Consider the following 144,179-nt stretch of genomic DNA (forward strand, 5'->3'; position numbering starts at 1 on the left):
ATATGAGCGCTAGTTCAGTTTATTTGCTCTCACCCTTGGAATGGGAATACTTTTCAGGTCTGAAAACCTATTTCCAAAAGCCCAAGTGAATTGGTTGGGTGGAAGAGATAATCCTGCAGCTGCTTAGTTGGGAGTAATGCTGCCATCACTCCTCTCAGAATGCAAGGTATGATGAAAAGCTGCAAATCTAGAGTGGAATATCCAGCCAAGGCTTCATGAAACAAAATTCCTTCCACATAAATACCTAAACCCAGTTTTCTGTTGGATATTTGGCAGTATGAAGAGTGCCAATTCATTTCCTATTAAGAAAGACATTGTGAATACAGCCAGAAAATAGTTTGTTTGCGTCTCTTTCAGGACTAGCAATTACCTACATCCTTGAAAGATACAAAGAAAGGCATGTGTGGGTCAGCAAGGGTGGACAGCTGGTCAATCCTCTGGGCTGGAACTACATAAAAGCTCAGCAGTGCTGTTTAAATGTGGAGTGTCATTAAATTGGCATTTAATTGAACACTATAAACAATGTCACTAGTACAACCATGTTGCTAACGATTAACCCTAAAGTAATCAGATGCTGTTATCTGTCTTCTGGTGGCGTCTTGAAATGTCACTTGCCCAAGGGCTGTCTTGGGAGAAATAAAGAAGATACAAATACTACAGATGAAAGGAAAGAAAAAAGAAAAGAAAAGAAACTACCTGTATAAAACCATAACCTTACTTCTTATTTGTCTCACTTACAACTACGCTTGCATAAGATCTGTCTATGAATCAGTGTGTACAGAACCTCCATAATTTCATTTTTTAAACATTTGTTAAATCAGTGTTTAAAATAAAAAATACAATTCAGATAATTTGAAAATTTGTAATCATTTGCTTTGAATCTGACTTACCATTGGTAAAAAATGCATTTATGTTTTGGGATAGTTGTAAAATTTTATGATATCCTGAAACGGCAGCTACCAACCTCTGGCTATTTCTGCCTGTGATGCCTACTGCCTAATCACACATAATTTCTTTACAACTCCCAATCCTGAGATTACATGTCTCTCCTCAAGTATATACGTATTTGCATAAACTCTTTTGATTTACTTCTGTTTATATATATGTTACCTAAGGGGATTTATATGTGGAATTTTTGATTCCAAAACACAGAGCACTATTTAGACAAAAAGTTTCATCTTTATGGATGTGGGTGTGTCGGCAAGACAAAGCATAAAGAGTCAGAAGGTGAAAACCAAAGATAAGGGGAGATAAAAGCAAGAGACAGATGGTCTAAAGATAGGCTAAATATCTCTGAAAAATTGGTTCAGGAACATTTCTGAGTGAGTGAAAAACCCACTGTAGACATTTAAGATAGGCAGAATGCTTCTGGACACCTGGATCAGGAAGTTTTCTGACTGAGGGGGACACAGAAATCTGCTTAATATATCAGACAATCTCCAAGTTATTTCAAAATAAACCCAGCCTTTATGTCTAGAAAACCATTTAAAATTGATGTTGTATGTCTTCTTTACCCAAGAGAGCTAAGAAAGATTGCTCTAGGGTAATATCAAATCACTTTCAATTTATAGAAACATATGGTCACCTACTCTGTGCCAGTCATTGTGTTCAATACCAGAGATAGATGTGGACCTTGGACTCAAGCATCTCATATTCTTTTGAAAGAAGCAAGGGATTTCAAAATCTTTTAAACAGTTTAAATTAAAAAAAAATAAGTACATGGTGCTTAAAAACACAAAGGAGGAAAACCTAAATTAATCTAAAGAGAATAAAAAGTCTTCCCATAGGAAGTGACATCCAAACTGAAACTTGAAAGAGGAATCAGGAATCAGCCAGGCGGCAGGAAACAGGAAAGAGATGAGAGGCAGAACCATTTTCTAATAAAGAAACACTTGTATTGAGATAGAAGACTACAGAGATAAAGAAGGAGATCTAGAAAGACCCTGGACTTTATTACTAAGCAAAATAGGGAAGAACTGAGACTTTAAATGGAGATACTACCCCTCTTCATTAGAAAGATGACATTAGCTGTAGTTTAGAGAAATATTAAGAGGAAGAACAAGATGAAGACCAGTTAGAAAGCTATTGCAGGATTCCAGGCAAGGGATGATGGTGGCCTGAGCAAAGGGGCATTAATGGAGATGGGGTGAATTAGAGGGTCTGTGATATATTTGAGAGATAGAAGTAGGAGATCAGAACTCTGGTCCCAAAGCAGAAGTCTGTTGTTAGTAAAACAAATGAACTGAACCTAAGAACATCCTGGACTTGGTAATTATTTTGCATAACTATTTTATACAGCTTGTGCCCAGTGACTCCTTATAATATATTCAGAGAGCTTTTAAGCTATAAAGAAATCATTAGGGAGAACATTGTCAAAGTAATACAGGATTAGGCATACTGTCTTCAGAGAAAGAAAAAAAAAAAGAACTCCTCTTTTAGTCCTTGATTTTGGCAGAAGAATTTACAAGCAATAAAAAGAAAGCCCTATAAAAGATTGACTGACAATTCTCCCTGTGTTTAAAATCTTGTCATAGGAATCACTGCACATTTTCCCCATCTATTTCAAGTTATAAACAACCACAGACTAATCAGACATGTATAACAGCCTATAACTAAATCCAGAGAAGATTTGCTTAAAGATCACTTTAAGCAAAAGGCCTGACATGTCCTTCTGGCAGAAAAACATGAGATCCCTGTGGTAGATCCATGACCAACTTATCTGAAGAACCCCCATTGCTTAACTAACTGTTCTCTGCCTATATTGTGGCTGAAACCTGGAGGTAACATCATGTGATGCCTATATCACAAATTACTTTTCCTCTTACAAACCCATCCTCCTTCAAGATTCCAACCAGCCTTATACCTCCTTTATCGTTTCCTTTATTTTCAGACATCCTGGATCAGAAAACTCAGAGTCTACTATCCACAGTGTTGGATTCTCCAAGATTTACATATCTCCTTCTAATTAAGCATGAACAAAAATCTCTCAGATGCAGAAAAAAATTCTCACAAAGTGAGAATTTTCATTTCCATTCCAATAATCATCTCAATGCTTCTCTTCTTTGCTCACCCTAGATGTATGCTCACCTGAACCACTCTCCCTCAATATCCTCAACCCCCCTTGATCCCTGCCATTTTTTTTAATGTTTATTCATTTTTGAGAGGCAGAGAGACACAGAGAGCTAGTGGGGGAGAGGCAGAGAGAGAAAGGGAGACACAGAATCTGAAGCAGGCTCCAGGCTCTGAGCTGTCAGCACAGAGCCTGACACAGGGCTCCACTCATGAACCACAAGATCACGACCTTAGCTGAAGTCAGATGCTTGACTGACTGAGCCACCCAGGTGCTTGTCATTTTATAATACAGTTTGTGGTTTTCTGATAGGAAAAATCACATCAATGGGAAGTGTCTGATGAAAACTTTGCCCCTTCCTTCACATCTCTTTCACAACCCTCCATCCTAATGAACCGTCTACTGCAAGGGAATCATAGAGGATACTTGAGACCATCAGTAGTTAACTACCTCAACTACTTGACCCCAATTATAAATCCACCTTCCATTCTCACAGTAGGATACCTGGTTGCACAGACTATATGCCCAAATAGCCTGAAGGCAAAACCTGGTTTACTACTGGTGGCTGAGGGTAGGTTATATAATTCTATATTTCAGTTTCCTCATCTGTAAAATGTTGGTAGTTATAGGAATTACTTCCATGGATGCTAAAAATACTAGGTTAATTAACACAGTGAAAGTTCGCAGAAACATGTCTCAGACAAAAAAGATAATCCAACTTGTAGAAGTAGGTTAGTAAGAAGTAAAACCATCTGAAGGTCAAGTGAAATGTAACCAGAGTCTAAAAACCCTGATTTAAGGGTTTTTAAGAGAACAAATTTTGGTGAAGACTCTGTAGAGCATGCTTATTGATGCATAGAGGTGGCCTCCAAGAGCAATGAGAGGGTCTCACTGGACACCTGGGGCACCTATAACTCCAATAGGGAGAACAGGAAGAATTAAATTTTTGAAAGATAATAGCACCTTTTAACAAATGTGTAGGGGATTCCAGAACATTGGCTTTTTTCAGAGAAATTAAAATATGTCTCAGGTTTATTTAAGGAATAAAAGAACTACATGCAACAACTCTAGGAGCCAGGAGCATAGGGGCTCTATCAAGGCATCTTTCACTGCACTTCTGCCAAATTCACTCTGTGGGAGAGAGGGCAGATTATATTGGATAGTCTTGTGATATTAGCGACCAGTTGAGGAAACACCAGTTACCAAGACCGCACTTGAAGGATGTGGTCATGTGGACTTTCAGGTATCAATGCAGTGTTGCCTATCGGAGAACATCTTAAGGAAAACTGTGGGTGGTCCCTGGCTCAGATTTTATGAAAGGCAAAGTGAAGACCCTGCCAGAAGATATTGGTCACCTATAGAACAAGGCCTCCAGTACCTGTACCAGAAAGCCCATGTTCTGGACAGTTTGATGTATAGGGTGGAGTTTCTTCAGGTTGAGGGAAAAATACCCATTGAAAATGAAAAAAAAAAATAAATGGAAAAATAAACTTTCATAAGATCAAGTTTTCAACAACGAATCTCAGGAGAGTTCATATTATTCATCATTGCCCTACCCTCTCCAAAATGATTTTGGTCACAGTCATGGGCAATCCCCTGAGCATCAGCAACTTGCTGACAAACTATAATGATGCACTATTGGTTGATTAGCAGCACTGTGTTTTCCCATCTACAAACTTTGCTTGTGTCTTAAATTCAATGAGTTCCTAGTGTTTTGGTTAAACCCCTTTGTACCCAGAAATTGTTCTAAAATTTATAAGGTTTTAGAATTGAATAAATGCTGTAAGTCAGTTAAAGTAAACATTCAAAGGAATTTTGGTGTGAGCTAGTTGAGGCTTTCACTTTATATCAATCCCCTTGTGTCTTAATAAGACTTAAAGTTGTATCAGCCAACCAAAAATCTATGCCTAGTCTCTAGAGTCCTTTCTTTGGAGCTGACTTACAGGAATCATTGAAAGAAAAAAAAAATCAAAGGATACACCCATTCATTCTATTTATTTCATAACAGTCTAAATCAAGCTTATCCACCCTACTGAGTTCTAGTCACACAACTTTGTAATTGCTTCAGGAAAAATATTTTGGTAATGAAACTTGTGGACTTTGAAGCCAGACTGTATAGATTTAAATTCCTGTTCTGTCATAATAGCTATGTGAACTCAAGAAAGTATTGAGTCTCTTCTGTCTCAGTTCCCACCTGTGTAAAACAAGAATAAAAACAGAATCTACCGGCGTGCCTGGGTAGCTCATTCAGTTAAATGTCTGACTTAGGCTCAGGTCATGATCCCATGGTTCATGGGCTCCAGCCCACGTCGGGCTGTCAGGGTCTGTGCTTATAATGGAGAGCCTGCTTGGGATTCTCTCTCTCCCCTCTCTCTCTGCCCATTCCCCACTTGCACACACACACTCTCCCCACCCTCTCTAAATAAAGAAACTTAAAGAGAAAAACAGAACCCACCACATTGTTGATGCGAGGGTTCAGTTAATTATTTACAACAATGTCTGGTATGGTATGTACATGCTTTGACAATATTGTTTGCACTTTGTATTTTCGGGTCTACTGAAGTTATTCTGTAACTGTGTGCATTCTATAGAAAAAAGTAAAAACAAAAATTTCCCTGAAATTCTGTTAATTTTTATTTCCTTCAACATAATTTTTTTCACTAAACATATTATTAGAGCTCTGAAATTTGAAAATATATTTCTTTATAAATAACTGAAATTTTATGAATTCTTGTGTTATTTCTTGACTAGCTAGATTTACACAATGAACTGAAAAATGAGGAAATTTGCAGACTACAATGAGAGATTCAGTGACAGCCCACGAAAAAGTTAATTTCCAACTACTGATTCCTAAAAAAAAAAAGTATTCGCTGAATTCAGAGATAATTTCCAAACAGAAGTCTCAGCAACAACAGCAAAACTTAAAAGTTAAACCTATATTTGGCAGAAAATAATCATTTATGAATTATCAACTAAGACTTAATCATGTGTTTACATAAATAATGGTAGACCAAAACCAAACAGAATTTCATTACCTTATGACAAAAATTCAATCCACCTGCTTCATTTGGCTTCATCCTTTGTTCTGTGCTTGATTTGCTATTTGGCTGTAATTAGCACTTAGAGATTATGTAGAAAATATAAGATAATGATAAAGTTTGAAGTGCTTTACAATATTGTAGGTAACAATTACTATGATTAATTTTTATGACAATGAATTTCATGAATTTATAATAAAGTGGTATGTTTCTTTAAAAAATACATCTTGTAAAAGAAAACAAAACAAAGCATCTTTCAATGCAATACATGAGCACATAAAAATGCCTTCTTCTTTAAAGGTAGTTAATACTGCTTTTAATTTCATCTCTGTCCTTTTGTCTTATCATTCACAGACACTCCTGACAGAGTTTGCCCTGGTAACAGCTGACTGTTCTTTTTGATATAATCACTCCTTTCTCCTATGGACAGGCCAATATCTTTTGTGATTAGCAAGGGACAGCCTTGTCTATCTCGATTAGTCATGGATACTTAGCAGTTCACTACATGCATCACCACTAATTGCAGCAAAAGTATTCATCTGGCCTTCTTTCCTTTTTATGTTTTCTTTTCTCCCCAAACAAAACTGGCAAGTAAGTCTATCTCTGTACACTGTGATTGGCAAAATTTGTGATGCTTCCTCATCATCATTATTTAAATATATATATGTATATATACATATATATACACATACACATATATATACATACATATATACACATACGTATATACACACACATATATATATATACACACACATATTACTATGAATTATCTTAAGTGCTTTTCATGAAAATCAGTTCACATAAGTTTTTTAAGATATTGTCTACAGCAATAATGAATTAAGGAATACTGTGCTATGTCTGGGGATGCATCTCTAAATAAGTACTTCAGAAATTTTAGTTTGAATTTGTGCCTAAAGTCCCATTTGCCTATTAAATATTTACAATGAAACTAGGAAATAGAGTGCAAATTAAAATTATTGAATATAGTTAACAATAGTAACATTAGATAATTATGCTAACTCTTAGAGAATACTGCACCATAAACCCAAACTAAGTGTTCAATTTTAGGCTTTTTTATTACATTTCTTAAGTTATTATTTTTTTATAGAATAATAATAATTATTAAACTCAAAACCTTAATAATTTAGGAATTAATGCAGCATATAGAATATACATAATGTCCTTTGAAGAATTTGCTCAATCTTATCAATATTATTCTCTCAATTTCTAACTCCCGTTCTGTCATTTGAACAAATAAAACAGAAAGTGAATAATGACTCACACACATCAATTAAATGTTGGAAGTTCAACATGAAATACTTGATTACTACATATGGAAAAATAATAACTAAAGGATAAGATCAGGACTGTGACCCCTACTGAGGTCAACTTCACATTGTAGATAATAAAATAATTATCACAGGGAAATGCTAGACAACTTAAGTGCAGTGAAAGAAATGAGAGTAATCTGAAATCTAGAAATCAGCTAAAAATCAGGAATGGTGTCCTTTGGAATCACTGAAATGGATAAATGAAGATGAAGGGTTGGCAGTCAGAGTAGCTGGGAAGAACAAAACATAAAGCACTGGGAACCAGTATTTACTCTCCAGGTGTTTTACCTGTAAATCCCCATTCTATTCTCAAAACCACACTGTAATTTGGCTACTGTTAGTTCGTGTGATACATAAACATCAGCATAATTAATTAAACAGCTCACCTGTGGTCACAACTAGGCAGTAGCGGAACTAGGTTACAAGTTCACTTCTTTGGGACTCTAAGACCCTGTTCCTTTCACCACACTAGGGCTCCTCCTAGCCCAGAGCTAGAGAAGCCAGGTTGGACACAAACTTGGTCAAGGAGAAAACAAAGGCAAGAACAAATAAAGTGAAAATCAGAACCAAAGCTATGAAAATGGACTTTAAAAAATAAAGGCAAGCAATGAGGAAAGAAGAGAATAACACAAGATTTGGGAATATTTTTTCAGAATTCTAAGTTTATATACCCTTACAAAATCAGGTAATCAGAAAAATACCTCTTCCCAGATACACTGCTTTTTAATTTTTTTTTAATGTTTATTTTATTATTTTTGAGACAGAGAGAGACAGAGCATGAACGGCGGAGGGGCAGAGAGAGGGAGACACAGAATCGGAAGCAGGCTCCAGGCTCTGAGCCATCAGACCAGAGCCCGACGCGGGGCTCGAACTCATGGACCCTGACCTGAGCCGAAGTCGGACGCTTAACCGACTGAGCCACCCAGGTGTCCCCCAGATACGCTGCTTTTAAAAGTTGCAAGGATTACAACAAAAAAATGGGCTTGAAACCCTCAAAACAATTTTTAATAGCAGTAAAAAGAGAAATTCAGTTCTCTGTGGAAAAACACAGAATTAAATTTAAACATATGTAAATGTGATATAAATAAAACCAAGAAAGAAGATCACAGCTTTTTAATATTCTATGTTGAAAATATCTGGTAGAAAAACTCAATAAATGAGTAAATACAAATGTTGTGTTGCCACAGTAATTGTCACCACCTTGTTTGTACTCTCTGTCTCCTTTACCATATGAAAAACTATTGATTATTTTTCTGTGAAAGACAAGGAAGAATTGCTTTATAATTAAACACTATTTCCAATGACGAAAATGAAATTATGACTGTCTGCATTTTTAAATCATAAAACAAATAGACATTTGAAAGAAAACCAACTACAACATTTTACTTTAAAGGGCAAGTTTAAAATATATATACAACCAACAGCCACATAAAAGATTTTCTGCAAGTGCAAAGATCTATTATCTCCGGCAGGGTATTAAACTAATTGTATTTAACCACACTGTAATGCAGAACTGTATAATGTAAAAGAATGCTTTATCAGATGAGGAACACAGGACGTAGGGAGACCCTATTTGCATTAGATGTAACTGCCTTAGGATGACAAGAACAGAGAGTAGAGGTGAGGATAAAATAAGTTTATTTCCTTTCCCACTCCATCATGGATTTTTGAACGGCTTATCGGTACACACACAATGATGAAACCAAAATAGATTAAGCAGCTTGGAATAATGCCAACCTGACACATTCTCATAAAGTAAAAGCTCATAGTTTCATAGCACATTGATGACTAGCTATGATGGAGATGGCAGGAATGAATGTGTCCAGTGTAGTTTTGTCACATCAACAAACCTCTGAACTTAAATCATGAAGTTACATAAACATATAAAGAGAAATAGTTAGATGCTAGTTAACAAGATTGCTTTGGATCCAGAAAATTACAAATTTAAAGCCTAACATTGCTACCCATAAATCAACCCACTTAACATTGCCACCCACAAATTAACATTGCTACCCATATATGCAACTATATGAGGCATAATTTATGTGCAATAATCTGTACCTGTTGAAAGTATAAAATTAGATGAGTTTTAATGGATACACCTCTGACAACATCTGAAAAATCAAGATACAGAACATTCTCAATATTTCAAGAAAAAGATCAGGTCCTTTTGTAGTTCATCCGTCCTTCTCTGCCCATGTCTAAAGTCAACGTCAGCTTTTAGTCATTCTAAATACATTCTCATTTTTAGAAATTGCATATATATGGAATCATGTAGTATGTGATCTTTGTATCTGACCTCTGTCACTCAGCATAGTGAATTTAGACCTATCACTTTTGTTGCAATTATCAGTATTTTGATCTCTTTTAATGCTGGGTTTTACCTGTCAATGGACATTTGAGTTATTTACAGCTTTTAGCTATTCCTAGTAAAGCTGCCATCACCATGTGAATGTGAGCCTTTGTGTGGATATATGGATTCATTTCTCTTGGGTGAATACCTAGGAAACAGATGACTGTTCTGTCCCCTGAGTATATGTTTCACATTCTGCAGGGAAAAAAAAAAAGTTTTCCACAGTTTTCCCACCAGCAGTGTATGAGAGCTCTGGTTGCTCTACATCTGTACCAGCACTTGGATTTTTAGTTTGTTTTTTTTTTTTTTTTTTTAATTTTGGCCATTCCAATGTGTGTGTAGTGATTTTTCTTATGATTTCATTTACATTTTCCCGATGACTAATGATTTCCTGATTACATTTTCCTGATGACTAAAGCTTTTTTCATATGCTTGTCTATTTGTATATCTTCTTTTTTGAAGCGTCTACTCACATCTTTGGATCATTCTATAGATTTGATTTCCTATTGTTGAGTTGTAAGATTTCTTTATATATTCTAGAAATAAATCCTTTGTCACGTATATGTTTGGGGAATATATTTGGGGAAAATGTTTGGAAAATATTCAAGTACATAGCTTGCTTTTTAATTTTCTTAATATTGGCATTCACAGAGCCAAAGATCTCAATTTTGATTAACTCCAATATATCGGTTTTCTTTCATGGTTCATGTTTTTGGTGCCCTATCAAGGAAATCGTTGCGTATCCCAAGGAAAAGATTTTCTTCTATGTTTTATTCTAGAAATTTTATAGTTTAGCTTTTATCTTCATTTAGGTCTATATTCCTTTCAAGGTAATTTCTTGTGTATGATATAAGATAAGCATTAACAACATTTCCTTCTCTACTCCCCCAGGACTGTGTCTAGTTGTTCCAACACCATTTGTTAGAAAGAGTTTCAAATTTACCCATTCAATTGTCTTGACACTTTTGTCAAAAATCAATTTACTATATATATGTGGGTCTTTTTCTAGGTTCTCTATCCTGTTCCATTGATCCATTTGTTTTTCTTATACCAATACCAGGCTGTCTTGTGCTGTTCTCTGAGTGGTGAAAGAGGGCTGTTAAGTTCTTTTGCTACTTTTGTCACATTGTCTATATTTAACTCTAACTCATGTATTTTGAGGCTCTTTTATTTGATCTATAATCGTTTGTAGTTGTCACATTTTATCATGCATGGTATTGTGTTTTAATCAGCTAAAACAGATCTTGGTCCTACAAAGTTGTTTTGTTTGTTTGTTTGTTTCGTTTTATTTTTTTAAGAAGCACTGTGAGTTTGTCAAACTGGGCAGGTTCTGTTTTCCTGAAATAAGGATATAGTATAATATTTTTTTGTCTGTCTGTTCTCGCATAGCGTTTGTCAAAGGTATTTCACCCTTTGATATGTAGTACTAGTGGTAGCAAGAAATGTGGACTGAACTGACGTCCTAGCATCAGCTCTTCTGGAAGGGAAGGAGTCAAGATATATACTCACCTTCTTTCCAGAATGCACCAATAGAGACATCATTTAGCATGGAACGGGGTGGCCATACCTCAAGGCCCAGATTAGGGAAGAGTGAAAAAACTGAAAAGAACTATTTGGCTTCAGAATTGAATCAAAAGGAAGAGAAATATGTAATCATGTGAACCACCTTGCTGGGGATTAATTTTATTCCGGGAAGTGAAGTGACTGAAGTTGTAAACTGAAAGAACTGACTAACAAGCTTATGACCTTTATGTCTAAGGTCTATTAAGTTAGTTATTCCAAGCCCCAATAAGGAGAGGATGCATTCAAGTTATTGTATCAAACCCTATTAAAAGGGTTTCATGTCTTAAGAGACTAATCTGATTCTGCGATAAGTCACTCCTTGAGCCCAAATTCACCCATTTGCCAAGTGTGCATTCCATTGAGAAGACTCCACTAATATCCTGAGCCACTTCACCATATAAGTAGCATGTTCCAATGGTAACCTCTACTGAAATCTAAATCTATCACCTTGCATTGACTTCAGACCTGTCCTTTGTTGGCCATCCTGGAAGCGCCTACCTAACACCTTGTGGAGGTGACTGAGAACAATAATCAAAATTATTTTAACCTAAATGTCTTTGGACAATATGGCTGAAATCCCCTTTTCTGAGCTTGATATGGAGACAGAGTCTGCTTATCTTCTAATTCTTACTACCACTGGTGCTAATGCTGGCCAAACACCTAAGACTACTGCTTTAGCAAAAAGGCCACCACAGTTTGTATTCTTCATATGTGAAATAGTCTGAACCAGCAGCAAGCCTGACATTACTATAAGTAGTGAATAGAAATAGACACAGGCAAAAATAGGTGGTTTGAATTCAAGATATATCTAAGTAAGACAGGAGATCCTTCCATTTTGGAATGGGAAATGGTTAGAGCCAATGCAAGGTACAAGAGAGATTCAGAAACTAACTCTGCTTTTCCCTATAAATGGGAAGTTTGATAATTATGTTCTGGGAACTGATCAGTGTTAGTTATGTATATGCTAAATTATGAAACAGAACACTTTTGTTGCATAGATGAACAGATATATACATAATTCCTTCCAAGTGTAAGATTTATATAACTTAGAAAAAGTAAGATGATAAATGGAATTGTCATTTGTAAAAATAGGGAACTGTAGAAAAAAGTGATAAAAATAGAATTAAATATGTGTTTTGAACTATAATAAATAAGTCTTCTAAAAAGCATCTTCTTCCAAAACAAAACAAATTTATATGCATTAAAAACCTGCTTAGGCAAGTAAGTCTTATCCTGAATCCCTTTCTTTAATTGTTCAGGAAATATTGCTTTGCTATCCATCTGCTGATTTGGTTATGTTTATTCAAGCTATACCACTTTTTAAAGTTTGCACACAACACTTACTGGCTTGAATTTTAATACCTCGTTCATATATATATATATATATATATATTTTTTTTTTTTTTAAGAAACAAGGAATGTTATGGAACCACTTAGACTTTCAGAATATCAGAGAATATAAGACCATGATATTAGGGTTTGGTCTTCTATTCGGGTGCTAAGAGGGCAGAATGAAAATGGGTTTCTTTTTGCCTCACAACCCAAATAAATCCACTCACATGGCCTATGTGAGAGAAAGTAGTAATTATTATTATCCTCTTTTATTTAAGTTACCTTAATGAACCAAATATATTCATTAAATAGTTCAATAACTATTTATTGAGCTCCTTTTATGAGCCAGGCCCTGAACTATAGGTCAGAGATATTAGTAATGAAGTTGTGATCACATTCTTTTGATGGAAGACAAATGATAAACAAGAAAACATATATGTATACAATATACATACATATACAAGTACCAAAAATATAACTGGGGAAGGATAAGGTGGTCAGGGAAGACTTCCCTATAGAGATGACCACTGAGCCCCTGAGCATGAGAACCAACAAGACCTGCAAAGACTCGGAGGAGAAACATTTTGGACAACAGCACCAGCAAGGGCAAAGCCAGGAGGCAGGGAAGAGCTTGGCCCATTCAAGGAAGAGACAAAGAAGGTGCATCTTGAATATTTTGATTAAGTACAGGACATCTCCTGTCCTGTGGGGGCGGGGAAGTGGTTAGAGAGGTAGAACAGGATTATAAAGGTTTTGTAGGAAATGAAAAGGCATTCTGGGGTGTAACATGATCTGTTTGTTTGTTTTTAACAATCATTAAGGAGAATGGTTTGTCTATGTCTGGAAAGCAGAATTTAGAAGACAATTGCAGTGCTGTATGTAATAGGAGTACATAATTGTGATGGATATGAAGACAAGTGAATGATTTAGAGATTTATTTTGTAGGTAAATTGATTTTTTTTTCAATTTTTTATTTTAATTGCAATTAGTTAACATACAGTGCAATATTAGTTTCATGTAGAATTTAGTGATTCATCACTTACATACAACACCCAGTGCTCATCCCAACAAGTGCCCTCCTTAATTCCCATCACCCATTTAGCCCATCACTCCTGCCCACCTCCCTTCTAACAACCCTCAGTTTGACCTCTGTACTTAAGAGTCTGGTTTCCCTCCATCTTTTTTTTTTTTTCACCACTATGGTCATCTATTTTGTTTCTTAAATTCCACATATAAGTGAAATCATATGGTATTTGTCTTTCTCTGACTGATTTACACTCTAAGGATGAGGGAAAGAAGTCAAACTAAGATTTATTCCTAGGTATTTGGCACAAGCTATGGATGGATAGTAGAGACCTTTACTGAGATTTGAACATTGGATAGGAAAAGGCTGTGGGGCATTGGGAAAACAAGAGTTTATTTTGGGTATATTAAGTTAGAAAGTGTATATTAAATATACACGTGGAGATGGCAAGAAAGTATTTAGTTATTTGAGGCAGGGCCTACGAATGAACATTTATAGCTGGTGCTTAACCATGAAGCTAGAAGGTATTATGTAAGGAGAGAGTACTTAATTGGAGCAAAGAATATCTAGGAGCAATACTTGGAAATCTCCAACATTCAGTCCTTCTATTGCACATTGTACTGAGAGTAATCAGCAGCATATCTACCGGAAAAGATAAAAATCATTAATAAACTACATATTTACATAGTTACATCTTTAATCACATATGTTTATTGAATTTTAGAATCTCAATTTCCTGCTTGTGAAATTGGAGTTGTTATCTCCATTTTTAAAGGATATTTAAATCCTGCTTAGGATAGTCTAAACTTAGATATTGGAAAATAATGTAATACATACATATATGCCAATGGATTCAGGAATTGTTCTTGTTGTTTTTACCCTATTAAAAGAAAGCAACAGTGATTGTGACCAAGTTTGGGTTTAGATAGTAAATGTTAAAAGACAACAAACTGGAGACATCTATTCTTGACAGTATGATACAAGACAATGAAAGGTTTTAATTCATATTATTAAACTCTTATTTCTATATCAGATTAACAGAAATTGTACTTCATACTCTCTCCTTTGGTCTGTAGGGGAAACAAATCTGTAAAAAGTTATGCATCTCCCAACTTCTCCATTCTGATGGAAGAGCCTTGAGTGAAGGGGACCAGTGAGAACCTGTCTTGCTCTGAAGATGGCTACCCTGCTTTGGTGCAAGTTTGGAAGGAACACATAAAAGGTTGGGTTCCTAATCAGGGAGTAGCCTGTTACAAGATATAAAATTATTTTTCAGATGCTGAGAGATCAAACTTGATGTCTCAGCACATACAAGAAAGGTTGGTCTGGTTCTTTTGTTATTACCAGAGTGATTATTAATAGCATCTCTTTCACTCATAAATATGTCTGGATTTTGATAAATAATATAATGTCTGGATTTTGATAAATAATATAGTTAACATAAAACCTCCACAACTCCCCACTTAAGAACAAGTCAAGCCAGGAAAAACGATGTCCCTCAGAGCCAGTTCCTGATGAGGTTTGCAATATCATATCCATGCTAATCACATTCATTTAGAAGATTTACTCTTTCTTCTCCTTTTAACCATTGTGCTTCCCTTACCTCTCTCCCCACCAAAAATTGGTCTATAGAATTTAAAGTGTTTAGTATGCATGTGTTAAATTTATGTTCTCTGAGTTGGTAAAAAGGAATTTAAATGAAGGTGACTACAAATTATATGAGTCAGCCCAGAAGCCATTGTGCTAATGCCCTTGTACAGATGAGGAAACTGAAAGTTCAAGTTGATTCACCTTGGGTCATACAACTAGTTAATGTCAAAGTTAGAATGTAGAACATGAGTCTCTGGCTCCCAAGACTGTGCTTCCTATCATTCTGCTTGCCAGTTATCTAGCTTGCCATCTGGTGGGGAGGCTGCCACTGACACCACTCCAATGCCACGTATAACACATGCCATGGATAACAGAGGTACAAAGTGAACTTCCAGGTGGGAAGGACTTCTGACTAGGAGATATAAACAAAACAAAACTAAACAAACAAAAATGCCTCAAGCACATCACCAGTTAACTAATTGTAAAGGACAGATGGAAGTGGGGGAAGAAAAGAGCATTTCAAACTAAGGAGATGACATGATCATGCTTGTGAAAGCATAAAAGTGCAATGCAGATTGAGGAAATCATGACTAAGTGTCGGTGAAATTTAAAGTGTATGATACTTGCCCTTAAAAAGGAACTGGAGAAACAGAGTGAAGTAATTTGGGCAACCAAACCAAGGATTTTGTATTTCATCACTGGACATACATTTGAAATTCTTCTATACATAATTTTGGCACCATTCTGAAAGGTGGCTTGGGGAGATGGATTGTTGGGTATAAATTGAAAAACTGTTGTATAAAGTTTGGATAACACCTGACCTAGCAGTTAGATGGAACAAAACAGATTTAGGAGACATTTTGGTACAACACCTAAAAATAAAATAAAATCAGCAAGCACAAAGTCAAAGAGTTAGTGTACACATTCTATTTGGACAAAGGTCCACTGGACCTTGTTTTTACCTTGTTCAAATATTTTTGGAAAGGCAGATGTTCTCCAGAGAAAAGTGTGCTTGAACTATTTGTCCTAACTGCATTTTCTGGAAAGTTGTCTACGTATCCTTTGATTTTAAGGGAGTTTCAGGAAAGAATATGCTTCCACCTAGGGGAATAATAGAAGATAATAGAATTGACCCTTGATATTAATACTTCAAGAACTGAATAACTTTTTTACTTTGCTGGTCCCTTTTGTTTTTTCTTCACATCCTGCCTAGCACAGGTATTTGTCTTCCTTTTTAGATAATATTTTATCAAGAAACAGTTTGTATCACTTAACAAGAAGCACTGTATGCTTCAGGATGGGTGGGGCCACAGAACTGGGTTGAGGTGTGGATGTAGGCTGTCTTCTGGGCACATTCATTATCTAAGAGGCTCTCTGGTCCTGATGTGAACCTCTCTTTGTTACCCTGTGGCTACTCTACCTCTGCCTTGCAACAGTACCTCAAATTTTCCTTAGGTAGTCATCTCCCCAGTGTGTATTTTGGATGGTTTACCTCAGTGTCCATTTCCAGGAGAGGGCTATGACCAGTGCACATCAATCACCCTATCATATTTTTTAGTTCAGAGAGAATGATGTTCATTTTATAACTCTTAAGCCTAGCTGGAAATATAAGACTCCTTCTCTGATTGACTTTGTCTGAATCAGTATGTGAGGCTGGGAACTGCTATCACCACATGGGAAATGCTTAGATTTGCCCAGTGGAGCCTGAGCAGGGAACCATCTACAGGAAGCAAACAAAAGAAATGGCTGAAACAATGTGTATACACCAATACTTTTTTTTTTTTTTTTAAGGAAAGAAAAAACTAGTATGTAAGCCCAGGTGTCTGTCTTCAGAGCCTGTGCTATAAGAACTGTATGGTAATATTTTTTTCAAGAAGTTTGACTATTTTTCTTATGTCTAGATAGGCAAGAAGACAAACTCTGGACTATATCATTGATCCAGCAAAGAAAGTTTGGAATTTGAGAAGTCACAGCTTATCTTAGTTGGGTTCACATGATATAGGAGGCATTTACTCAATTCTGCCACTGTAGCTGTAGGGCAAAAGCAGCTGTGGACAAAACAGAACTACATGGGTGTGGCTGCATTTCAATAAAACTTTCTTTATAGAAAGTGAGTTATAAGTATAAAAATTTAAATTTCATATAATTTCATATATTTAAGAATATTATTCTTTTAATTTTTTCAGGCATTAAAAAAATATATTAAAAAAATCATTCTTGGCATAAGGTCCTTACAAAAATAGGCAGTGGGCCAGATTGGGTCCCCTGGCCATAGTTTGCTTGTCACTGATCCAGGCAGTCCCCTTGGTTTTCATCTAAGAAAAGCATTTCTTTTATATCTGGTATTTTGCTGCAGAGTGAGAGATTTCTTATAGAAACTAGATTTTAGAGATGAACAACATAGTCCATATGCCTGGAGGACAAGAAGACTTTTCAAGAATGCTGCTAATTAACGACATTTTGAGTGGTAAAGAAGAGGAAAGGTCACTATTTCATTCTCAACACATTCTTGAGAAGCATTGCCAACAGTGTCCACTTATGTCAAAGATTGTACCCACCAGCTATGACCCTCCATCTTTCCTTTTTGGTTTGCTTTGTTTTCTGTGTGTATATTCAGCTGATTTTCTGGGAATGTAAACTACTGAAATCAATTTAGTGATCAACCATTATTATCCCCCTCTTTACTCTTCCTGCCATCTTACAGCTCTCTGCTTTCCTGCAAGGAAGATGTCAGGGCATTTTTATCGTATTGCTATTTACTCTTCAGCTCAATAGTTTCTTCAAAGCAGACACATCATTGACATTTAGCAGTATTAATCTCTGCCAGTGCAATATGCCTAATTGGTTTTAATGAAATAAAGAAGGAGAACTTTGTGGGAAAATTGGAAAAAGCTGCAATGAACTGAGATCTGTTTTCAGATATTTTCTAAAGTCAATGGCATTGACCAACAGAAAACAGAGTGCCTCTAAGTAACATTTAGTCCTCTACAAATTGTCAAGGTGGTATGTTACTGAAAATAGAGATAAAAATCATTTCCATTTTGAATTTCTTTATTTGAAAAGGATTCTGAATAGTCAGCCCAGACTTAACATAAGCATGCTATTAATTTCTCTAACAAAAACCTCTTCTATCTACATAAAGATGACCACTGACTGACTATCAATGAAGGCACACAAAAAATATGCAACGGCCAAAAGAAATCAGACCATGGTTCCGATGAAAATCATACTATAAACCTTCAAATCATGTACATGGCACATCTTACACATCTCTTTCCTCTTTGTCATGAGATTTATATTTATAGGGGATTGTTAAGTTTATATTCAGCAAGAGTTTACTACATTATTAAAATATCATCTGGATAAAAAAAAAGTGAAAGTTCAGAGAATTTAAAGTTAGTTCCACATAAACCACTTTTATACGTTTAGTTGGCAGAGGTCTAAAATACCTGTGAGATGATAGGACAGATTCAGAATCACCTCAGTAGAAACATGGCTTAGTAAACCAAGCAATCGAGTGTAATTGTGGGGAATCTGTACTCTAAAGCTGATTTTTCTATTGTCTCAATGAATCTAATTCCACTCTTTGTGCATAGGAAACAAGCTGATATGGGGCACATAACTATACCACCAGAACTGCCAAAAAATAATGCAGATTAGCGAGTAACATTACCTTTCATCACCCCCTAGATACTAACCCCTCAGCCATGCAGACAGTATAAAGGCTGCTGTTGCCTGTATTCCAAAAATGCTTCAACTATGTCTGGAATGATGGGCCAGAAGGGTTGAGAACAAATAGTTTGATTCTTTGAGAGATAAAGTAAAGTGTTTTTCTATGCAACTAACTAGAAGATAAATCTGAAATAGCAACTTGGTAAATAAAAGTTTATTGATAAAACATATCCTTTATTGTAATTTCATTTTATACTTGTTTTATTTTTCCTCCATAATCAATGCATATTTTTTTAGGACAAACATTTATTAGACTGGGAGATTCATTGATTCACTGAGTATATATACTCATCATGAGAAACAGTTAGTCATACTCTCCTCATGTTTTTCCTCACCACAAAAGAAGAGTGTAAAACCCACTCAATACCAGGACGTTGACTTTTCTTCTTGGCATGCTCAAGACTTGGTCTTCACAAAACGGGTACCTGGGAGTGACTGAGGAGAACCCACAAGCTCTTTTACACATTTGCCTAAAGAGAATAGGATGTTGCTATGGGCAGTCTGCAGGCCTACAGGCATGCTAATAAATCTATGGATTGCGTGTTTTCACCTGATTCAAGCACCCTCCGTCCTGATATTTCTGAAGAGGACCTGGTCACTGCCGTTGGCCAGTCTGATCCAACTAAAGGACTATAATTTGACATTGCTATCCTCTTTGACCCCCATTGTAATTCTTTCAAATTCCTATCATATTATCTTTAGAGTACAAGTTCAATGTTGAGTTCTATCCATTATCCTCTTGCTAGTGCAGGTATTTCACTATCCTACTTACAGAACTAACACTTCATCAATAAGTGGCTTAGAAAACCCACAAAAGCTTACACTACAAAAAATTGGTCAGTTTTGCTATTCCTTAGCCCAGATCATCGTGTTAGTAAAACCAGCAGCTGTGATGCATGGAATTTTAACTTGAGACTACTGGAATATGGAATAAGAATAAAAATAAGAGTATGACATAAAATTGTCCTTTTGACTTTTTAAAATCATCTAGAAACAACTTATACAATTGCAGTAACTATATCATACCTAATTGTAACACTCTTTTATATGCATATGATTCTTTATAATTAAATTTTTTTTTTCACATATATTTTCTTATCTGATTTCTACATCTGTTTCTATTGCATTTGTTCCTTTAGGAGAGATGCCTTCAAACACTATAAAGGTTTTAATCATGTGGTAAAAATATGCTAAGAATCTCTAATGAAATCTATTGTGAATGTGAATATAAATGCATTTGACAATTGCAAAATCAGTTTGTTCACTAAAATATAGTTTACATTTCCCAGGCTTTTTTGCATCTTAGAATTTTTAATCTCCCAAGAGTATCATTCTTTTATAAAAATGGCCAGAATGTTCATACCAACAACACTTATATCTACACCTCAATGCCTAAACTAAAAATAAATATGCATTTTGAGAGGAATAAAATGATCGTTAAATGTTTAGTGTAAATATCCAAAAATGACTCATTTTGTTCACTTAAGAATCTGATTACTCATGTACTGTCAATTCCAGAATATTTTATGAACACTCGGGCTGTTTGTGAACTAAAATAAAATTGCTGGAAATTGAAGGGGCCTTGGAGATTATTTCAAGCTAACCACTCATTTAGCAGAAAGGGAAACGGTGAGATGAGGTGACTTGCCCAAAGTTACATGGTCATCAAGTGGTAGAGCTAAGGTTTGAACACAGATCTTATTGACTTCCAAGACCCCAGAAAGCAACTATGGCAAAATTTTCACATGGAGCTTAACATAATAACCAATATGTGCCATTTGATGGCTTCTTTTTCTAGAACAACAAAAAGATTAAACTATCTCTAGGGTAAGTGTTTATCTAGTTGCTTCTTGAATGTTGTATCTAGACCTTTAAAGTAACACCTTTCTGCGTTGCTCTGATCCGACTCCTTCAGAAATCTTCATCCTTTATGAGTTATCCATTTTACCTTATTAACAGACTGTTCACTGTAGAAGTGATTAGTTTCAACTTTTTACCAAGCAGACACTATGGAAAATATAAAGCCAAATAAGACAAGGGTTCTGATTCTACAAACTAATCAGCCAGAACATGAGGGGTTCCATGGAAATGACTCTGATTTTCCAAGAGCAGAGGGAGGTGAGGAGTGATCCACTTTCCTTCTTTTATCTCTTTAACCCCCAAGTATCTCCACTACATTAACATAAATAAAAAGTAGAAAAGTAGCAATATTTTTTCATTAGCTCCTACTTTCCTCAGATAGGAAGATGAAGTGACAAATGCCTTTCACTTGGAAAACAAGAATAAAAGGCAACCTGGGCTAGTTTAGAATCATCTCATTGCACAGCCCCCATATCTCACATTCTATGAATGAGTCTGGGACTCCTTTGTAGTGTTTTGAATTGCAACATTTCTCACTTTACCTTGACATGTTGAACCAGTGTAACATAGGTTTCTGACTCATGCTTTCTAGCCAGCAAATTTAGTCTTCATGTATGGGCCAGGACACCTGTGCTGGCATGGGCTTGTCTGGCTGAACCATGGCTTATTCTTACCAAAAAAAATTGTTTTCTGTTGTAGGCTTGTATCCCACTATCAGTAGTGTCATCCTCTATTCTTCCAGCCTGTACATCACTACAAAATTAGATGTCCTCTTTTTCTTTTTTTTTTAATGTTTATTTATTTTTGAGAGAGAAAGAGAGAGAGAGCACACACACACACGTGGGGGAGGGGCAGAGAGAGAGGGAAACACAAAATCTGAAGCAGACGCTAGTCTCTGAGCTGTCAGCACAGAGCTCGATGCACGACTCAAATTCATGAACCGTGAGATCGTGACCTGGACCGAAGTCAGATGCCTAATTGACTGAGCCACCCAGGCAGCCCATAAGTTCTCTTTATACCCACACTTTATAAGCACACTTGTTTCTATCCATACATAGGCTTATTGTGCTTTTTGGAGATTGTCCATGGGACCATGTGAATAACCATAAGGGTCAACCTCTCACAGAATACATCTGTTTTATGTAGGATTTTCCTGGAATCAGAGTCAGATAAAAGAGGTTGGGTACAGGTTTATTGAATAGATGATCTTATGAAGCAGGAGAAAAGAGGTACACTTGACATGGAAGAAAGAAAACCCTAAATAAGTGTATGCATGGAGATTACTATTATGAAACAGGTTGGATTGACTTTCTAAAACTTTCCAAGAAGCACAAAAATATCCAGACTTGTTCACTTAAAAGATGGCAGAGATTAGGTAGGTTTTGTGGTACCAAGGAATCGTCCAAGTGAAGGGTGGAAAGATACATGGCCAGCTTTAGATGCATCAGTGTTAGGTGAATCTGAGCTTGTAGAAAGCCATCTACCATAGTTACAGCTAAAATCAGGGTTGGCCAAGGGACCATGAGGCAGGCCCCAGAGCTGCATAATCTCTCCTGGGCCCATTTTTTCCTCCCTTGCCAGTGGGTCTTATTGCCAAAGGGCCTGCTATAATTACCTATAAGCCCACTTGTGATATGACACCAGACAAACCTAATACATACCTAGCTACTTCTATAAAATTGCTAAAATAACAGATAAGATGGTAAGTGCTAGAGATTCCACCAAATGTCTACGAGAATAGTAATCCAAAAATGCATTTAAAAAAGAGAAACATGGTTATTTATTATTAAATATGTAAAATATTCAAATCCAACATGAATAAACTATATGAGAATGATAGGAGACAGCAAATATTCTATCTTAGGCAGTTAGTTAGCAGAATGGTCAATGCATTTGCTATGTATCAAATGACTGAAGCCAGAGGTGACAATGAGAGAGGAAAAAATAACTTGTCTTAAATTCGAGTACAAAATAGTAGCAATAATCCCAAATGTTCAAATTTTTCTGAATTGGAGGAAGGTTGATTTGAAGAATAAATCTAGCTAATTCAAAAAAGATTCCATGAGGAAATTAAGTCTTTAATTGTTAAAGAAAAAAGGTATTGTCAAAAAAAAGGGCTTGTTGGTTTATATGTTTAAATTTTTTTTAACGTTTATTTATTTTTGAGAGAGAGAGAGACAGAGTGTGACTAGGTGAAGAGCAGAGAGAGAGGGAGACACAGAATCCAAAGTAGGGTCCAGGCTCTGAGCTGTCAGCAGAGAGCCCAACACGGGGTTTGAACCCATGAACCGTGAGATCATGACCTGAACCGAAGTCGGATAATTAACAGACTGAGCCACCCAGGTGCCCCAGGTTTATATGTTTAATTTTTAAAAAGACAAAAACATCACAGTACTAAATAGCTATTATTATTACCATGTACAACTAGGACCACTGAGCTTCAGAAAGGTAAAAAGATGCATGCAAGGTAACAGAATCAGAGTGTAGCAGAGATGTCTAATCCCAGCTTTTCCAGGTTCTAAAGCCACTCAGTGTTCCCTGTACTACCCCAGACAGCAGCTCAAGCCTTCCAATGATTATACTTGTTACAGTGTGTTCTATGGCTACAAAAAAATACTAGGTTTTTAAAATATATACAATTGAAATAGTTTGATTTTTTTCAAAATTATTGAATAATTTAAATATTTTGTAAATGAAAGTCAAAGTTTTTATCTTTGAATATAATAACTATATAGGCAAGAATTTAATTTTATGCCCTAGTGATATTCAAATTTTCGTTTTCAAACCAATGTGAGATAAAAATTTAAAGACAGAAAAATGAGGGGAACCTGGCTGACTCAGTTGGTAGAGCATGCGACTCTGGATCTTTGGGGTTGTGAGTTCGAGCCCCATATTGGGTGTAGAGATTACCTAAAAATAAAATCTTTGGAAAGAAAGAAGAAAGAAAGAAAGAAAGAAAGAAAAAAAGAAAGAAAGAAAGAAAGGTGAGATATGTATGTATTGGATGTTTAAGTATTCTAAAAATAGGAGGGAGGAGCCAAGATGGCAGAACAGCATGGAACTTTTTTGTGTGTCTCCTGTGCATGAAATGCAGCCAGACCAACACTAAACCATCCCGCACACCTAGAAAACTGATCTGAGGATTAACACAACAGTCTGTACATCTGAACAACAGAACTTAGCAGGTATGCAGCGCAGAGAGGTGAACTAGGAGAGAGAGAAGCTGCGGAGGGCAGGGAGCTGCTTTTGCATGTGGAGAGAGGACAGAGATGGGGGAGAGTACAGGAAAAGTACCCCTTCCCCAAAGCAGCTTGAGAGAAAGTGGAAAAGTGGAATCAGCCACAAGGACTGAACTAAAAAGGGAGAAAGGAGAAAGGAGAAGGTTTATATTCTATTAAGACTATAAACAGGGGGAGAGCAGAGTCTGAAACTCTGAAGCACAGTACCTGGCAATGTCCTGGTAGGAAGGGCGAATCCCCAGGAGAAGAGTGGAGTCTGGGTTTCTTCAGGCCACACGGGGAAAGGCAGTTCCCCTGCTGGAAGGACACCTGGTAGAGGCTGTGTGAGTCTCCCAAAGGCAAGGCTCCAGTGGACCTGGGAAAACAACCACATTTGCTGGTGCTGCAGCAAGGTCACTAAGGGTGAAGCCCGGTGCCAGATGTATGCTATAATTTTCCATAATCCCTAAAACACTGCTGTTACACTATCTCGTGAACTTTTTCTGGGGCAGGCTGGCACCCGGCTGCAGTCTCTGGGCATAGGCAGCAGCAAAGTCCCACAAACGTTCCTGGGTGCAGCCGGCACCTGGCCATTGCTCAGTGAGACCCTTCTGCAAAGGGGCAGAACGGGTCAAAGCCACAGTCCCACAGAAGTAAAGGGTCAAGAAAAACAACCACATCTGAGACAAAACTGGAGGGAGGTGCTGCCTGGGGCTTGGTCACGGACTGTGTAAAAGTTGAGAGTGGATGGAAGCTGAAGAAAAGGATGAGTGCATGATTGCTGATCAGCAAGAACAGAGTTCCAATACTAGAGACTAGGTAGCTGGGTGACGTCATTTTCACTGCTCCCGCGCATGCACATACGCACCTACAAGTGCCATAACTGTCCACCTCAGTTAGCTAAGCAGCTCCAGCTAGTGGAGAACACTAAGCCCTGCCCAATTGGGCCAACTTCACTCTTCAAGAACACAAGTCTCTCCATATGCTTAGTTTATGGACTATAAAGCACTTCATAGTTTGAGTTCCAGGGGAAAACAAAGTAATTTCAGTTGTATTTCAGTCTGTTCACTGGTCCATCTATTCAACTTTTTTTTTTCTTTTTTCTCTTTTTTGTCTCTTTCCTTTTTCTTGGATAGAGAAAGAAAATACTCATTTTTATTTTTAATTATTATTAAAAATATTTTCTTTAATTTTTCTACTATATTTTTTACTTTTGTGTAAATTTTTTCAAATTCTATTTTACTTCCATTATTTCATTTTAGTCTACTTCTGTGTGTTCATTTTTTTTCAAATTTTCAAACTGTTTCCCTTTTTTTTCTTTCTTTCCCCTTTTTTCTTTAAACTATCAAGCCCCTTTCAAGACCCAGACCAAAACACACCTAGGATCTAGCACCATTTATAAGATTTGTGTGTGTTTGATTTTGATTTTTTTAAATTTTAATATTTTTTAAATTTTATTCTATTTACCTTATTAATTGCTTTTCTCCCTTCAAAATGACAAAACGAAGGAATTCACCCCAAATGAAAGAGCAGGAAGAAACGACAGCCAGGGATTTAACCAACACAGATACAAGCAAGATGTCTGAACCAGAATTTAGAATCATGATAATAAGAATACTAGCTAGAGTCGAAAGTAGATTAGAATCCCTTTCTGCAGATATAAAAGAAGTAAAAGCTAGTCCACATGAAACAAAAAAATGCTATGAGCTGCATTGGATGCCCCAGCGACAAGAAGGATGAGGCAGAAACAGAATCAATGACATTGAGGACAAACTTATGGAGAATAATGAAGCAGAAGAAAAGAGGGAGATTAAAGCAAAAGAGAATGACTTAAGAACTAGAGAACCAGTGACTCATTAAAAAGGAACAACATCAGAATCATAGGGGTACCAGAAGAGGAAGAGAGAGAAATAGGGGTAGATAGGTTATGTGAGCAAATCATAGCGGAAAACTTTCCTAACCTGGGAAAAGACACAGACATCAAAATCCAGGAAGCGTAGAGGACTCCCTTAGACTCAACAAAAAACAACCATCAACAAGGCATATCATAGTCAAATTCACAACATACTCAGGCAAGGAGAGAATCCTGAAAGCAGCAAGGGAATAAAAGTCCTTAACCTACAAGGGAAAACAGATCAGGTTTGCAGCAGACCTATCCACAGAAACTTGGCAGGCCAGAAAGGAGTGACAGGATATATTCAATGTGCTGAATCAGAAAAACATGTAGCCAGGAATTCTTTATCCAGCAAGGCTGTCATTCAAAATAAAGGAGAGATAAAAAGTTTCCCAGAAAAACAAAAATTAAAGGAGTTTGTGAACACTAAACCATCCCTGCAAGAAATTTTAAGGGGGACTCTCTGAGGGGAGAAAAGATTAAGAAGGAAAGAAAGAAAGAAAGAAAGAAAGAAAGAAAGAAAGAAAGACTAGAAAGGACCAGAGAACACCACTAGAAACTCCAACTCTACAAGCAACATAATGGCAATAATTTCATATCTTTCAGTACTCACTGTAAATGTCAATGGACTCAATGCTCCAATCAAAAGAGACAGGATAACAGAATGGATAAGAAAACAAGATCCATCTATATGCTGTTTATACAAGACCCACTTTTAGACCTAAAGACACCTTCATTTTGAAAGTAAGGGGATGGAGAACTATCTATCATGCTAATGGTCAACAAAAGAAAGCTGGAGTAGCCATATATATATATATATATATATATATATATATATATATATCAGACAATCTGATAAGATTTTAAAATTTTAGTCTTTAATCTTTCAAATAAAGACTGTATCAAGAGATGAAGAAGGGCATTATATCATAATCAAGGGGTCTATCTACCAAGACGACCTAACAATTGTAAACATTTATGCACCAAATGTGGAGCACCCAAATATATAAATCAATTAATCACAAACATAAAGAAACTCAATGATACTAATACCATAATAGGAGGGGACTTCAACACTCAATTCAACACTCAGCAATGGACAGATCATCTAATCAAAAAATCAACAAGGAAACAATGACTTTGAATGATACACTGGTCCAGATGGACTTAACAGATATATTCAGAACATTTCATCCTAAAGGAGCAAAATATACATTCTTCTCCAGTGCACATGGAACATTCTCCAAAATAGACCACACACTGGAAGACAAAACAGCCCTCAACAAGTACAAAAAGATCAAGATCATACCGTGCATACTTTCAGACCACAATGCTATGAAACTTGAAATCAACCGTAAGAAAAAATTTGGAAGGTAACAAATACTTGGAAACTAAAGAACATCCTACTAAAGAATGAATGGGCTAACCAAGAAGTTAAAGGGGAAATTAAAAAGTTCACGGAAGCCAATAAAATAATAACACCACAGCCCAAAACCTCGGGGATGCAGCAAAGGCAGTCATAAGAGGGAAGTAGATAGCAATCCAGGCCTTCCTAAAGAAGGAAGAAAAATCTCAGATAAATAACCTAACTTTACACCTTAAAGAGCTGGAAAAGGAACTGCAAGTAAAACCAAAACCAGCAGAAGACAGGAAATAATAAAGATTGGAGCAGAAACTAATGTTATCGAAACCAAAAAAATAGTACAACAATCAATGAAACCAGAAGCTGGTTCTTTGAAAGAATCAACAAAATTGATAAATCATTTTTACGTTTGATAAAAACATAAAAGGAAAAGACCCAAATAAATAAAATCAAGAATTAAAGAAGAGAGATCACAACCAACACAGCAGAAATAAAAACAATAATAATAGAATATTATGAGAAATTATATGTCAATAAAATGGGCAATCTGGAAGAAATGGACAAATTCCTAGAAACATATACACTACCAAAACTGAAACACGAAGAAATGCAAAATTTGAACAGACCCATAACCAGTAAAGAAATCAAATTAGTAATCAAGAATCTCCCAAAAAACAAGAGTCCAGGGCCAGATGGATTTCCAGGGGAATTCTACCAAACATTTAAGGGAGAGTAAACACCTATTCTCTTGAAGCTGTTCCAAAAAATAGAAATGGAAGGAAAACTTCCAAACTCTTTCTATGAAGCCAGCATGACCTTGATTCCAAAACCAGACAGAGACCCCACTAAAAAGGAAAACTATAGACTGATTTCCCTGATGGACATGGATGCAGAAATCCTCAACAAGATATTAGCCAACTGGATCCAATATAATACATTAAAAAATATTCACCACAACCAAGTGGGATTTATATCTGGGATGCAGGGCTAGTACAATATCCACAAAAGAATCAATGTTATTCATCACATCAATAAAAGAAAGGACAAGAACCACATGATCCACTCAATAGATGCAAAGAAAGCACTTGACAAAATACAGCATCCTTTCTTGATAAAAACCCTCAAGAAAGTAGGGATAGAAGGATCATACCTCAAGATCATAAAAGCCATATATGAAAGACCCAACTCTAATATCATCCTCAATGGGGAAAAACTGAGATCTTTCACCCTAAGGTCAGGAACGAGACAAGGATGTCCACTCTTGCCACTGTTATTTAACATAGTATTGGAAGTCTTAGCCTCAGCAATCAGACAACACAAAGAAATAAAAGGCATCCAAATCAGCCAGGAGGAAGTCAAACTTTCACTCTTTGCAGATGACATGATATTGTATATGGAAAACCCAAAAGATTCCACCAAAAAACTGCTAGAACTGATTCATGAATTCAGCAAAGTTGCAGGGTATAAAATCAATGCACAGAAATCGGTTGCATTCCTATGCACCAACAATGAAGCAAGAGAAAAAGAAATCAAAAAATCGATCCCATTTACAATTGCACCAAAAAACATAAAATACCTAGGAATAAATCTAACCAAACACGTAAAAAATCTATACACTGAGGACTATAGAAAGCTTAAGAAAGAAATTGAAGAAGACACAAAAAAATGGAAAAAGATTCCATGCTCCTGGATAGGAAGTACAAATATTGTTAAAATGTCGGTACTACCCAAAGCAATCTACATACTCAATTCAATCCCTATCATATTAACACCAGCATTCTTCACAGAGCTAGTACAAACAATCCTAAAATTTATATGGAACCAGAAAAGACCCAAAATAGCCAAAACAATCTTTAAAAAGAAAACCAAAGCAGGAGGCATCACAATCCTGGACCTGAAGCTATACTATAAAGTTGTAATCATCAAGACAGTATGGCACTGGCACAAGAACAGACTCCCAGATCAATGGAACCAAATAGAGAATCCAGAAATGGACCCACAAACGTATGGCCAACTAATCTTTGACAAAGCAGGAAAGAATATCCAATGGAATAAAGACAGTCTCTTCAACTACTGGTGCTGGGAAAACTGGACAGCAACATGCAGAAGAATCAACCTGGACCATTTTCTTATACCATACACAAAAATAAACTCAAAATGGATAAAGACTTTAATGTACGACAGGAAGCCATCAAAATCCTCAAAGAGAAAGCAAGCAAAAACCTCTTTGATCTTTGCTGCAGCAACTTACTCAATATGTCTCTGGAGGCAAGGGAAACAAAAGCAAAAATGAACTACTGGGACCTCATCAAAATAAAAACCTTCTGCACAGCAAAGGAAACAATCAGCAAAACTAAAAGGCAACCAACAGAATGGGAGAAGATATTTGCAAATGACATATCAGGTAAAGGGTTACTATCGAAAATCTACAAAGAACTTATCAAACTCAACACCCAAAAAACAAATAATCCAGTGAAGAAATGGGCAAAAGACATGAATAGACGCTTCTCCAAAGAAGACACCCAGATGGTCAACAACACATAAAAAAATGCTCAACATCACTCATCATCAGTGAAATACAAATCAAAACCACAATGAGGTACCACCTTATGCCTGTCAGAATGACTAACATTAACAACTCAGGCAAAAACAGATATTGGCTAGGATGAGGAAAAAGAGGATCTCTTTTGCATTGTTGGTGGGAATGCAAGCTGGCGCAGCCACTCAGGAAAACAATGTGGAGGTTCCTCAAAAAATTAAAAATAGAACTATCCTACGACCCAGAAATTGCACTATTAGGTATTTATCCAAGGGATACATGTGTGCTGTTTCAAAGAGACACAAGCACCCCAATGTTTATAGCAGTACTATCAACTATAGCCAAAGTATGGAAAGGACCTAAATGTCCATCGATGGATGAATGGATAAAGAAGATGTGGTATATATACACAATGGAGTATTACTCGTCAATAAAAAAAAAAAAAAATGAAATCTTGCCATTTGTAACAACATGGATGAAACTAGAAGGTATTATGCCAAGTGAAACTAGAGAAAGACAAAAATCATATGACTTCACTCATATGAGGACTTTAAGACACAGAACAGATGAACATAAGGGAAAGGAAGCAAAAATAACATAAAACAGGGAGGGGGACAAAGCATAGAGACTTAAATATGGAGAACAAACAGAGGGTTACTGGAAGGGTTGGGGGAGGGGGAATGGGCTAAATGGGTAGGGGGCATTAGGGAATCTACTCCTAAAATCATTGTTGCACTATATGCTAACTAATTTGAATGTAAATTTAAAAAATTAAAAAAAAATTAGAAAATTTCTAAAAATATATGAAACTTTGTGGAGAGGTCACTTTTAGACAACAGGCTTGAGCAATGGAAACTTGATAAGGCAAAAGGGCAAAAGGGCCCACAACAACTCCCTGGCTGAATACAGACAAACCCATCAGGTGACTCACCTCAAAATATCCAAAGACCCTAACTAACCAGCGGGCTACTTACAACTAGGCACAGTTCCCAAAAAAGGGGAAATTCCATACATCATCATATCTCCTCATCTTCCCCCTTTCAAAACAGCCCCCCACGAACTGCCTCTTTGCAGAAAGCACCTCCTTTGCTGTCCTGCCCACCACTTCCTTGTGGTGTATTCAGTAAACTTCTATCTCCTTTGTTGTATCTCAGTTGAATCTTTTTACTGCCCGTACTATGGGCCTCCACCCTATCATTGCCCCACATCTGGGGGCCACCATCTGATCGAGAGTCACCACACCTTGTATACTGCTAATAATTTCAATAACTTCAGTCATAAGAAGTTTAAAATAAGTACTTTGAAATCAAATTATAATATTGGTAATATATATTATGTCTAGCACATTTTGCTTCGTATGGTCTTGTAATACTAAACAGGAATATTTTCAAGATAAGGATCATGTCAAGGTGGTCGATATGGTTTAAATGAAAGGAAAAACTTTGGGAGACTACACAAAATGGATTAAAGTGGAAAAGGAAATAAAACGAGAGTTTTGGTAATCTGGGTAATCTGTTAGAAAAAAAAGGATTCTGCCAACATTCTGAACATTAAGAGTATAAAACTCTTAATTAAGAGTTAATCATGGTAGGAAAAGAAATTATTAGTCCTATGATGGTAAGTTAAAGATCTAGGATTGATGACTACAAGAAAAAAAATTCTTCTACAAATTATGAGAAAGGAAATGAGTTATTGGAAGTATAGAGATCTATGATTAGTTCAAAGTCTGCTAACAAAAGAGGTCGTCTTATCTATGTCACTACTTTAGATGTGCTGAATAACATACTGCCATTCCAAATACATTTAATTAAATAAATTGGATAAATATTACAAAATATGCACTAGACATCCCAACTTGGACAAAGTAGGGATTCAGATGTGTCTGAACACGTCTCCTGAACCGGTAATTGAGACAGAAGAAGACAATTTGAATGACCGATTTTAGCAATAAGCAGAAAATGGTTTTATTCAAGTGGGGACTAGAGGAAAAGATAGTACCCTGCCAATGTTCAATGCCTCTTCCTCTTTCTTAACGTAGAGATTTGTGTCTGAACCAGAGACTCAGCTGAAGTAAAACAAGCTTTTTTCCCCAAAGGTTGCTCAGAATCAGGGACACATACTGGACAAGAGTCCTCCTCTATAAAGAACACACCAGGCTTTTAAGCCAGGGCATGTAGATATGAGGATGAAGCTTTTAACAATATGTTAGGATTAGTTTTAGTTGCAAGTAACAGAAAACCAGACAATAGATCAATGAAATTCTTATCACACAAAAATAAATGTAAAAAGGTAGGCAGTTGCTGGTGGCATTTCAACTGCTCTGAGATGCCATCCATGACTCAGGACCTTCATCTTTTGCTTCACCATCATCAATGTACAGCTATTCATCTGCATGCCTGTTGCCTCATGGTCACAGAGAGGATGCCGCATCATGAGGCATCACATTCATGTTCAGTCTCATTCAATCATTTTACAAAGAAAGAAAAAGGCATTGTAAGAACCCCTTACCTACCACCATCACCACCATATGGTTTTTCTCCCTTTGGGAACAGAACCATGGCACAGGCTTACATCAAGCTGCAAGAGAGATTTTCTACCCTCTGCCATAAAAAGTGAAAAAAGATAAGCCTTCAGTTACATCAGTTAATCACTTGATAAATATTTTGTGGACTGTTTGGCAGGATTAGAATGTTTGAATTTGTTCTGATATTAAAAGTTTGCTGTTTTATTTTCATAGGCATACTAGGAGAGTGAAATGGGAATGCTTTCTCTCTTTTTGAAGTTTAATTTTGAAACTCTCAAAGAAAGTCAAAGTCATTTTCAATTGCTAATGATTCAGATCTGGGTTTGATGAGCCTTCAAGATTATCATGAAAGAACTAGACGACAATTGAGTTTGAGAAGAAATGAAATGTGAGAGTTCCTCTGAAGGAAACCAGGAAGGAGAAAGAAAGATTTCCCTAAAAGTCAATGGAGGGCAGAGAAGTAGAGGAGGGGAGAACAGGTTTGAAATGAGACCAACTGATCAGCAACGTTTCTAAGAAGGGAAGGGCCTATCCGGGGCAAATAATGGGCAGATGTAAAAATAATGGTGAACATAAAACAGAAGCTATAGTTCCCACAAGTCATCTGGAAACTGATTCACTCAGAGAATGTCTAGCTTTCATTGAGGAAATAATTTCATAGGGTTATTATTAATCAAATAAGAAAATATCAAAGTGAAAATAAAAATGTGTTAAAGGAAATGCAAGTCAATGTCAAAAAAAATCAAAGAGGAAGCTGAAAAGAGGCTCTGAATAAGAGAACAGAAGGCTCTCTAAAGGAGGAATAATTATCACAAAGTGTCCAGAATGAAAAACAGAGGAAAATGAGTTTTCTAAACTGTCATGAATTACATTATTTGATATAGAATTAGAATAAAGAAAACAGCACTAAAACAAAGAAAAAATAATGAACTTAGATAATTACCTCTTCTTTGAGGTTTTTAATAAAAGAGCACAACCCCATTCTCTAGAGTTAATATTTCTATTCTGTTTTAATTGCGTTAAAACAGTTCTCTGGAATTCACAATATATTTTTACAGACTATGAAATTTCAAGATTTTTCAGGTACTGAGTTTCTCTTTATCCCTTCCACTTCTAAAAATTCTCATTTTCTCTTATGTGTTTTTTAGTCGTGCATATAAAATAAAATGTATTTATGCTAAAACTTGGGTAGCAAGAACTGCCATTTCTTTTAAATAATATTCTCACCCACAGACATTTAAGAAACATGATTTTGTAAGCATCTGATATCTTTAAGTCATTTATTCATTTTCTCTCTCTGCCTCTACTTGTTTTTTAAGATTGTCACAATTCATCTAAGAATGTTCCCATCCTCAAAGTCTGAACCTACCTGTTTCGTTCAGGCTTATCTCTCATTATCTCATGAGGACTTCTGAGTGGAGGCAGGGTGTCATGGGGTGGTTACCGGGCCCTAATTTTTTTTCTAAGATTGGTGGTTACTTTTTTAATCATAATTATAAGGCAAATGATTATATCTTACTCCATTACATCTTTTTAGGCAAATATTGGGAAAAAACAGTTGCTTTTTTTTTCTTAATCCTCTAGTCTTATAGATCTCATCACATCATTGAGTCTGCTACTTCTATTTTTATACTTTTTATTTAGCACTCAACCTACTGTTGCCTGTTTTCCAATGCCGATGCTCAGTACCACAAAACAAACAAAGAGAGGCCAGACAGCAGGAATAGCATATGTGCGCACGCGGGCACACACACACAAACACACACACACACACACACACACACACACACACACACACCGGGAATTCTTGAAAGAAGGCAATGTTAACAATAAAACTGGAGAAGTCACACAGATGGAAAAATAATTTGCAGTATCTGGTCCATCTTCTGGTCAGCCATAATATCTAGATATTCTGAACATTTTTACTTATGGAGATAATCTTTCTTTATTTTTGACCCTTTAAAATATTTCTACTTGCACACCAATATATAAAACCTAACATTTCTATACAGAAATTATTTCCTCAATCCCAATTATAAAACCTCTTTACTTCCCTAAGATCTCTTCCATTATTAATACCATTGAAATGTTCACAGTTTCAAAGAATTGAAACAATGACTCATTTATTTCAACCTCTTCTCCCTCAGATATTTCTTGTGTCTATGCATTTCTTTTTTTATTCCTGCCATCATATGTTTGGTTTCCCTCCTAAATGCTCTATGATTAAAGCTGTTGGATTAGTCAGCTTCTTCCACTCCTGATTATATGTCACAATCGTTTATTTTGACTTCTACACTGACTTCAATTTACCTTTAAAACTAAGCTGAAACCCCTAATCATGGACACTCAGTTGACTGCACCCTAGCCTCCTTCAGATGTACGTTTATATTTACATATTTTCTATACCACAGTTGATTTTTCCCTACATGCATCTTAGAAGGGCATCACAAATTCTGAGACAAATAAATCAAAATCTGACTCCCTACTTATATACAAAAGATTACCCTTCCAGTTCTCCACTAAATTTTCTTATCTACTTTTACAAAGTCACTTCTTTCATAAAGCTTTCTCAATTTAATGCTAATTCCTTAAGTTAATACAACTGGCTAACAAACTGTATTTTTGTAGTGACCAGAATAATTAGTTGTTATATACTGGAGCTAAAGACCACACTTATGCAGAGTGAGGGCTTATCATGAATTGTGATATTTTTACATTTTTATCCACAAAACCATTTGGTTAAATGAGATCTATGCTAATTATAGCCTTTGAATGTGTGTTCATGTATCTGTGCACATGTTTAAATTTCAGAAATCTTGAATTTCACATCAGGAGGCCAGACTCAACAGATGTCACCATATGTTAATACCTCTTTTTGATGCAGAAGGTGTTAATTAAACAAATAATTCATATTAGGAACGCTTAAATTTAAAACATCACAATGAGGGGCGTCTGGGTGGCTCAGTCAGTTACACATCTGACTTCGGCTCAGGTCATGATGTCTCTTCAGTTCATGAGTTAAAGCCCCACATCAGGCTCTGTGCTGACAGCTCAGAGCCTGGAGCCTGCTTCGGATTCTGTGTCTCCTTCTTTCTCTACCCCTTCCTTGCTCATGCTCTGTCTTTCTCTCTCAAAATTAAATAAACGTAAAAAAAATCACAGCGAATTAATCTGTTGTGTCCTCTGTGTGATGGCTGCTAGCCAGGATGGGTTTTTAGTCACAACATACATGCTGATACCTCCAGTGTCATATGTATAAATGTGTAAAGTAGAACATCCAATACATTATTAACTACTTCCACTCCAGGAGAGGTTGCAAATTTGCCAAAGAAGTAAACTTCATGGAAAATTTATAGGAGATAGGCATAACAGAGGACTACACTATTCTCAGTTAAGCCCAGGTAGTGTTGCCCTAGATCCATTAACATGTGTTACAGAGGTAAAACCACTGGACTTTGAGACTTATAAGAAGTGGGCAGGGAAAGGGAGATGCTTTAAAGTCTACTCTGAGGCCCAGAGAAATTTTTGAATTAAAGGATCAATTTTTGTACTGAAACATTCCTACCATTCCAGTTCAAGTGTCCTGGTCAAACTCTAACTCAGACTAAGTTTCTCAAGAAATGACGCTGTTGCAAAAGTGGGAAAGAATGAGCTATGATTTTAGGAAATCAAATCTGCATTTAGGAGAGTAAGGTGTAAGACATCAAGAAACAGTGCAAGTTGTCATAAGCAAGCATGGAATAAAAAATGGCAGGTCTGCAAAAACAGTACAAAGAAAGTGACTTTAGTGGGTAGCAAATGGAGGAGAGTCCCCAGGGTAAGAGGTGAATAGAGAGAATGCTTTTTTTGGATTTCCTGTGACCTAGTTCATAAGCGAGGTGATGAGTATGGAGGTGGAACTACTCAGTGACCAAATTTTTTCCTAGTTCAGACCCTCCTTCTCTCAATACAGAAGTCAAAAACTCCATTTTTCCAGCCTCCTTCCATGTCCTTAACCATTCCACTTTTCAAACTGACTCTAGAATAATTGTTCTTAAAAATAACTGTATAGTTATTTTTCTTCTTAAATCATATTTTGATACTTCCCTATTGCTAGCAAGAATAAGTTAATCACTCTTAATTTTGTACTTATGGGTATTCTAATTTGGCCTCACAGAATACTGGCTCTAGTGAAAGAATACATCAGTGCTCAAATCCATATTCCAAAATGGAGTCTAAAAATGTAACCTTGAGACTCATCTCAAAGGGTTTTGTAATATTGTGAAGATTAAACGAGCTAACATATAAAGCATTTATAGCAATTCTGGACATAGTATTTAATAAGAAAAGTTAGCCATATATCGTGAGCCCCTAAACCATCCAGGTACTTTTCCTATTGAACCTTCTAGGCATCATCATTTCTATGGGCTTCCCAAACTTTTTACCACATTAACCATAGGAAGTTGTAAATGTGGCAATTTTCCTACTAACCTATGAGGTAGACATCATGGCTTTTTCATTTTTTATTCTCATCTCCTGACCCAATTTCTTTCACATAGTCAGGGCTTAATAAACATTTAAAAATATGCATTGAAAAGAATGTCTTAAAAAAAAGGTTAAAAACCATGCAGTTAGATAAATTCAGAGCTGATGCTGCTTAATTAATCTCTGTCAGCCTGTAGGAATGCCTCTACTGATAACACCACAGGTTTCTGAATTGAGTCTATCGTCATCAAAATTGTGATCCAAACACAAAAAGGAAGAATAGTTACAATGCCAGATGGTGAATAAATTATATTATAAAATAGAATAACCAACTCAAGACAAAACAAAACAAATCAATGTAACATGGATACATTGATATACAATGTATCTCCATTCAAGGATTTTTAAAAAGATATACCTAAGAGAGATTTAGCTTCAAATAAATTCACTGAAAAAATTTATGGGAATTTTAGTTGACCACAAACAGTATGAGGGTCTCTTGTTAGATCTCATTACAGAAAACCTTAAGGACATGATAAGGTCCTTACAGCAAGGAGGCAAATATCATTATATTGATTATTGATCTCTAGTCCACAGAATCATCTTGGAAAAAATGGAAAACTAAAGTGAGTTTAGATTTAAATATTCTAAGAACCTGGAACCTAGTGTAACAGCAACAAAAGATTTTTTTTCCTCTGAGTAAGCACTTTATATTTTTATAGGGTATTATTATTATTGTTATTGTTATTAATATGGAAGCTTTAGTGGTAGTATTTGTGATATCCATTTTATTACATTAACTTTAAGATATAGCAAAAACGGTTGATTACTAATTTCTCTTGAGTTATGCCTCAGTGCAATAAGTTTTCTATAAAAACTTTCCTTAACTCCAATGGCAATATTATTTATTTTCCTAAAAGCAACTTAAGACTAGAAAATTTTCAACTTATAAATGCAGATTGCTTTTCTAGACTATCATACTACACAAAAATTTAGAAACCATAAGGTTCAGAATCTTGAAATGGCTACTGAACCAAAATTAAGCTGTTATTTTCTTAGGAGGTATTTGCACATATAATCAAGGATGAAATCTAATTACATATTCTAAATGAGCTTTCCTGATATTCCATTATTAAATCAGTATTCTAAACTTATTGGAGTTTTTCTTATAACCATCTGTTGTGAAAATAAAAACAAAAGAGAACAATGCTTCATTTTTGATTCTTAACTGTGTATTTAATCTACATATCTTTTGTAACCATTGGTACTAGCACTGCCTTGATCTTTTTCATTCTATAACATTACACTACCTACCAGAATAACCCCTGGACTAGAGCATGAATGAGCTTCATTTACTGCAGGATATCCAGGTCTAATGCAATTACAGGCACAAAACATGTGTAAGTGTTTATTGACTGCATAAGAAAAGGGAAGTAATGAATATCTTCTATAGGTCTCTCCAAATTTAATCTCTACATTTTTCTACCTTGCTTTCCATCCAATGCCCTCTGGTTATGGGATCAGTCAACAGCGATCCCTGAAGAGGAATTTGGGGGAGAAAAGGTAGCTATTTCAGGAAATTCATTCTCCTGGCTCTCTCCTGGGAGCTTGCCTCTGACTGGCCATCTTCCTTTGACTGGTCCTTACAAGAGATGAGCTCCACAAAAGTTTCTATCCTTGGCATTCTGACTTTTGGGACTAGCAATTAATGGTCTAAATTTGATGATGTTTGCTGTTTATATCAGTAATATCAAGTTCATTTTCTATTAGATATATAGATATGTAGAAAATTGAAAATTGAACTAACAGCAATATAATCCTGGTTTTGGAAACAATACAGATATTATATTAGATCTCCTTATATACAAATATAACAGCATGTACACACTGGGATAAAATTGGATTGACACTGAAATTGTCAATGTGAGATGCTTTATACAGGGACTTAGTTGTATATATGTATCCCCTAGGAATAAAGGTAAGCATTGGCAGGAGATAGCTGATCTGGGATTTTGGATTTTGTCCATCTTCCTTTCTCAATAACACAACTAACATCTGGTAAAATTTGGCAGAAGTGAAGTGAATATATGCACAGGGGACAATTGAAATTGGCTGTGGGGATGGAACAAGCTAACAAAGAAACCTCAGATAGCAAGAACAGATGTACTTCCCATTGGCCAAATCCCGAATGGAGAAAGCAAACTCCCTGCACTGGGAGATGTTCTGGTTTGGTTCCCCTAGTTAGAGAGAAACTAGAAGTGATAGAAAAATGAATCAAAGACTGGTTAGAGAAGTCTAGACATGATAAAATGCAAAAACATTCTATTTGTCTTATCCAATATTGATGGTAGACATGGTCTTATATTCTCCAGGTTTATCTTATTTTTCAGTTGGGGTTGAGTAACTTACAGATTCTGACTCTAAGTCAAAGTTGTTAATCTTTTCTGTAAGGAACCAGATAGTAAAAATATAAGCTTTCTGAGCCGAGACAAAATTAAGAATACTATGAAGTTGCCTGTGAGAGAAAAACACTTCCACAGACTTTCAGTTGATTGAATTTGAAACATAATAGTAATAATAACAATAATTGAGTAAAATTTTTGTAATAAAATTCATCAAATGAGAAGAATGTATTTCCTTTTTGGGGAAGGGGAAACAATTTGATTAATTGGGATTCAAAGTTAATTCTCTATCATCATGGTAGAAACATGGTCTTATTCTCCTAGTCTTTCCTTCCTTCTCTGAAACGTCACCCTAGGACTAACACCAAAATTTGCATTAACAGACTTCCCTCATGGTGTTGGGTAACTTTTCATAACCAGGTTAAAACACAGTTTCTGTATTAAGATTCTGAGCTTCAATACAGCTGGACTACTCACAGCCTGTACTATCTTTAACTACTCGCCTAACCTCTCAAAGTTTCAATTCCCTCATCTAAAAATTAGTTATAGTGCCTACTCTAGAGATTTGTTGTTAAATGAGCCAACTAATGCAAATATTTGGAACATTGTATAGCATATTACAAAGCAGTCAATATAAATTCTTCTGGTACTTTTCAACCATATAAAAATGTAAAACCATTCTTAGCTCAGAATCCATACAAAAACAGCCATAGGGACAGATTCAGCCCACAGGCTAGAGCTTGTGGACTCCTGCTTTAAGTGATATTTAACACCATCTGTCTTACTCTCTACTTTTTAGACATCGAGACCTGTTTAACTTCCATCCTCCCAGTGCAATTGAGATTCAACAGTAGGATATAAGTAATACTTCCCCAACCACATGGAGGTTAGGTCATTTTTTTTCTTTCATCAGAATAATTTTGGTCTAAATTCTGTTCAGAGACTTTGAAATAATAAAAAAAAAAAAACTTTTTTTTTCTAACTGTTATCCATTTCTATTCACTAAATATAACCATCATTCATATCTTTCCTATCATTTTCTTTCCCACATTAGTCCATACACCTAGCTCCCTGGTTTATTTTCCTACCTCATTGTGAACCCTCTTTCTCATATCAAATAAATTCTATAAAGCCAATAGCCATACCTTCTTTCTACTAGTAGTCCACTGCCATTCCCAGATCATGGCATCACACTGTTCCTCAAAAATTATTCCTTCTTTAATGTCCTTACAATCAATCTATTCCACTCTCTGTCGAATTCCTACATATTCATTACCAACTTTGATGCCTGGTTTACCATACGCTTCACCACTCCAATGCTTGCGGATTTCTTGAAGGCTTTTAATCCCCTTGTATCTGACTCACTCAACAAACTAACCCCAGAGATCCTTTACCTCTTTAATGTTAATTGTCATGCCTTTTGTTCAACTTTATCCCTTTACTTATGAACATCCCAACTCTGAAAAATACGCTGATTTCACACTCTTGCATTATTCCTTATTAAGAATATTTATTCAGTGATACAACAAAGGTAATGATTCAGAACATTATGTAAACCTGTTACCTGGGTCTTATCCTAGTCTGGAGGAAGCTATACCTAAGCTGTCTTGAGAAACATGAGTAAAGCTAAAGAGGTGGCATGAGGAGAAACATGAGTAAAGTAAAGAGGTGGCAGAAGAGAATTTCAGAAAGAGAAAAACATATATAACTTCGCTGAAGCAAAAAAGAGAGCCCAGTCATAGAAGTTGTACATATGGAGAAGTTATGAGATCTGGCTTGAGATGATGACAGAGACCAAATCTGATTAGATTTCAAAAATGTCAGGGCGCCTGGGTGGCTCAGTCGGTTAAGCATCCAACTTCAGCTCAGGTCATGATCTCACGCTCCGTGAGTTTGAGCCTTGCATGGGGCTCTGTGCTGATAACTCAGAGCCTGGAACCTGCTTTGGATTCTGTCTCCCTTTCACTCTAGAAAACAAACATGAAAAGAAAAAAAATTGTAATGTCTAGTTATGTTCCTGAAAGGTCATTTGGCTTCAGTGTGAATTAGTGAGCAAGAGTTGGAGAAAACAAAAAGATATTTCTGTAGAATAGGGAAAGAATGTGGCAGCATTAGACTCGTGGCAGAAAGTGGAGGGGGAATTTATGGCAGTGGGAATAAGAGTAGTGAAGAGATCTGAGAAAATATTTATAAGGAAAAATCATGGAGCTAGGTAATTTAGTGGCTGTGAGGAGTGAAGAAGAATGAGATGTAAGTCTTACAAGCAGATTTATGGCTTGAGCTGATAGGTAAGTAATGGTGCCACACGTGGGAGGTAAGGTACAATAAAAGGGGAGCATCTCCGGGAGCAAGAGAGCAACTGCTCACAATTTTAAAGTAAATACTAGAAACTCAAATAGACAATTTAGAAGGATGGGCTGGGGAAATATATTCGATGGTCTTCAGGATATAGATGATAGTTGAAACAAATATGAGGCTCAAGTCAGATATCATCGTAAATCCTTTTGCCTATCCTCTCTGCATTTCATATTCCATTATTAAGCCCAATCAACTCCATTTCCTAAATATTTCTTTTATCCATCTTTTTCCTTTCATCAGATTTCAGTGCACTGGTACAGACATCTGTCACCTCTCTATCAGAATCACACCTCACTCCTCAGACTCACCCTTGTTCAATCTACCTATCCACACTGTCATCAGAGAGATCAATCACATGATTAAGTTAACCATATTCCTCACCTGCTCAAAATTTTTCAATTGCCTCTATTTCCATGAAAAGTGAAATTTATATTTCTTGCTCAACATGCACTGCCCTGTATCATTTAGACTTTAGTACTTACCAAAACATTCCAAGCTCCTGCAGCTATGTAATTGTGTTTGCTGTCTTCTGCCTAAAGGACATCTTCCCAATATTCAAGCCTCAATAAGAAAAAAGCATTTTCTGCTTAAACAAAGGTGCTTTTTTGTGGTCCCACTGACCTTTTCACTTCTTGTTGGTGTCTACATTTGCTTTTCAATCTACCCACTATGCAATAAATAATTTGAAGACAAAGTCTTTGCATTTTTTGGATCTACAATGCCTAGTATAGGCTGTGAGTAGGCATTCAAAAAATTAGTTTTAAATGAATGGAAATTCACATTTTAGGATGGATACCTTTTTTTATTGCACATCAATATCAAAATACCATAGCATGTTATATTGTAAGCTTAATTTTTGGAAAATTATCATAATTTCTATGTGAAATTTTATTTGTAAGAATTAAAACATAATGACCTAATTTATATTGGGTCTATGAATCTAAGTTTAGATGGGCTAACTTTAAATAACATACTCTCTACCAAGATAGAATACTGTATACTTTCTCTAAATTGCTAAAATACATAGTACCTGAGAACACGAAGTGGTATACGAGGAAAATGCCACATAGGAACACAATATGGAGAGATTTCAAAATGAAATCACAGTTGGGTACAGCGTGAATGGATTTCACAGTCTACATTCTAATTATATTGTGCACTTCACTAATGGCTGTGTCCCCAGAGGGCCTCCTGGGAATCACCTGGAGGATTTTATTCGGCCCTGAGTGAATATTAATGTAGTGAAAAGGTAGTGAATTCACAGTACTACCTATTTGGAGATAAAAGAGAGAGAACATAACATTCTCCTCTAATGGACATCGGACACACTCTTGACATGTCACCCTAACAAGTGAGTAATTCAATCTCCCATTTCTCTCGTTCTTCAGCTGCAGCATGTATTTTCAAATTGAACTGGCTTAAAGAATTACTTGGCACACCAAAAAAGCTTTTTGGGCCCTCTCCTCTGAGTTTTTCAGAAGAACATATTACAGAAATACATATGTGTTGGAGTCATTTTTTCATGAGAAAAGGCTGTTTGGACTGTGATCTTTATGTTCAAAGAAACTAATATTAAAATGAATTTGTAATTCACTGTACTCTCAGAAGGATACAGTTGAGTCACATGAAACTGCCAATTGTTGAGGATTTTTGAACTATGAAACGACAACTTCATATGGTTTAGTCTAAATGTTTCTAGAGGAAACTTACAATAATAGCAATCTTATTAGTTTGCCTGGCCTAAGAACTTATATTCAGAATATTTCAGTTTCATATTAGTAAAACAGCATAGAAAACCAAGTACAAATCCTAACTAGAAACAACTTTGGTGCTTGTGAGGAGTATCAAATATTTCCAACTATTCAAATATATTTTAAAGATCAATCATCCTCCCTTAACTAAAAGGTGTGATTCATATGTTTTATTGAATCTTAAGTACTATATTCCTGAACTTCAACATATTTAAGGGGAAGATACTATGAATTTTTACAAATCCCAAGGAGTTGTTCCAAGTTTTAGGGAAATTTAGGGAATCTGGGGTACAAATATTTCTTCTTCCAGGATTTGGATAAACAGCATGAATTAAAATAAGAGCATCATGCTTGGCAACTCATCTTAATCTCATAGGTAAGATTAACTAAAAAGGAGATAAAATAATTTCTTCTTTCTTGGTACTCGTTTCAAAAGAAAGCAAAGGTTGGGGTTCCTGGGTGGCTCAGTCAGTTAAGCAACTGACTCTTGATTTCTATTCAGGTCATGATCTCACAGTGCATGAGATTGAGTCCCACATGAGGCTTTGCACAGACAGCATAGAGCCTGCTTGGGATTCTCTCTCCTCCTCTCTCTGTGCCCCTCCCCCTCAAATAAATAAATAAACAAAACAAAACAAAAAAAGCAAAGGTCAGTTTCAATCAACTGACCATTTACAATCCTCTATTTTTTCCACTGAGTCACTTTAAATACTGCAAGTTAGAAAAAACTTTTCAGTACATAAAAATATTAGAATGAAATCTTTCTAAATCTAATTTATTAGCATCCTCTATCAAAATATTATTGTGATTTGCCAACTTTGTTAGCTCTGTCACTGTCTGTGAAGCAGTGAGGAAAATTGTGTGGAGAAGATTGGCATATACACATTTTCAAAGAATAAAGATCTGAAACAGAATTGGATTCTTCACTGTTTCTGTCATAGAAGATACGAATTATTATCTCTATTAATTGACACAATTACACATGTATTTTCTCTTGTAATAACAGGATGGGAGGACTTCAGACTAATTCTAGGGTGAGCAAATTTCATTCTCTTTTCAAGTAATGCATAGCCTCAAGAGCATATGGATTCTCACAGGAGAAGGTTCATGTATGCATTGTCTTGAGAACTTTATCAGCCCATCCAACAACTGCAGATTGCTGACCCCATGATGCAGGGCCCATTTCTTGTCAGCAATCTTTCCTCCCAGTCCTGAACAAAGGCACAGCTCCAAATAATAACCATGCATAGAATATAAGGGAAAAGAGGGAAAAAATGTAAAAATAAATCCTGAAATCAAAGGTTCCTAGTGCTTCAGTTTCACTGATTAGGTGGGATTTGGGAAGGGTAGTTTAGGGTTGTTTTTTTCTCCCTGCCTTTACAGTTCTACAATCACAATGGCCCTCTGGTGAGATGCTAAATTAAGAGGCATTTTGTTTGTATTGTTAGCAGCTAGATCGAAACAGTCACCGAGAAATGTTTTATTATGGTGAGGAAAGGACTCTTTTAATAAGGCTCTTAGGAGACTGAGTTTTAATGACGCTTAACACAATGTTTTAAACCACACACCACATCTACATGTTATTTCTTGTTAAATGCTGGTTATTAAACAGCAGGCTGGCTCCAGATTGCCTGCAGAGGGTAGTTAGGGTTGGCTGATACATCTCTGACAATTTGAATAGTTGATGGAGTGACAAGTGCTGTTTGCATTTAAAGGATTTTGCATTTTAACATCTGCACGGTGCAACAGTATATATTATTACCCAATGTACTTCTGCACAATATGTTGAAGGGTTAAAGCCAATTAGGCACAATTGTAAGTTTCAATTTCTTCTAGAATTCTGTGCCCTCATCCAAACTTAACATGCTTAAGTCGGAATGATTTCCCTCACTACTTAACCCAGGGATCTCTGCAGTGAATTGCTGTTCAAAACTGCAGACCAGAGAACAAGTAAGGGAAATGAAGAACAGAATGTGCCCCAAGGAAAGATGTAAGAAATAAAGCAATACGTGTTGAGAACTAGGTTTTTTAACCATTTAAAAGCTTAGCATTTTAAAATTAAAAATCAGGTACTACATCATTTTTGTAGAACCTGGACTTTTGCCACCATTAATCTCACAGCTATCTTGCTCCAGTCTTCTCCCACCCCATGGAGAACCAGTTATCATCTGGGTCAAGGCCACTGCTTGATGCCGAGGAACCAAGGTGTGCGGTTTTCAGATGTTAACTCTCAGCATTAAATGTGCTTTTCCTATGTTAGCCTGCTTTCTCTTCACATCTTTTTATTTTGGAATCTTGTGTCAAACATGTTTGCTTTTGAATTGCTTATTTTCCTCTAACAGGTGGGCAGGGAGAGTAGGGCTTCCTGCTACATGGGGAGGTCCTCATTGTGGGGATGCATCTAAGTGGGATCAGTAGGTTAAGTCATCACTTCTGTAGGCTTTGGAGCAAAAAAAGATGATCTCACTTACCTCCTTTCCCCTTTAGGGTTTCCTTCTCTGTCTCTTGTCACCATCACCATGATAAGATGTCAAGATGTAGGAATATGATGTGAGCCCAGGTTCACAAGAATCCTACATGGAGTACAGGTCAGTGATTTCCAAGGAGAGGGTTAGTGATGCTTCTTTTCATGATTTCCAGGGTCAGAGGGGGTGGAGTACTGTTTGTTAAAAAGCCTTGGGTGTTTAAGTTTCTCAAAAAAAGGAAATAGCCTTAAAAATTGAGCAACACTGTCCTAGACCACCGTGAGTGGATTTTAAAAATCTGAATATGACTGTGGAAATGCCATGAGTAAGGATGTGATGCATTCCTGGGAAGCAATTCTGTGAACGCTTGGCTTAAGTCCAAAGAAGAGGGAAAATAAGTTCAGTGCTTGTGCCTAGTCCAGATTGCTTCACCAAGGTTGGGAGTTTCATGGGGTTTGGAATTAAAGCAGGTACATATGCCTGAACTCTCCAACCACTTGGGCATTTCTTCCTACTGAGAATCTCGTGGGTGTGGTGGCATGCTGGTCGAGGATCAAGTTTGGGTGGCCCTGTCTTCTTTATACACATGCAAAACCAACCACAACTTCAGTCAGTACCATCAGCTGCATCCTTATGCTACATGGAATTATGCATGAAGATATTCTACTGCACATTTCCATTCCATCAAGTCATGATGCTGCCATCTGGATGTGTAAGATTCAAGCACAGCTCTCAACTCTAACGTTATGTCTAAAGCCATTAGAAAGGACAATATGAACTAAAAAACTAATATAATCTTACATTTGCAACTGATTGTCAGTTTGATATTGGGCACGTCCTTAATCTATTTGTGGTTAAGTAGATTCACTTCTGAGATGAGAATAATAATACCTGCATTATATACATTGTGGAGTAAATATGAGAATTGAAATTGAAAAGACATGAAGTATAAGAATATGCTTTTTTAAGCTAAGCAAAGTGCTACTTAACAATGTGAATTATACTTGTTGATATAACCAAATTGTGATGCAAAGATACAAAACATGAAAGAGTCTCATTTTTCTTGAGAGTGATATGGCCTGAGATCGTGCACTCCTTATTCATGGTTTCTACATTAGGGTAAAGAAAACACATTTTGATTGCTGAGTATTAGAATCACTTAGAAGCTCCGAAATGGCAGGCAAAGAGATGCCAAAAAAGTTACACATAATGCCATTCTGTTACATATGGTGTGTTCCAAATGGTAATATCTAAATATTTTCTAATTAATTCATCTATTACTCTCTCATGTTTAATAGCTATATCATCATTACCATGCAACCTGAACTTTCATTGTCAGCCTTTCCTTCCATACAGTTCTGTTTTTAAATGATTTAAATTTTTTAATGTTTATTTATTTTTGAGAGAGAGAGAGAGAGAGAAAGAGAGAAAGCAGGGATGGGGCAGAGAGGGAGGGAGGCAGAGAATCCAAGCAGGCTCCACGCTGTCAGCACAGAGCCTGACGCAGGGCTCGAACTCACATATCATGAGATCAGGACCTGAGACAAAGTCAGACACTTAAATGACTGAGCCACCCAGGTGCCCCCATACAGTTCTGTTTAAAAGTATGGTGATTAAGAGATTACAAATGTTCAAATTCCGGCTGTGTTACTTATTATAGGTTATATTGTCCAGTGGCTAACTCATAACTATTCTCTTCCTCAGTTTTCTGTCTTGAAAATGGAAATAATAAAAATACCAACCTATAGGGTTAATGTACGATTCATGTAAATTTATATATATATATATATATATATATATATATATATATAATGCTTCATAAATATTAGCATTTATTATTAATATCTTAGGAAGAAGCACATCATTTCTTAGGAAAAAATTTTAAAAAGACAAAAAAATTCAGAGTATACTCTTGATTCTTCTCTTTCTGTTATAATTGAAAACTGTGAGTTCTTCCTTCAAGGTATATCCTAAGTCTCACCTCCCTCATGTCTAAAACCCCCATAATTATCACTCAGCTTGCATTCTTGCTTTCTTTGACCAAACTACAATTTATTCCCCTGTCTCTGACAGAATGATGTCTCTCAAATCAAAATTATCCAGTGACTTATTTCTTCCCTAGGGTTAAATCTCAATTCCATATTTTGTCCTACAATATAAATCACATAAATATCTAACTGAGCAAATTTTAACTGTTTGTAAGACTTTATTGAGATATAATTGACATATAACATCCTGTAAATTAAAGATGTACAAAGTAGTGATTTTGTATATGTATATATTTCAAAATGATTACCATAATAAGATTAGTTAAATCATTATTGTCTGACATAGTTACATTTTTTTTGTATGGTGAAAATTTTTAAAATCTATTCTCTTAGTGCATTTCAATACACAATATATTATCATTACTTCCAGTCAGCATGTTGGACATTACATCTCCATTCATCTCATGATGAATCTTTTTGGTTTCTTTAGATTCCACATATAAGTGAGATCATATAAGATTTGTCTTTGACTTATTTCACTTAGTATATTGCCTCCCAAATTGACCCATGTTGTCACAAATGCCAAGATCTCCTTCTTTTTTAATGACTGAATATTGTTATTAGTATGTGTGTGTGTGTGCATGTGTGTGTGTGTGTGTGTGTGTGTGTGTAAATAATCACATTTTCTTTATTCGCTCGTCCATTCATGGACATTCAGGTTGTCTTCATGTCTTGCCTATTATAAATAATACTGCAAATGGACATAGAGGTACAGATGAAAGTAAGCATATTTTTATCATAAGTATCTAAGAATAAAGATATGTTACTTCAGTATAAGAGATATTAGATACTACAAAATTTTTCAAAAGTTACAAGGAAAGATTATTCAAAATATTAAGATGTTTGATACACTAAGTATGTAATAGCTGTGCTTTTAGTACTCTGCTCTTAAAGGATGAGCAAATTAGTCTTAGGTTTCCTAATATTTTCATTATTTCCAATCCCATTTTATTTTACCATTTTTTTTCTGTGTAGGCTTATAACCTATACATGACTGATCTCAGCTAGTGTTCATATGTTTGTCTTTTATTTAAATATGTCAATGCTCAGACAGGACATCACTTTCAGTACATCTTCTTTGAATTCTTTATATTTTGATTGATCTTTTGGTTAACTAGATTTTTTTCATCATCAAGTTTTCATTTTCCAAAAAAGAAGGTATGTATTCTCTAACTTCTTGCATGCCTAAGCCTATCTACCCATTGTTTTCATGGTCAAATGGCAATATGAACAGTTATTAAATCCTTGAATCATAGAAATCAGATATATGGTTCAGGAATCTATACCAAACTCATACAATATACAACATTGATGAGATTAAGATAAATATTATAAAGGTGGAAAATAAAAGATGAGAAAAAAACACAAAGTAGTAACTCTTCTGGTGCACAAGAATATTTTCTTAGGCCATGATAGCCTAGCAGAAACAGGAGTGCTTTGGGGAGCCAAACTGGTGACCTTTGATCCAGCTCTCTCTTGTTCATTTCCTATGTGGCTAGACCTGTGATTGTCAGTACAGAGATTTATTCTTTTGGTAGATGTACAGTTTTATCAACCCTCCTTCTGTGGTATAAATGTTGGGGGTTGGAATATTGCCTTAGAACTTGAACAGTCATAGAAAATGTTCAATCAGGCTTTGACTGTCTTTGGCAGAAGCCCTCTTATACCAGTTAAGATTCCAGTGTATTTTCTTTTCATTATGTCCACCATCAGCTAAATTGCCCAAGTATTCATTTTGGGTCTAGAAATATTTGGCTCTTGACAATAGACTCTATAATTGGCATCAGTTTTGCATTGAATAAGATTCTAATACCTCTGAGTGGGAAGAGAATGATTATCTGTTCCTTGTACCTTGCTTGTATAAATTGCATTTTACAAATGAGAAAAGTCCTCTTCAACCAGAGATGGTTTAACAAGAGTGCTTGCAGATGGTATCTGGTAAAGGAAGATAATATTCAGCTAACTTACGTCTACTCTTATTTGCTGCTAACTCCCCCATCCCTAACACTGATTACATTAACTGTGATTTGAGGTATGACATTTTAGGGATTCCATCTGGTAAAATTTCCAAACAATCTCAGTAACTTTGGCATAAAGTCTCTCTCTTAGCATTTTTTTAAATTTTTTTTTAACGTTTATTTATTTTTGAGACAGAGAGAGACAGAGCATGAATGGGGCAGGGGCAGAGAGAGGGAGACACAGAATCGGAAGCAGGTTCCAGGCTCTGAGCCATCAGCCCAGAGCCCGATGCAGGGCTCGAACTCACGGACCACGAGATCGTGACCTGAGCTGAAGTCCGACGCTTAACCGACTGAGCCACCCAGGCGCCCCTCTCTCAGCATTTAACAAAGTTATAATTTGTTTACCTTCCTCTCTCAAACATAAAGCCTTTTTTACCTTCAGCATGAATTTGCTCCTTTCTTGTAGGATTTTAATGAATGCTATAAAAAATAGCCAATACAGACCTATGTTATGATCTAAGCACTAACCTGAAACAAGCCACTCTTCAACCATTTTGTTAAGGCATAATATATACTGATTCTTCCTAGCCTGAAAAAGCAGGGTTCTCTTTGCTCTATGTCCTAAGTTCAGCAAGGTGCGTATGTTAGGATCTGTTACTTTAAAAAATCCATATAATACAGATTTTTAATCTTCTCTAAGACTGTAATATCTTGTTCCTACTGCTGTAAAAGACTATATTTTTGGACAAATTTGTAATGTGGTTATATTTATAGAAATATCTTTCTCTGATGATAAGATAGAATTTGAGGAAAGGACTTCTCAAAACAGTTTCACATAGATTTTGGTTTATATATCCTACAAAGGAACTGAGAAGAAGAATGAGAACAAAAGAAACTGTTCTGCACATAGCCTTGGGATATGTAAGAACACAATTCATGTCCCAAATAAACAAACAAACAAAAAAATCTTGGCCAATCCGGTTATTTAAAATTTAGGCTAACAAAAAATGAATTAAATCTTTATCTTTCTAAATTAAAAGTAGTATCTAGATAGGAAAAGCAATAAGTCAAGATTGGCTAAAACATATAGAATACTGGAATCAGTTCTGTATCATTTAGAATTTTGTTTTTCCTTCAAGTGACAGAGAGCTGATCACAGTAATTGAACAAATTTCTCTTCATGGCAAGAAGTCCACAGTAGGTGGTTACTGACACTAGGTCAGTAGTAGTACATGGCTTGGCCACTGTATTTGCAAATTATTTGTACTCCTCTCAGAATATCAAGGCTGCTGCAGCTATAGTAATTGCATTTATTTTTTTGTAGGATGGGGGAAAAAAAAAGATCAAATCTCATTATCAAAAAGAAAAAACTCCCAGGGGCATCACACTTGACTGTGACCCATATCTCATGGGCCAGAGTCATCTGACATGGCTCTTGTGTAAAAACTGACAAGAAAGCAAGGGGTTGGAATGATGGTTGGGTCAGTTAACAGCTGTAGACTGGACAGCCAGCTCCTGAATGTTCACAAAATCTGACTGGTAAACTTTCAGGAACTGTGAGAACCAGTTAAAGAGCCATTATTAAAAATTAAATTATATAGGGGTGCCTGGGTCGGTTAAGCATCTGACTTAGGTTCAGGTCATGATTTCATGGTTTGTGGGTTTGAGCCCCACATCGTGCTCTCTGCTGTCAGTGTGGAGCCTGCTTTGGATCCTCTGTTCCCCTATTTCTCTGCCTCTCCCCTGCTCACTTGTTCTCTCTCTCTCTCTCTCTCTCAAAAATAAATTCCAAAAAAAAAAAAATTAAATTATATGAATTTATATTAAAACAGAAGTATTGAGTATTCATGTTTTCCTAATTATTATATTACATTGTTCTATTATTTATATTCTTGGGGCTATTTATTTCAATCACATCTTTATAGAGGAAATACTATTTAAGTGGTATGTTTCTGTGTGTCTCTTCTCAACTCTGCCTTCAAAGATGTCACATTGGTACCTCACTATTGAGAGCGTGGGAGTATTTATACCACAGAAATTAGAAAATGCTACACACAAGTTGGGTCCTTTTTTGTGTTTGTGGATTGTCCAGAGTTTAAAAAGTGAAAAAGAAAAATTTTCATAAACCAGATTAAACTTAAGTTTTCCCTGCCCCTAGCTGTTGCATCGTAATTAAACTTAAAAGTGTGTCTATGTCTACAGCCATTACATTCTGAACAACTCAAAAATTTGAGAAATATACTTGCAATGTTCGAAAACCATGATCCAATCCAGCAAAGAAATCCCTTATGTCATTGACGAAAGAACAAAGACTTAGGCCTTTGTTGTTCTACTTTCATCTTACTCATTAAAGTAAGCCAGCATATCAACCAACATTCATATCAAAACTACATTCAGAGAGCCGGCTGTTAAACATTTACCAGTAGGCTACAGGACAATCAATTATGTTTACCACAAATTCCATGTCCCACAATGTAGAAGACATACAGTCCAAATGGGAGAGGTCCAGAAAGAAACAAAAAATAATAAAAGGATGTCATATAAAAAATAAGTTAATGTGCTTATGATGTCTTATTCTGTAAAATATAAGGTTCACAGTGTATAGTATAGTGTTTATCAAATAATTGAAGCTTTCAGACTTCCACAGTCCCAGTAGGTAGTCTCATCCATGGATATAGGCTAAACAGTGTACATATTTAATTCAATCTGAGGAAGAATTTTCTGGAATTCAAAACCTCCTCAAGATGGTAATTTATGATTTATGGTTTACCTTGGGAGGTAATGCATTCCCCACTCCTAGAAGTGCTCAGATATGAATTTAATGTGATCAGAAGCATCTAACCTTCAAAGTTTTCTAGACTAGGTGAGTCTCTTTTGGTTCCTTGCAATATTAAGTCCATATAAGAATTAAGCCCAAGGATTAAGATATTTCTGAACATATTTATTTAGTGTCACATCAAATTTTATCTATTCATTCATTTAATATGCATTTTTTTTTTATATCAGACATAGTTCTGGATACCCGTGAGAGTCAACAACAAAACAAATAAATGCCGTCACCTGGTAAAGTTGGAAAAGACAAATGATGGACATATGAAAATATATATTTTTTCTTTTTTAAAGTTTTTTAACGTTTATTTATATTTGAGAGAGAGACACAGAGAGTGCGAGTGGGGGAGGGTCAGAGAGAAAGGGAGACACAGAATCTGAAGCAGGCTCCAGGCTCTGAGCTGTCAGCACAGACCTCAATGCAGGCCTCCAACTCACAAACTGTGAGATCATGACCTGAGCCAAAGTCGATGCTCAACCAACTGAGCCACCCAGGTGTCCCTCTTTTATTAATGTTTATTTTTGAGAAAGAGACAGAGAGAGAGAAAGAGAGGATCTGAAGCAGGCTCTGCACTGACAGCAGAGAGCCTGATGTGGAACTCAAACTCATGAGCTTCAAGATCATGACCTGAGCCAAAGTTGGACACTTAACTGACTGAGCCACTCAGGTGCCCCAAGATAATTTTAAGTAGTGCTGGGTACTATAAAAGAAAATTTAACAATATAAGGGATAGAGAGTATTGGAATGGAACGAGGAAAGGTTACTTTGGCTAAGATTGTAGGGAATGAGTGTCTTACATACTCTCTGTGGAGATGTTATTTTAACAAAGAATTGAATAGTGAAAAACAGTGACCAGCTATAACAGCCTAGGGTAAAAATAGGAAGAAAGACTAGCAATTGTAAAGATCCTAAAACAGGAATGAGCTGTGAATATTTAAAATAAGGCCTTTGTGGCAAGAAAGAGAATAGTACACGTAAAGGTTAAAGAGGTGGTAAGGAAGTAGATGCTACACCATCTTATGGGACATACTAAGGAGCTTAGATTTTAGCCCAACTTTAGGGGAAAACCATTGGAGGCTTTTAAGTAGGAGGTTCGTGTGATTTAAATTATATTTTTAGAGATCAAATGGCTTATGTTCTGAAACAATTCAGAAACATCTGAATGTCAGATGTAGATAAAAATTGACAAGTGAAGCTAGATTTGAGAATGCCATTTGTATTTGAAGCCAAATCAGTAGAATTCTCTGCCTTGACATTCTAGATCCTGGATACACATGACCAAAGAACCCACAATCTTCAAGCTCTCTAAGCCTCAGTTGTATAATGGGAATGATGATGAGTACATACTTTATAAGCTTATGTGGGGATAAAATTAGATAAGAATGTAAAATCCATAGTATGATCAATGCTCAAAAAACATTAATCTGAAGCATAGTTAAGTAACACTTATTTGCCATTTTATTCTTTGGGGTCAGTGGCTCAACAAATTCTTTTATTCATTTTGTAAATCTTTGAGTTGAAGAAACATAGCAGTAATTTCATGGGCGAATATCAGGCATACCAGAAGAGAATATTTCAATATCAACTCCTTCTTTCTCCATATGTAAGATTTTTAAATAAGAATAGTTAAGAAATTTATTTTATTTTTATTCAATTAACCAAAACACATTTTTGTATATTTAATATTATACTATTTTCTTGTTAAAATTGTTCCTATAAGAAAAATTCAGACACACACATATGCAGTGTAAATATTTTCCTATCTTACACGTATACTCATTGTTAACATGTGGTTCTATATTGGCTTCCTTTAAGGCAAATTATTACCCAAAAGCTTTAATCTAGAGAAGACTGCTTTATAATGACTACATATTTGATTGTATTAGTAAATTAAAGAACTTTCTAAAATTTAATTGTAAATGTTTTGATAAAAAGAAAATATTATCTACCACAAATAGAAAACTTTAAGAAATATGACACCCAAAATATCACACAGAAATTTAGGTATCAATCACTTTAGTTGATGTGATATAGATAGAGCAGGATAAAATAACCAACCATATATATATATATATATATATATATATATATATATATATATATATACCATTTCAAATAAAGTCTCACTACCATAAATCCCATACTTTCAGTTATACAAATTAGTGTGCTGTCCATGCCTAAGTGGAGTCAGACAAGAGTGGTAGGAAGGTATAACATAAGCCTAGTTGATCGCCTAAAAGAGATGCAATAAAATTTGTCTCTCTTACTATCAACAAAACTTTATCATGGTGTGAAGAATGAATAGATCAGTTATTTGCAAATGTACTGTTTTGGTGGGAAGATAAGATCTACCTGTTCATTTATTCAACCTCCTCTATGTTAACATAATTATCTTATTGCATTTTATCCTTATAATTATTAAATTTTCATTGTTTCAGATAAAAAAAAATCTGAGCTTCAGAACAGTCAAATACATGGTTTACTCAAAGTCACAGAATAAGTTACAGAAGTTGACATTAACCTCTGCTTTTTCCGTGAAAACATACTCTAATATCTTGATAATGAACACCAAGGTCATAGTTTCTTTAGCCTAAAGAGTATCTTCTGCTTGCAACCATAATGCTGGAACAACAGTTACCATGTCCCCCACTATCCAACACTCTCTCTTGCTCCCAGACTTGAGAAAACATGTTTTGCGCTCCCATGATCTAAAAGTGGCCTTTCTTACCAAACTGCAATATACTATATTGGAATTCAGAAAATAATATTTTCACTTTTAGCCATTTTACATTGTTTAGCATTAAACATATCCTCCACTCAAGTGCAAGCTATTTTGAGTGCAGAGACCATCTTGTGCATTCTTTCTGAAAATTCCTCAGCTTTTCTCCAATAGTCTCACTCTCTGTAAATTTCTGTTTGTGCATTATATTTGCTAACCTCATGTGGAAAGGAGGCCCAGCTGTTAAGTCCAGTAGGACTGGAAGAGAATGTACATGGACCAAAAGATTGAATATTAGAAGGCTTTCCAAAGGAAGGTGAAGCAGAAAGATAGGTGCAAACTGTGTCATTAGAGATGAGTTGTGCAGGCAGAACCAGTGTTTAATCTTAAAGCAAATGTTTAGAGCTGTGATTTGTGCTAAACCAGGAATCAAAAGGATGGAAGTGGAAGTTGTCTTGATACATTGCAGACATTATTACAGTAACTCTCAGAGGATTAAACATTATTTCAAGAACTTGCTTCCTTGGGTGGATTGGCATCATTTAAAGGGGCCAAAGGATAATAAATTCACACTGAATAAATGTTTAAAAAGCATGTCATGGGAAACAATGCATGATATGCTCTGCACAGTCACATATTTCATCACTGAACATGAAAAAGCTTACTGATTTTTCTCCTAACTTTTAAAGGATGAAACTTTGCCTTCTCCATTATTCTTCTATCATTACATCTTCTGCTCTTTTGTGTTTCATGTCCTTTCCCAATAATCTAAAATTCTTTTTATTTAAGCCATTGAATCCCCACCGTGTACTTGTCCTAGATACTTCTACTGAGCTTTCATCCACCCATAATCCTTCCTCCCCCAGATCTTTCCCCATCTCCCTTCCTCCTGTTGACATCCCATTTTCTTTTCCCATTTCCCATCCTCTTTTCTATCTGGTCCCTTGGTGCAAAGAATGAACATCAACTCAGTGTATTTTGGACAACTAGAAGGCAACATGCCTTTCAATTTGACCATATCGTCACAATTGTTTATGTATGTTGGGATATGGTCAGTTTTACAAAGTTTTAACAATTTTCTTTTAAAGAAACATTACAATGGTATAACTTCTTCAAGTCTAGGTTTTGTTTGTGAGTAGTTTTGTATCACTTGAGCATTAACCAAAATATAAAGTTGATTTTGTTAAAATTATAATCAAGGAATCATTTTAAAACCATGTGATATTTCATTCAAAGAATTATATAGCCTAGCAAATTCTCCTTCTTTATTTTAAAGGTTCTATTGTCATAAGTCAAGTCACAGTATCAAAACTGACCAGGATCAAAACTTCCAGCTACAGGGGCACCTGGGTGGCTCAGTCGGTTAAGCGGCCGACTTCGGCTCAGGTCATGATCTCGCGGTCTGTGAGTTCGAGCCCCGCGTCGGGCTCTGTGCTGACAGCTCAGAGCCTGAAGCCTGTTTCAGAGTCTGTGTCTCCCTCTCTCTGACCCTCCCCCGTTCATGCTCTGTCTCTCTCTGTCTCAAAAATAAAATAAACATTAAAAAAAAAAAAAAAAGACTGATGATGTTGAACATCTTTAAAAAAAAAAAAAAAAAAAGACTTCCAGCTACAAATCAGTCCCCTTGTCTGTCTTTCCACTTCCTTTTTCAAACCTCATCTCACAAATTTCCTCTCCCTATTGCTGCCAAAACTGTCTTTCTAAAATATAATACAATCATGTCAAGCTTCCATTTGTAATACATTAGTATTTCTATACTTTCTATGCAGTTGGTACAGCCTCCTTGGGGTGGTATTACAGCTTTCCATAATTACATGCACAACCCCTTTCATATACTTCATTCTGGTCGTGCTAGGTAACTATTTTTTATCAGTGTCTAAACTTTTTTTTTTTTTTTTTTAAAGTAAGCTTCACACCCAGCACGGAGTCCAGTGTGGAGCTTGAACTCAAAACCCTGAGATCAAGACCTGAGCTGAAGGGAAGGAAAAATACGATAAAAATAGAGAGGGAGGCAAACCATAAGAGATTCTTAAAGATAGAGAACAAACTATGGGTTAATGGAGGGAAGGAGGTGGGGGATGGGCTGGATGGGTGATGGGCATTAAGGAAGGCACTTGTGATGAGCATGGGTGTTGTATGTAAGTGATGAATCACTGAATTCTATTCCAGAAACCAATATTACACTGTATGTTAAATAACTTTAATTTAAAAAAAAAGACCTGAGCTGAGACCAAGAGCCAGATGCTTAACCAACTGAGCCACCTTAACTAACTGAACCACCTTAACCAACTGAGCCACCTAGGCACCCCATCAATCTCTAAAACTGTATTCTGCTTCTGTGATTTTCACCCTTTTGTATTTGAGCCACATTCCCCACCCATTTCTTCCTACCAATTTCCCCATTCTTCACAATTTTCTTCACCTCACAGTCTTTCCTTAGACCTAATTGTCTATTATTTCCTTCATGTCCTTAGTCTCATACCCATATCATGTTTTTACTGTAGTACTGATTGCGTTATAATTTTTAACTTCCATGGCACTTTTCCTTAGACTCTAAACTTCTTGAGGGCAGGGAGTTTGTCAGATGTACCTTTGAATATTGATTATTGTGCTTAAAGCATTTAACAAACTTAATAGAAGTTTGCAGAATGACGGTAGGGTGGGTGAAAAAGAAATTCTGATTAATAAATTATATGGAAATTAAGCAGACATTAAGAAAGAGTGTCACCAATCAGCAGAGGAAGATTTACCAACAAGCTGTGCTCTTCTCCCTTGTACAGCGTTAAAGGTAGTGAAAATTCCTAGTTGTCAGGTATTCTAGAAGGGCAAGAATGGCAGAGTGCAATCAGCAAGCTCTTCGATGTTGAGTATTTATGATAGCTTGCTCAAGGGACTGAAACCTCCAAAGCCATGCTAATATGTTATATTTTATTTTCTGTTTTAAAGGGATGTTCATTTTTAAAACTAATTTTACACTAAAAAAATTGCGTACCTCTTCTTAAGAAAGATCTCCAAATTTTATAAGCTGCAAACTCTACAAAAACCCTATCCCACTCTTGCCAATCAGACAGGAAACTATGAAAATGAGAGTGAGATAGGCCAAAAGGAAAATTTCAGACATCTGTTCACAAATTTCTCCTTGGTAAAAAAATGGCATCCTGAACTTAACAATAAAATTGAGATAAAACAGGTTATAGGCTAAGACAGTTCCATTCAGAACTCAGGTATGCGTTATTTACCTGTGAATTAATTTTCATATAATGTCTTTGCCACCATACTCATTCCTACCTTGCTTAATTTAAATTTATCTTTAAATATCTATCTTCCCTTCAATGTGGTGAACTTTCCCAAGGAAAAGGTCATTTGCCATTTATGTTTGTGTTCAAAAGCAGCATTCAAAATATTTAATAACCAGTATGGTAACATAAATTTGTATGTTGTTCAAAAACTTTAAAACTGTATTGTCTTGATAGTCTAAATAAAAGTAAACTATATTACCAAACACTGTCAAAGAGATACACATTATGGTACTGATTTTTCATTAAATAATTCTAATGATTTCTGAAACAGTTGTTGGTCTTTAGAAATCATTGGAACTAGATTTGTTTGAAATGACTGTCAGAATCATGATTTGACATAAAGGAAAACATTAAATTTTTCAAAACTTCCTCATTAAATTGATAGACATTAGATGATTTTACATTCTCAACTTATCTTAATGTCAACAATATTATTCATAATTTCAAAACTTATTTTATGGAACAGCAATTGTATTAAGGATTTTTATAGCTCTTAGATAAATAGCTGATATTTTAATATATTCAATGTATCTTTTATTTGAGATATTTTGTAGGTATTTTTGTGATAATACTGTAAAACCAGGGACCCCCCAAAATCAACGTGTTGCAAAAATAAGCATTACTCTTTCACTTATGGGTCCGCAGGTCCATTTAGGCTTTCACTGATCTAGAGTGGATTCTTCCAGGTTTTTCTGTTTAGGTTACACATTAGGGCCCAAACTGAAGGTTGGGTTCAGATCAGCTACATGTATCCAGCATCAGTCTCGAATCAGTCATTACTCAGGAAATCTCATTGCACATGAACCAAGTCTCAAAAATAGTTCATTGAAATATCAAATTTTACTAAAGTGAACCAACTTTGTTAGGTCAAATGAGAAAAAGTATATTGTGGGGAGTGGGCATGTTATTATTATTATTAGGAGTATAGGTTTTATTGCCCAACTTCCTGGTGTCAAATTCTTGTTCTGCCACAAAGTTTAGATAATATCTCAATGCTTCAGTTTCGTCATCTGCACAATAGTACTCAGATTAGTTAAAATATATTTTGAACAAGTTCTGTCTCAAATTAAGTGCTTCATAACATGCATTCATCCTTTTTTTAATTATTAAAATGAACATTGTTACTGAAATGACCATTAGGTTCATTTTAATGACCATCTCCCACTAAATAAAGGTAAATTTCAACCAGATAGTGGTAAGTGGAACCCATAACAACCTAGGAATACCAGGTGCCTAATCACTCATCAAATTCCCATCATTTTTCCCAAATCCTGTCTCAGAAGTAAGTGTGAGCCATGCTTGCACAGCTGAGAATACCATACCAGAGCCTGAGGTGTTTCCATTGTTACCTATCTTCTCTCCAGGTTCTCCTCTGGAAAACAACTCAGGGTCTAAGAGCTGCAAAAGTTGTGGTTCCCACAAACAGCCGCATAAAGGTAATTTAGAGTTTGGAAAGGGCAAGTGGAAAGCCCCTAGCCAATGAAAGACAATCACAATTTCAGGAGCCAGATAGTCAAGGGACATAATCCCCCTAGACGCCAGCACAGCTAATAGGATTTTGGTCTATGGAGCTCTGGGCAGGGGGTTGTGTGTAAGACAGTTGCAGCCTGGAAGAACGGTCCACAATGGTGCTCCAGTGGCAGGGCAGGGGGGTGGGGGTGGGAGGGATGGGGATTGGTTAGGCAGGGCACCCATTAGCCCTATAAGTTGAGCTAATAAAGGTGGCTGGTAGGCAAGATTTGCAAAAGAGGAATTGACTGGTTTCTGCATGAACAGAATATAGTTTCAGAATTGAAACAGAGCCATAGGAACCACTTAAGTGGGGTATAAAACTTCGGCTGCTTGATCACAGTAGAGACACCTCTGAGAAGAGGACCAGGGAACAATTGAAAAAGGGGAAGGAGAAAAACAATATTAACATACCATATTATTTGAATAATTGTAAACAGTAGACCTGAGACACACCAGAGAGATTCCAGCCCTGTTTAAATCACCAGTATCCAGAGCAATGCCTAACACATTGAAGATTTTAGTAATTGCCTATTAAGTTACTGTCACTCCAAAGAAATGTAATGCAATCCCTCATATCACAAATATCTTTTCATTTTAAAAAATGTAAACAAGTGTATCTGTGTTATATGTTTAACAGAGTTATTGCGAATGAAGAGTGAAGTAATAGACACTAAAGAGAGTCATAGGAAATAAAGTACTCATGTACATTGAAGTGAGAGAAAAGAGGAAGCACGACAGAGAGATGGCAGGGTGTGTGTGAGAGAAGAGAGGATAGGCGTGAGAGGAGAGAGGGTGAGAGAGAGAGAGAGAGAGAGAGAGAGAGAGAGACTTAGAGGAGAAGGGCAGGAGGCATTAGAGCTTCTAGCCTATGATCAAATGACTCACTTTATCAAAGTTATTTCCTTTCTCTCAGAGAAGAAAAGTAGGCAGGTGACCTTGTTTAATCTTCCTGTTAACTGAGCCTCTAGATAAATAGACAAATGATATTTTCTAGAAGGAATAGTCCTCTTTTAAAGAAAGCTATGAGCAGAAGTTTGCTGCTTGAGTTGTTTTTAGTAAATAAACCCAAGATCTAGGATTTATGAGGATTGCCTTCCTGGATAATGTCTTCTAAGCTATGTAACACTCTGGGGCATAAAATGGAAAATGGAATACTCTTCCTGATTTGTGAGGTAAAAACTCACAAGGTCTCACTTGGAGGCTCTTCAATTACTCTGGGCCAAGGATGCAGGCCTGATGTGATAGAAAAGGACCTTGGGGACCACCCTAAAGGTGCCACAGTCCTCTTTGCTTCATCTCAATTTCTTGATGGTCATATCCTTGAAATCATTAGCAAATCTTAGTACTAACTAATATATTGGATTCATTTGAGCCTGACTTCTTAATCCAATTCTGGAACCATGTAGCACCTAAATAGTTTCATTTCCTCCCACCCCCCCTTTACTCACAGCAACATATGGAGTAGGAAAGTGATAAAAATGGAAATCTACCTCTCCTAGTTTTATGCCTACTGGGGATGAATTTAGGAATTCTGTTTCAGTATTAACAAAGTCCGTTAATAATCTTTGGATACAAAAACATGTTACAAAAAAGGTATAGGGTAGAGAAAACAATTCCTCTGCAATACAAAGGAAAAAAATAAGTTTTCTGGAATGGAAGTACCCAGACAGTACTTGATGGAAATGCACTGGAAGCCCAGCCAACCTGGTATAAAATCTTTACCACATCAAACCTTCATTAGAGTCTGAAACATGGAAAGTGATTTTTAGGAGTAATTTCAAATTTAAATAATAATTAATAATAATAATAATAATAATGAAAAGAACTGGATCTTCCCTCTGTGTGAAATATTTTCCAGAAAGATGGCAACATGACCCACCATGGAACTAATTGAATGAAATTAAGAGATTAGAAATAAGATTGGAAAAGAAGAGAAGGAAGAGAAGGAAGAAGAAAAGGAAAGGAAGGAGAAGCTGCCATTCTTCACCCTAGAAACTCCATATAGATTTGTAGCGATTTAGGGATCTGTCTATGTGATGATTTTTATTTTTATTTTTTTTATGTGATGATTTTTAATCTATAGGTATAGAGAATCTCAGCTGACAGCCATGACAAATGTATAGCAGAGTCAATTTGATGCAACATTGATGACTGTAAAGTCCAAAGATTTTGGACAATGATTTAGAATATATGACTTTAAAGAAAACACATCTGACTCTCCTATCAGGATGGTGAAGAAATCCAAATGCTCTGATTCACTGACCTCATGGCTTCATCTATGCAATTATATCAAGGTAAGAACTTCCTCAGTAGAATGTATGACTGTAACATACAGTTTTATATTTTCATTTCTTCGGGTATCGTATTTACTTTTTAAATTTACTTATCTTGAATATACCACTATTCTTAAAGATTAATTCTAAAAATAATAAAATTAGTCATATATACTATCCCAGTTTTCCATTACTTTAATAAACTACCACAAAGGTTAGTGGTTTAGAACAACCACCCTTTTTAATATACATTGTAATTTTGTGGGGCAGCAACTGATGCAGTGTTTTCCTGGACAATTCTTTGGCTCCACATGTCAACAAGGGCAATGTAGTATCCAACTGATACCTAGGGGAGTCTAATGGGTCCAAGACAGCCTCACTCACATGTTTAGGATCTTGCCAAGGCTGAATTCAACTGAGCTTCCTATCTCTCCATGTAATCTTATGGTCTCTCCATACAGTTTTTTCAGATGGATAGCTGAACTTACACTGAAGCTTAGGTCTCTAACAGTGAGGATTCCACAAAACAGGAAGTGGAAGCAGCCAGTCTCTTATGGTCTTGGTGCAGAAATTGACACAGCATCATTTCTGCTAGATTTTACTGCTAAGGCATTCACAGAGCCCCCAAGACTCAGGTGGAGGGAACCAAGAACCCTCCTTTCAATGAGAGGATTGTCAAATAGTTTATGGCCATCTTTAACCTACTAACCTAATTCTATCTAAAATTGTAATACTCCAGCTCATTTAATTCATATTATTGGTTTTATATTTATAACATTTTAATAAATTTTGATTATTCTATCTTAAAACAATTGGTTGAAGGAGGCCTGTCTAAATATAAACACAAATTAGTGCTTTGTTAGCTACTTACCAATCCACCTAGCTCAGGCAATGCATGATCTTTTAAAAGTTGTTCTCTTTTTCTTAAAAAAACCCTAAGAATTTATATGAGATGAAGGTTGACACCTCTGCAACTCTTTGTTTGGATTTGGAGTTGCATAGGGAAAAATAAGGAACATTTTCTTTTGTCAGGCAAAAACTGCAGAATATGAATTATGTTGATTCATAATAGACATGTCATTTCTAACCTTCCAGTCTTCACAGTCTGAAAAACAAATTCCACTAGTCATAAACATCCTCTTAACTGTACATATGCTCCACCTTAACCTTGTATCCCCTCCAGGTAATTCTCCATGCTGATTTGTTCTGGTCTGACATCTCCTTTGTGTGCTGGGATTTAAGTTAACCTTTTATACTTTTATAACAGATGCCGCATACACTCTAGTCAGGGATTTGGTTAATTGCTTCTCTGATGGAGAGACCATTCTCAGTTGCAAGGGATTTAAAAAGATTCAGGAAATCAACAACAGGTAAATTAGGAGAGGATCAGAGACTTCCCCACTGGAAAAAAATGTAAATGTTAAAAGCTTGATCTAATCCTCAGGCTCATGCATATTTCTAAAATAGGATTTGTCAACTGCAAATGCAAAGTAGCTCCAATTTGATATTAGTGACTTTGTCTGTTTTATATGCTGAAACCCTAAAGCAGCAGAACTGACTGCCAAGTATTGATGTAAAAGTATTGACAAAACAGAAGTCTTCACAGTGAGGACATCCTCTTATAAGGCTCTACACAGTGACTGTAGAATTACAGCCACGGTCTTTGCGTATCACATCCCTGGCCCATTGGCCTGTTAGACTTGGTTTCACCTTACACCCCACCCAACAATTTAAAAAAGGGGGTAGAGGGAGGGGAAGGAACCAATTAACTATACTATCTGTAGGAATACATTACCTGAAACAAATTATCTTTGTGAAATAAGGAAGGAAGAAAGATCCACCATAAAATGAGCAGTTAAGTTCTTTCCAAGACTTAGGAATAATGAATAACCTCTGCATCATATCTTTCATCGAATCACACATCAGCAGTTCATGTTCATACAGGTCTACTATGACTTTTTAGAAAACTCGGGATGCCTGGGTGGCTCAGTCGGGTTAAGCGTCAGACTCAGTTTCAGCTCAGGTCATGATCTCACAGTTGGTGACCTGGAGCCCCAACTCTCTCCCTCTCTATCTGCCCCTCCCCTCCAGTCAAGCACAAGCACTCTATCTCTCTCAAAATAAATAAATAAACTGGAAGGAAGGAAGGAAGGAAGGAAGGAAGGAAGGAAGGAAGGGAAGGAGGGAGGAAGGAAGGAAGGAAGGAAGAAAAGTGTCCTCTGTAGTAGGGTGTGCTTACCCTTCAGTTTGACTAGGCTAACATTTCGGATACTAGCAGAAAATATTTGCACTTTTACTTATATTTATTTTAACGTTTTCCATTTTTAATGTTATTTATTTATTTATTTATTTATTTATTTATTTATTTATTTTGAGAGAGAGAGAAGGAGACAGAGCATGAATGGGAGGGGCAGAGTGAGAGAGAGAAACACAGAATCCTAAGCAGGCTCCAGGCTAGGAGCTGTCAGCACAGAGCCCAATGTGGGGCTGGAACTCATCAACCACTAGATCATGACCTGAGCCAAAGTCAGACAATTAACCGACTTAGCCACCCAGGCACCCTTAATTGCATTTATTTTTAATTCATACTTTTAAAGTTTTGTATATGTTTCATGATGTACATTACATTTTTATAGTCATACACATAACATACTTTATAAAAAAAGATGACAAATGTAAAGGAAATGAATACTCAAAATTTTTTTTTTAATTTATAGTGGTGCATGGTATCAAATGATTGGTGAACATGAGCCTCAGAGAGTGGAATTATTCTCAGGGTAAGGATGGTGTTCTGATTTTAACAAGAATGCCAAAAAGAATAAAAAGAATATAAGTTTTGGAATCAGCTAGGCTAGAGTAAGAGTTCCATTTCCATCTTTTAAAAAATAATAAGACCTTAAACCAGTTATTGACATACCTACAAATTTGGAATAATAAAAACAAACTTCACAGAGATATACTCGGGATAAAATAAAACCAAACAGGTAAAATGACTTAGAATGTTGAACACACATGAGTGGTCTGTCAATGTTGGTTATGTTCTCTCCCCTCTCTCTGTTTCCTTGAGTTTCCTTTGGCCACTGTGTGCTATTCCGTATTTATGGATACATTCCATTGTTTCACTTGAATCTTTCTCACTACTAAATTCAGATATTTTGTAGGGTTATTTTCTTATTTTCTAATTTTACATGTAATATATTTTTTGTTCAAAAAACAATAGATGTCCACAACAAAAGTTATATTTCAGAACAACCGATATTGGATGAGGAAGAAAAAGGAGAGTTTTTTTCTCTTGCCCATCAGTTCCTTGTTAACTCTTACCCAGCCCACTTGCCCACCATACCCTTCCCATGCAAGAGGCTGGTTTTTACCACACCTTCAAAGTATGTTTGCAATATTGGACCCTGCTCCACTCCATTCGGTTTCCCCCCTCTCTGGCAGGAAACCCTTCCCCTTCTCCATTTTCAGCTCCCCCTTGTGACAGGTTTCAAGTCAGCCTGGGCTCCAAATCCTCTCTCACAGGGGTTGAGGTTTGGTGTCAGTCACCCCACCTCTAGTCTAACCTTGTAAACTTCTCTTTATATCAAAAATAAAACAAAACTCCTCTTTTACCATTGCACTTTTATGTCCTTCTCTTTGCTTTCCTTTACCCTCATACTCTGATCCTTTCATTTATCTCTCCACCCAAACCCTTCTCCACTGTCCCCTCACCACAAAGCAGAAGCAACAGCAAATATTACAGCTCATTTTCAACTATAACTCCAAAGATTTAAATCTGAGCTACAACATTAAACTATTTTCTTTTAGGCACACTGTTGAGTTACCATCTCATTATTATTACTAGCAAAACAAATATGCGAGCCTTACAAGACATGTAAGTAAGGAAGCACAATCAGTAACAGGCTCTAATATGTACTTCATCATATTGTAATAGAAAACCCAAATGGAGAATATAAGACAGGGGAAATAGACCAAGACATGCTGTAATAAAACCAGAGAGGATGGAGATGCACATAAAGGACACTTATAGAGTCTCATTAAGAAAAAAAAAATAATTATCTGCAAAGTAAAAGGAAAAAAAAATCACTTGACTCCCAAATGGTAGATGTGATCATGTCATATGATAAAGCTGCAATTAGCCAACTTACTGTTCTAACAATATATTGCCCTTGCTGGAGATGGCCAAGTAATTGACTCCAGTTAATTGTTTCCACTTTCAATGCCTCTTTTTATGTCCCTTTACATAAAGACATTTTAAATGGTAGAGTTGAAATAATTATCCAAATATTTCATGAATAAAATCTTCATTGATGTGCATTTATTTAGGAGGGACTGAATTATCCCATTTTAGCTATAAATATTGATCAGATTCACCCAAGCCTGTTGATATTTTCTCTTCTGTAATTGTGTAGGTAAATACAATACTGCTTATCCTTTTCTAATGTCCAAGTTTTAACTGTTGGGGATAGTCTAGCACTGGAAGTGACTGGATGCAATGAGCTGTGAAGGATTTCAGATAGGTAGGAGAGTAAGGGATAAACCCCTGTGTAAAGTTTTCCTCCTGTGAGTTAGGACTATCTGCCTCAGAAACATTTAGCCTCATCATTCATAATAAATAATAATAATAACAAAAGAAGACTACAATATATTCAAGTATTTTTTGTTTTTATTTTTATTTTTACTTTTATTTTTCATTTTTGTTTTTTGGTTTTTTTTGAAAGAGATAGAGAAAATGAATCCCAAGTAAGCTTGCAGAGCCCAATATGGGGCTTGAAATCACAAATGGTGAGATCATGACCTGAGCTGAAAGCCTGAGTTATACACTCAACTGACTGAGCCACCCAGGCACCCCTACAATATATTCAATCCTAATGGCATAGATTTTGAATAGTTCTAATGGCATAAATCTCCCTTTATAGTGTAGTTTCATGACTAAGAACAGGCTCTGGAGATAGACTGTGGGCCTTGTGACATAGCTCTGTGACATAATCAAGTTGTTTAACTTCTCTGCAGAGTTCTTGTGAGGGCTAAGTGAATACATAGAGTAAAGCACTTAAAAGAGTATAATCAATGTTCAGAAATTATTTTCCACTATTTTCATTACATCTTATAATAAAGATGGCACTACTTATAGGAGTTTTCTACCTAGAAATTCAGGAAAAGCTACCACATACCCTGAATTGCTACAGTGACATTGGTATGGATAATTCAAAATAAATATTAAGCTATAACAACATTAAAGTTAGAAAATGAGTTATGCATATGATGATGAGCATTCCACAAACAATCTCAGGACTTTTTAAGAGGACTAGAAGGTATACTTTAAAATCAGGTTAGCACCATTATAGATTATCACTCAATAAAAACACTTGAAATGTTGCAATGGGTCTATGATATTTCTATTTCTACCTCACGAAAACAAAATGCCTCAGACACATCAACATCATGAATAGAATATAGGTAGGCCAAGATACCCTATACAGTTATTAACGTCATCTCCTTTTAACATAAAGGTGTATAATGTTCAAAATATGGAAGAAAAGAACCTAATCAAAATAATCTGTCACCTTACTTTGGACTCATTCCAGTGAGAAGTGTTCCCAGAGCAATAGGTAGGAATATCCCAAGGCTCTTGGAACTTATCCCTATTTTTATGCCTAAGATCATTTAACTATCTTTACTCTTTCTGATCACAAATATACACTAAAAAGACCATTTAGAAAATTGCTAAAGAAGGTTTTAAAAGTCCAAATCTCATCCTGACATTGTCCCTCTTGAATTGTTTTTTATATCCTTAAATCAATGACTTAACAAAATATATAACAACAATAATCTGAGGAGCACACATTCTTCAGAGAGACAAAAGAAAAGGGGGGAAGAAAAAAAATATGAGTGGGATAAAAGATAAAGGGTGGATGTAGGACTGACCCTAAGGCAGTACAACATTTGGAGGTAAGACTCGTAAAGGAAATTAAGAAAGAGGAAGTAGTGAGGTAAAAGAAAAAGTAGGAGAATCTGTCTTTGAAGCCAAAAGAAGAAAGAATACTAGACAGACAAGAGCAGGCAAGAGTGTCTAATTCTGCTAAATTTGAACAACATGGAGATGTAACTACTGGCTTCAACACATGGAGATTGTAATGACATTATCAAGAACAGTGTAAGGGGTGGAGTGGAAAGATTTAGAGTAGATGAGGAAAAAAAAGAAAGAAAGAAAAGAAAGATGAAGCAATATAAATGATTGTAGAAATTTTAGCACCAGGCCCTTCTTACAGGCCCAGAAACCAGAGAGTTCAGGATGGCCTAATTATTTTCTTCCACTAACAAACTTCTACTTACTTTCTATTTCACCATCTTTTACTCCCTCAGGGAAACTCTTTCAGATCCTTATTTGTATTTGGAATTTTCTCTTTACTCTGCTAAAATTGTTGTTTTTATTTGGCTGTCTTTCAAACCAGTCAATAAGCGCCTTGATGGTAGAGACTATGCCCTACTTGACTTTTCATCCAATGTCTAGCAAAATGTCTGGTATAAATCAGACATCAATACACATTTGATGAATAAATAATAAATGACATTCCTACTGGGAATATAACATGCTTTTCAGTCAGCACACATATTCTAGTCTTCTTGGCATTCTCTTTTATTCCTCATTACACAGTAATCCATGACTAGATATTAATATTTTGGTTTATTAGCTTGATCAAATCCCTTGCAATTTAAGAGAATGAATAAGATCCATTTATGGATTATGCAAATTTGGGAAGTAGGACCCTAATCCCAAGAGACGGAGGCCCAACCACCTTCACTGGGTACCAACTTAACTAACACAGATAGTAAAAGTAATAATTTATGATGTCATCTCACAAATGTTGAATAAAAATATTTTCTTATTTTCTTGAGTGGCTTACATCCTTAAAATTTTAAATTATGTTTTGTTACATTTAACGTGGACATATAGTCTTCCTTTTAGCAATCATATAAAGCCAAATAATGAAACAATACACCCTGTCTCAATATAGGACAATTTTTCAAACATTTTATTTAATGTCCAGATAAGATTGGACCTAATTAAATAATAATAAAAAAGCTTTGGTGGTAAATTCTCATCTCTAGTCTTTGTTGTTATAAAAATTGTCACTAAATGAATTAACTATAATAACTTTTAACATGTATTCTTATACCCATGGCTTAAAGAAGATACTCTGTTTTGAAATATTATTCATTTTTTGGTAACTGTATTCCTCTGCTCTTTGATTCCTATTAATATTCAACATGAAATATGATGCCTTTAAATACCAATAACCATCCCAGTTCATCCCTAATTCATAAATCTCTTTTTAACATGTAATCCATAGGTATTGGTATTGTCCATTGATTCTGGAATTCAAATGAGATAGAACAGTGGTGAGTAGTGCTGGAAAATAACTGTCAGTTCCTGCAGTCTTATAAAAATCAACTGTTTTGATGCAGTTCATATTAGCTCCATTTCAAGGAGGAAAAGCTATTAGAGGCACCCCACGGATCCAAATTCCACTTTATTTATTTTATTTACATTTTAACAATGTTTGATAAGGTAAAGTTCTTAAGAGAGACTGTATCATTTGCAAGAACGGTTGCTGAATCTTAAGAAGAAACTAGTCCTACCCATGACAAATGCCATTCTCAAAAATGAATTAAAAAAAAAAAATTTACAGCTGGCAGTCCAAATACATGGCTATGCTCATAGAAATACGATTACTACTCCAAAGTGGAAAAAATAATGCGTGGGTGAAATGTTGTATCTGTATTAAATTAATCAAAGAGCAGTTCTAAAAATAGCAGAGGCATCCCTTTAAGGGCTAAGATGCTTTTATAACACTTTACTTAATTCTCCTAATGATGAATGAAGCTTTACTTCACTATAGATAAAAATATTTCAGTTCTAGAGATGCCTCAAGTAATTTAACTCACTTCCATATTGCACAATATAATGTTAACAGCGATCACCTATATTTCAGATACGTTCAAGTTAAAGAAATGCTTTTTTAGTCAGGACATTATCATGGCATAATCTCTGAGATATGTTGATTAATCAAAATTCTGTAAATGGTAGGGCTAAAAATGATATTTGTATTTTATCCAAACTTTTAGTCTCACGTTTCTTAAAATGCTGATTGTATATTCTAAATAAAAGTTAGGAGGATATCTCGTGAAAATTATGAGTTTTTCATGTCAGTGTGCGGGTGACAAACGAGGACACAGACTTCTCTCTTCTTCACTCACTCTGCTTCAGTCACTTACATCTCTTTCTTTCAGGGTTTGAACAAGGAAACAGGACCACCATGATGATTACCAAATAAGGAGTGTATTTAACTTTAGTAATTGTGGGAGACATTCAGCTTCATCGTTAAATAAGCCATACTCATCCCCACCAGAGTGTCTTTCCCTTTTTCTGAGACTTCTTTTCCCCCTATGGCTGGTTCATAAATTCATCCATGTCTCAACAGAAATGTCACCTCCTCAGCAAAGACTGTATGGCTATCCCATCTAGTGAGGTATCCTCCACAACTTGATATCCCTTTAATACACTTTATTTTTATTCACTTTATATATTTATACACTTATCATTTCTCTTGATATTTCACGTTAAAGAAATAAATTTCAAGTTAAATAAAGCTATACTTGAAAATTAAAACTACAAGATAGAGTTACGGACATGATATGAAATTTTATCCAGCTTTCATACATTAAAATATAGAGTTACATATTATAAAAGAAATAGTTGAATTTATGACATAGAATCAGATTACATCAGAAACATATATGCAGAACAAACCCCAAACTAACACAGTTTCCATTGGAATTTCAAGAATTTAATCTTTCCTTAGAGTCTGCCACCTAGGTTCCAGTGAATAACCAATCAAAGTGTAAATAACTAAAAAATGTATGACTTGAGAAACTGATTGAAAGGGATAGAAAAAATTATCAAACCAAAAACTCAACTAATAGTCTGTAATGTATGCTTTGTCCACCTGTTTAAAAAAATGCACAAATGTTTTGAATATTTTAGTAATGTTCTCCTCTGCTACACTGCCCCCATCCCCTCACCCTGTGCTATAATGAATATTCATGTTAAATCAGATCATCAATACTAATGTCCTTGAACATAATTGATAAAAACAGCTTTGAAGTAATGCTCATCCAGTAAAAATTTTCTTGACTAAAGGCAGTGAAAGGATAAGAAGAACATACCCATATCATGGAGAAGGAGAGAGTCAAAATTAGGTAAGTGAGAGTGGAGAGGGCAAATAAATGTTGAAACTTGCCCTTAAGAGTGTGGCACAAATGTGAATGAGAGAAGAACCCTAGCAATCTGAGATGTCACTTGCCATACACACACACACACACACACACACACACACACACACACACATTAGATTTCTATGAAATGGCATAAGACTTATGTGGGTGTTTTTCAAAAGCATCTGAGTAAGTCAAGGTAGTCCTAGGAAGGTCAAATGGCTGACTAGTCACCAAGAGACCTCACATTGTGATATTAACTTGGTAATTCCACCATGCTCAGATGCTGCTCTTGAGTTTTGCTAAAACTAGGTCTCTCCAATACCTGAAAGCCAAGAATGGCTTCTGAAAAATGATACTCACAAATGACAGAAGGAATAAGTGAGGACCCAGCTGACTTCTTCAACTGCTAGACCAGTAAATATATTTTCAGGTAGAGTCTTCTCATGGGTGTGCATCTTGAAAACAAAGGAATCAAAATAATGAGAGTTAGTTATACAATTCAGATGACTAATTGCATCATACTATGGCACCTAGTACTTCTAAGTCTACCACAAAGATACACAAGTGGATAGAATGACTCATCCATTCTTTCTCAGAATTCCCCTCTCCTCCCTCTCTCCCTCTCTCTCCCTCTCTTCCCTCTCCAGAATTTACTTGGGTACTTTTTTCCTTTTTGATTAACCCATTCAGTCAAGACTATCTCCAATATGAGAACAATTTGCCTCTGCTCTTATCCAATCTTAGTTTTCTTATTTCCAAATTCTTGGAGGAAAGTGGTGGCGGTAGAGCTTACAATCATACATTTATCAGCTACATTTTCTATAATGCCCCATACTATTGTTAAGTCACTTTCAGATTTATGATTGGTGTTGGTACGCATAAGCAGATGGAAGTTTCTCAAGCTCCTTTACAACCTTTTGAGAACATCCACATTGCTACTTGCAATGCTAAAGATACTGTGAACATCTTATATGTGACATTGATCTGATTAGCCCCTGTATTTTGAATGTATATAAACCAATAAGGAGAAACTAAATAAATATTGATGTAATGCTACTGATGTTAATAAACTTCTCTCTTGCTAATCCTTTAAATAATGATCATGGATAAAATCACTAATGACATCTTATGTCACCAAAATTATTCTTATGTATAGTAATCTTGGTTAAACAGGTTTTAGGTTGAATTTTTCACAAAATTCAATTTTGCATTTATTCAGCTGTTGAAATAAATCAGCCTGATGTTTAATAACACCCTGCCCTAAATATCTGTAGTAATGTTTTCAGAACTGAAGAAGTTAGACATATAGGCATGTTCATATGCTCAGTGGTCAGAAGAACTACAAAAATAAGATTTTAAAGCAAAAACGCTAAATGTAAATATTTATTAAATTTAAATACTACTCCCATGTCATTAAATCATAAAATAACACTCTTTTACATGTCTATGTTTTTACAGTTTACTTTTAAAATTAATTATTTATTTGATCTTTATCACAAAGAAAGGTTAGTATCTCTACTTACAAAAAGGTAAACACACTCATAGAGATTAAGCAGTGTACCCAAAATGATTCAACTAACAAGTAAGTATCAGATGAAACTGAGGGTTAAAACCAGAACCCATAGAAATTGAATCAAAATCTAGAGCAATTTTCAATATACCAATAACACAGTGTCACTTGCCTCTCTTAGAAAGAAAAGTTATTTTTAAAAAAATGTGTTGTATAAATATCCTACATTCTTCTCCTTAACCTTGTTTCAAATATATAATGCCAAAACTCCTTCTAATGTTATCTTCTAATCATGAAATAATAATCAGTGAGCCCTCATTATAATAGTATTAACGTATAAAAGAAAACATTACAGTGATATCATATGTACATTATATGAAGACCAGTGTTACCAACAGAATTAGAAACCCCAAATGGATGAAAAACAAGTCTACAATAAAACCCATGTTCTGAGCTCAATTCTGTGTTTTTAAAATTGCTGAGAGTCACAATGAGACTTACTATAAGTGAAAGGTCTTATTATCTGTTCCTTTAGACCTAGGCTTGGAGTATCAAAAGTAAATAATGGCCTTGTACTTTTCATGAAGCTTCTGCAACTCTTTCCCAAAGGCTACTAGTAATGACTTCTTGTCAAAAAGAATAGAGGAAACATTTTTTCAATTCCTCTGGAAGTAGTTCTGCATTGATTTCAGAGATATCGTCATGCACCTGGCCAAGTTGGCAAGTGGACACACAGTGCCCTCCAGCTCTCTGAGGCAAATCAGAACCTTAAATTACAGCAGCAGCCCAAACACTCTCTTGTTCCCTTCAGATTTTCTAGTATCACTATTACAGCACTATAATTGATTTCACTGTCACAGATTTGGTGTGTTATGCTCAAATTATACACATAAACATAGTATCCCTTATATCTTAACATTAAACATAGTATCCCTTATATCTTAACATTAAACATAGTATCCCTTATATATTAACATTAAAATGTCTAATATGTATAAATGTATATGTATTTGAATTCAGGCTTTCTGTTGTCAGTTTGTTTTCTTGGGTAGAGTCATTCTTTGACTATAGCAAGTTTTTATTCCAACAGTCTGTGATACCAAATGAGATTATTTTATTTTAGATCTTTTGAAGTTTTCATTTAAGTGATTTATTGTGAAAACCTAGATCCAGATTCTGGTCATTTCACTTACTTGCTATGTGGATTTGGGAGCACTGATTAATATATTTAGATCCCAGTAAGATACTGGAAAAATGATATACTTATTGGAAAATAGTGATAACACTCATTTTGTAGATTTGTTAAAGTAAATAATCTATAAGAAGCACTCACAGGAGCACCTGGGTGGCTCAGTTAGTTGAGCGTCCAACTTCAGCTCAGGTCATGATCTCTTGATTCCTGAGTTGGAGCCCCACATCAGGCTCTGTGCTGACAGCTTGGAGCCTGGAGCTTGCTTCAGATTCTGTGTCTCCCTCTCTTTCTGTCTTTACCCCACTCATGCTCTGTCTCTCTCTGTCTCTCTCTCTAGAAAATAAATAGACATTAAAAAATTTAAAAAAAAAAGAAGCACTGATAGTGTCCGGCAAATAGTACATACAAAGGAAATATTAGTTTTAGCTTAAGTTAGTTCTACTATTGATAAGTATCTCAAATACATATTAGCAATTAAGATTTGTAAGATAATCTTATCTTCCTTGTAAAATTTTTGTTACTTTTGCTGTTTCTTTGTTTTGTTTGATTAACATGCATATTTCAGATAGATAATTTGCATTTAAGTTGTTTTAAAATGGAAAGAACTATTAAAATAATAAATAAAAACCACTTTGTCATATAGGCTTACCCTTCAGGGTTGAAATAACTGTAGATGAATCAAAATTACTAGTGTGTTTGCAGTAAGATAGATAAATCATAATTATCAGCAGAAAAACAAACATTTTGAAACATCATAAAGTAATACCCTATAATATCAGCAATAAGTTTCTTTCTTCTAACCATATATTCCCTGTGAAACACTTGACTTTCAGTGAAGATAATGATTATTGCTTATTTGGATAGCGAACCTAGTCTCCTCATCTAGGCTACCAATACTTCTGAATGAACAAAATTTTAGAATGACAAATAGTTTTCTGGAGTCACCCAAGACAGTTTGTCACCCATCCTGAGATAATAGACAACAGAGTCTGGAACCACTGTTTCATGCAGCTCTCAGCCTTACTATAAAGTATGGGCTAGAGTGGCTTTAGAACCAGCTCTGAATTACTGCCTATGCCCTATGGCTACAGAAGGAAAGATCTTTCTCATGGCCTAAACATGTATGCCCAAAGTGATGCCAATAGCCACATTTAAATTTGTTTTCATTCATTTAAGTTGAATTAAATAAAAATGTAAATGTATTTCCTCAGTTGTACTATGAACCACATTTCATACGCTCAGTAGTGGGCAGTGGCCACCAGATTGGATTAAAAAAATATAGACCATTTTCATCATTACAGAAGGTTCTACTGGTTAGCACCGACCTAGACCTTGAAAGAACAAAAACAGAAACAAAGCCTCCTGTCAAATATTACAGACCATTTTCAGGGTATAATGAGAGCTAGTCAACATTGACTTCTTGTTCTTATATTTGTTCATATAATTTCCTTCCCAAATTAGTCTTGATTTCTCATTTGTTGTGTTGTTATTTGTAACTTTATAAATGTAAGTCAATGAATATCATTTCCACTTGTGGAAGGATGACAATAATATACTCCATGTATGGATTTCTGGGATCCAGAGGAAACTACTTGGTTCTTTTATTTACATTTTACATCATGTTGATGGTAAAATTCTTCCTTACCCCTGTTATGTTTTTGGATACACTGTGGCTCCTCCAGACTTCACTGACTGAATTTCATTCCATTTGGGAATACTTTAAGATAGTATCACTATATAAAACTGCCTATTTAGCTTTTCAGAGGGCTTCCCTGAATGTCCCTCTTATAGGTTAACAAGGCTTTAGTCACAATGCCTAATATTAATATCTTGCCCTTACCAGTCTCATTATTATAGCTATCAAGATAAGCCATGGCTTGTAAGACTTTAGAGAATAGCACATTTGAAACATGTTAAGCAAATGTCCTTCCCTAAATTCTGATGATAAAAGGCATCCTAGAGGAAGGGCTACATTAAATGTTCAGATGATATTCTGCTTGCCAAAGAGAGCCAGCTGTTTATACTTGGTGGCATACTGCAACAGAATTATCTCATTTGCAAATCTTGGAATACGGAGATGCAGATAAATGTTAGCACTATAAACCAGCAAATGTAGAGTGAGCTGTATTCTTAGTTTTTGGAGAAAGATTTCATATTTCATATTTGTACATATGGAGCTTTAAAACTTATTCGTAAACATGCCATCTGAGCAACATGGCACATAAGGCATTTTTAATATGGCCAAAGCTGTATTAAGATACTTCCTTATATAATGTTACACAAACAAATATTTTATCATTCCACTTGTATAAAATGTTAATAAGGTGGTTAGCAGCAGAAACAAAAGTGTGTCTGCTGTGTTTTCATAATAAAATGAGTGTTTTCTGGCAACCAAGTGTCATAGCTAAAGACAATATTACTCTCTCTTAGAGACAAAAGGTCACATCAGAATTTCTTTGGTAAATTTACATGGTTCACAGATTCAATCTAAGCCTTCACAAAAAAATAAGTTTATCATTCAAGAGGAAAAAGTGTACTCATAAGAAATTTGTTTGTGGGTCTGAAAAAAAATGTCAAGAATTCAAAGGATTGGGTGATGACAATTTTTTTTTTAAATACGAGATTTCATTTTAGCTTAAGCATTTTTTTTTCTACTTGGGAGAAAAAGACTCTTCATTTATAGTAAAACATTATTACTTATCCTTGAGTGGAAAGAAATTTGGCCATCACTACTAATAGCTAAGCAAGGGAAAATCTGTTCTTTTCCCTTTAGTTGAAAACAACCCATTCTGGATCTGTTAATCAAATCATTCTTTTCCCTCAAGCTGGAACACTCTTAAAAATACAAATCCAATCACATGGAATGCTTAATTAAAACACTACAATGTCTTCCATTGTCCATAGGAAAAACATCTAAACCTTTAACTCTTAACATGGTCTACAAAGTACCGCTTGCTTATTCTTTCCTGCATCTACACCTGCCATGACACTCCCATAGTTTCACAGAATGACTAATATCCAGAGGCACCATATAACTATTGAATGAATGAGGAAACAAGCTTTATAATTTTTTTTCCTCAGGCAAGAAACAAGCAGGGAAAAAAGATGAGTGGGATATGTACATTCACCACCCTATATAATATAGGAACATCTTTGTCTCCATCTCCTTATTATGTTTCGTTTTCCCTATAGCACAACACCTGACATTTATTCCCATGTGTACGTAAATTCCATAATGCCAAAGATGTTGTCTGGCTTATCCATTCATATATCTCCTAAAGACTTAAAAGAATTTGACATTGGAGTAGAATCTTGATAAATCCCTGTTGAATTAATGAATGAAGGAATAACTCTTCTCCTTAAGTCCTTATTTGAGTCATCTGTTAAATGGCCCAAAAGCATTTTTCAAGGCCACCTCATCTTGTCATTATCTTTCTTCCTATCTACTATTCCTCTCTCCATTTTTGAGTAATTCATTTATTTAATCATCGCAAAGATCCTTTTGTTCTTTCCTCACTTAAAAGAGTTTTATTGGCACTCTGTCTCCAGAATAAAGTTCACAATACTTAGCCTAGCCACATGACGTGGCCCAAGCTAACTTCTACTTTCCTCCCACACTTTGCATGTTACAGACAAGCTGATCATCTCTCAGTTTTTCAGGCCCACCCTACCTTCCGTCACCCACTGGTGTGTCTTTGCATAAACTGTTTCCTCTGGACAACCCCTTTTAGCTGGATAAATTCTTAATTTTTATGATGGTTTGTGCTTTAGAGTAACTTCCTCAGGGAAGGCTTCTCTGGACCTCAAATACTGCAGGACATGCCCTGCTTTGTATTTTCCTGCTGCTGCCTACTTTCCATATAGTATGATACTTACCCTCCTTTCATTTGATTACTTCACTTGTCTGTGTTTCCCCTAAAGGGCTAGACTCTTGATGGCATAGGTGATTATTGTTTACACACAATGGCTGTGCCTAGAGTATTTGCTGAATGAGGACATGGAAGTAAATATCTCTGAGTTCTAAATCAGCTGCAGATCTCAGGCAGTCACTTTTTAGATGGGGACTGCAGTATACTTTTTCCCTAAGACCTGAAACAATACTGGGGACATGATAAGGACCTATGGTCTACCACCAAAAGAGAGAGAAAAATGGTTGATTGCCTGATTGACCTGTATTGATTGATGTGTAAAGAAGTTCAACTTAGTTGGGGGACAAACTGACATTGTCCAGAGAGAAACTGAACTCATCACCAGCAAATTGCTTGAAAAAAACTAATTCTTTATCATCTTAACTAACACACCCAACTCTCCATAGGATATTATTTCCAAGCCTGGTGTCACTCTTCTCAGTCCTATAAAGCTTCAAAAAAAAAAAGCCATAAGAAGCAAGAAAATGTAGGAAAAATCCAGAAAAACATAGTATAAGAACTTGTGGCATTATTTTTCTGATTAGTCTTTGATTTTTCTAGATTATATTATCCTTGGGATAAACTCATAGACTTCACCCCACAGCATTTATATGGACACATAACATAGCTTCTAAGATTACAATATTATATTGCTACAAGTGTCAGAATGGATAAGAATGGAATGTTAGCATATCAAAATCTGTCTCTAACAACACACAGCAAAGCTAAATTCTACATCCTCTTGTAAGATTATTTGGATAAACTGACTCAGCACTAAGAGGAGCTGCATACATTTTCTTGGCCACGACAGCAATGGGAAGACAAGTCTCTTCTTCTAACCTGATAATAACAATTTGTGATCATAAATCAAGAACTGCCTTAGGAAACAACTGGAAATATTGAATAATTACTGGGAGAAAGAATAGTTCAGCATCAAATGAGCCAAAACTCAAATATCCATTTTGAGACAGATGTACTTAAGTTTCCATGTAGACACCATCTGATATAATTCCCTAACACATTTTTAGTTTTTGGAGTGTTCTTTGCCTCTCTTGACCTCAATTTCCTCATGAAAATGGGGATAATAATGTCTGCCTCACTGGTTTTTTTTTTGTGGAAATTCAATTAGATAGGAAACATAAAGTATTTAGCACACTATTGGCATATACTAGCTCAGCAATAATTGGTTGATATGCTGTTTAGATATTTTTTATGCCTTCCCAATCAAGCGTGCTAATTTAATTTTAAAATGACCCTTGATTTTCTAGTTGTATGGGAATAGAGGAAGGGGAGGGTGCAATAACGAAGAAATGAGTGTGTGGTATGAAGGTGGAGGAATTATGGGGAGCCCAGAATGAGTTTTCTTTTTTTTTTTAATTTTTTTAATGTTTATTTTTGAGACAGAGAGAGACAGAGCATGAACGGGGGAGGGTCAGAGAGAGAGGGAGACACAGAATCCGAAGCAGGCTCCAGGCTCTGAGCTGTCAGCACAGAGCCCATGCAGGGCTCAAACTCACGGACCGTGAGATCATGACCTAAGCCGAAGTCGGACGCTTAACCGACTGAGCCACCTAGGCGCCCCAGAATGAGTTTTCTATATTCAAGATGTTTCACTGACCTGGGGCACCTGGGTGGCTCGGTTGAGTGTCCAACTTCAGCTCAGGTCATGATCTCACAGTTCGTGAGTTTGAACCCCACATCAGGCTGTGCTGACAGCTCAGAGCCTGGAGCCTGTTTCGGATTCTGTGTCTCCCTCTATTTCTGCCCCTCCTCCACTTGCTCTGTGTCTGTCTCTCTCAAAAATAAACATTAAAAAAAAAAAGTTTCACTGGCCAAATGGGCTGAGAAAGCAAATGTTGGCTTTAAGCAGGTCACTATAGATAAGCAACCTTTTAGAGAACGAATTTGTCAGTGATTAAGCCAACAGACTATATGAAAGGTTTGCTATTCTTAAAATGTGTTAATTTCCAGTAAGTTGTCAAAGAATCAGCTCTATTTGACTAACAGTTACTTCTAGGATTTGTAAAAAAGATTAAATTAGATAATATGTAAAAATTCTGTGTAGCTATCTCCAAAGATGGTATCCCAATGAAGCACACCTCCTGTAGCCATGCCCTTATGTAGTGTCCGCACTCCCCTTGACTAGAAGTGAACTGTGACTCACTCTTGACCACAGGAATGCAGAGGAGGTGATGTTATGGTCATAATGCCCAGAAGCTGAGCCAGAAAAAGCCTTATAGCTTCAGACAGAGACTCTTGGGAGCATTTACTTGTGGAATGCTACCTCTCAGAAAACTAAACCCATTCTGTGAAGCCCAAGCCACACAAAGAGGTCAATGAAGGCATTCCAGCTGAAATCCTCAGCTGAGTTCTATTTAACCCAATAGCTACCATCAACTGTCAGCTTTGTGAATGAGTAATCTTGGAAGCCCAGCTCAGCTGAGTCTTAGTTTTACTATGATTCCAGCCAGTATTAATTATAACTGTATGACACATCCCAAGTAAGAATTGTCCAGCTAAGCTCAAACAACTCAGAGAAACCAAGTAAAATAATAATAAATTATTGTTTAAGCATCCTGAGTTTGGGGGTAGTTTTTATGCAGCAAAAGACAACAGGAATGAATGCCTGTCAAAACTCTTGGTACAGATAAAAAGGTATAGATAAAATAAGTTTGGTTGATAGAACCAGAAATTTATCAGTTTAATTTTGAATCAATTGCTGTTCAGTTGATGTCAGAAACTTGGTAAATTATATGGTATTACAATTCTAAGATGAACACAGTTTAATTTCCCTAAAATTAAGATGCATCTTGCAATCAATGAGGTTGTATAATTGACATTTATTTTTCTTAGAAGTACTGAAAGATGTTTCTTATAATTGATGGCATCTTAGATCTTGGAATACAATATATTGGATGGATAGTCTAAAAGACTCCGCCTTAGTCCAACTTCCTCAGAATCTCCTAGAGAATAAGTTTAAGTAGATTTCTAGTCCTCACTAAATCAGAATATCTTGGGGCAGGTCCAGGCATTTGTATTTAAGTTTTCCAAATGATCCTTATGTGTAATAATATTTGGAAAACACTGATTCACATATCAAAATCTCTGTCCTAGACTAGAAAAATAAGTGAACACATATCTTTACTTTAGCTGCCCATTGACACATGTTCATTCTGGATTTCAAACTATACTACACAGCTGTAGTAATCAGAACAGTATGGTACTGGCACAAAAAAACAAATACATAGACCAAAGGGATGAAATAGAAAGCCCAGAAATAAACCTCTGCTTATATGGTTAGTTATTATATGACAAAGGAGGCAAGAATACAGAAGAGGGAGAATATAGTCTCTTCCATAAATGGTGTTAGGAACACTGGACAGCCACATGCAAAATAAAACTGGACCACTTTCTTACATTCTATACAAAAATAAACCCAAAATTGATTAAAGACTTATGTAAGAACTGAAACCATAAAACTCCCAGAAGAAAACACAGGTAGTAAGCTCTTTGACATCAGCCTTAGCAATGTTTTTTTGGATCTGAGGTCTCCTCAGGCAAGGAAAACAAAAGCTAAAATAAACAAATGAGACTAGGTCAAACCAAAATGTTTTGCACAGTGAAGGTAAGCACCAACAAAATGAAAAGACAACCTACTAAATGGGAGAAAATATTCACAAGTGATATATCTGATAAGGAGTTAATATCCAAAGTATATAAAGAACACTATAATTCAATATCAAAAAGACACAAATAATCTGAGTTAAAAATGAGCAGAGAACCTGAATCATCATTTTTCCAAAGAAGACATACAAATGGTCAATAGTCACATGAAAAGATGCCCAACATCACTAACCATCAGAGAAATGAAAATCAAAACCACAATGAAATATCACTTCACATCTGTCAGAACAGCTTTTATCAAAAAGACAAGAAATAACCACTATCGGTTATGTGAAATGTGAAAAAAAGAATGTGAAAAAAGAATGTGAAAAAAAGGAAACTCCCGTGCACTATTTGTGGGAATGTAAACTGATGCGGCCACTATAGAAAATGTTAAGGAAGTTCCTCAGAAAATTAAAAATAGAACTAGCATATAGTCCAGCAATTCCACTTCTAGGTATTTATTCAAACATAAACACTAGTTTGAAAAACATATGCACCTCTATATTCACTAAAGCATTATTTACAAGAGCCAAGATATGGAAGTAAACTAAATTTAATAAATATACATTATATATATTATATATTACTCAGCCAAGAAAAAAACCAAAAAACAATGAAATCCTGCCATTTGTGACAACAACCTAGAGGGTACTATGCCAAGTGAAATAAGTGAGACAGAGTAAGACAAATACCATACAATTTCACTTATATGTGGAATCTGTATAAAAGCAAAACAAAACAAAACAAAACAAAACAAAACAGAAACTAACTCATAGATACAAAGAACAATCTGATGCTTGTCAAAGGGGAGAGAAATGAGGGGGATGAACAAAATAGGTGAAGGGGATTAAAAAGTATAATCTTCTAGTTATAAAATAAATAAGTCATGGGGATATAATGTACAGTATAGGTATATAGTCAATAATATTGTAATAATTTTATACAGTAACAGATGGTAATTAGACTTATTGTGTTAATTATTTTGTAAAGTACATAAATTTTGAATCACTGTTATATATCTAAGACAAACATACTATTATATGTTAATCATTTTTCAATAAAAAATATTTCAATGTTTGAATTGCATAGAGAAGTGGTTGTTTTGCAAACATCTAACATATTACCTCCATATTACATATGGAATACCTACTGAACAGCTCTTTAACTCTCTTTCCCTAGAAATGTAGAAATTGTTGAGTCAATTGTGAAACTAAATTTGACATTTCATATCCTGATACTCATGTTGCTAGTTATTTGTGGTTCCTTTTTGTGCACTAAAATGCAGCTTGAAGGCAAATACACCATAATAGTACCAGAGCGATCAGCAACCTTGGTAGTCAACCTTTCTATTTGGTGAAAAATTAAAGCTACTACAATAGCTTTGTAGTATTGCAGTCATCTCTTCCCATCACATGCAAAATATGTTTTCCAGAATTTTATTTTTGAGATGGCTTGTTTAAATTCGAACTTTGAGAACATGGGGACAAGAATATATGTTAATAAAGTTGTAAGGAGGGAATTCAGCTTCACATGGTGGCTGGAAAGGAGAGCAGATAATTGTATAACAATTATCTTTACCTTATGGCATTGTACACAGAACTGCATTTTGTATAGCAATTCAAATTTAACAGTTATTCAACAAATGTTTATTTAGTAAGTTTTCTAAATAGAATAACAGTCAATGTAGGTATGAATATGCTGCAAAAGAAAGAATCGGCTTGGGGCAATAATATATTTTTTATTCAAATGTATATTGATGATTGATTGATTGATTGATTGATTTAAAGAGAGAGAGAGAGAGAGAGAGAGAGAGAGAGAGCACAAGTCAGAAAAAGGCAGAGAGAAAGCGAGAGAAATCCCAAGCAGGCTCTGCACTGTCACTGTAGAGTCTCATGCAGGGCTTGAAGTCATGAACTGTGAGATCATGACCTGAGCCGAAACCAAGAGTCAGACACTTAACCAACTGAGCTACCTAGGTGCCCCAATAATATTTTTGAAGTTAAAAATTTTGGAATTTTTTAAAAGTCTATTTATTAATTTTGAGAGAGAGAGAGTGCATGCGTGTGAGCAAGGGTGGGGCAGGGAGAGAATCCCAAGCAGGCTCTGGACTGCTAGCACAGATCTCAAGAACCCTGAGATCATGACATGAGCCAAAATCAAGAGTCAGATGCTTAACCAACTGAGCCATCCAGGCGCTCCTGCAATTTTATTAGTTTTTAATGTATTTTTAAATATTTTTTTTAATTTTATTTTTTATTTTTTAAAATTTACATCCAAATTAGTTAAGCATATAGTGCAACAATGATTTCAGGAGTAGATTCCTTAATGCTCCTTACCCATTTAGCCCATCCCCCCTCACACTACCCCTCCAGTAACCCTCAGTTTGTTCTCCATATTTATGAGTCTCTTTTGTTTTGTGCCCTTCCCTGTTTTTATGTTATTTTTGTTTCCCTTCCCTTATATTCATCTGTTTTGTCTCTTAAAGTCCTCATATGAGTGAAGTCATATGATATTTGTCTTTCTCTGACTAATTTCACTTAGCATAATACCCTCCAGTTCCATCCACACAGTTGCAAATGGCAATATTTCATTTTTTTGCTTGCCAAAAAATACTCCACTGTGTGTGTATATATATATATATATATATATATATATATATATATATATATACCACTTTTCTTTATCCATACATCCATCAATAGACATTTGGGATCTTTCCATACTTTGGCTATTGTTGAGAGTGCTGCTATAAACATGGGGGGTGTATGTGTCCCTTCGAAACAGCACATATGTATCCCTTGGATAAATACCTAATGATGCAATTGCTGGGTCATAGGGTAGTTCTATTTTTAGTTTTTTGAGGAACCTCCATACCGTTTTCCACAGTGGCTGCACCAGCTTGCATTCCCACCAACAATGCAAAAGAGATCCTGTTTCTCCACATCCTCACCAACATCTGTTGTTGCCTGAGTTGTTAATGTTAGCCATTCTGACAGGTGTAAGGTGATATCTCATTGTGGTTTTGATTTGTATTTCCCTGATGATGAGTGAAGTTGAGCATTTTTTCATGTGTTGGTTAGCCATTCGGATGTCTTCTTTGCAGAAATGTCTATTCATGTCTTTTGCCCATTTCTTCACTGGATTATTTGTTTTTTGGGTGTTGAGTTTGATAAGTTCTTTATAGATTTTGGATACTAACCCTTTATCTGATATGTCATTTGAAAATATCTTCTCCCATTCCATTGGTTGCCTTTTAGTTTTGCTGATTGTTTCCTTTGCTGTGCAGAAGGTTTTTATTTTGATGAGGTCCCAGTAATTCATTTTTGCTTTTGTTTCCCTTGCCTCCGGAGACGTACTGAGTAAGAAGTTGCTGTGGCCAAGATCAAAGAGGTTTTTGCCTGCTTTTTCCTTGAGGATTTTGATGGCTTTCTGTCTCACATTGAGGTCTTTCATCCATTTTGAGTTTATTTTTGTGTATGGTGTAAGAAGTGGTCCAGGTTCATTCTTCTGCATATCTCTATCTAGTTTTCCCAGCACCAGTTGTTGAAGAGACTGTCTTTATTCCATTGGATATTCTTTCCTGCTTTGTCAAAAATTAGTTGGCCATACGTTTGTGGGTCCATTTCTGGGTTCTCTATTCTGTTCCATTGATCTGAGTGTCAGTTCTTGTGCCAGTACCATACTGTCTTGATGGTTACAGCTTTGTAGTTTAACTTGAAGTCTGGGATTGTGATGCCTCTCGCTTTCGCTTTCTTTTTCAAGATTGTTTTGGCTATTCAGGGTTTTTTTCTGGTTCCATACAAATTTTAGGACTATTTGTTTTAGCTCTGTGAAGAATACTGGTGTTATTTTGATAGGGATTTCATTTAATATGTAGATTGCTTTGGGTAGTACCAAAATTTTAACAACATTTGTACTTCCTATCCAGGAGCATGGAATATTTTTCCTTTGTGTGTGTGTGTGTGTGTGTGTGTGTGTGTCTTCTTCAATTTCTTTCATAAGCTTTCTATAGTTTTTAGCATATAGATTTTTCACCTCTTTGGTTAGATTTATTCCTAGGTATTTTATGTTTTTTTGTGCAACTGTAAATGGCATTGATTCCTTGATTTCTCTTTCTGTCACTTCATTGTTGGTATATAGGAATGTAACCGATTTCTGTGCATTCATTTTATATCCTGCAACTTTGCTGAATTCATGAATCAATTCTAGCAGTTTTTTGGTGGAATCTTTTGGGTTTTCCATATAGAGTATCATGTCATCTGTGAATAGTGAAGATTTGACTTCCTCCTGGCCGATTTGGAAGATTAGAGCAGAAATTAATGTTATCGAAATCAAGAAAACAGTATAACAGATCACTGAAACCAGAAGCTGGTTCTTTGAAAGAATTAACAAAATTGATAAACCACTAGCCAGTTTTATCAAAAAGAAAAAGGAAAGGACCCAGATAAATAAAATCAAGAATGAAAGAAGAGAGATCACAACCAACACAGCAGAAATAAAAACAATAATAACAGAATATTATGAGAAATTATATGTCAATAAAATGGGCAATCTGGAAGAAATGGACAAATTCCTAGAAACATATACACTACCAAAACTGAAACACGAAGAAATAGAAAATTTGAACAGACCCATAACCAGTAAAGAAATCAAATTAGTAATTGAGAATCTCCCAAAAAACAAGAGTCCAGGGCCAGATGGCTTTCAAGGGGAATTCTACCAAACATTTAAGGAAGAGTTAACACCTATTCTCTTGAGGCTGTTCCAAAGAATAGAAATGGAAGGAAAACTTCCAAAGTCTTTCTATGAAGAGATCATTTCATTGATTCCAAAACCAGACAAAGACCCCACTAAAAAGGAAAACTATAGACCAATTTCCCTGATGAACATGGATGCAAAATCCTCAACAAGATATTAGCCAACCGGATGCAACAATACATTAAAAAATTATTCACCATGACCAAGTGGGATTTACACCTGGGATGCAGAGCTGGTTCAATACCCACAAAACAATTAACGTGATTTATCACATCAATAAAAGAAAGAACAAGAACCATATTATCCTCTCAATAGATGCAGAGAAAGCATGTGACAAAATACAGCATACTTTCTTGATAAAAACCCTCAAGAAAGTAGGGATACATGGATCATACCTCGAGATGATAAAAGCCATATATGAATGACCCAACACTAATATCATCCTCAATGGGAAAAAAACTGAGATCTTTCCCCCTAAGGTCAGGAACAAGACAGGGATGTCCACTCTCACCACTGTTATTCAACATAGTATTGGAAGTCTTAGCCTCTGCAACCAGACAACACAAAGAAATAAAATGCAATTATTTTTAAATTACCACTTATTTCAATAAGAAACAAAGGGAGAAAGTTCACATTAGAAAACAGATATATCCAGGGATCAAAGTTCATCTGGAATTACACACTCAAATATACCACAGAATATTTCGGGTTTTGTACAAGTATTAACATAATATTTATTACAAATATCCACTGTCTTTCTGATTAGGAATTTGAATGCTAATGTTCTTTCTAAAAGCAATCATGTTTAAGCAGTTGATGACACTTAAAATTCTTCCTTTCAACCAAATTTGGATAACATAAATTTTTTCTGCATTATTTCACAGTGCAAGAGAGGTTTATTATCTACCAAACCAATGGCAACCCAAATTAAAGGAATTTCATTTGATGATGAGTAACATTAACTGTTAGATGTTTGAACTATCACAGCCCAAGAACATCATACATACCTTGAGTACTGAGCTGGGGCAATAAAAATGCTCTAAAAATTGGGCTTAATAATGAATAATGTCTGATAAAGGAGCATTTCAATCTTTTGAGTCATAAAATACCGAAGGACATAAGAACAACCAAATAACTTAGTCCATCTTACAGTTATGTATGTTCATCAATTATCTTTTACATTTCTATGAGTTTTATTCTTTCTTTTTCTTCTAATCTAAGTAGTAGTGGATGGAGTACTGATACTAAAATAGTGGTTTTACTGACAATTACAATAATATAAGTAAAGACTATCACTTTTCGAACATTTACTGTATGCTTAGCACTGGCTTACATGAATCACTTTGAGAGGTTAAGGAAATTTCCTAAGGTTCTATAGCTATTAAATGAGAAAAGTAGGTTATGAACACCTAGTCTGTCTGACTGAAATTTGCACCTTTACCAAAGAAATACTATGTAAGAAATATGACTTTGTCTATAAACTTTAAGAAATTTCACAAAAAAACCCCACATCTTATTAAAATTTAATCATGATAATATATTCTGGCTCACATAGAATAATATATTTCACATTTGAGTAATTATTTTGTCAATATTTTTAATAGTGACCTATAGTTGCACAGAATAGTATTCCCCCACATTATAGTTATTATTTTAAGTTTTCAGTTCTCCGTATTGTCAGAGAATGTGAATCAAGCCACTGTAGGAATTAGTTTATACTTAGAATATGGAAATGAATGGGCAGATTCCATTAAAGTAGGAGAAGAATTAAAAACTGTGAGATTCACAGTCAAGTGAATCAGTAACAAAGGAGTCTGAGTCAAGGTTCTAAAAGAGAGGCTGGTTTGTTTCAGAAAAGTCTAAAATATTAACATTCAAAATTTTAAGACTTCAGATTTTCATCCAATGTACTAGACAGACTCTACAGAATACTTGCTTAATTGAGCAGATATCTAATAGGTAAATGTGGTCCATAAATCTGTTCATCCACTAAGGATCTAACACCTGATGAAGAATAGTAGGAGAGGCCAAATGAAACCAAAAAAGGGTCAGATAAAACAGAGAATCAAGACTAGGACTCTCTGCACATGCTTGACTGACTCACAAGATAAAGTACGTCTCCAATTCAAAAAACATGATTCGGTAAGATGTGTCCAAACAAGCTAAATTATTGAAGAGAACTGCAAAGTCTGCATATGAAAAGATGCACATGAACCTTGAAAATGCTTTTGTTGCATTATTTAGAATAGTTATAAATGTCAGGTTACTGCTGGTGGTACTGTTCTTAAGAATGGCATTTGCAAAATAATGTTTGCCAAAGTTCATGTCACTATTTCTGGGAAAACTGTAGGCAAACTTCCTTTTACACAAAGTTATGTATTCCCTTAACGAAGATACTATAACTGAGACTAGTATCACTATTATTTTAGTTGTTCTTACATAATAGACCTGAATTACTATATGCCTAAAATGTCTTAAATACATATTTTAGCTTTTTATGAATGACACAATTGTCCAGTAAGGTAAGTACTTTAATTAAAATTGTTTGACAGACTACCAAAGCCACTGTAAATGTTCATGGAGCAGCCCATTAAACATTCAAAAGGTCATTTGTTCAAAGTATTTTAATAGTTTTTATACTGAAAAATGCTCAAAATGTGTGTTATACATTATACTTTCCTTGTTCTACTATTCATGGACAAAGTAATTTTAATGACTCATAGATTACTATTATTAGATCTGTTATTATTTTGTAATTTATATTAGAATTAAGAAATGTCAGCACATATATTCAAGAAAAGCATATACTTAACATAATTTAGTTTTGAAAAATAATAATGAAGAATAAAAATCCTGCATGATAAAATTTATTTAGTGGCATCTGAGTGGCTCGATCTGTTGAGCCTCCAACTCTTGATTTCAGTTCAGGTCATGATCTCGTGGTTGGTGGGATGATCAAGCCCCATGTCAGGCTCCACACTGACAGCGTGAAGCCTGCTTGGGATTCTTTCTCCCTCTCTCTCTCTGCCCCTCCTCAGCTGGCATTCTCTGTCTCTCTCTCAAAATAAATAAATAAATACTTTTTAAAAACGTTTAAAAATTATATTGTTGAGAATAGTTAAATAATATTTAACAAATGAATATATGGGTTCAAATAGGCAGAAAATGGTGGTACCAGATTCAAATAAAGGATATGCTGAAACAGAGATAAAATCTATATATTTGCAAAAACTGCTATTTTTAGCACTCATGAAAGTTTAGTGAATTTAGAAGTGATATTTTATAGGATATTAATGTTGTGAATTTAGTTTTTATAAAAATCAAACTTTTACAAAATTTTGTATCACGCATTTTATATCCATGCATTTTTCAGAAATATGACAAGAGAAATTCCATTTACATTTATACATTTACTCCCAATGGTAACATCTTGCAAAACTATGATACTATATTACAACCAGGATGTTGACATTGAGACAGTCAAGACACAGAGCATTTCTTTCACCATAGGGATCTGTCATGTTACCCTTTTATGGCCACACCTACTTCCATCTCACTAAGCACTCCCTCCCCATCAGTCTCCTTAATTCCTGGCAACAGATATTCTCTTCATTTCTCTAACTTTGTCATTCCCAAGTTTGTATAAATATAATCACTCTATATAATCTTTTGGGATTAGTTTATTTCACTCAACAAAATTCTCTGAAGATTCATTGAAGATGTTGTATTTTATTAATAGTTCGTTCCTGTTTATTGCTGGGGAATATCCCAGGTGTGAATATATCACACTCTGGTTAACATCCACCCATTGGAGGACATTTGGGTTGGTTTCAGTTTGAGGCTATTTTGAATAGAGTTTCTATAAGCATTTGTGCAGAGGTTTTTGTGAGACCACAAGTTTTCATTTATCTGGGATAAATGTCCAGGAGTATAATTGATGGGTAGTATAGAAATTGCATGGTTAGTTTGTAAAGAAATTGCCTAGCTAATTTCCAGGTGGCTGTTCCATTTATATTCTCACCAATAATACTGAGCGATGATCCAGTTTTTCCACATCCTCACCAATATTTGATGTTGCCATCATTTTTTTTTTCATTTAGCAATTCGGATATGCATATAGTAAGATCTCATAGTGGTTTTCAATTCCATTTCCCTAATGGATAATGATGTTGAATATTTTTTCTTGTGCTAATTTGCAATCTGTATGTCCTCTTCAGTGAAATGTTTGTCTTTACCAATTTTCTAATTAGGTTGTTTTATTTTTAACTGTTGAGTTTTGAGAATTGTTTAAATATTCTATATACCATTCCTTTGTTGAATATGTGGCTTGCAAATATTTTCTCACAGTCTGCAGTTAATCTTTTTATTACCTGTCTATGCTCATAACGGGGTCTTTTACAGAGAAAAAGTATTAATTTGGAAGTCCAATTTACCATTTTATTCTTTTATGGATCATGTTTTTTGTGGCAAGTGCCCAGCCCTAGATCCCAAAGATTTTTCTCCTGTTTTTAAAAGTTGTTATAGTTTCATGTTTTATATTTTAATTTCATAATACATTTTGAGTTATTTTTGTAAGATTTAATTTGAGACCATTTTTTTTTTACCTATAGCTGTCCAATTGCTCTAATGCTATATTTTTGAAAGGGTTATCTTTCCTCTATTAAACTTTGTCAAAAATCAATTAAGGATATTTATGTGGATCTATTTATGGGTTCTCTGCTGGTTCCCATTGATCCATGTGTCAATCTTTCTACCAGAACCACACAGTATTAGCTATAGTAAGTCTTGAAATCAGGTAGACATATTTTGTCCCACTTTACAATTCTTTTTCAAAATTGTTTTAGCTATTCTGGTTCTTTTGGGTTTCCATAAAAATTTTTACATAACTTTGTCTATATCTATAAAATATCTTCCTGAGATTTTTATACAAATTGCTATTAAATCAATATATCATTTTTGGGAGAATTGATATCTTTATTAAGTCTTTCAATATATAAACTTGGTATACTTCTCCATTTACTTACATCTTCTGAAATTGTTTTTATCTACACTTTGTAGTTTTCAATTTGTAAACTATGTACATGTTTTTGTTATATTTCACTTAAGTATTTCATTTTTTAGTGGTTTTAAACGGTGTTATTTTTAATTTCAGTGTCCATATGCTAATTGGTTGTATACAGAAATATAATTAATTTTTGTGTTTATTTTTTACACACTTGCAAACTTGGTTAAGTCACTTGTTAGTTATAAAGGTTTTTGTGTAAATTTCTACAAAATGTCTACATAGACAATCATGTTATTTGAAAAAAAAAAAACAGTTCTATTTCTTCCTTTCTAACATATGCCTTTCATTAATTTTTCTTGCCTTATTGCAGTGGTTAGAACTTCCAACACGAAGCTGAATAAGAATGGTGAAACACAGGGGTACCTGTGTGACTCAGTCAGTTGAGCTTCTGACCCCAACTCAGGTCATGATCTCAAGGTTCATGGCTTTGAGCATTGCATCGTGCTCTGTGCTGACAGCTCAGAGCCTGGAACCTGCTTCAGATTCTGGGTCTCCCTCTATCTCTGCCCTCCCCCACTCACACTCTGTCTCTCTTCCTCAAAAATAAACATTAGAAAAAATTAACAATTGTGAAACCCAGCATTTTTGCTTTCTTTCCATCTAAGGGGGAAAACATTCAGTCTTTTAGCATTAGGTATAATGTTAGCACTAGTATTTGTTTGTTTGTTTGTTTGTTTGTTTTAGAAATGTTCTGTGCCACATTGGGGAAATTCCTACCTATTTTTATTTTTCTGAGAGTTAGATTTTATCATAAATGGATATTCAATTTTGTCAAATGTTTTCCTTCATTGATTGATATAATCATTTAATCTTTTTTTTATTTTGCTAATATAGAAAATTGCATAAATTAATTTTCAAATATTTAAAACATCCTTGCCTCTGTAGTGTAGAATTCACTCAGAGTGTATAATTATTTTTATATATTGCTGAACTACATTTGCTTATATATTTTTCAAAATTTTTATGTGTATCTTCATGAGGAATATTAGTGTGTAGTTTTATTTTTCTTTTTTGTATTGTATTTGTTGGGTTTTGTTATAAAGGTAATATTAACTTGATAAAGTCAACTGGGAAGTGTTTCCTACTCTCCTATTTGCTGAAAGGGATTGTGTAGGGTTCGTTTTTATTCTTTAAATGTTTGATAGAATTCTGCAGTGAAATCAACTGAACCTAGAATTTTCTCTTTCCAGATATTTTATTATAAAATTAACCTTCTTAATAGCTGTAGATACTTTCAAATTTTCCTTTTATAGTGAGTGAATTGAGGAAATTTGGATTTTTGCTGCAATTGGTTAATTTTATCTATATTGTTAAATTTATGCATGTAGAGTTTTTCATAGTATTTCCTTCTGACGTTGGCAGATATCCTTTGTTTCATTCCCAGTTCTATTATTTGTATATTTTCTGTTTATTTCTTTGTCATTTTTGCTTGTCAATTTTAATGATCTTTTCAAGAAACTATGTTTTTTTTTTCCTTTCATTTATTTTCAATGAAACTCAATGTTTCTGTTTTCATGGTCATTGATTTCTGCTCTTATTATTTCCTTCTTTCTACTGGCTTTGGGTTTATTTTGCTCTTACTTTCTTGGTTATTTAGATGAAAGCATTCATTATTAATTTGACTTCTCCTCTTTTCTAATGTAGGCATTTTCCCTGTATCACTCTTATAGTCGTATCCAAAATTTTTGGTATGTTGGGTTTTCATTAAGTTCAATGTGTTTGGCGATTTTCTTCAGAAAAATTTCTTTGAGACATCCTCCTTAAACCATGGATTATGTAGAAATGTGTTGCTTGGTTTCCAAGTAAATGGATGTGTTCCTGTTGTCTATCTGCTATTGATTACTAGTTTTATTCTATTGTTTTTGATGAAGACCTTCTGCATGATTTAACTTACATTAAATATGTTGAGATGTGCATTATGGCCCAGGATTTGGTCTATTTTGACACATGTTCTATGGGAACTTGAAAAGAACATATATTCCGCTGCTGTTGGTCAGAGTATTCTATCAGTGTTGATTAGATCCTCTTGGTTGATGGTGTTGTTTAATTCTTCCATATATTTTCTGGCTGTCTAGTTTTATCAATTATTGAGAGAGCCCATAAAAATACTAGGATGAAACACAAGCTATCCAGGGGTTATGACTCATCCAAAAGTCACTGTGCTATTATACAATCATTCTGAGTCATATAACATATATTTTGGTCATTCATGTACTCCACAACATGTAATTAAAGATATTTCTGAGTTATCTAGTGTACCTAGTGTATTTAACAAGTTTTAACCCCAGAAATAGAACCAGAAGAGGATATATATTATAAGTGTTATTGGGGTGCCTGGATGTTGGTTAAGTGTCTGATCTTGATTTCATCTCAGGTCAGGATCTCATGGTTCATGGGTTAAAGCCCTGCATCAGGCTCCACGCTGATAACATGGTGCATCCTGCTTGAGACTCTTACTCTTTCCCACTCTCTGCCTGTCCCATGCTCCCTCTCTCTCTCTCTCAAAAATAAGTAAACGTTAAAACATTAAAAAAATAATAATAAATAAATAAATAAATAAATAAATGTGTGATGCTAGGTAAAAGCATCTTTATTCTTCATTTTTTTTATGTTTCACTACTGACTTTCCAAAGTGAATTTATTACGTTATGATTAAAAACTGGGTTACAATAAATAAATAAAATATGCATATGCTTTGACACAGCAATTTTGTTTCTAGTAATTTATCCTAAAGAAATGATTAAGGATGTGCATAAAGATTTATGTGTATAATGTTCATTGTAGCATTGTTTATTATAACAAAAATGGAAAATAGCCAATCCTGCAATATGAGTATAGTTAAATAAATTACAGTACATCCATTTTATGAATATCATGTATTCATTAAAATGATGCTGTGGAGGTTTTCTCCTAACATGATGTATCACCCTTTCTTAAGAAGTTTAAGAAAAAGGAGTAGTTATAAAATAGTATGTGTGGTAGGCCCACATTTTGATTAAACATAAGCATTTTTTACAGATGTCTATATGTCAAATTCTTAATAGATTGCCTCTGTTTAGTTGGTTTCTGACTGGTTTTTACATTCTTCCTTATGCAATTATGTAATTTTTAAAATTTCTGCAAAAATGTGCATTGTTTTTAAAAAAACCCAATGTTACAAAAATAATTTATGTCTTATTTAAAATATGGGAAATTTTCCTGCATGAGAAAATAAAAGGCTAACAAGTTTAGTGTAAAGTTTATAAATATGTCCTGGTCCAGATTTTTATTAGTAACACCAAAAAGGGTAATTTACTATACTGAAACAGAGGAAGCAGAAACAAAATCCAACATCTGTCAAGATAAAGTTGGAAAAAATCAGGATCACTGGGGAAAGACTGAGAATTGAGTCTGAATGAAGGCAAATATCTAATCTTAAAATACATAATAATTTAGTAAAAATTAACAAACTTTACTTTTATTATTGTTATGTCACTTCACTTGGTTTCAAAATAATTATAATAATTACCATTTGCCAAGTGTTTGCTATACGATTTTTACATAATCCTTACAACACTTCTATGATAGGCCTTAATATCCACCTTTGTGGATATTTTGCCAAAACTAAATGGAATATCATAGAGGCTTTAAAAGTTGCTCAAATATATACAGTTAGTGAACAGTACAGCTGGAATATAATCAGATTTCTTTGATCCCAAACTCAATATACTTTCTTTTATCTCCCCAGCCTGAGAAGATATTTTACTACTTGTATTAAACAAACCCGGTGTCCAGATATGTTCTGGACATTGGGACACTTGAAGGAATAAATCCAGGTAATGGGTATGTGTGAGGGATAACTGGGGTTATAAACCCAGGATGGTTATAGAAGAAAATAAAATTGGGGGAAAAACTTTAGTTAGAAGAGTTTAGATAAAACCTCTACAATTTAAAAGAGTGACTAAAGAACAGTTTTGAGTCTTCATGGAATAATTTGCTTAATCCCTTTTCTTCTAAGCTGAAAATTTTAAGAATGGCAGTTAAGGACTTCTTTGGGCAAATTAATTATTTAGCAATTTCAGCTCTTTCTCACTCACAAAAGAACAATGGTGAGGACAATAGAAAACATATGTCATGAGGATTCCCTGTTTTTTGGCTCACAGGAATTTGGTAGACACCTGAAGGAATCCAATGACAGCCAGCATAAGTGGCATCTTGACAAAGGCAGCAGTAGAGTTAATGAAGGCTACAGTATTGGAATTAGCTTTAGCTGAAGAGCAGTACTGAGGAAGTAGCTGGACTGGGAAACATGGTAGGAAAAGCCCCAGAAGAAGTTTACTCGTTGTATGAATACCTGTCTATGACAGGAGCCTAGGAAAGGAGGCCAGAGTCATTCAACTTGTCATACTAAGCAGAGCAATAGGAAAGGGGAGTAACCTAGAGGATGGGCCCATTTACTAAATCTTAAAGTAAATCCCTCCCCCTCAAGAAGGAATTAAAACGAGAATTGTGTTAGAATTGTCCAAATGCCACAATACCAGCTATGGAAAATGTGAAGATATGAACTAATATCTTTTTTCCACAAGAATATAAAATATCATAGATTTTTATTACTTTGTAATGTATAACAAAATTAAAGATGAAAGCAGTTTATCATGATCAAATAATCTCTATCCCATTGGTGTTTAGCAAACCTGTCTATATGAATATGTTTAGTAATTTTGAAATCTCATAACTTTGTATCCTTTTGTATCCTTTTAGAACCTTTAGGATATGTTTCCCCTAGTAACTGTGACTAGATGAAGTCATTGGTTAAAAAAAAAAAGTCAACCACCTCTCCTTTTTACCGGTGCAATAATTCAGTTCCTAAACTTAACCAAGAGGCTCCTTTCATTTCACTCTCTTTTCCTCCCTCTGTTTTTCCCCACCACTATCTCTTCTATTCCCTGAGTCAAAAAACAAAAAACAAAACAAAACAAAAAAAACAAAAAATGAAAAACAAAACAAACAAACAAAAAAGACAGCAGTGTCCATGGGTTGAAAGGGATCAAAACAATAGTGCATTAGCAACAATGACTCTGAACTATATAAACATGTGGGAGGGAGTAAAAAGCAATCATGTTATATCTGTCTTAATATTATGAATTCCTATTCGTCAGCAAGAAATACTGTGCAGAATGAGATTACCAAGGGGACAAGTATAGATAGAGGAGAAAAGTCCATGGACTGAGTCATTAAGACCTTGCAAGAAAGACTGAAAATCAACGGCCAGAAAGACTGGGGAAAAATTAAGAAAAAAAGAGGATAGGTGTTTCAAGGAGAGAGTGATCAAGTAGGTCAAATGCTGTTGATGGATAAAATAAGTGAGAATTGGCATTTGGATTAGCAATACAGTGGCTATTGGTGACTTTGATTAAGTTCTTTAAGTAGAGTCATCTGGGAGTGAAAATAAAATGGAGCGTCCAAGAGACAATGGAAGAGGAGAGGCTAGAAGGTTGGAAAACTCTTCTGAGGAGCTTTACTGTCAATTGTAGAAAATAAACAGGGTATTCGCTATAGACAAAGTGTAATCAAGCAAGAATTCTTTTCAAATGGGAGAAATAATAGCATGCTTATATGCTAATGGCAATGATCCAACAGAGAGGGAAATGTGAGGATGAGATAAGAGGGGGGAATTGTAATTGAGTAGACAAGAATGCTGTGATCTAGTGCACAAGAGGAGTACCTGGTGTTAGCAAGGAGCACACACTCAACAGTATTATCAAAAGAAAGGTAGGGAATATGGGCATAGAAATGGTTAAGTTGGGTAGCTACCTTGATGGAAGTGTTCCTCTAAGAGTTTCCATTTTCTCAGTGAATTACAAGATAAAATCTGAGAGTGATGATGATGGAGAAAGTATTGGGAGACTAGAGGAGAGAGAAGACATGAAATAGGTATTTAGGACAATAGGACTCAGAAATTACTTGGGAAATACAGAGTGATTACTGAAAACATTTATGGGCCTCTTGAGGTAAATTACTATGAATTTAGGGGTACCTGGGTGGCTTAGTTATTAAGCATCCCACTCTTGATTTTTGACTCAGGTCATGATCTCATGGTTCAGGGGATGGAATCCTACATTGGGCTCTGTGGTGACAGTGTGGAGTCAGCTTGGATTCTCTCTGTCCCTCTCTCTCTGCCCCTCCCCCCACTGGCATGCACTCTCTTTCTTTCTCTCTCTCTCAAAATAAATAAATAAACTGTAAAAGATAATTATGAATTTAAAGTGAGACATGTATATATCTGTTGTGCAGGGCAAGCACCAAGGAAGAACAGAGTTGGATTTCACCAGGGCCACGGTATAGTCAGGAGAGTAAAGTCAGGAAAGTAAGAGAGGCACAAGGAAATGCTGGTATGTGCACAGGACTAGTTATCATGGCTGACCATTGGCAGAAAGCTGGGTTAGGAGGAAAGAAAACAAATAAGGTGAGAAATGGTGAAAGGTGATGGATAAATTCTTCACAGGTTTTATTAAGATGTTTGGATTGTAGGCAGTGACATATTAGAGAGAGTAAGCTGAAAAAGCAAAAAGAGGGTGGTCACAGACTGAGAAAAAATATTTGTTAACTTAATGAAAATCAGAGACAGTGATGAAACAGTGCTTGTGTTTGTCTCAGCTGATGGACCTAACCACAAAAAGATCCCACTTAGTATTTGCATCACAGGTATTTCAAAATTGGTAAAAACAATTCATTTCGTTGAGTCTATGAGTGTTTTGTGAGACATTTCATAAGATACCTGAGAGGATTCAAACGCCTCAGTTGTAGCTTCTTATGCTTACACCAGCACCAACAAAAATATTAACCAAAAACACTGGGATAAAAAAAAAAAAAAAAAAAAAAAAAAAATATATATATATATATATATATATATATATATATATGTTTTTTGCCTGACACTCGCTGTGTGTAGCTGAAGCTAATAAAGCTCTTCTCTATAGATGAATTTATATCTTTAAAATTTTTTATGTTTATTTATTTTTCAGAGAGAGAGAGAGAGTGCAAACCGGGGAGGAGCAGAGGAAGAGGGAGAGAGAGAATCACAAGCAGGCTCCAAGACTTCAGTGCAGAGCCTGATGTGGGGCTCAAACCCACAAACCACAAGATCAAGACCTGAGTTGAAACCAAGAGTCAGTCTCTCAACCGACTGAGCCACCCAGGTGTCCCAGAATTTACATCTTTTAATCCGGTATTTAAATGGAATTAAAAAGCTCTTTTCTATTGAATTGTAATTTAATCTAACTAATCCAGTTATTTAAAAGATATATTCCTTTGCTGTGCATTATAGCTGTGAAGTTGATTGGTATCCTGATTCACTGAAGTTCACCTTCTCTCTAAAGAAAACGTCAAGGAGGTTTTGTGCACAGGTGGTGAGGATCACTTGTAGAAAACATGGGCATTTCCAAGCTCAATGCATTTAAGTATGCCAAACTTTTCAGTTTGACTAATTCTTGATTAAACTGCATTTCAGTTTTAACACTGGCCCATCTTGGCCAGATGGGGAGAATATATACAAAAACATCTGCCTATATTATGACTACATCTAAGGTTGTAGGACTTGTGTGTGAGAAAGAAGAAAGTAATTAATCTTATAAGCACTTAGGTGGTCATGAGTAGGCAATCTGTGAATTATGAGGCAACAGAGTGGTCTTCCTTTTAAACTCAGCTATCTTCAGTTATTCAAAAAGGGTAAGGAAAACTTGGAAATCTATGTTTCCAGCTAGCCCTCTGTCTTGCCAACCAGGACCAATTACCTGACAAACTGTCAGAGTCTTAGCCATACTGTCATGAACAGAACCACAGTGAGTAAATTATATCCTTTCGTTCATAAATTCAATAGTATTTCAGTCTCCTGCAAAACCCTTATATCAGCCTTCCCTGACAACTGGTAAGAGATACTTAGTTACTAATAACAAAATGTAAGTATTGTCTTTGCATTCTGCAGCTACCTTCTCCAGCCCTCACCTCTGTCAAACAAAACTGTCTAGTCTAAGTAGTATAAAACAATAACTGTATGGGCTTAATGACAAAAGAAATGTGCTATCAAGCTATAACATTTGTCAGGCCAGATGTACTCACACATGAGTCTTCTCTTATAGGTTTCTGAGGCCTAAATCTACAATAATAAATTCATCAGTAATAAAATACAACAATGATAAAAATGGTAGGGTTTGTGGTCCAGAAGCTGTAAGATAGGTAAATGGCACAGTAAAAAGTCATATCATATTTTCAACACATATCTATTGACCAAGCTACTTACTATGCCAAGTATCAGTTAGAGGGTATGGACTTTTTTTAATGTTTATTTATTTTTGAGAGAGAGAGAGAGAGAGTGAGGACACAAGCAGGGGAGAGGCAGAGAGAGGGAGAGCGAGGATCCAAAGCAGCTCCACGCTAGAGAAGAGAGCCCAATATGGGGTTCAACTCAGGAACCATGAGATTATCACCATGAGCCGACTGGAGTTGGACACTTAACTAGCTGAACCACCCAGGGGCCCCAAGAATTTGAAGAAAACGAATGATGGAATCTTAAAGTAATAAGGGAAGCAAAATACAAATATTATGCAAGAAGAAAATGATGCTTGCTAAATAAAAGGATTGCAGAAAGTTTACTAAAGAGAATTAAAAGAATTTAGACAAGCACCAGTAGTGTAAAAGAAGATGGAGGAGGGAAAAGTGGGTGGAAAACTTAGATGCAGGGAGTCTAGAGGCTGTGTTTGGACAACAGTATTGTTCACTGTGGCAGGACCGTAAGATTTACTATAAAATAACAGGAAATCAAATTAGAAAGGTTGATTGTGCTGTATGTATATGCACAGACCAGCAGTTCTCAAGGTAGCATCCGGAAACAATCAGGGTCAGTGAGATTATTCCAGGGAGTCTGTGAGAACAAAATGATTTTGATAATAATATTAAGATATAACTTTCATTCTTTCTTGAGTGTATACTGGTGTGTTCAAGAGGACACAAGCCATGTGATATCTGAACTGATGGAATGCAAACAAGAGAAATCAGTGGTCTCCTATAAATCCAGACATTCACAAAACTTATGGAGACTATAGAACAATGAGATTCTTCTCACTGTTTTGTTGTTGTTTGTTTGGGGAAAAATCGCTATTTTTTGTAATATTGTTAACTTGTAATGTGTTTATTACTTTATTTTTAAACATTTTCAACCTATTTTATAATTTCTGTTTTAATTTCTAATATGGTAAATATGAGTATATGCAACCTGTATTAACAACAGCACTTTGAGACTTTCAATGATTTTTAAAAATATAAAGTGGTCCTGGGACCAAATGTTTGAGAAATGCTGGCATAGAAGAAGGAATCTGGATGTCCTCCCTAAGGATGGGGTGAAGAGGAAGTGGTCATTGAAATTTATTGAAAGTGAGAGGACGTGCTCAGAGTTTAAAGCTCTGCCGTATTTACCTGCTGTATTTCACTGTAAAATCTGTTCTGTAGCATTTATAAATTTGTCCATTTAGCTTTTGTAAATAATTTTCCTTCTATATTAAAGAGCATACAACATTGGCATTGGACACCTCTTGCATCCCAATTCAAAACCTATTGGCCCTTCATATCCCAACTGCTGTTGTCATTACTAGTCTTGAACAGGCTTCAACACATTTGCCTGGGTGCCATCAATCTTGATCCAGACCTGTACCACCTACATCACTCTTCCCTCCCTGGGCTTCTCTGAACCAGTGTGGGATGACCACAGGAACCCACTTTGCACTCATGCGTATTCCCTTTCCAGAAAGGTTAGGCACTACCATTGAACAATAAATAATGAGGACCAATAAGTAAACATTTCCACTTTTTTTCCCCCTGAGTGGAAACATTTGAAACAGGTTCCCTTCGTTTTTGCTTTTTTTTTTCTTTTTTAAGGATTATTTATTTTTGAGAGACAGCATGCAGGGTATGGGCAGAGAGAAGGGGTAGAGGATCCAAATCGGGCTCTGTGTGCTAACAGCACTGAGCCTGATGAGGGGCTCGAACTTGCCAACCATGAGATCATGACCTGAGCTGAAGTTGGACACTCAATGGACTGAGCCACCCAGGTGCCCAGAAACAGGTTTCATAAGGCTTCTCACAAAGTGCTAGGGAAACCTGTTTGTGTGGACAACTTCTTAACCCATCTTTGTTTGGCTTTTCCTCCTTCCTGGTTTTACCTTCTCTCCAGTCCTTACTTCTGCTTCCTGGGATGATATTTGCAAATGAAAATAAGTGTTTGTTTCAGCTTCTGCTCTGGGGGACACCCAAGCTAAAATAATAAGAGGCCTTTTTTTTTTTTTTTGGTCGAAAAATCTAAGTATTTTCCTGCCATGCTAATTGAAATCCAATCTGTTTCCTGTTAGTAAAAACTGAAAAGTGCCATGGAAAGTATATATCTGTAGACCAAGAGAAGCAAATGTGAAATGCATCTTTTACAAACAAATGCTCTCATGTGCATTTTTGCTCCCATGTTTTAAATGAAGACAAATAATAAGTTGATAATATAGTAGTTCAGCCATAAAATGGATCCTTTGATTAAATTAAGCTTCTATTAGATACAGGAAAAATTAAAATAAAAAGAAGTACCCAATGAAACAGGAAAATAAAGTGCTTTAAGCCTTTAAGATCTTTTTCCATATCAAGCCTGAAGAATAATGGTCAAGTATCTAATTTAACATTTCCCAGTGCCCTAGAATTTTGCATACTTTTTTGGTCCTTAGCAGAAGCATTTCTCCCATGAATTCAATTTCATGCCATCCCATTAATACCATGTAGTGACATCTCATAGGTCATCATTAACTTCCAGAATCTCCTCTGGCATAAAGCCCTCTTCTCAGGATTTCCACTCAGGGTTTTGGCCCCATCTGAATATGCTGAACATACTTAGAAGAAATAAACCTATCCCAGTTGTATTAATAAGTCAGAGACTATGACCCTCTCATTTAAAACATCTTGCTTAGTAATTATTAAATAACTATTGAGGGAAGTTTGATGCCCTTTTAGTAACCTACCTCACTCATACTGTTGGCCTTGTGGTCAAGATTGACATAGTTTTAAATATAATCACTGTTTCACCAAGAATTATTATTCCATTTGCTTGTTCTTCTTGTTCATTACATATAAATCTCACTACCTATTGCTTGAAATATGCAATTATGTGAGGCATAATAGAAAATAAGCCTCAAATTTGTCATTTCTAATTATCTGAAAATGTCAATGTTCTTGGAAATATTTTTCCTGTGTATGTATAGATTTTGTAGATTCTCTGGTAAATATCAAACCAGCATGAAAAATTGCTCAAATAACATCCCTCTTTGAAAGCTTACTTGATCAAATCTACCCACTAGGTACAGGTAGATTTTTACTTCTGTTCTCCTCCTTAACATATAAAATTGTGTCACATTTTATTACACGTAATGATTAGCATATTTGTCTCTCTCGTTAAGTGCTTTAGCAGCAGATACATGCTGTACATACTTCTGCAGGTGCAGTGTATAGATCAGTGCCTAAGAAATAGAAAATGTTAAAAAAAATAAGTGTATGAATAAATGGGTGAAAGAGTACATCAACCAATACATGAATGAATATATAAATGGAATAACAAATAAACAAATAATTGAAACGAGTAGGCTTACTAGAGTACCAGAGTCAGAATTCCAGAGGCATGCAATGGAAAAGTCCAGACCAATTAAGAAGTTTTTTTTTTTTTTCTTTTCTTCTAGTTTCCATTTCAGTGTTTAAATTGTTTCTGATTTAGTGGAAATGAAAGGAAGATTTTTCACTGAGCTAATTTTTCTTTTTCAATGTCCTTTCTGACTTTAATTAAATATCCTCCATAAGCTTGTCTTTTGCCTTCTCTTTCTCCCAGAAGTGAAGCAGTGAATGCTCAACTCACAGGCTTCACGAAGATTTCACAGCTCTATTTTTAATGCTTGCAGGAGGCATACATCTAAGAATTTTTTTAAGTCTTATTATTAATTCCAACAAACTGTTACAAAGAAAGGATTGTTCTGATCAGAATTATACCAATTAATTTTACATAATCAGGCCTTTGCCATCACTGCAACCTTGTGTGTTCCTACAATTTGTCATTCTCTGCTGGATGCCGAATCTGCACCTTCGTGCTCTTACCCTTGCAGCAGCTGTATGCTGTGATGGAGATGTGCTGTGCTCCAGATGCCTGGACTTAGAGCTTTAGAAATAGGCATATAGAAGATAAAAGAAGAATTATAGCTTCTTGATTAAAATTGCTATTTAGAAGTATACAAAGTTTTGTTTGCTGATCTTTCTTTTGTTTCTTGGGGGATAGGTGTGGAGTGGGGAGTCTCTTTTGGGTAAGTTCTGTTGCCTTGTGTATTGTTGGCATGGCAGGAGGTAAGCCACAGTATGTGACAGCTTTGGTAAAGTTTACTTTTCAGTAATTGGACTTAAGAATTTGCTTCTGGCCATTTATCTAGAACTATTTCACTTTCCCAGAGCTTTTGAAATCATCAATCTTATATACATCACTTGGATAGCTAGCTTGACAGTTTTGATGGGCCATTATTGTAGTTTAAATTTTATTTTTGGAAGATTTCATTTGACATTTCAGGCTTATTATGCTACCTTGAAAGCTGGAGTTCCATAGGGCTCTGCCTTTGATCTCAGGTCATCATTAGTTAATGTCAGTGATCCACAGCATCCCCCTCCTGTGAACGTTAACTCCAAAAAACTTGTGAAGTATCATTTCATTGTGGCTTTTTTTTTCATTAGTAATTATATTGGACAGTTTGAGAACAGTCTATATGTATTATAGAAATTCTCCCAATGTAATTTCACTAATTACGAAGATGAATAATAATTAGAGATTACAGTTGTGTTTGATTAAGGATAAATAATGAAGTTATGATTAAAGTGATACTTCCTTTTCATAAAAATTGAAAGGAGGAAAAGGAAATGCAGACTACAGAGTCCCTGGTTTCATTTCTTTCCCTCTTTGCTGCCACTGAAAAGAATTTTTATAGCTGCATGAAACCAAGCCTGAGTATGACTGTAATTAATACTATTATATAAAAAAGGTCATTTATAGGTTTATTTTGCTTTCAGCAAAGTTTCTGTAAAGAATATATTAAAGAAAAATGAGGTAAATGGTCATTCTAACAAATATTCACCATATCTGTCATTCACTGGAATAACTTGTGAATACTTGGTATTCACAAATACCTTTTCCTTAAAAAGAATTCTGCTTTTTTTGAAAAGATTGAGTGGTTCACAAAAAATTATTTATACACTTTGTAATGGCATAAGGTATTGTGTGTAATATATGAAATATATAACAATGTAAGTCATTATTATTACCAAATAATATTTTCTTAATTTCATATTAGAAATTTTCATATTTGTTTATTTATAAGCAAGGAAGAATGTTCTGAATTACAGTTTTATATCCTGGCATGTAGAAATTATTGTTCCTCAATTTTCCTTGTTCACTCATGAAATTCTGAACATTCAGAACACTTTCACCTACATAACTAAGAACAATCTGGTTTGGGCTGATAGGTAGGAGGGTGCTTGATTCAATGCCATAGCATCATTAGTTTTCTTGGGGTCATATCTTCTAGGTATTATGTTTGTTTTTGTTTTTGTTTAATTCTTCCCAAACACCTTGAAATCACAATATACCACTGGCATTACTTCCATCTACCATGTAAATAATCGTTATTCTATATACCAATCTATAACAATGCTTATGATTCCTATTATAATGCCAAATGATTGCCTTCAAACACAATTGACCACTGCATTTCATCCTCAGGACACGACACTATTTCTTTCAAGTTGCCTTAGCCCTCAATAAAGCCTTCCTTTTACATCTTTACCTCTTCACTGTCAAATCTACATTTTATTTCATTTTATTTCCTTATGTATTGTCATTTTGGGTCGGGGCATTTTTCAGAGAACAAAATAAATGGCAAGAGCTGTAGTAGAGAAATAATGCATCAGAGAAGACTGCACAGGGTACAGAAGAGTGTTATTTGGCTGAGAGCATTTGTGGCACAGTCCTCTAACGCTCACTGGCCAAAAGGCTAATGTTGGCCTGCTACACCACTCTCCTGGGCTGAGAATGTGTGATAACACTTAACACGTGCATGGGAGGGTGTGTCCGTGTGCGTGTGTGTGAACAGGGTACCATAATAGAAGTATGTGTATATGAATAAAATAATGTTTTTATTAATCTATTATGCAGAAAAATAATAAATCAGAGATGTATGAAGTGAAGTTAATCTAGTTATGTGTGTAATACCCACCAAGTTTGCAGAGCCCCAAGGAATTGAAATGGTAAGAAAATAGCACATCTTTCTCTCCTTCTGTTCTCAAATACAATTTTTTATGTGCTAATTAACTACTGGGGGACTATATTTTCCTTCTATTTTCTTTTGATCATGTGAACTGAGAAGGCATTTTACAGAAATATACTGATGTTAACAGAATCCCGTTACAACAAGACAATACATGTGACCACATGAGATTGCATTAAAAGGATTTATTTCCATTGTTGTCAGAATCATCTTTGTATTCAGCTTTAAGGTGTAAGAGCAGATTTAGAAAATGTAATCGATAATATGCATTAGAGAATTTACCTATAGGTGTCATAATGGTGATGTACATTTCTGTTTCAATTAACCTCAGGAGAAATAAACTAGGTTTAATTATGTGCAAAATTTACTGGAATGAAAATCTCCCACTAAGGATACAGAGTGTTACTGTGCTGAAAACAGTAGGTATACTTTTGTTTGCTCAGATTAGACTCTGATGAAGATGTGCCCTTCCATATTAGGCCAAAATTCCAGCTAAATATTTACCTCCCAGTGCATACCCCGTACCTTCTAAGCAACAGAAAATTGCTGACTTCCCATTATACTTTCCTTTCTCCTTTCTTCAGCTAACTGAACAGTTCTTCCTTGCGGGAAATCCCTTTGTCACCAATGCAAGGCTAAGGTGATGAGTCAGTCTACAGCTACCAGAGAGCCCTATCTACCTGGTCACATTGGCGGTTAAGAGAGACAAACCAAGGCATCAGAGTCCTTTGCTTAACCACTCGAGAAAGAGGCTTTCTCTCTTTATCCACTTTACTATCTCTCTTTACTATCCAGGATAATGGACACCTGGAGTTAGCATCAGACCGATATCTTTGCTACAACATGGGTGGAGACTGCCTAAGAATGAAGCCAACTCTGAGCAAAGCATCAGAAATAATTAGTTCTGATTATTTCCTCAGAAAAGTGAGAGGAGTAGCCTCATAAAGTTGTTTGGAACCCTCACACGGTAGTACCTCAGTAAGGTTTATTCCTTGGAAAACCTCCCCTGCAACCAATTGTATGAGACGATAAATTCTCACTACGGCCTTTTTAGTTTGAATGCGTTGTCACTTGCAACTGAAAAATTTGTTAACACATATGCGCACGTGCGCGCGCACACACACACACACACACACTCACAGATTTAACACTTGACATGTTGAACACACAGGATGGCATATCTTATCTTGGAAGTGTTGGAAGTTAACTTTTAAAAATAGAGAACTGTTCCTGAATTTTAGTCTGAGACAATGAAAGGGTATCTTAGGGGGGAAAAAAAATAAGTAACATGATATACTGTTAACCTAACATAGTGTTTCTTGGGAGAAACATTGATCTGTTGTATCCCAAGCCTTGATTGTGATGCTCAACTGGGCTCCAAAGCAGCCTCCAATCCCAGAATTTTCTTGTTGAAGAAGTCCACACTGTTGCTAACGTTACCAAACTCCTTTGCTTTTTACCACATGCTCAGCCTGACCAGTAAGTGAGTAGCAAAGAATAATTTATGTAGCTTCTTCCCAATTCTGATATAAAATGAATCCACAAAATTAGCTTTATTTTTAATTCCCAGAGTTATGGGTGATATCTTTATGTATCACCTTACTTCAGAACGCTAACATCTAAGCTCCCTTTTGTGACCACATGTGGAAGGGTAGGTGTTATATACAGGCTGACTGTAGGAAATGGCAGGAGGGATAAAGAGGCTTCCTCTCAGCCTTACGTTACCTTTACCTTTAGGTAAACACGAGGTGAAACACCCTTTGGAAAAATGCATAAGCCTTTTTCATTTTAAATAAAAAATGATTTGATTATAATTTTTACTTTCAGAAAATCCAGAGGAGGGGGCCTGGGTGGCTCAGTCGGTTAAGCATCTGACTTCAGCTCAGGTCATGATCTCACAGTTCATGAATTTGAGCCCTGCATCAGGCTCTGTGCTGACAGCTCAGAGCCTGGAGCCTGCTTCCAATTCTGTGCCTCCCTCTCTCTCTGCCTCTCCCCTGTTCACGTTCTCTCTTGAAAATAAATAAACATTAAAAAAATTGAAATAAAAGAAAACCCAAAGGAAAAAAATTGAATCCTTACTAAGTGGAGGGGAAAGAAGAGCTTAGATTCTAAGACAAGGTGTAATCCATTAGGTATATGACAAAAGCTAGAAAGAAGAGGGTACTCAGTTTAAAAATTAAAACAAAAAACAATTCCTTGGTGTAGCCGTATTCTTAGGACTCCACCCACATCCACCCACTTTACCATTTTAGTGTCTGCTTAACATCCTTCCAACTTCTACTGCCTGTATTCTTTGCTGTGGCCAGTGCTCTGCTTGTGTTTGTGGTGTGCAGCCAAAAGTTCTGGGGAATATGGCAGTCCTCAACAATTGCCTGACAAGAGTTAGTATATAAATACCTTAGTCTCCTTATACTTCAGGTGGAAAAAAAATAAGAGCTATGTATTCTATATACTGTTTCTCCTAGCTCCTCAGGATTAATTTACAGTTGGCCACAATGATACCTTAATAGGTAATGCACCCTTTATTGCGTCCTCTTCCCTATGTAAATTTGACACTTCTCTACTGCTGCTTTCTAGAATTACTTCACAGTTCAATTCCAAATCCTTGTCCCTTGTTTGCTTTTTTAGGATCCCAAACCAAAATACCTACAAATATTAACCTTTATTTTAGACCCCATCCCATTCATGGCAGATGATGCCATGGATAGGTGATATCAAATATCCTCTGAATTTGGCCAAATTATTCATCATTAATATTATTTTACCCAAAAACATTTGTTTATATAACTCACTATTTCTTGTTTCTTTGTTTATCATGTTTATTTATATCTTATTCCTTTTTCTGGATGTGGTTTCATTCTTCCCATAGTATAATATATGGTATACATTTTGGTAAGAGTTTGTTTACATCCATAACTCATAGGTTTTTGGTTTTTTTTCTAGAAAGTTCTTTGCCATTTCCCGAATAAGTCTTTATCTAGGTATAAAATTCAGCTAATTACTAGGTACAAAATTTTAAGTTGCAGGCTGTATTCTCTCAGCATTTTAATTTCTTTTCACTGTCATCTGTGTCTATTAGTATTAGTGTACTAAGTTCACTTGTTGTAACTAGTATGTCTTTTATGTATGATTGCTTTTAAACAACACAATTTTTCTTGAATACTCTGTATTACATTAGAGTGTGTCTAAATGTAAATTTCTGTTTATTCTTTCTGTTTAGTATTTATCATGATTCATAAACATGAGAAATCAAGATTTTTTTCAACTTCAGAAACTTTGCAGGAACTGTCTTTCACATTATCTTTTTTCTACTCTTTGTATTCACTTTTTTGTTACTGAGAAATATCTTTGTCTGTCTTCTCCATTCTTCCATATTTCCTAAGATTGCTTTCATTTTATTTTATCCCTTTAACTCTCTGTGTTTCATTCTGAATAATTTATGCAGCTCTTTTTTTCCATTTGCACTTTTTTCAACAGCTGTATCTAATCTGCCATTTAAGTGTTCTATTAAGTATTTCTCTCAAGATTACATTTTCAATTTTATAAGTCAATTTTTATTTATCTTAAATTTTGTTCTGGGGTGCCTTGGTGGCTCAGTTGGTTAAGTGTCCAACTTCAGTTCAGGTCATGATTTCACCATTCACTGAGTTTGAGCCCCCTGTCAGGCTCTGCACAAACAGCTCAGAGCCTGCTTGAGATTCTTTGTCTCCCTCTCTCTCTGCCCCACCCCTCTCAAATATAAGTAAATAAACATTTTATAAATGCCTCTATTAAAAACATAAAATAAATATTGTTCTGATTATTTTATAGATTCTTGTTTTTGCTTATTTTCAATTTCATATTTCATTTTTCAAGACATTTAAATATACTCCTATTTTTTATCTTATAATTGCAATATCTATTAAATCTGTGTTTAATTTCACTCTTTATCACTGCTAATTCTTATTTATCATGTCTTATTTTATTTTATGTAATTTGGGGTTATGAATTAATTGTCAGGAGCTTTTTCTGTAAGAACCCTGTGCAGCTTAAATTGTGTTTTGTCCAGAAAGCACCCAAACTTGCTTCTTCTAGTGCCAGGGCAATAATAATAAAGAATTAATTTGTTCACCTTAGATGTCCTTGACTTCTCTGGCAATATATATTGAAAGTCTAAAACTTTATGAGGGCAAGATTTAGTTACAAACTCTCAGAAGCTTTTGTTGTTCTCCTCTCAGAGCCTGGGAGTTGGTGTGAAAGTCCAAAGGTTCTGACTTTATGCAGTTCCAGCCAGGTCTCTACCTGGCCAAAGCCTGGTACCCAGCACTGTGGGAATGTGGAAAACTGAAAATTTTAGAGATCTACACTACCAAGCAGCTTCCCACCATGTGGAAGCCACACCTTCAGCTCTCACTTTTCATGCATATCATCAATTTTCTTTCACTTTATAGTTTCTGGGAATTTTTCTTACTCTCTTTTTAATTGAAGTATGTATTTAAAAGTATTTTAGCAGAGGGGCACCTAGGTGGCTCCGTTGGGTAAGCATCCAACTCTTGATTTCGGCTCAGGTCATGATCTCATGGTCGTGAGATGAAGCCAGGCATTGGGGCTCTGTGCTGAGAATTGAGCCTGCTTGGGATTCTCTCTCTCCCTCTCTCTCTCTTGCCCTTCTCTGCCCTGCTCATGCTCTTTCAAAGATAAAAAAATAAATATTAAATAAATAAACATTTTTAAAAAATAAATAAAAGTATTTTATTGTATTTTATCCAATGTTTCTAAATGTGTTAAAGAAGGGTTTTTATATTATCTATAAAGTTGAGCCATATGAAAATTCCATTTTTTGTCACTTCAAAACAATTGAAATTCATTGATTTCACATGGTTCAGTCTAAGTGCTACCTATATTAATGGAAATAAATATTTCTCTAGTCTTTCAGTGTGTTAAATAAATGGCATTTATTGGAAATAGCCTTATCAGACTCTAAGCTGAAAAATACCTCAATCAAATCTTCAAGACTGAATGATTCAATTTACAGTGTGGTCAATAAGTGCCCAAACCATTCCTTGGATATGTTTAGGAAATTTTACTGTATTTAGGTACGCATGATTTAAAAATAAATATTTTAAAATATACCATTAATTTCCTTCATCAGAAAGTGAAGAAATAATTTCTCTGAAGGAAGTAAACTCTTGGTGACCTACCCATTTGCATCATAGTTTTCTTCTTAGGAAATATTTATATTTGTCCCTAATTTTAAAAATTGACATATATTGGTCACCAAGTGATAGGTCTGACTACACCAAATATGCCAAATGTACTAAATTGTTATTGAAATAAATTATTGAGCAAGATACCTGAAATTTCAAGAATGGCCTTTACAGCCATTTTCAGTGTCAGGAATAAGTGTTTTTTGTTTGTTCATTTCTTAATCTCATTTCTTTTGTAAAAAATCATCATATTTTTTACAGTCTTGGTGCAACAGGTTAGGAAGCAAAGTCATAGCTTAATAGCCATTTCAGAGACCACACAAAAATACATGCAGACAACATGACTGTAATTTGATCCTATTCACAATTTTGCCCATTTTATTCAACAGTGGTTTAAGATCAGCGGGCATTTTTGTAAGTCAGAAATGTCTAAAGAACAAAACGATGCATAAACTGGCACTGCAGTATAGCCACCACAATTCAGTTCATAAAAAATCCTTAATTAAAGGAGAAACCCCTTCTGTATCATCTTTTCTCGATAATGAGCAACACAAAACACATTGCACACATCTCCGTCATATGCATAGGTGGAGTGTTGGTTCACACTTTCCATCTCAGTGTACCTTCCACAAGTAAACATAATGATAGCATGTATACTGCTTGGTAACAGCTCCTCCACAGTGCATACTTGTGATATTCTGCAAAGACATACGTGTCAGCTGATGAGTGTATTCTCCCCATAGTGTGTTCTGCTTTTCCTCACGTGATCATATTTATCATTAACTGGTTTGTGAGGTGCTTAAAAAATGACAAGAGTTGTATTTTTTTTATTATAAAGACTAAAACTTGGAACGGTAAACATTGCTGAGGGGTAAACATTGTCCTCTATTTGAATGAATTAATTTCACACAGAAAATGATGACTTTCATCCTGTACAGGTAAAAATCCAATCATTTCACCCATAGATGTAACTATGCTTTGTTTTAAATTGACATGTAAGTGGGTGCCTGGGTGGCTCAGTTGGTTAAGAGTCCCTTGGACTCTTGATTTCAATTCAGGTCATGATCTCATGGTTTGTGTTTCGAGAGCCACGCTGGGCTCTCTGCTGACAGCTCGGAGCCCTGGGATTCTCCCTCTCCCTCTCCGCCCCTCCCCCACTCACATGCACGGGCTTCTCTCTCTCTCTCTTAGAATAAATAAACATTTTTTTTTAAAAGAAGCTAAAAAAAGGGAGAAAAAAATAAACTGAAGATGAAGGAAAGAAATACTAAACAAGTCAGGAAATCAATGAAATAAAAAGAGACAAAAAGAGGGGCACCTGGGTGACTCAGCTGGTTGAGCATCCGACTTCGGCTCAGGTCAGGATCTCACGGTCTTTGAGTTTGAGCCCCACGTAGGTCTCTGTGCTGACAGCTCAGAGCCTGGAGCCTGCTTCAGATTCTGTGTTTCCCTCTCTTTCTGTCCCTCCCCTGCTCACACACTCTCTCTCTCTCAAAAATAAACATTAAAAAAATTTTAATAAAAATTAAAAAAATAAATTGTCACATAAGCAATGAAGCCCCATGCCACTGCAACTTGCTATAAATGGCTACCAGTTAAACAAATTTAATTTAAGTTTACCTTCTTTGAAAAATTCCTATTTGCAATTTTCTTTTGCTGCTACCTTTATGGAATCATTATATGTTTAGTTTTGTTCTAAGAACAAATTCGCATTCTTTAACACAAATCCTAGTCGATGTTTATATTTATGACTTTATTCTATGTTGCAATATTTATGATCTTATTTTATCACCACCTTCATGCTTTAATGAGTGACTTTTAAGCTATCGATCCTTCTCTGTGAGTTGGGGATACAATAAAGCAATATCCCAGTTACAATAAAAATGCAAATTTTACAAATTTAATTAATAAAATGTAATTTATATGAAAATACCTTAGTCAAGGCAAATTACTTCTTATTAAATGAATGTTAGCCTAGAAAACTGTCCAGCACAATACTTATAGTCCATTATTAAAAACTTAACAGTTATTATGGATGTAATAGAATTTCTGTGAAAAATAGTTAATCTCAAATTTCAAATGTATGAAATATATGTGAACAAAAGGCTTCATATTTTTATATTCATAGAAAATTGTCAAATCTCCATTGGACAATTGATAGTCTGCCACACTTTAAGAAGATGACTTCAGTCAATAAAGAGCCATTCTGTAGAGGAGAGACACAACCTTCATAAGCATAACATACTCTAGAGATTGTTTCAAAGGTTCAAGTGATACACAATAGGGTATGAATTTGGACATGAATAATTAGAAAATGGTAATGGATCTGCATCACAGAGCCATTTTGGTATAAAATCCAGTCTCCTTTTCCTATTTATAGTCTTTTTTTACCTACTTCAATTAGGCATTTGCAGCCACCAGTCTACTGAAACAGAAGGGTAGCATATTACTTTGGTGTTGTCCAATACAATTATCAGAGATCTGTTCCCACCTATCTTACTTGACTCATTAACAACATTGGACTCACAGAAAACACTATCCTCTTGGCTTCCATGACCCTACACTTCCTTCCTACATCTGACTGAGCCTCAGACTTAGTCAAGCTCACTTGGCATTAACTTTTTCATGCCTAAAAACTATTGAAAAATTGAACTCAATACCTGGGTCCTTTGCTTCCCTAGGCTTCTTCACATCAATAAAAGTCATTATAACCGAGCCCATTATGCAAATCCTTCTTCCTTACTTATCATTAAAGCCTATCAATACTAACTCCAAAACATATCCAAAATTAATCTCCATTATTACCACTCTAAGCCAAACAAACCACCATCAGCTATCAATTGGGCTGTTCCCTAGCTTCCTTAAGAAAACACACTGCACACACACACACACACACACACACAAGCTTCCTAGCTTCTTTGTTAGTTTGTATGATACTAGATGTTAAAAAATTAAGAAATAAAAATTTGAATATCTCTATTTTAAGATATCTCTTTTTAAGATAGAGGAAACTTGAACATATTTATAAATCAAGAAGAACTGGCCAAGAAGTGGGGGAAAAATACAAGATGCAAGTCAAAGAGAGGTTAAGATGTAACCCAGGGCGGGCAGACAAAATGTATATCAATAGAGTGCTTATGGAATCATTGAGAGGACATTCTGAAACCAGGGATGGACTTTATCACCTAAATATCATGGGGGTAAAGTGGATAGGTAAACAGTATTTATTATGCGTTGAAGCTCTATGAAGATCATGTTAGAGAAGCACATTCAACAGGGCAGTGTGAGTAAGATACCGTTAACAAATTCTCCTTGGCACTTCACTAGTTATGTGATCATTGTGAACTGTTTTACTTGCATAGCAACTACCTGTTCATTTGTCTTGAGCAGTCATATTGCCCACATCCTCTCAATTTAAAAGAAAAAAAGATAATTAATAACCAATTACAAAAAAAGATTATAGAGCACATTTTTGAACCTCATTTTGCTCAAATAATAGGACTATACTATGCCCAAGACAGAACCAGTATAATTGTTGGTAGCATCTCCTTTTCTCCCAAATGTGTCCTAGTTTTGGATGATAAACACTGTGATTTATAGTCACCTTCTGTAAAAAAACATAATAGCAAAACAATATATAACATTTTAACAATAACTTGTAGTAGAGCTAAAATATAAAATCGCACTGAGCAACACCCAGCTATTCGTAACTAAGAAGAAAATGGGCAACAGACTTTATCCCAGTTTGTGACTTGTCAAGTTGAGTCATGGAATACAAGGGGTGGCTAAGCGATTCAGTCAGTTAACCATCCAAGTTAGACTCCACCTTCAGCTCAGGTCATGATTTCACGGTTCATGAGTTCAAGCCCCACTTCGGGCTCTGTGCTGACAGCTTAGAGCCTGAAGCCTGCTTTGGATTCAGTGTGTGTCTCTTTCCTCCCCTGCTCTCTCTCTCTCTCTCTCTCTCTCTCTCTCAGAAATAAAAATAAACAATAAAAAATTATAAAAGAGTCATAGAATACAATAATTTCAATATGTATCAAGCAGGATGTTCCAGGCACAGCTCTACACTGTTAACATGTATAATCTCATTTAACCCCAAGGCAAAGGAGAGGTCTTTTATAATTCCCTCTTGGCAGATGATTAAGGCACTAGAGCAGCAAATGGTAGAACTTACAATCAAAAGCAGACAGTTCAGGAGGCGCCTGGGTGGCTGAGTTGGTTGAGGGTCTGACTTTGGTTTTGGCTTGGGTCATGGTCCCAGGGTTGTGGAATCGAGCCCTGTGTGGGGCTCTGTGCTGAGTGTGGAGCTTGCTTGAGATTCTCTCTCTGTGTCTCTCTCTCTTTCTCCCCCTCTGCCCTTCTCTCCTGCTTATATGCTCACTCTCTCTCTAAAATAAAACAAAACACAAACAAAAAACCCCAAAGCTGACAACTCAGTAGAATTTTAAGGTATTTGTGAATGCATGAGTAAAAAGACTGGAATGTTGCTTAGGACATAAATGTCCAGTGGGTGACTCTACACTAGGATGATCACAAAAAGACAAGAATTGAACCTAAAGGCAAAACAAATCTTTCAGTAGAAGTAAGGGGTTGACTGAGTGGACAGACAAAAGGCTGTAGTCAGAGAAAAGAATTTCAAAATTTGAGGCCATGTACATAAAACTATGTTAAACACTGACCGACCTGGGAGTAACCATACTTGTGAGTGGTTGGAACACCTTAGTAAAGCAGAGGAATGTTTTAGAAGTTAAGGAAGTCAAGAAATTATTAACCAGTAAATTACTTGGAAAAATATTGAAAGGCAAATAATATAGAGGTATTAAAATCTCAAAGACAGAAGTAAAAAAGATAAATGATACTTTTAGGAAATAAACTTTAGGCAAAGCCTTATTTCCACCTTTTATTTAACACACACACACACACACACACACACACACACACTGAAATTCTTTTGATTCTAACAACAGGCATTGAAAAGAAAAATTTAGAAATGTGAAGTTGGGTGTTTAACAAATGTACCTTTTTCTTGGTGATACTATATAACTGTTAATGTACTCAGGATATTTTGTCTAATTACCATTCAGTATGTCAAAATGTAGCTTATATTTATTATCAATATAAAGATGTAGATCTATATTTCCATTAGCTCAAGACAAAATTTCCATAATGGTCAATGTACCCCAGAATCCATATGATCCTCAAGACAAAGAGTAAATCTCCATCCACTGACCTAATTATATAATGAGAGAGAATTTGCTTTGCTTTTTTTTCAAAAGCTGTTTATTTCTCAGATGTCCCTCGATAGAAACAGATTTCATAACTTAAAAAGGAAACTCATTTAATCAACTGATATTGTTCATTCCTTTGTTTGTTCCAATAATTGCTACATTTTTAACATCAAAGGAAAAATACTGAGCCTGTCCTTAAAAGACTTTTTTTTCTCATATTAAAGCAGAAAGGATTATATTTATATAGAGGTTGAATAGCTTTATTTGAGTTAGGAGAGAAACAGTGATAAACCCGTGCCACCAATTATATAACAAACAGCCTCACAAGGAAGCACTTAGAGGGTTTAGGAAAGTAGATTTGACAATGTTCGTTTCACCTCCCTTCAACACAAATAGGCAACACCATTATCTGTCAATAGTAAATGGCTGGGGATAAAAAAATACCACCGGATATGAATCCACTTTGATAACTTTTTCCATTAGATTCATCAACATACAACACATTAAAAGCCAATTTGTACTGGTTAGCCTATTAAAATAAGTTCCTTTTGTATTTAAGAATTTAAGGGTTACTGGCCATATTTCATAATCAAAGAGCCTAATTCTTACAATTTATATTTATTAACAAAACCAATTCAGTTACAAAGATTTTGAAAGTAAACAGAAATTCAGTGTTAAGATTCAGTAAATTCACTGAGTAACCTTAGACATCCCTAACCCTTCTGTTCTTAAATGTCTCTTCTGCTAGTGGGAAAATTTCCTTATTTGCATTGACTTATTTTTTCTAGACAACAAAACTGTATAGAAACTGTCAGTTTCCTATAGTTTGGGGGACACCCTCAAATAGTATAGACATTTTGTTTTAACCTTGCTTGAAGTTTCAAGATTGCTTTTTGGACAATTCTAAAATACCTATCACATTTCATATTGAAAGCTATTTACAAAATGGTAGTGCATTTTACCAACACCCTTCAGAGGTCACTAAATGCATTTCATTTTCATTTTTAAACTGTGTCTACATTAAAACAAGGCAATCCAATAAAAAGTGAAAAATTCACCCAAAAGAAGGTTTCCTCTAAAGCATACAGAGCACTTTCTTGGGAAGATTTTTCTATATAACTTCAGTTTTGGAAATATTAATATATTGCTGACACTAAGATTCCTTCTTAATCTATAGGTGATTAGTCTTGAGAGTATATAGAAGAGGGAGAGAAATCTTGGCTCACAGAATCTTCTATTTTATTCATTTCATGGTAGCTTTCTGACATTCCATAGCACTAGTCAATGTTGGAGTCTGATGCCGACTCTGAAGGGGCACCTTCAAAAAGGTATTCTAAATCAGTTCTTCTAGCATTGTATACTTTCTTCATTACTCTCCAGTCTGCTTGTGTTTATATCCCTTTCCATGAACATGAGCATAAGTATTCTAATATCTCCATTAATACAGAAACAGAAAAATTCCTGATGCGCATTTTCCTGAGATCTTTTAAATATTTTAGGGTTACGGACAATACACCCCTGATGATCCCTACATCAAATATTCTAAGTTACTAAGAAGTTTTATCTGGAACATAAAGGAACATATGCCTTCATATTTGTATTAATTTGTCCCCTATTCACAGTGAATATAACAAATCACAGGCAAGATTATTTCCATTCCTAGAACAAGAGCACAGTAGTTTAGCTGTGAGCTTTGGTATCAGATTGTCGGGTTTGTCTGGAATATGACAATATGTATATATCCTTGGGTATGCTATCTGACTCCAACTCTCTTCCATTTCTTCATCCAAATATTGGAGATAGTAATAAAACCTTCCCTACAAATTTAGTGTGAAGATTAAATGAGATAATATACTCAGGTTTTTTATTAGAACTCAGAGTTCTAAAGTCAGAGCTCAGGTTTCATAAGTATTATTTTTGTTGATGTTGTTTTGCTTTTTGTTTTTATTATTATTTTTTTAAGAACAGTGGAATAAACATGCTTTCTCATAAAACCATCGGTCAGTTTGCAAATATAAAGCTGGTCCAAACTTGAGAAAAGGCTATATTCAAAAGCTTTTGAGTATATGAGTTCACAGGATATTATGGTTCTTACCCATTTTTGTACCCCCATTGTGTTATATGTTCCTTGAATGCAAGGACAGCATCATCCTTCACTTGGCATTCCCAGAGCCTGGGGCTTGGCACATTGAAGGCCCATGGTGAAGTTTGTTGCACAATATTATAATAATAATAATAATAATAATAATAATAACTGCTACTTATTGAACACTATGTCAGACATTATGTGATGAACTTTATCATATTTCATTTCATCTTCATAACAACCTCAAGAGATTAGAACATTCACCGTGCCCATGTTTTTTAGAGACAGAGAGTATGTGTATGCACAGGCTTGCATAAAAGTTCAATATCAGACTCAGTTACAATGAGCTTACCACTAGATAGAAAGTTTAGCAGAAAGTTGAAATAGAAACTACTTCTGTGGGTTCTCTCTGCTATTTAAAACCTCAATACAAACCTAGTCCCTAAATGATACACAGATAATGTTGTATTAGGTCCAGAGTGTTACCTTTGTACTTTGTCTCATTAATCTCAATAATTTAAAAATATTCTCTTTGCTATAACATCAGAGTCTCCACCTAAAGAAATTTCCTCATTGAATATCAAGTTATAAAGATAATTGTTTTGGTAGGACAGAAAGGCAGACAGAATCAGGTCAGCACTATTGTTAATCTTTCAGGAATTTCAGGGATGTGTTTTCTTTTTCTTTTCTTTTTGTTTTGCTGGATATAAATACACATTTATAAAATATAAACATCACTGAAAATATTGAACATTATTACATCCAACTTTTGCTTAAAGATACAGTTTTTTATTATATTTTCTTATAACTTTTACCAGTAACTTTGTGCAATGTATGTAAAAAATAGTCCACAAGTAGTTTTCTCCCCATTACTCAAATCTAGTTCCCAATGCTATGGAATAATGTCTAGTTTGCTTCTAGACTAAAGTACAGTGTTCATTAATCTATCAATTTGTCTCACTGTGTAATAGGCAGAACTCAAAGATGGCCTACATCATCTCTGCTCTCTAGTGTTTACACCCTGAATAGTTAGTGCCTCTTCTTTTTTTTTTTAAATTTTTGTTAACATTTATTTATTTTTGAGACAGAGAGAGACAGAGCATAAGCAGGGGAGGGTCAGAGAGAGAGAGGGAGACACAGAATCTCAAACAGGCTCCAGGCTCTGAGCTGTCAGCCCAGAGCCCCATGCGGGGCTTGAACTCAAGGACCGCGAGATCATGACCTGAGCCGAAGTCGGACGCCCAACCGACTGAGCCACCCAGGTGCCCCGTTAGTGCCTGTTTTTGACAGTAGGTGAGACCAGTACCTTGCTTCTAACAGAATATGGCAAAAGTCTCATGAGTAGGTTGTGATTTTTTTTTCAGCTTTCTTGAGGCATAATTGACAAAATGATAAGGTATGTGCAGCATACATCGTGATGACTTGATATAGGTACACATTGTGAAAGGAGTCCCCTCATCTATCTTTTCTTTCTCTTTTGGTAAGATCATTTAAGTCCTACTCTCTTAGCAAATTCAATTATACAAGATGGTGTTAAAAACTCTCGTCACCATGCCTTACATTAGATCCTTAGGTCTTAATTTATCTTATAGCTAAAATTTGTCCCCTTTCACCAACCTCTTTCTATTCACTCTACCCTCTCACCCCCTCACACCTGGTAACCACTTTTCTACCTTATGTTTCAATGAGTTGACCATGTGACAGGAGACTACAGTTGACCTGTCAGACCTGAAGGCAGCCTCCAGTGACAGCCAGCAAGAAATCAAGGCCGTTAGTCACACAGGAAATGAATTCTGTCAACAATCTGAATGATCTTGGAAATGGATTCTCCTCAGACAAGACTCCAAATGAGAATACAGGCCTGGCCCACACCTTTTTGTAACCTTGTGAGACCCTAAATAGAGGACTACGTAAGCCAGGTCTGGAATCTTGGCCCACAGAAACTGAGATAATAATAATGTGTGTTGTGTTAAGCCACTAAGTGTGTGGTAATTTGTTAACAGCAGTAAAAAATAAATACACTCATTCTTCCAAGTCACATTTTGAAAAATCAGAAAATGGGAACAAGAAGCCATACCATTTTTTTTCCAGTTACCCAAAATCTTCACTGTTGCTTTCCTCTTGCATCTGACTAGATTGCCATCCAATCAGGTATTTTATGATATCCTCTCATTACCTTCTGTTTCCTTTGGTAGGGGTATGGACAGTGTGTTACAGAAAAGGAAACAAAATATATCATTCTTTGTCCCAAATTTCTGTCACCAGTAATTTCACCTATTTCAGCCATAGTCAGTTCTCTGTATAGCAATTTGGAGTGATTTAAATAACTCAAAATGTCTTAAATAGAAAGGAGATTGATTATGTCAAATGACACAAAGCTTATCAGTAGGGCAGTCTCTAGGCTCTGCAAACTAAAACTCCATCTCAGCTTGTGATTCTTCGAGCAATTTCCTTTTCTAAGTTGGTTTCATCCTGCAGCAGATCCAGTCATCACATTTAGGCTTGACAAGTCTGGCATTCAGAGAGGGGCTGTTCTTTGCTGTTCATTCTTTCTCTCTCTTTCTGAAGAAACCTTCCCTAGAAAGTCTCCTGCAGACTTTTCTTCCTGTCTCATTGGTCAAAATTAGGTGTCACATGTCTCTCTTAAAACAATCACTGACAAAGTTAAGCCATTCTAACCTTATCTTAAGGTTAGATCAGTCTTAACCTTCCCTGGAAATTAGGTAAGATGATCAAATTGGGATTTCCTTAGTGGGAAAGCACAAAAATGAGAAGAGAACTTAGGAAGATATACTTGAAGAAATTACACCGAAACAGATATTAAAAGACAAGTAATATTCAGGCAAAAAAAAATGGATAAGAGAAACTGAAAACAGAGGGTGTGAAAAATAATTAGGACCTGAGTTAAGATAGTTGTAGTCTAGATGGAGGGAATGTGAAGAAGGGAAAATGATTTATGAAATACTTAGGCAATAAAATTAGGAGGATTTTTTTTTATCTATTATAAAATATTCATCTCCCCCCAAACAGTGAATATACAACCCAACTTTCTGCATTCAGTTCACTTACAAAATTAAATTACTTTCAAAGATAATTTGTGAAATCTTGGAAATACACAGTATTCTGTTAAAGGTCACAAATGAGTTAATTTCTCCTATCTAATCTGAATATTTCAGACTTGAGAGCAACTAAAAAGTGACCAGTATGCTAATTGGAAATACCAGAGATAATGGATTCAAAATATGAGAGCCACTTACGCATGAACAGCCTTCATTTCAAGATAGAAAACCAAAAGCAGGAACTGTTAAAGCAAATTGTCCTCCTACAAAAGTCCTCTTATATAATTTTAAACTGTCCATTTCTGTAGAAAAATCTTCAACTGGCATGTGAAAAGATACATGTCTTTTAAATATCTAGTGTAAGGCTTTAAACTGTTGTACATGTGAATAATTTTGCGAAGTTCAAAATAATTATATATGACTCTCCATAATTAAAATAAAATTGTTAAATTAAAAAAGACAATTAAAGCTGGAGTAAAATGATCTGTGTTAAAATCATAAAATCGTCATTGCTTTAATTATCAGCACGATCCATTTTTAATCCATGACATTTATAAAGCAAGAGATTTTACTTATCCAGTCTTATTAGCATAATAATCATTGCACTTTACATGGCTTTAACAATAAATTACTTCCCTTATATTTAAGTTTTGCCAGACAAACAGAATTAAATATGTATTGAACTTAAAGGTTAAAGCCCCTTCATTAATTCTGTTATTGTTTTTCATAAGCCAATTTCTCCATTAGGGTACCTCTTGACTTCATCGCATTGATTCTAATCATTTTCTAGTAATGAACCCTAGACTGACATGAGATAATGCCGTTGGGCATTTTCACTTGTAAGAAACCTCAACCTTTAACCCTTTTCACTTCATTTGCATAATCATTTGCATAGATCTTCCTACATTTGGGATGTGTCTGTTTTTCTGCATTAATTTTCAATTTTACTATCTTGGAACCAGCTCTTTCTTGATTAATTTCTCTACATTTTTCTTCCTTTCCTCCCCAGGTCTGTCCCAATTCCATCTAAGGTTTCTTGCCAGTGGCTGGCCTTCTTAGCCTCCACTTATTTGGTCATTACTTGGAAGCCACTGTTAACGATTTTGAAGGACTCTGACTTTGATTTTTTTTTATTTTGATAGATTTTGATGCATATAAACAAACCACTATACACCCCTCTTTTTTAGACCTTTGTATCTACAGTAAATAGATTTCCCTGGTTCACAAAATCCTACTCTCCAAGAGTTCTAGACTGCAACCTTGGAAGTGAAGTAGGAACTCTCCCTTTTATTCTACACATTCTTCACTTTATACTTTCTATTATTACACACAATTTGATTGTAAGAGCTGTTATAATGCAATGTAAGGATTCTCAAGTGGAAATTTACATGGGGACAGGTACCATACAGTCATCTTTCTCCCTTCTAATGTACACTTGGCTTTTTTTGTTACTGTCACCCTACTTCACCTACAGGCCGATTGGGAGTTCACTGTATACAACTATTCTTTAAGAAAAGTATTTAAAAAACTATTCTTTCTCGGTGGTTCTGTTTCCCCCTGGCCCCAATTAATTTTCTTTACCTCAGACAGAGATTTTTTATGTCTTCCAAATTAAATTAAATCCCTAACTGTTCCTTTCTTTGGGGATGAAGTTTGACCAACACAACATCCACTCTAATATTTCATTGGGACTTTTCTTTTCTCCAGACTGGCTTCATGTTCCCAGATCTAGAGTTATATGATCCCAGCTGCTTTGATTACCCATTGATCTTTCTGTTCAAAACCCACATTTGCTCCACTTACACTCTATGTATTTTAATGCCTCTATGTATGTTAATGCCTGTTTAGAAAATGAAGAAACAGGTCATGTTATTGCTATTAACCTAAATTCTGCTCAAAATTCTTCACTGACTTCCCACTGCATGTAGAATAAAATGGCACTTCCTCATCATGGCCTCCAGTCTCTGCATGATTTAGTCTCTGCTTCCATCTCCAACATAATTTCTTAACACTGGTCCCACCCCCCACACTGCAGTTTGGAAAGGTCTGATAAGTCATTTAGTATTCCTCTGCCTCTCCTGGAATGTTTCCACAAAGTTTTGCCCATTGATCATTTACCTATCTTTTTCAGCTTAAGTGTCACCTCCCTAGAGAACTTTTCCAGATTACCCTATCTAAAATATAACCGTGTATTTCCTAACACATCACCCTTTTATCTGCTTTACGTAACTTACAATTGCTTCTCATATTCATTAACTTGTATATTATAATTTCCCTCCAATAAAATATAAGCTCTATGAAAGCAGAAACCATTCTGCTGTGTTCATCTTGTATCCTTGGCATTTTGCACAGCATCTGGTCTACAGCAGAAACTCATTAAATATTTGCTAAATAAATAAACAAGCAGATGCATGTATAGAAACCATATTAATGCAAGTAATTAATTTATATTTGTAAGCTGATCTATGTTAAATCCACTCCCCCAAAATAAATAATGTAGGACTCTCAAAGCAATCAGAATTCTCCAAAATCTGTTTGGAACTAGTAGACATTTTATCCCATCAAAAACTCCAAATGACTTACTTTTTTCTAAGCCACAATTTCTAAATTTCCAAATATTCTAAAATATCTTACTTATTTTCTTCTTTTTGATGTATTTTAAGCCTAAATTAAATGGAGGGATTAGAAATCAAAGTACCTGGTGTTTCCAGGCAATTGAAAAAGGCAATTTCATAGACTGTAAACTCCTTCATGAGACTATGAGCTCCTTGAGGGCATGTCTAACCAAATCTCTGAAACCCTATTAGTGCCTATAAAATGTCTCCTTGTGAATACACAGTGATAGTTTGTAGGCAGTGATGATAAATACATATACAATTTCACTTTGGAGTCTAAACTATTTACAAATTCTAGAATTAACAAAATGACTGTGGATACTTCATTTCTTTTCAGATTCAAAAATGGAATCATATTAAATGCACATTTGCTCAGCGTTTCAGGAATAATGAGTGCTGAGTACTCTCAGGTAAGTGCTCAGTGAGGCACAGTCCTGCTGTAGGCTCAAAGGAAACTGTTTAAAGTGGTAATACGTAATGCATTCAATGGCCTGATTATGTCCTAAGGGAAGACCCACCTAAAGACTTCACTTAGTGCTTAGAAATGATTCAGAAACCTGAGGAAATCAAGTCGACCAGGAGGCAAATAATGATCAGAGGCTCTGAAAGTCTTTATTTGACATTAGGAGTTTTAAATGAGAGAAATAACGCTTAAGAATACCAGGTACTGGATAACATTTTTACCCATCATTTTTTGAGTGAATATCTTAGAAGCTTAGTTTAGAACCAATAAACTCTCTCGATTTTGATTAAGAAATATTCAGAAGTATAAAACTCTTTTCCCATAAACTTTTAAAGTTAGCTTTCTGTGTTTTTTTTTCAGTCTTATGAATATTTTGTTGAACTGGCAGGGGATATGCAAGCCCCTCAGGAGACTCTTCCCTTAGGTAGTAAGTTCTGGAAAAAAAATGTTAAGAGTTGGGATCTCACAATGCTAGAATACAAGACATCACCAAAGTGATTTTGATTAAAACAGGCCAAAGAAGGCATACCAAATTATCTAGGTGATAATGCTCTGGTAAATCAGAAAATTCTATCCAGAAAGACTTATCAGGTATAAAGACGATAAGAGCGTTAAAGGCAGTCATAAAGCAGCTTGTTAGACCATCATCAAGGACTACTATTCCCTTTAGGTGAGTATATCACTTATTTGAGGGGGAAAAGGGGAGACATTTACCTATCCACTCCCATTCCCCACTGATCAATGATTCATGCCCACCAAGTGTTAATCCACCCAAATTTGGAGGTTGCACAAATGTGGACACCAAGAGGTGCAAGCCTGAAACTAGGTTGAACCTACAATAAGCTGTCAGAGCCCACATGGAATTAGTCCTTCCAGTGGTGCTTGAAATGAGATATCTGAGGCCAGGTGTAAGCAGCAGCACAGAGGATGTAACCAATTACACTTCCTAAGCAAGCTCCAAATTTTTGTCAACGTGGATTTAAAAAGATCCTGCAATAAGGGTGCCTGGGTGGCTCAGTAGGTTAAGCTTCTGACTCTTGATTTCAGCTCAGGTCATGATCTCACCTTTTGTGGTGAGACCCCATGTTGGGCTCTGCACACTGACCGTGTGAGCCTGCTTAGTATTCTCTCCCTCTCCTCTTTCTCTGTGCCTCCCCTGCTCACATGCTCTCTGTCTCTCTCAAAATAAATAAACTTAAAAAAAAAATCCTGCTATAAATAAATAAATAAATAAATAAATCTTGCTTCAATATGTATATTTATGTGTGTGTGCACACAACAATACTACCCTATTAAGAACTCTAGTTTTTTTGTTTGTTTTTTGTTTTTTCTGTTCTAATCTTGGCAAAAATGTTGCCCTAGCCCAGCCCTTCCAATCAATAAACTTCTCATAGCTGTACAGAATTTTCAGTGACAGCCAAATACTATTTAGTTCTTCACACACACGAAAAGATACCTGTCAGATAAAATCAAGCATGGTTCACTTCATTCAGAAAAGAATATGTATGGCTGTAGAATGTTTTGTGTGCATTAGTCCCAATTCTGCTCTCCCTTTGCCTCAGAAATGATGAAGTAAAGACCTTGAAGATTTATAGCAGCAACAAAAATTTTTCTACATTTTAATGAGAATTTAAGATTATGATTACACACATGTTGTTTTTCTTCTCTGTTTTTTTTTTATTATTTCCCAAGTGATTTGGAATCATATAAAGTGCAAAGGTTTTCCTCTGTTTATCAATACCAGGGCCAAAAAATGCACATTCACAGCATTTTATGTTGTAAAATTTTGGAAATATGCAGATAAGTTTCCCATAGTGGATGCAATTCTAAAACTGTAATTATTTATTTCTAGATTTGTAATAAACATTCTTAAAGAATACATTTTCAAAAATCTGAATAATAGCAAAAAAAAAAAAAAAGCATGAAACAAAATGGTGATAGGGCAGGTCAGATATTAGCCTTACCAGATAGCAAAACTTAATCCAAAGCCATCCAAGGTAGGAAGAATAATGGCCTCCAAAAGCTGCATCCTAATCTACACAACCCCACTGATTATATTACATGGCAAAAGGGATTTTGCATGTGTGATTAAAGGTAAGGACCTTGAGATGGAGAGATTATCCTAGATTATGCAGGTGAACCTGATCTAATTACTTGAGCCTTTTTGAAATAGCCTGACCTTAAGACAGAGGATAAGGGCCCTGAGGATAGCATTGTAGTCCTATTTAAATGGAGTAGAGAATCTTTCAGGCTGCAGAGAACCAGAGAGATGGCAGCCTGCAACTGATTTTACCTGTCATTGCCACCTTGGAAGACAAAGGAAGGAATTCCATGAACCAAGGAATGCCAGTATTTTCTAGAGCTGAAAAAATGCATGGAAATAGTTTTTCCCAGAGCCTCCAGAAAGGAACACAGCCCTGATTTTACTGCAGTGAGACCCATGTTAGACTTCTGTCCTCATAAGTATTAAGATACTATCTTGATGTTATTTAATTCACCAAATTTTGGTAATTTGATACAGAAGTAATAGCAAGCTAGTACACCATTATAATCAGTTCACTGTGATATTAGAAGAGGAATAAATAGCAAACAGGTGAGTGAAATATAAGATAATGTGGAAATAGATCCCAGTTTACATAAGAATTGAGGATTTGTCCAAGATGGCCATTCCATTCAATGTGGAAAAGGAAATGGTGACAGAGTTACACAGCTGAGCTGGTACAAGTTCTATCTACCTGGAAGAAAATAAAACCAAGTCCTTATCTTGGACCAAGAATAAGGAAAAATTCTTGGTGGATCTTAGCTTTAATGAAAAAAAGTGAGTAATATAAATCTTATAAGAAAAACTAGATTATATCATACACAACAAATACATAATAGGTTGTTGACATGGTTGTGGGGAAAGATGATTTGGATGAGGAAACAGGGGAGACAACTGAAAAATGAAAACAAAAAGGAAGATTTATTTTAAAAGTATGTATGATATGGGGTGCCTGTGTGGCTCAGTCAGTTAAGCGTCTGACAGGCTCAGGTCATAATCTCGCGGTTCATGAGTTTGAGCCCCGCATCCGGCTCTGTGCTGACAGCTCCCGCAGGCCTGGAGCCTGCTTAGGATTCTGTGTCTCCCTCTCTTTCTGCCCCTTCCCCACTCATCCTCTTTCTCTCAAAATAAATAAGCATTAAAAAATGAAAGTATGTATGATATAATAACAATTATATGTAAAATTATTTGTGTACATATAAATAACTTCTAATAAAGCATAAAGACAATTCTTTGAATATTTGCATCTCTTTCCTGTCTTTTGGCTTATTTCAATTTTTCATATTGTTTTAGTGATAAATGAAGAAGATCTGAACATTGTATAAATTACTGTGAGTTAGTAATATATTCAGATTCCATAGAACACAAAGTATAAAGAAAGAGGCTTTTAGATACCGCCTTCTTAATGTTCTCAAAATGTCCACAGGTTGTTCAGTATTATTAGATGTTCACTCAAAACCCTTACTTGCCTAGAGTATCTCTGATCCCTGTTTTATCATCCTTCCTCTGCTCTGTGCTGACAGCTCTCCAGTTGAAATTATCTTCTCCTTGCAGTCAAATTTTAACAATCCAGTTATCTTTTTTCTCTCTTTATTATTCATCTGTCTTAAACCAAATGAGAGGATTTTTTTTTTTCCGGTGGGACTTACTCTCTACACTTTTTCAAAATGAAAGTAACTTTCTTTATTGTAGAATTGAATTCATATCAAAAAAGGTCTGAACCCCATTTAAAAGACGGTTTTGTAAGGAAAGAATTGAAAGGATTTCTTTATGAAATAGCTTCACCTTAAGACAGAGGATAAAGGCCCTGAGGACGGCATTATACGGAATCTCAAAGGTACTCTTCTAAATAATGCTAATACAGCTAAAAAAAGGCGGGGGGGGGGGGGGCGGTATGATGCAGAATTTAGAAAGCACTGTCTCAGGAGAAACTAGGCACCACTTATCACCCAGGATGGCAGTGGCCTTCCTGTCTAGTCTACGGTCTAAAGAAAGGCCTAATGAAGACAGACAATAGACAAAGAGCATTTGAGGAGAATGATAGAGAGAAGAAAAAGGAGGGAGCAAGAGAAGAAAAATAAGATCAGGTGAAAGTGATAATACAACTCTCCACGGAATAAATCTACTTGCTAACTCTAACCTGGTCCAAAGCTTCATGTTTAATAAATCCATATTGTGAAATACTGTGAGGTAAAATGGAATTTGGAAATGAGAGCTCCCTGGGAGCAGAGCAGATACTCCAATCGGGCCATGTTTTGTGTGGTCATGTTTTGTGTGGCCTGCAATGTTTAACTGCAAAGTGATTTTATCAGACATCATGGATAGAGAGATATCAGACCACTAGTGCTATAGAGATAAATGCTACTCTATCCTTTTCCTGCACTCAATGGCAACTCATCTGGTTATTAATCAAAGCTTCTTTGACATAACTCTGGTGGATGAAGTGGGGGGAGGGAGAAAGACACTGAAGTGTGAAGAAGTGGCGATATGGCTGACATTCTTCAAGAAGCAGTGACTCTCAGAGATGATTGGCATCTTGAATTTCTAGGAAAATGCTTAGCCTCCTCAGCTCTGGATTTCTGTTTGAAATTCAGAGGAAAATTGACTGAACATAATACTGCTGCCAAATTTAGAAACTTGCGTACATATTCTGCAGAAAATATCATGGGCTATTTAGAGTCTACTTTAAATATCTATAGATTATATTTCCAGTTTAATACCTGGGGCATTAACTCTATTCATTTCACCAGCTTCAGTGAATTTCACTTTTAGAACATAACACTGCATTGAAAATGTGTCCTCTAACCTATGATATTTATGTATCATTTAATATGAAATTTATGAGGTTCCATTTCTGATTTCCAAATAGATGCAAATTAGTACACAGAGTATTTACATTCCTTCATTTCTAACCCACATACATAAAGTTTGACTTTAAAATGCCACTGTGCTTGTCTGTTTCATAGAAGCTGTATGTATTTGTGCGTCCTTTGTATCTCTAGCACACTCTGGATTTCACTTTTTAATTTAATATTGGGCAAGGATCGGCTATAAAAATACTATGCTATCCAGGGTAGAAACGAATTGTTTTTTTTTCTTTTAATTCCTGAGATATTTATAGGTTAAAGTAGAATGTGTAACTACATTATCAGCTAACATTTTCATGTCTTTGGAGATTAGCAGTTAAAAATCTATGAAATCTTTTTGCTACTCAGATAACATTCTAGGTAGAGGAGATATTTTGGTCTGCTCCATTTACTTTGTTCAGAGAGGAAAGATCTTCAGAAAAAGAGTGTCCTGTTTGTTGCAGATAAGTAAATGTTTGTTTGAACAAAATAGCTATATTCTCTTTCTTTTAATAAGCATTTTAGGTTGGCTAAATACCGTGAACTATTTGCACTTCCACAGGTGATATGTTGGTGGTGAAATGCAAACCTATGACTTAAAATCATAAGGAATTTTCAGAAAATTCCTTTCCAAGGAAGTGGATGACAGTGGTTGGACAAATCTCCTTTGAATGTAGTCACTGACTTTGCAATAGTGATTGCAAAGGGGAAACCTGCTGTTTAGGAACCAGTAGTTTTTGTGCACAATTTGGGCAAAATATTTGAAATGTCAGTAATTTGGGGATATTATTGTTGATATGCTATACAAGTAATTCTGCTTCAGGAATTGAAACACAGGAAAGTGACATAAATACTTTAAGAAATATACTAAGACAGTGTGTATGTCTTCTACACCTTCCTCACTTTCTTCCCAATTGCATCTCATGCAAAGCTGTTTATACTTACGACTTACCTCTTTTTTGTCTTCTGATAAATTTGTGATATGTAATCTGTTCTTTGGCTTCCAAAAAAAAAAAAAAACAACAAAACCATTCATTCAGCCAACAAGATGCCCTTACCATACTAATTATTGGTCTTGAGCTGTATAAAAACTGTATTGAAATGGTCTGAGTTAAAAAAAACTACCTTTTTTTTAAGTGAAAGATGAGTATTTAAAAATGTGTTTGCATAAAATATGAATAAAAAGTAAGCTAGTACAAGCAGATAGAAAAATAATTGATCTTCTCTCTCAGATTTAAGATAAAATCAAATCACTACAAGAATTCAGGACACTTGGATTCCATGTCCTGCTTTTGTCACTAGGTATGTGAGGGGGACAGTAATGTCCCCATTCCTCCATTTCTTTCCTTGTAAAATAAGGCTACTAATTTTTAACCTTATTTGATAAAATTATTATGAAAATCAATTTGTAAAAATGCTCTGTAAACAGTGAAGGCATAGACAAATACAAAGTGGCATTGTGGTAATTCCCAGATTTTTGAATCATGTTTTGTTGTCAACTTGGAAGGAAACAAATTCCAAAAACTTCTCCTATGAGTATCCTCTAGATTCTGATTTTTTTTCTTTCTCATTAGCATACAAGAAATTTAGCAGGTTATATCTAAGTGTATGCTATGCTAAGTGTATTCCTCCAGAATCTAGAGCTCTAAGTCAGTGAAACTTTAGGAATTAAAACATCATGGCCGAATGGAGAATTTTGCTTTTGCGGTTTCTACTCCTTTCATCCTACACTTTGTTTGCTTGTTTTTATTGCCTCATTAAATAGCTCCAGAATACAGGTTAATACTAATATCACAGGAACTATTTTCCAACAGATTTTCAACATTTTACAACTTGAACTCAATGATACAGGAAAGATTCATGCTCTGTCCTTTTTTATATCTAAGTATTCATAAGTTTACAGAAATCTACTTTGAAGTTATAAACAAGTAGGTGCAGACTTGAACATACAATATTCCTGGACCTTCTGATAACATTTTGTCTGAAACAAAAAGTAAAATGCGTTTATTTCCATTTATTGTGAAGAACGGTATTTGACAATTTTTTTTTTTTTTTGGCCAAATAAATAGACCTCACGTCAGTTCAATAAAGATTTTTTATCCTATATCCTAGGAAATTTGGACCACTGATACCTTTTAACAGTATAATACCGTTAATTTTTAAGTTAATTTATTTATTTTGAGAGAGAGACAGAGAGTGAGCATGAATGGGGGAAGGGCAAAGTGAGGGAGAGACATTATCCCAAGTAGGCTCCACGCTGCAAGTGCTGCCATTGCAGAGTCAGAAACTGAGAGATGATGACCTGAGCAGAGATCAAGAGTCTGATATTCAACCAACTGGGCCACTCAGGCACCCCAATACTGTTAATATTAATAGAGAACTTTCTTAGCAGTTCGGGATCAAGTCATTTATATCTTTCCACTGCTAATAAGAAACCAATCATTGGAGGGGCGCCTGGGTGGCTCAGTCGGTTAAACGTCCGACTTCAGCTCAGGTCACGATCTCGGGGTCCGTGAGTTGGAGCCCCACGCGCTGGGCTGATGGCTCAGAGCCTGGAGCCTGCTTCGGATTCTGTGTCTCCCTCTCTCTCTCTGCCCCTCCCCCATTCATACTCTGTCTCTCTCTGTCTCAAAAATAAATAAACGTTAAAAAAAAATAAAAAAAAAAAAAAAAAAGAAATCAATCATTGGAGATAATTGAAATCCAGAAATCAAGATTTTAGAATAGAATCATACATTAATATCCTAATACATACACATAAATAAGTATTTATCACCCAAACAAGTATATTTATTTTCTATCATACCCATTAAGGTACATTATTTACTGATTCTATAATAATTCTACAAATATTTTATTAGCTTTCAGATTGTAGGAAAACTTGGTAAATATGTCAAAATTTTCAAGTGTCTTAAGAGTGATAAAATTAAGCAATATATTGAGGTATATTTTTTATGCACTTGAATTTCATTCTTATATTTTCATTCTGGGTTTATTTGTTTTCATTGTTGTTTTCTCTTTTTTTTTTTTTCTTTTCCTTTTCTTTTTTATCTTCCCTGCTATTCTTTCCATCTTTCCCTAAGTAAATTATTTCCCCTGACCTGATAATAAAATATATATTTTACAGTTATTCATTGAATACAAAATGCCCATTTCTCCCATCAAGATAGACCATTTTACCCACCAAGCCTTTAATTTACTTCTTACCACATTATGATGAAACATGTAGACTATTTTTTTTGCCTTATCTCTCTTCTGCTCTTTTCTCAGCCTCACTTCTAAAAATAAGTTAGAATGTTTTTGTCACTCCCCTCTTTGACCTGCAAGCCATTGCTAATGCAAAGGTTTGGTGAAATTATTTAGAATTTTTAGGTATATGTCAATATTGGAAGGTCTCTTATTACATATCCCTTTTGTTACGTATCTTTATTTAGGAAAGATATTACATATTCTTAGTGTATTTTACTTATTTAGCCTTAGTTATAAAAGATGGTGAGAGAAAGATTAGTTGCTCACTGTTTCCTCTTTTCTTTCATATCTTAAAGCATTTGTTCTAGTTCACATTTTTTAGTTGGTCCAAAGACTATTCCTTAAATATTTTCTTCAATGGAGTTATATGGATGTATTTTCTGGGTTGTTACATATCTTCGTTTTTTTTTTTTTTTTCCTGGCAAGTTAGCATATAAGGATTCTCAGACTGCAAACCTTCTTGCTTTGCAGTTCACAGATGCTTTTAGTATTCTACCTTCCAGGGCCACAGATGAGAAGTTCAATGCCAGTCTGTGATTTTTTTCTATTTGCTTTAAAGCTGATTTTTTTTCTTTCTCATTAGCATACAAGAAATTTAGCAATTATATCTAAGTGTATGCTATTTCTCTTCAGTCTGAAGGCTGGTAAACCATTAATTAATGGGTCTCAGATTTCTCTTAACCTCAGAAAAATTTTCTTCCATGATTTCTTTGTAAGTGTGTCTAACATTTAGTCCTCTTTTCCCCCTGGAACTATGTTAATTGTTAATTGCTTGTTAGGTCACCAGGAATCTATGTTCTATGTCATTTTTTTTCTTTCTTCTCATGATTTCTACCTCTATATAATTTGCCTTTATCTTGGAGCTATTTCTTGCACTTCATTGGGCAGCACACTGATTCAGTTACCAAGTGATGTATCATATCTTCAAATCAACTATTAAATTGTTTCAATGACAAGTCACAGTTTCATTTTAAACATTTATTTTATTTTATTCTGTTAAATTTTAGGTATGAAACTTTCTTTTCCTTATGTACTTTTGCTAGTATATTTTGTTCGAGTGGTTGTTAGTCTCATGCTGCAGTTATGTTTTGCAGGGTAAATGTTATTCTCACCAGACTGATCACTCTTTCTGAGTGCTGTTCATTTTAGATGGGTTGTAACTTGTCAGGTTGAGCTCCAGGGGCTCAGGTATGGTTGTTGTTACCAAGCAACAAGAGTTCCACAGGGGCTTTGAGACAAAACATCACTTCCTTGATGGTCTAGTAGTGAGCAAAAAGGTAGGTTTCCAGGCTTCTCTGAACACCCCAAAGGATCCTCTCTGGTCTGCCTAGATCATCTATGCCCTGGATCTCAGAAGGCTTGGCCCAGCTGTCCATTGGCTTTGTACCCAGAGGAAACAGATATATTTGTGTCCCTAAGATATCTACAATTCTCTAAGAACCAATAACAGCCCATAATGCTCCATCTTTCATACTTCTTTCAAGGCTTCCAGTGACCAGTGTTCTCCATGTAACTCCAACAAAATCCAGGCTTCACTTGCTTATACTCATCCACCTGAAGGCACAAACTACCATGAAGCTCAAGGGAAGAAAATATTTTGGGGCTGGAAGTAGAGGAAAAAGGGAGTGTATGTTCAGACTGCATATACCTTATTTGTTCTCAGAACTCTACCGAAGTGTTAAAAAAGGAAAAAAAATAACTGAATTATACAACTTTTTTAGAGTTAACCTATATATGATCAGATCATAGTATTGTAAATTTATATATATGTGTGTATATATATATATATATATATATATATATTCATATTTATAAGGATGCATTTATATTGACCCATTCAAAATGGCAGATTATGAGCGCTGGGTGGCTCAGTCAGTTAAGCATCCAACTTCGGCTCAGGTCATGATCTCATGGTCGTCGGGCTCCGTGCTGACTTCTCAGAGCCTGGAGCCTGCTTTGGATCCTGTGTCTCCTTCTCTCTCTGCCCCTCTCCCACTTATGCTCTGTCTCTCTCTGTCTCTCAAAAATAAATAAATGTAAAAAAAAAGTTTAAGTAGCAGATCATAGAATTCTATTTCCAAGTCCTAGAAAGATAAGTGATCTTTTTAATTTAACTTTCTTCCTTGTGTTTTGTATTTTTCTAGTTTTCTAGCATGTGTAGAAAGTACATGATAGTGTGTGTGTGTGTGTGTGTGTGTACACTGATATAATCACAAAGGTTTTTATAACACTTTAGGTGTTCAGCATATAGGTTAAGTATTTATTATTTTAGTTTGTCTACTGGACTTTTGAAGCCCTGAGTGGGTTGCCTTTTTTGACTTGCTTTTAGATATTTCATGCATTTAGAATGTTTTGAAATCATAAATCTTTTGCTTTTTTAAATTAAGAAAGTAGTAGCTACTGAAGTTTTATCTACTGATAAAGGCTACATCCTCTATATTGAAGCCTAGCCCACTGTTATCAAATGCAGCTTTGCTTTCTGTTTTTTGTTTGTTTGTTTTTTTATCATACATGTGTGAAATTATAATTTTCAGCAGTCTACTACAGACTCCTGTTGAGAAAGAAATGTATTATCTCAGCTGGACACAACTCCACTAAAATATTGAAAATGAATGAATGGCAGAAACACTAAGTATGAAATTTAGAGTGTAACCAAATACTCCCTAGTCAACAGTGACTTAAAAGTTAATGTCACCTTCTGGCAGGTATAATATATAGGTTTTACTCAAGAAAATTCATGTTGCTAATATTTATGGCTCCTTCTCCATTTCTTGCAATAAAGGAATTCTACCTTTTTTTAAAAAATATAGAACTTAATTTTTAAGATCTAAATCTTATTCTTAGATTTTATGTAAGGGAGTATTGGACATGAAATCAATCTAATATTATTATTTGTAAGGACAGAAAAAGTCAAGGAACAAAGTTTTATCTATTTAGCAGTAGGACTAAGGGACATGGAAGTCCAGAAGACTGCAAGGTATTTTTCTCAGAGTGGATATTTTTAATCTCTCCTAAACTTCCCAGAAATATACACAGACATTTGCTTCAGTGGAATCGGAGACCCATATTATTTCCCCTTCTATTGTATCTCTTACATTGAACTTTACATTTTATTTTCACATGTTTGATCTCTCATTAAGCTATGGGTTATTTCAGGGAAAATGCTATAGCTTACTGTTTTTGTGTCCTTAGTAAGGCACACAGCTTAAATAAATGAACAAATACTAGAGTAATCTGCAGCAGATTGCAAGAATCTAAGAAAATGGGCAACCACACACAGAAACAAAAAACAAAAACAAAATAAAAACCCCAATCAACTATATAGAACAAGCAAAGGAAACAATTACCAGATTTTAAAGATATTGTAAAAGAAAAAAAATGGAATTTTGTTTTGTCTTTAGTAACTTTTCTGTTATATGTTATCATATAGGTGCTTTAAATTTACATGTCATTACCACAACAAAAGTAGGATCTAGTAGAAAACATTCACACGCACCCATGCGTGCGCATACACACACACAATAAATGTTATCTCCTGTATCAGTCAAAATTATGCTGCAACTAACAAATTGTGTGGCAGAAATTTCAATAAATTAGAGTGCTATTCATTCATGCAGGCAATTCTGGACTGGTTTAAAGCCTCTTTAAAGTCATCAAGAAAGCAGGATGATTTTGTCTTTCTGTTCCACCATCAGTTGTGTTTACCATCCTCAAGATTGCTGCATGGTTCAAAAATAACTGCTGGAACTTCAGCCTTCCCAGTTGTTGCCGATGAGGAGAAAGAGAATAGCAAAGGAAATTTACTTAAAATGTGTTGGTCACACATGTCTTCAAGGAGGATGTAAATGCAGCTTTTCAGCAAAGCATCTTGCCAGTATTCTAGCACCAAAAAAGGACACAAGAATGGAGGGCAGGCAGACAGCCAGAATTTCTTACCACATCACAATTCCAAAGAAAAGCTCAATTAACTGGAATAGGCCCTTGATTCAAATTGGATATATGGAAACTCACAAATAATATGTGGTACTGAATTCTACCCATTTGGAATACAGATCTTCAGATGGAAGGATAATCTATCTTTTCCAAAGGACTGCTTCTGTTTAGGTCATAAGCCTAAGTCAACTTTGCTGAAGGTCAAAGAGAATGCAAAATTCCTGCCTTTACAAATAGCAGGCCAATCTCTGATTACTCTTACTCATTCAGCCATAGTACTTACCAAGAATATAATTTTTACAAATTAGATACTATTTTAAATTTAAATAGTTTACATTTGCACAAAGGGCTGGCTTCATGGATGTATATAACTTGTGTAGTCTCATAAGATGCCAAGCTCAAAAGTGTCCTGTCCTCATTCTCCACTGTTGCCTTCTTAAAACTCTGGGGCCGCATGTTTTGAATTTGCAATAGGAATCACAAATTATGTAGCTAGTCCTTTTCCCATGTAACATAGCAGAAGAGTCCAGAAAATAATCAGAAAAAACACTATTGAATGCTTAATACCCAAGGAATAAAAAATAATTGTCCACTACTGGCTGTAGATTAAATATATTTATGTTGCCATAGGTAACATTTACTAGACATTGTAAATAGCATACAACTTAGAAACCACATAAATTGTGACCCTGGAGCTAATTAAATTCAGCATCTAATGGAGTGAAATTTATTGACAGCTCACTAAAATGAATTAAGAGAAGCACTAACTGCAGTGTGTTAAAAGTAATAAAATGTTGATTTTTTTTTCCCTAAGCTCTTGGAAGATTATTATAAAATTGCTCTAGGCCACTCAGTTAATGTGCTACACCCAATTACTATTCTTAAATCAGTGAGGACATGTCTATTTATTGAAAAGTAACTTACTTGTTATTGTTTCTAATTTTTATTCATACTTAAGAAATTGGACACTTATTAAATATTGAAATTGAGCAAGGCACATCATAGATGTCAGGTTAATGACATGCAAAGACCAATTTGCATTGTATTATCTGTTTTCAGGCACTTTTCATTTCTAACATAATTTTAGCACAGGGAGCATGAATCTATGTAACCTTCTTCCATGATTTAATTTATAAAAGCTGAAATTTTTCACAAAGAGAAGAATATTACGGGCAAATACAGACTCTTATTCACTTTATAGGGATGAAAATCCTTTTGAAAACATTCTCATGGACAGTGAAGATTATATTCAAGCCCCAACTATTCAAGGAAACAAACAAAAAAACCTCATTTGTAGCTGTTATCCGTAATCAATTCATATCATCAAGCTGCATATTATACAAAAGGCAATACCCCCTCCTCTTTTCTCTTGTAACCTAAAAAATTCAAGGAAACAAAAGGAAATAAAATGTATATAGATGATAGCACAAGGAGCTAAAATATCAATGCAATCAGAAATTTTTTTTTAAGGAAATACATAAAACTTCAATCTCAATGTCAAGGTAGAGAAACCAAGGTAGATATTTAAATGGTATAAATTAGCCATTGCTTATTCCTATAAAAGAATTGGGGTTAAGTGTTTTGTTTTAAATTAGTATTTCAGATTTTGTTTGTTTGTTGTTAATTTTTAAACCAGAGAGCTCCCTTAAAATAGTTCAATACACAGAATGTCTGGGTGGCTTAGTCAGTTAAGTGGTTAAGTGTCCAACTCTTGATTTTGGGCTCAGATCATGATCTCACGGTTTGTGAGTACAAGCCCTGTATCAGGCTCTGCATTGACAGTGCAGAAACTACCTGGGATTCTCTCCCCCTCTCTCTCTGCCCCTCCCCCACTCTCTCTCTCTCTCTTAAAATAAACTTTACAAAAGTAGTTCAATGCATGAGATCAACATTGTAAACTTTACAGCAATATTTCATGTAGGTGCGGAGAAATTATCCTAACTACTGTTAGCCTGTGAAAGGGAATACGAAGCGTGTTTTACCAAAGCCATAAGCCCATTGTTTACAGTTTGAATGGAATAGTGCAGTCCAGCTCAAAATGCCTTTTAAAAAAGCAAAAAGAAAAGTTCAGTCTTTGCTCCAATTCTTTGGCTAATTGACATGATCCTCTACTTTGTTTTATTAGTGAAGATGAATCCTTTAAAAGTTGATGATCTGGCAAAAGAATGTTATACTCATCTTGTAGTAAATGGACACAAGCTAATGTAAAACTAAATGAATGCTGAAAAATGGAGCAGCAGGAGTTACAAAAGCAGAAAACTAAAATGATTAAAAACAATCCATCAGTCCTAAAGAAATTCTGCTGTTCACAAAATTCTTAAGGAACCTATTCCTTCCTAAGGAACTATTTTTGCATTACATCAAAATGTCGTGTTTCCTACCTATAAAAATGTCATTTTATATAAGGCAATATTTTAAGTGGAAAACACATAACTTTTCACAGCCCCACATTAAAACATTGGCAAGTGACCTATTTAAAATATTCAGGCACAGGGAGCCCACCTGTGAATGCCTCCTTGTCCCCTGACTCAGGATCCTGCAGGTTCAATAATCAGTGGGGATGAAGGTGTGTCCACCTCCATTATTTGCTGCACTGACACAGAAAGATAGATTAAGATATTTAAATGTTTAGATCTTTATATTTTAGCAAATTCTTACCAAAAACTTAAATATATAAGTGTATAAATTTTAAGAAAACAAGTAATTCAACTAATCTAGAACTGATGCTTTTTGTGCTTTGTGTGAGAGGGGGCTAGAGGGGCTGTGGGGTCAAGTGCAGGTGCGATTCTTGAAGACGAAAGCTATTATCATTATCCTAAAATCAATGGAAAGTTATTGACGTATGCCCAGAAGGAGATACTCAGTACACATGGACTGGTCTTTCTCCCTAGGTACCATTACTTGAAGTAGTCATCTATGGCTGACCCACATATGACCCCAAACATAACTTCCGTGTAACTCTAACTAACCAATATATTACTAGCTGTGTAACAAACATAATATTAGGAAGATTATGATGCCCCCTCTTGAACACATTAACAGATATAAAGGTTATGTGCTTCATCTGGAGAAATAGATTAAATACACATAAGGTTCAAAATACAAAACAGAAGAAAATGGCTCGGTGCTTTAATATGAGAATGCTGAAAATGTGTTGCTGTTTTTTTTGTTTTTTTTTTCCTGTCCTGAAACATGAATATCTTATTAAAATAGTATTTTTGTAGGAAAATGCAACATTTTTCTATCTCCAACCTATAAAAGCAAGATAGAATTATAACACCAGTAAGCAGTCATAAAATAAACCCTACAGTCCATGTGTTTAAAGAAATAGGGTTTGGAACAACAGAAAGAGTGGCCCTCCTCACTACCTTCTCCTCGATATGTAGCTATATATGTCTGTATAGCTGTATACATATATATATTTTCCCCAAACATATATAACATATTATTAACATATATAACATATATTATTTTCCCCAAACAAACTAACAGCATTTCTAGAGGAAAGGGACCTTAGAGGCAAATGAGCCCTCCCTTTCACATGGAGCAGAAGTTCCTTCTACTGATTCTGCATAGCTCCATTCACGGTTGGGCACTTTATGGAACCAAAATCTTCCCTCTTTTAACAACCACCCATTACACCCAATTGGATTGAGTGTAGCAACATAGAATTAGTTTTAATTCCCTTTTAAAGTGAATTACTACCACATATTTGAATATATTTACTGTTTTCAGTTTGTTTTCTGTTGTACACATCCACACATCCAGCTCTTTCAGCCACCCCTCCAAGGCCCTGTGTGGCTGGGGCCACCCTGCGTCTCTGGATTCCTCTTGTTCCACCTTCTCTTTCACATATTATGTGCTAGCCACACCCATCTTTCTTTTTGTGCCTTTAACCCAGAACACTTGTTTCTGCCTAGGTCTTTATGCTTACTATTCCCAGTGGCCCGTGGCTCCAGATTCACATGGCTAACTCCTTTGGATCTTTCAAAGTCAAGTTCAAATGTTACCTCCATTTGTTCATAGCAGGGTTTGAAACTATTTTGTTTACTTAGTGATAAATGATAAATGATTGTTTCATCTCCCCCATAATGGAATGGAAGTTCCACAATTATGGGGCCCTTGACTGCCTTATTGACTGCTGAGTCCTATAGTTAGCAGATCAGTTCCTGGCACATAACATCTATATAATAAAAATTTATTTATGAGCAAATGTATTCTATATTCCATAAAACAGCTAGAATGTTCTTATATGATTACAAACTCAGAAGCAGTTACATCACTTTTGTGCTTACAGCTATGAAAGCCCTTTCCATCTGGGATCAATGCAGATAGTTGTTCAGGCTATGTACTACACCACTCTGTGAGTTGTTATTTAGGTAGACTACAGTGTGAACCAAACTCACTGGAGCTGTGCAATGCCAAGGCCTGTCTCATTGCTCCTCAGAGTAAATGCAAGCTCTAACACCTGGCTTATAAAACCCTCAATATCTGGTCCCACCCCTCTTTCTGCTTTATCTTTCCTCCTCTTCTCCCTTGAAATTACTCACCAAACTTCCTGACTTACTTTCAGCTCCTCATAGCACTTTGCTTTCTCTGATATTCCTTCTACAGAGAACAATTTATGCCTTTCTTTCACACTCTGGTCCTTGCAACACCATCTATTCTCACCCCAAACTTGATTAAGCACCCTTTTATATGTTCTCTTTATTTTCTTTGCTCTCCCTCCCATATCATTCATCACCTTATTGTGGTTTTCACTTGTCTGTCTTCTCCTTCCTTCTAGAAGGTGGGGACTGTATTTGTCATATTTACCATTGTATCTCCAAAATATCTGACAGGGAGCTAGATGAATTTATCACGTGAATGAGTAAGTAGTCATAACATGCTTTACATATTGTATATGATCTTGGTCTTCTTTTTTTTTTTGTATTCTCTATTTTATCATTTTCCAATTTTGAAATGTAGGACTCATATTTGATTTGTATTTGTGATCAGATTTCACCTTGTGCTGATCAATACAGAAAACAGTATTCTTATATTAATATAGCTTATTAGTATAATTCAGTATGTCACTATTTTTTTACTCAAAAAAAATCCAAAAATATTACTCTACTAAATCTGTGTTGACCAAATTCATATTTAACAAGATCATCTCATCACTATTTGATTTCATCCGTGTTTTCTATTTCTATTGCATGAATATTTTTAGCAGATATATTTATTTTTCTTAGAAATGAGCTTGGCACTGAAAAGTCTGCATAGAAATGATAAGTAAAATATATTTAGGTCCATCTCATTCTTGGTAGTCATAACTTGAACACCTTTTTGATCTTGTTTTATACCTAGTAAATTCCATGTGGCATTTAAATCAACTTAATTTCTGTGACTTTACTAGGACATTGTTACCAGATTTTTGAAGGTCGCATATTGTGACACTGATTGCCTCATAAACAACTCAAGCCTGTGGGAGCAATAAGAGGGGCATCCTGGCACTCACCTTCACCCCCCCATCCCATTTTCTGAGCATGGAAAGCAAATACATCCTACTGCTTGTCACCCACTTTTTAAAGAAAAGCCACATCCTCCCTATAATTTAGCGTTCCTATTAAAGAAATTTTCCTCATGGTTGGATCCTTTAATTTTCAGAAGCAGTGTCATTATCACAGAAATACCAGTACTAGCCCTAGAATATACATTCAAAGCAATATTACTTGCATTGACCTATTATTTAGCAAATGGCTCTCTCCACATTTTTAAAGTCAGGTGGATTCATGCTGCTACTGTAATCTGATTATAGGCTAAGACAAAATTTTAATTTATTTTAAATGGCATCAAATTCAAAATGCAAATCAATATCACTACGATAGGATCAAAATGCCTTTCGAACGCAGAGCAGACAAGGTAAGAATGATTTTCTTTGAGTATTCTCTTTTAGGTATAAAATTAAGAACTAGATATTAAATCACAGAGACGAGCTGATCTTCTTAAGAAGCTCAATGAATATGAAAGCAAAATGAACGACATGAGAGGTATTAGACTTCAGCGAGCCTGAGCAAAGAGTGGGGCAGGCTGAGTGTGTGAGATAAACATCCCAGAGAAGATGCAAAAGGGGACAGTGACTGGGGAGCTGCAGGAAAGATACCACTCTGGCAAAAGTAGACAGATAAAGTGTGATAAAGAGCTTTAAAAGGTAAAAACTCCCATCAAGTTTCAGATGGCAGATGTTACTGTATAGGAATCCAGGGTGGAATCATAGCATAAGATAGAAGAATATGCCTGATAGAAATAAATAATTACAGACGATAGAAAAGTCAAGAAAGGACTTTGTTAGTTAATACTTTATTTGAAAGCAACTGCATTAACAAGGCAATGATGAATATTCTAGGACAAACATAAAGGGCATTATTGAAATGGTAGATATCAGTCAGGAGAATTGGAAATGAGCTTTCTTCATTTAGGAACAAGAGTAGAATAACAAATGTGGAAGTGACATTTGGAGATACTAAAGATGTGACAATATGTTTTCGTATGTTACTATTTGCTGATGGACCTGACGATGCATCGCATCGCTGCAGAGGAACTTAGAGTGAATAATAGTTGACCATCTGGTTGCAAACTTTGACAGCCTTTGAGGATAGTAGTTCATAGGGAGTAAGGAGTAAAGAAAATAGAGTTTTACCAACTGTATCAAACTTATATGGGAGTAAAGGGGTTGCCTACTAATGAAGATAATTACCTCTTCTTGATAAGAGATGAAGGCACAAAGCTACAGCTGGATAATAAAAAATTCTTCTAGAGCAGAACAGCATAAAATTATATTCAATTCAGGTCCCATGCATTATTAACTCCCTCAAAATTACAGCATTGCTTTTAGTCTCTGGTGAGGCAGAAGCATGTAATGGAAAGACCACAGGCTTTGAAGTCAGATAAACATGGATTCAAAATCCAGCTCCATCATCTACACGTGTGTGATTTGGAGCAAGTCTTTTAACCAATCCTCATTTTGAAAATGAAGACATAGCTACCTATCTCACAGAGTTGCGGATGATTGGAAAAAGAAGACTTGAATTCAATATTCCTTGAACAACTATCTGTTGAATGCTACCACCTGTGAAGTACTGTGCTAGTGTCAGATTACACAAAGGTGATTGAACACAGTCTAACACCTCCTCCCCCTATGTGGCTGATAGTCTTATAAGACAGGTAGTCACTA

At 35.4% G+C, this 144,179-nt stretch overlaps 1 long non-coding RNA gene across 1 annotated transcript in view; it reads left to right on the top strand.

The window, feature by feature from the left end:
* The first annotated feature begins 142,486 nt into the window (after positions 1–142,486).
* The window catches only part of LOC122217003, a 3,279-nt gene continuing 1,586 nt past the window's right edge, over positions 142,487–144,179 (top strand). The window contains exon 1 of the long non-coding RNA XR_006201243.1: positions 142,487–142,867. This is a non-coding gene — a long non-coding RNA (uncharacterized LOC122217003). The remainder of the gene's footprint in view (positions 142,868–144,179) is intronic.

This window comes from Panthera leo, chromosome B1, assembly GCF_018350215.1.
Source record: "Panthera leo isolate Ple1 chromosome B1, P.leo_Ple1_pat1.1, whole genome shotgun sequence".
Classification (NCBI taxonomy): domain Eukaryota; kingdom Metazoa; phylum Chordata; class Mammalia; order Carnivora; family Felidae; genus Panthera; species Panthera leo.